Source organism: Mustela erminea, chromosome X (genome assembly GCF_009829155.1).
Source record: "Mustela erminea isolate mMusErm1 chromosome X, mMusErm1.Pri, whole genome shotgun sequence".
In the NCBI taxonomy this organism is placed as follows: domain Eukaryota; kingdom Metazoa; phylum Chordata; class Mammalia; order Carnivora; family Mustelidae; genus Mustela; species Mustela erminea.
Window position 1 is genome coordinate 115,511,728 of NC_045635.1, and position 143,636 is coordinate 115,655,363.

At 47.4% G+C, this 143,636-nt stretch overlaps 1 protein-coding gene across 3 annotated transcripts; it reads left to right on the plus strand.

Annotated features, from left to right (window-relative positions):
• The first annotated feature begins 26,748 nt into the window (after positions 1-26,748).
• Positions 26,749-112,285, plus strand: ZIC3 (Zic family member 3). 3 transcript variants are annotated; one of them, XM_032331453.1, is made up of 5 exons: positions 26,749-26,805; positions 98,232-98,304; positions 101,090-102,313; positions 103,434-103,597; positions 111,710-112,285. In XM_032331453.1, exons 1-5 carry the CDS (start codon positions 26,785-26,787, stop codon positions 111,857-111,859), a joined length of 1,632 nt encoding a protein of 543 aa, XP_032187344.1. In that variant the 5' UTR covers positions 26,749-26,784; the 3' UTR covers positions 111,860-112,285. The 3 variants fall into 3 exon arrangements, with proteins under 3 accessions (XP_032187344.1, XP_032187342.1, XP_032187345.1); XM_032331451.1 differs by lacking the exon at positions 111,710-112,285 and adding an exon at positions 104,449-104,855; XM_032331454.1 differs by lacking the exons at positions 26,749-26,805; positions 111,710-112,285 and adding exons at positions 91,272-91,313; positions 104,449-104,855.
• Positions 112,286-143,636: the final 31,351 nt, after the last annotated feature.

The window sequence follows — 143,636 nt, forward strand, 5'->3', positions numbered from 1 at the left end:
CGTCACTTCTTCTGACAGATCTGTGCTCCTTGGGGCTTTTCAACAGCAAGGTTTGGTTTTCCTCTATGGTGCGAGTTTTTACACTGATGTGAACACCTGAAGCGGTGGCCTGAACTGGGTGTTCTCGTTTTTGTCTGGAGAGTAGAGTAGACTTGTTTAGCACAGAGTACCCCCATCACTGATTCTGTTATTCCACTTTTTTGGTAAGATTTTATTTATTTATTAGAGAGCACACGTGTATGTGCATGAACTGGGCGAAAGGCAGAGGGAGAGGGAGAAGCAGACCTCTCTCCGAGCAGGGAGCCCAACACAGGGCTTGATCCAGGAATCCTGTGATCATGACCTGAGCTGAAGGCAAATGCTTAAGACGCTTAACCGACTAAGCCACTCAGGCACCCCCCTGGTATTCCGCTTTTAATTGGCATGAAACTTCTAAAATCAACAACAACAAAGCCAAGTACAGCGCGAATGTGTCCTTGAGCCTTGGCTGAGCGGCTGAGGACCTGAACAGGCAAAATCAGGAACTCCTTGAAGGCTTGAGATCTACCATGTTCTGGAACCTTCCTCTCCCCCGCTTCCCCTCCACCACTGCGCCTCCCAGCCTTACGTGGTCCCGCTGAGGGCGCATGGATGATGAAGCTGCAGATGGGGGAACCTGGAGGTTGGCAAAGTTTGGTGTCTGGGACACCCTTGGGGACGGCGGTCACTGGGCCCATGTGGCTATTGAGCCCATGATGTGTGGCGAGTCAGACTGACGCATCCTCTAAGTGGAAAATGCACAACAGATTTTAAAGGCCTCGTACAAAAAAAGAATGCTAAATATCTCATTAATAATTTTCATATTTTACATGTGGAAATGATTCTGGCTTAAATACAGCATATTATTAAAATTACTTTCGGCTGTGCCTTTTAACTGTTCTCCAGTGGGGCTACCAGAAAATAGAAGTTACACATACAGTGCACAATGGTGCCTCGAATTCTGTTTCTATTGGGCAGCCCTCCCTAGGCAGCTGGCAGAGTTCCTGAACGCGGACTCTGGGCCCAGCACCAGAACAGACCATGCTTCCTTGCTTGGCGCATCTCTGGAGTCAAGTACGGTGCCTGACATGTGGCCGGTGCTTCCTCTCTGGTGAATGAATGAATGGATGCCCCCTCCCGGGTGCCAGCCCTAGGCAACACTGACTGTGGAAGAGTCAGCCAAGATGACATGCTTTGCCCAAGTAGCTCTGCCAAGCCCTGGTGGGGCTCTAAGTGCAAAGAGCAGGGGGAGTTGCAGGAGCCCTCTGTTCACCGTCCAGTTCAGCCAGCCACACACTAGCTGTGTGACCTTGCGCAAGTCGAGTCTCTCCAGATGTCCTTCCCTCCCTTGGGGACAGCAAGAAGGTCAGGCCAGACAGCTGCTCTAGGCCCGGTCTGGTGCTGATATTCTGAGTCTGTGTGCAGGGAGGGGCAGAGAAACCTTTCAGCAGAGTTCCTATCCCATCCAGGATCTCGGTGGAAGGGCTCTGCATGCGCCCTCTTGCCTGCTTTGCTGCCTGGCATCCTCTTGGCCTTGTTCTGTCGCACCTTCCGGTGCCCCAGGCAATGCTCGACCATCTTTCTCCTGTATTGCTCCGCCTGTCCGGTTGCTGGTGATGGGAAATGAGCAAGGACAAAACCTTTCCATAGAGGGGGTATGGGAGGGACCGGGACTCCTTGTCTCCCTTCACTTTTGGCACTCGGGCAGCAGTAAAGGACAGTGCTGGCAGATGAGAAGCACAAGAGTTAGAGCCATGGGGACCTGGGACAGCATCCCAGTGGGACACTTTCCGTTTCCCTCACTAGCGTTTGCTGACCCGCTGGCGCTCTTAAAATTCCTGCAGTGGGTGCCTGGGTGGCACAGTCTGGGAAGTGAGAGACTGTTGATTTCCACGTGATCTCAGGTTGGTGATCTCAGGTTGTGAACTCAGGTTGGTGAGATGGAGCCTCAGGGCCGGGATCTGCACTCAGCATAGTCTGCTTGAGACTCTCTCTCCCTCTCCTTCTGCCCACCCTCTCTAAAATAAATAAATCGAAAACCAGAATTTCCCCTAAAGATAGGGGTTCTGGGGTATCATTTCAAAGCATTTGCTCATCTAGCAATTGAATGGGAACAAAAAGTCCCTAGATCAGGGGTCCCAAACGTAAATGCCTTCCGAGGGGTCCGGCGGGGAACTTCATAGGGCCAGGTGGGTGAGCGGAAGGCAATCAGGAGTGGTAGGAGCTGGTTCAAACCGGAGGGCTCATCCTGGCTAGGGACATTCAAATTCTTCTTCCTTTTTAAAAACACAATGCTGTCGTGACCAAACAAAACACAGGCCGGGCTAGAACTCCTAGCCAGTGTGCTTCCGTTTGCCGTCCTGCCTGCCTTACAGGTTCTGACTAGATTCTTTCTAAAATTCGTGATTTTCTGCCACAATGTTGGATCCCACTAAGCAGGGTCTATTTAAAGCCTCTGTTCCGATCAATTTGTGCCAACCTTTCCTTCTTCACCCTGGGCGCCTCCATGCCTTTCAAGGGTTGTGGGAGCATTAGCTATGTTTAAACTTCACACCAAAGCAAAGAGTCTTTGTGAGATTGGCACCGTTTGAAATCTGATTACACATTTTCTGCAGATTTGCCCCCAAACTTAAAATACTAGCAGTTGTATACACATAAGCTAAGCTTCATGATAACTTGGCATTTCTTCCGATGGGGAGACTTGCTCTTGGCTCATGATTTCAGGGTCCTGGGATCGAGTCCCGTGTGGGGCTCCTGGCTCCGTGAAGCGCCTGCTTCTCCCTCTCCCCCTGCCACTCCCCCTGCTCGTGTGCTCGCTCTCTGTCAAACAAATTAATAAAACCTTAAAAAAAAAGAGAGAGAGAGAGAATGGAAAGGGGAAAATGTGCAAGCAGCTGCTTTTTCTTACAATCTTTCTGAGGAAAGACTAACATTCAGGGTCGCAGTTGTCACATGCCTACGATGGGCCAAGCGAGGTGACTGACATCCCTGCTCTCCTAGAGCTCCTGACTGATGAGAGCAAAGGCTGGGTTTTGGTGAAGCTCAGACCTCACTTCTTCTCCCCAGCGCCCTCCCTGGACCCTTTTGAGCAGTTAGTGCATCCTTGGCCACAGCCCTTGTTATGCCACATTCTAGTCACCTATTTACTTGAAGGTCTCCCAGTGTGGACTCCGAGCTGCCCGCAGGCAGCACTCAGGCTTCATCATTGGCGTATCCCCAGGACCTAACACGGTTCCCGCCACAGAAGTTGCATACCATAAAAGTGTGCTGAATTCATGGGCGAAGATGGGACAATGCCATGGACTGTTTGAAAATGACCAAATAGATTCGAGGATAGTGGACTCAGAACAATCTGTAGTTTCATAAATTGAGGCAGAGCACTCAGCAGTGGGTTACTAGAGGTCAAAGGAGAGAACAGCTTGATTCTGGGGTAACATAGGGCTTATGCTAGAATCCGCTCTGACCACGTTCATTTCAGCAGGCCATGGAACACAGTAACACTGCCATTCAGTGGAAAACCACTAGATTTTAGAGGAGGTAGTAATTTGAAGCAGAAGTGTAAGAATATCCTTAGAGTATATTTCCCCTCTTCTGGGTTTGAACTTTTTTTTTTCCTTTCCTTTTCTTTTTTCCTGTTTTCTTTTCTTCTTCTTTTCATGGGGTGGGTGATGGGGTGGAGTTTTTTTTTTTTTAAGATTTTATTTATTTATTTGACAGAGAGAGATCACAAGTAGGCAGAGAGGCAGGCAGAGAGAGAGAGGAGGAAGCAGGCTCTCTGCTGAGCAGAGAGCCTGATGTGGGACTCGATCCCACGACCCTGAGATCATGACCTGAGCTGAAGGCAGTGGCTTAACCCACTGAGCTACCCAGGCGCCTGGGGTGGAGTTTTTAAAACCCAGTGTGCAGCTTTTTGATTTAAAGGCAATTGTTGGGGACTTGGGCATTATTTTTCGGTTTGTACTGATAAGAAATTCAAGTCCATTTAGATTCCCATGGATCTTGCCTTCCTTAAAAAAAAAAAACTATAACTTTTATGCCTTTTTTCCTATCTCTTTTTCCGCTCATTGCACATTCGTATTTTCTAGAACAGCACCCTCCTAACCTCAGACACAAAACACCCCCAGAGACATTTGGGAGAGCATCTTAACATGGGGACAGTGCTTAAAACATGTCCTATCCCCCATGACATTTCTGGAAAATTGTTTTATACTCAATATACCCCATCTTACAGCCCTTGCTTGATCTCCATCCCTTCCTTGTTACCATTCACTCGGTAAGCTTCCAAGGAGGGATGATTTCACCAGGCTGATGCAAAGGGTCCTGTAAAATGCTTCCAATTTTCTTTCCTGCATGCATCCCTTTGATTCTGTGTTTTTCCAGAGCCCTTGACTTTGTACTCAGGCAGATCATGGTCAGCATCTGTACCTCCTGAAATGCCCGCCCCCCAGCATCTGTATTTTGCAGCTCTGGGGCCAGGTCATCCATGACACCCAGGGTCCCCTACCTGGCTCCCTGCATGTTTCCAACTGGCTCCCAGTCAGAGAACTGTGTGAAAAAGGAGCCCTTTGAGTTGCGGGTTGGAGCCTTGGCAGGGAAGCTCCCTCTGCAGTGATCACAACGCACCTCATTAAGCATTCTTTTCTGCCCCATTTTCTCCAGAGAGGAGGCTTGGGGTCTGTCATGTTGGAGAACTGCATGATTCCCCAAGACATTTCAACCCTGCCATGTGTTTGTTCCCAGTTGACTGAGTTCCTGTCAGTTGAGGAGGGAGTTCAACATGTTTCCAGCCTGAGGAGCAGTGGTTCTCTTGACCCTGGCTGACGGGGCTGCCCACCTTATCAGCAATGGAAAGTGCTTCTGGCCATTCCTCCGTCTCCTTCCCTCTGGCCCTTTTCCTGCACACTTCTTGGCTGTGGGGAAACAGACACACACACAGTGCCATAATCACTTTTCCTGTGTGACCCCGGGCCAGGGAAGCACTAAAAGGAGATCCCTTATTTCTAGGAAATAGAGTAGTGTGTGCGTGCATGTGGGGAGGGGCTGGGGGCAGGAAGGAGGCAATTCAAGTCAATCTAAGATCTTCTGGCCTCATGTCTGCATTTGAATATGTGAAAGGAAAAATCCGAAGAATTAGTCATCCCGCTGCCAACTCTGTCTTCGTTCTACAGTAGAGGCAAAAGCACCTGCTGTGTGTCCAGCTTGGCGCCTGGTACAGAAGGAAACTTAGGGGACAACATCTTTGCCCTCTAGCTATGGCCCATCTTTCTTTGGCTCTGTGAGGCCTTGCAGGAACTGTCTATCCTTGAGGCCTCTAGTTCTTTCCTTCAGGCCATGTCTCAGGGTGGGTTCTTTGGGAAGCAGATTTGGAGACAGAGTTAGAACGCAATGGATTTATGAGTAGGCTCCCTAGGGATGAGCATCTGTGGAAGGCAGGGAGAGGAAGCCTGATTAGGCTGAGGGAGATGTGCTGGGATGCAGGCCCCATGATTGCTCTGCTGGCCTCACAGGGCTCTCCAGAGGGAGATGGCCCTTCAGTTGCCCTGCATTAGGCTGCCATGGCTAGACCTTCATGCTGCCATGGGATCAGTCAGTAGATGTGTGCCAGCCTGAAAAGAAGTCTGACCTGGGGTGGGATGACTCTGTGAAGCTAAGGCAGTTTCTGAAGTGTTGGCTGCCAAAGACCACACGTACAAAGTTCCGCCAGCCGCCGCCGAGCAACCCACCTGGTCCCTGGAAGGAGCCCCTGGGGGTGGGGGGGTTACAGTGACGACACAACCCACTGTAAGCTGGCTTTTCAGAAGCCAAACAATCCTGCTCACAGAAGTCAGCAATGACCTCCTAATTCAAAATCGGCCTGTCCTGATCCTCTTTTATACTTATTTTCTGAGTAGTTGGCACTGTTGATCCGCTTCTCTGGCTTCCAAATCTCCCTTTGCTTCTGCTGTGCTTGACTTTTACCTTCAAAGCCATCACTCTGTCTTCTTCATTGAACCGTTTAGTTGTAGGTGCTATCCCCAGCCCCTCCTGCTGTTCTAGCTCCCATCCTCTGTCTCCCTGTGTTCTTTTTTTCTGGGGCTGATCTAGCTCATCTGTCTCCAAATGCCAGTGATCTGATGACTCACTAGCCACATCTCCCTTCTGAGCTCCAGCTGTATTTCCAACTCACCACTAGATATCCTCACCGGGAATGGCCTGCTGCGGCAAACTCAACCTGTCCATCTCCCCTTGCACTGCCAGAACAGAATACCACAGGAGGCGTGGCTTAAGCAGCAGAAATGTGTTTCCTCACAGTTCTGGAAACTTGAAGTACAAGATAAAGGTGCCAGCAGGGTCGTGGTCTGGTGAGAGCTACCTCCTTGGGGTGAAGACTACCACCTTCTTGCTGTATCCTCATGTGGCCCCTTCCCTGTACACACATGGAGAGAAAGAGAGAGATCTCTCGTGTCCCTTTGTCTTCCAATAAGGACACCAGTCCTATTGGAGTAGGGCCCCACCTGTATGATGTCATTTAGCCTTAATTACTCCCCCAAAGGCCCTATCTGCAAACAATCACATTAGGGGGTCGGACTTCAGCAGATAAATTTTGAGGGGAGACACAAGTCAGTCCAAAACACTGTCCTAAAATGAATTCTTCATCTTCTCCTACCTCTGTCCCTCAGACTTGCTCTTTCTCTCTTACTCTTTTCTCTCACCTTCTATATCCCAGATATACTATTTATCTCTTGCTGTGTAACAAAGTATCCCAGAACTTAACATCTTGATGTAGTAAATACTTAATATCTCACTCAATTTCTGTGGGTGAGGAATCCAGCAACACCTTAGACCAGGTGGCTCTGGCTCAGAGTCTCTCACGTGGTTGCGGTCAAAATATTGGCTAAGGATGTAGTCATCTGAAGGCCTGACTGGTTACTTAGTGGCCATTAGCAGGAGGCCTCAGCTCCTTATTAGCTATGACAAAAGGAATTAATTCCTCCAGAGACGGGCCTCTCCATTGAGCTGCTTGAGTGACCTCATGATGGGACAGCTAGCTTCCCCCAGATGGAGGAAACCAAAAGACCACCTGCCTTTTGTGACCGAGTTTTAGAAGTCACATGCCCCTCACTCACCGTATCCTACTCAATGGAGACAAGTTACTGAGCACAGCCCACACTCAGAAAGAACAATGAATTTCCTCTTTAAAAGAGGAATATCAGATGATTTGTGGACATAGATTAAAGTCTTCCGAACATCTCTCATAGCCACTCAACTTCCATACGTTCTTAGACCACTACACCGGCCTCCTAAATGGCCTCCTCTCATTCCTTTCAGTGTTACTAAAACCGGCTATAATCACGTGAGCCCCACTGGCTCCCTCGAACGTGTGGAAGAAAGCCCATGTTCCACAGCGTGATCAAAGCTCTCCATAACTTTGCTGGAAACTTTTTTAAAATGTAACTTTAAGTTTTATCCTATTATCTCCCGGTAAACAATCCATATACATTCTGACCTCCGTGCTTTTGATTATCTCTTTACTCTCTCCACCTGGGATTGTCATAGCTGTTCCAAATCATTCCCTTGTCCTGTATCCAGGCCCGGTGACCTTGCAGTTCCACGAGAGGGAGAACATACTTCTCGGCCCTCTGACTTTGGACTCAGTTCTGTGCTTTACTCTGGTCTGGAGGATGTTAGTTGTGACGGACTAGTCGGACGTACTCTCTTACACGCCTGCCATGGCTGTGAGAACAGCTGTCTTTGTGTAGCTCCTGCCCTTTCAGCCTGGGCTCTAGAAAGGACACAGGCATGTACACACACACACACACGCACATACGCACGCACGTGCGTGTGCGCACACACACACACATATGCATGCACACACGCACATACCTGCATCATGGATCCAAGCCCCAGTGGAGCCCAGCCTAGATCAGCTGACCTATAGAGAACATATAGTTGTATAAGAACAAATGATTGTCTTAACAAGCCCCTTCATTTTGAGGTGGTTTGTTACACAGCACAATTGTGGCAACAGCTAACCTCATCTGCTCTTCTTCCCTCCTTTCTTTGCTGGTGAAAATTCCACTCACCCTTCAAACTTCGGCTCAGGGGACACCTCCTCTATGAAGCCTTCCCCAGCCTTTACAAGGAAAACTAATGGCTCCTTCCTCTGAAATCTTATGTTTTATTGGCATTTTATTACAGAAGCTGTTTCTTTTTGCTTTGTACTTTCCAATTGCTAATGAATTTGTAAGTTTGTTGAAAGCAGGTGTCCCATTCTGTCCTTTATGTGATCTTCTGAACATCGAGCATGTGGTAGCCTCCCAAGAAATGTTCAATGACTAGATGAATGAATAAAAATGGTAGATAACTTACTACTCAATTAGGGGATATGAAACACACACATTGGAAGTTTTCAGAGTCAATCACAATGGACCAGGATACTCCAGAGTTAGTAAGTAAGGTGTTCATTGACTAGTAGCTTCTCAGTGAAGGTTTTATTTTAGTGGTTCATGAGTCCTTGGATGCAAGGAACAGACACTCACCCAACCTAGCTCCAAAAAAAGGAGAGTTCATTGAAAATAAATGACATGGGGGATTATCAGAGAACCCAAAGTCAATAAACAAGGTAAGCCCAGCCTTGTAAGAGCTGAAAGCCATCAGGACTTGACACTACACAGATCACACAGTCCTTGTCCCCTGGCATCTCCAATCTCTCTGCCTCTGTCACTGTGGACCAGCTTTCTTACTTCCCCTACCCCCTTGCACACGAAGCATCAAGATCATGTTCAAATGGCTGTTTCCCATAGCTACCTGCCTTGGTCTCCTGGGGCCTCAGTTCCATATTCTCGGCAGGGGGATTGGATTGGACCAACTCGATTTAGGTAGATGGATTTAATCAGCTGAGGGCAAGATGGGTGGATTGACTGGGACAGCTTAGGCTCCCCTCTTCATCGGTGACCACAGATGGGAAGCAGTTCTGAGAGAGTATGTGGGTAGACAGGCCCCTCCAACTTGCCCGCTAAATGGCTATTGCATCAGAAGGTCAAGACCATGTCTTAGAGGATGGGGATTAATAGCTTTTGTTTCGTGGGCATACTCAGCTGCCTTAAAGCTGCCTTAAAGTCTGAGATCGTCAGAACTTGTGTGGGCTGTAGAAGGAGAGCCTCACTGTCCCGCGGCCATCTTGCCTGATGCCTACAGTAGGCTGGCCTCCCGAGAGCACTCAGCACAGTGTCTGCCGGATGACAAGCGGTCCGTCGGTGCCAACTGTTACGATCTGGAGTTGTGGCAAAAGGGCTGCGTTCCTGAAGATTTGGATCTGCGGGCTCCTAGATTTGGATCTGCAGCACCTTCAGGCCCTGAGACTCAGGATGGAACAGGAGGCTAAAAGGACACAGCAGCCCTTTCGGCCCTCTGTGCAGTGACCATCTTGCAGTTATCACAGTTTAGTTAACTTGATCCACCATCTGGAAGACAAGACATTCTCAGAGGCCACTGGTTAGAAGGAGATCGAAAACCTAGGGATCAGGCATGTAGATGAGGTTGTAGACTGTCTGTATTACTTCTTCAGAGGTGTGTAGGGTTCGGAGTCCCCGCCCCTGTGTGATCACGGTGATCTCCCCTCTCGGCTTGCTGATGAGAACCAGAGGGACCAGAACACAGCTACTCAGGAGTCATGCTGTGGAGTTGGGAGGCTGTTTGACAGAAGAAGTGTTACAGAGGGGAGAGCTTTCAGGTGATTATCTGAGAGTGGGAATAAGGCTCAACAGGGGACACGGAAGTGCCTACCCCAAGCAAATACAAAGATGGGGGCTTTCAGAGCACCCCAAAGACAAGACGAATGTGGGTCTGGATAGAGGGGACAGTTTTGCTATTTGAGCAAGCTGCGCTGGGCCTCGAAAAGGCACTGGGTTGGGCTAGCTCCTAAGCTTCGTTAAAGCTGACTGGGGGGAAGAAGAAAGAACATTTGGCCTTGGGTCTGTCACATTCACCGGTATTTCCTGAGAGCCTCGCACGGAACCTGCCCCACGGTACTGACTGGAGGCTTTACCAGCTAGCATTCGTTCATTGATCCCTTTGTTTCTTGTTTCTTCATTTACTTGATGGTTTATTCATTTGTCTGTCCAATCGTTTGGGTATACATGCCTTACAGGTTTTTCCAACTTCAGGACCATTGATATTTTGAGCCAGATTGTTCTTTATGGTGGGAGACTGTCCTGTGATCTGTCGAGAATGCAGAGGATTCTGTGGTCTTTCTACCCGCTGGGTGCCTGGAGCAGACCTCCCCACGCGGGGGGGCAGAGTCACCCCTGATGGAGAACCACTGTTACCGGGCTTCAGGAGTTTCACTGAGATTCCCCGACGAAGATTTCAATCTGAAATCAAGAGGTACCCCTAGTGTTCATCTTTTCCATGGATAGAGGGAGCTGAGAAGAAGAACCGTCTTAGACTGGGAGTGTATACCATGTAACTGAGGAGGAATTGGCAAGAAAGGAGTCAGAGCAAAGATATTCAAACTTTTTGGCCTTGTGCCCTTCTAAAATAATTTTGAAAAAATAAGCATCCCGCACACATATTCTTTACTTATTTTTTAGGCTAGTGCAGTATCATGCACAACGTACTTTTTTAAAAATGGTTTTCTACAGCTTTATCATGATCTTTTTGACATATAACCTGTAATGGTTTAAGGTATATTGCATGATGATTTGATACATATATATACTATGTAATTATGATTAGTTCACACCTCCATCCACTGACATAATCTGTTCTTGTGGTGCTAACATTTCCGGTCTATTCTTATAACAACTTCCAAGTATATAATAGGGTGCCATTGCTTATGGGCACTACGTTGGATGTTTACTCCCCAGACCTCGTTCATCTTAGAGCTGGAAGTTTATACTCTTTGACCAGCATCTCCCCATTTCCCCTGCCCCCTCAAACCCTGGCAACCACTGTCCTACTCTCTATTTCGATGGGTTCGGCTTCTTTAGATTCCACATATAAGTGAGAACATATAGGATTTCTCTTTCTCCGTCTGACTCCTCTCACTTAGCTTAATGCCCATTCATTATCCCTTCATCAGTCAACGGTCATTCGGATTGTTTCCATGTCTCAACTATTGTGAATGATGCTCCAGTGAACGTGCAGGGGCAGGTATCACTTTGAGATAGTGTTCTTATTTCCTTTGAATATATACCCCAAAGTAGAATTGCTGGGTCATACAGTAGCTATTTTTTTTTTTTTTAGCTGTTTGAGGTACCTCCATACTTTCTCTAGAGTGGCTGTACCAGTCTGCTTTCCCACCAACGGTGCCTGGGATTTCCCTTTTCTCCGCAACCTCCCCAGACAGTGGTTGATGAGGATTTTCTGCCTGATTAGTCCATGTTCCTGAGATCACTGTTCCTCATTGCTAGATGGCAATAGGATTCAATATTGATTTTCTTTCCATTTTTTTCATTTTATAGCTATTTAGGAAGGACTCTGACATAAATAGGTGTATTGGACTAGAAGGAGGAGTGGAGTTTTGTTAGAGCAAATGTCACCTGACTTTTCCAAACTCGTTTCACCTTGCATGCTCCCCAAAGCACAGAATGATTGTCACTGAGAATTGTTTTACATGATGGTAAAATATACATCACACAATTTCCTGTTTTAGCTATTTTAAGTGCTCGGTTCAGTGAATTTAAGTACACGCCACCATCCCTCTCTACAAACCTTCCACTTTCCCGAACTGAAACTCTGCCCCCACTAAACACTGACTCTGCATTCCCCCCTGCCCCAGGCCATCCTGCTATAGACCACCTTTCCCCTTTCTGTCACTAGGAATTGGAGCACTGTAGGTTCCCTGGACAAGTAGGACCAGACAGTGTGTGTCCCTTTGTGGCTGGCTTATCTCCCTTAGCATCATGTCTTCAGGGTTCATCCGTGTTGGAACACAGAACAGGTGTCAGAACTTCTTTCTTTGTTCAGGCCGAGTACGAGTCCATTCTGCGTTTGTACTGTATTTTGTTTATTTATCGAGTGATGGGTTTTCGAGTCACTTCCACTGGTTGGCTCTTGTCAGTAAAGCTGCTTCCCACCTTTTTGCTGTCTCAACCAATAATAGCAGCTGCTTCTACCCCTGGGCTGTGGTGAATAATGAGACAAGAAATAGCTCTTTGAATCTCTGCTTTCAGTATTTTTGGGTTTATACCCGGAAATAGAATTGTTGGATCTCAGGGTAGTTTTATTTTTAAATAAAATATTGTCTGCTGGGCTGGCTGCCTCCCGACCAGCAATGCCCAAGAGTTCCATTGAAAAACATTTTTAAATGATCCCTCAGCTGATAATACAACTCCGCCTTCCTTCAGTTTTGTTGAAAGCAAAGAACTGGAGACCACCTACTTGCAAAGAGATGTGTTACCCACTTTTTTGACACTAGCACAGTATTTCAAATTGCCTCCTTGTTTGTTTTCCCCAGAGGTATTGACATTCCCGGAGCAATGCACCAGAGTGAGAGCTGGGATGGGTGAAAGTTAGCCTTTCGTTGGTAAAGTGTGAGAAGTTTGGAGGCGACAGGAAAGGTAGACAAGCCAGACTGACTTGCTGTTCCCACCATGGATACTTTCTCAAGTGGATATGTTTTAGGGGAAAAAAGTACATGTTGAAATTGAGGACCTGGAACTTAGTTCTCTTAAAACTTCATCCAAAGTCTTCATGGACTCTCGGGAACATACCTGGTTTGAAGACCAATGGGACCTCTTCGGAGAAGGGACGGGTTGAACTGGAAGAACTTGGAGAGATGAGTAATATCATAAGTCAGTGCATTGGAATGGCCTGGGGTGGGGGAGCTTGTTGTGACACGGTTCGCTGGGCGCTACCCACGGCATTTCCAAGTCAGTAGGTCTAGGGCAGGGCCCAAGAGTTGGCATCATTCATAAGCTCCCAGGTGATGCTGCTGCTGTCCTGGGCCCCACACTGAGAAGCACTGCTCTTAACATCAGTCAAGGGAACCATGGGCATCCATGCACAGACCTCCATAACTGGCTGATTCTTGCCTCGAGATCTCCCACACTGTACGTAGCAAATGAGCTTATCCACCTTCACTGACGGCTGCAGTGTTTGGACACTGCAGGGGAGAAATTCAGCTGGTGCTGTAACTTGTCACCCTGTCTTATACTCCCATCCCCCACCGCAAGGCCTGTGGAGGAGGAATTAGGTCTTACTTCTCTAACATCCATTGTAGATGCCTGATGACTATTTATGGAACTGAATACTACGGATTGTCTTCCCACGAGAAGTTGTGATGGGTACATTTATTAAGTAGTGTTACCAACAGGAAAATGTAGACATTATTTCTTAGGGTCACAACGCGTATTGTTATCCTTGGGAGAGAAATTCAGATATAATCAAGGAGAGAATAAAAGGAAATAATGAGCTGTAAGATGTCATCCAAACCTAATACTAACCTTTAAGTAATAACACTATGTTCACTGTATCTCCTCTCATTTTCTGTGACCATGAGGCAAATGCGCCTACGTATTTAATGAGGGCATTATAAAAAGATCTTAAATCAATTGGTTTTGCGGATAGATAAGGTACTATAGATTGCATAGGATAAAAATGAATCAAGCACGTATCCTACATTAAGAAGTTCCCAGTCTCCTAGGAAGGAGCACATTTGAGCTGAAATGCCCCAGTAAAGTGCCCTAGGGTAGACAAGTAAGGGATTCTGGGATTTCACAGTACAGAAGTGTTACTTTCAAATCAGATTTTGGAGAAGGTGGAATGCTCAGGGGAATTCCTGTGTGGGCAATGACCCTGGTGGCAGGCCACGGAGGACAGGCAGGAGCTGACGCTGGAGAAGGACTGGTAAGGAGTGGTGGCAGAGAATTTCAGGCTGAGGGGACGAGGAACAAAAGCTCAAAGCCACTAAGGCAGGAAATCCTGAGAGCTAGAGAAGAGCTTCTGCGCGACTGGGGGACACACAGCCCATGAAATGAGCGGGGACCACAGATGGGACCAGATCATGGCAGGCCTTGGATGACAGACCAGCTGAGGAATTTGAACTTTCTTCTGTAATCGGTGGGCAACCAGGGATGGGTTTTTAGCAAGAAGTGGAATGATCAGAGATGCACTCGAGGAAGATTCATTTGAAAGGAATGTGCAGGACTGATGAGAAAGAGCAGAGCCCAGAGGCAGACAGAGACCAACAGCAGCAGTCTAAAGGGGACAGGGAGAAGAGAGCAGATGATGCATGGGTAGCGCCAGCAAAGCTTTGTAAGTGGCTGGTGCGAGACGCGGAGGGAAGAGGAGTCAGACGTAATGCTGAGGTTTCAGGCCTCAGGGTAACGGCAGAGATGGCGACTAGCAGAGGGACAGGGTTTGGTGAGGGCATGGATGGATCTGCTGGTCTGAGGGTCCCAGGACACCACCCTTTTGGATGCCCGACAGGCAGTTAGACAGAGGTGAGGCCCGGGAGAGATACCAAAGTCGCAGATGAAGCCGTCTGACTTCCTCCTATGGAGATGATGCGCGAAGGGCTGTTACAAGATGGAGAGCAGGCTGGGACTGCCATGGGCGGCACGGTTAGACAGGGGAGATGTGGGCACGAGAGTCCAGCACCGACCCCGGGACACGCGTCGTACCACTCCCGTCAGTCCCCATGTTTTTGCTGGTGTGTCCACGTCAAGCTCGGTCCAGCTCACAGCCGCGCAGGGAGAGAAGGAGGACCCGAGGTGGTGACCAGAAGGGAGTGACAGAGAGGGGATATTGCCTGCGTGAGAGGCTCCAGGGAGATGGCGTCCATCCAAAGTTGGTTGGCTTCGGCGATGACGTCTCAAGCCTCCTCCACACAGTACACAAACCTCTGAGGTGACCCGCCCCTCCCCCATCCCCCTCCCCGCCCCCCGCAGCGATCCCTGCCTCCGATTATTGGCGCTTTGGTGTGACCCCTGCCCTTTTAGCGTGGACTGGGCCCGGCCACCCGTTTCCCACAGGATGCATTCCACCCACCAGAATGCAGCAAAAGTGATAGCTCTTGCTTCTAAGATGAAGTTTAAAAAGACTGTCACTTCCACGCGACTCACATAGTCTCTGGCTCTCTCCCTTGCTCACTCTCACAAATGCATGTGAGAGGGGAGAGGCCCGCGGAGAGGCCCCCGCGGCCGGGGACTGGGGCTGGCCTCTGGCCGGCAAGCAACGGCCTTCCGTCCAGCCGCCCCTGAAGAATTGAATCCTGCCAACAAGTACGTGACGGGGCTTGGGAAGGAATCGTTCCCCAGCCCAGCTCTGAAAAGAGCATGATCCTGGCCGAAGTCTTGATTGTAGCCCTTGAGAGACCCTGAGCCAGGAGCGCCCGCCCCAGACATCCAACTCCCGGACCCACAAAGAGTGGGCGGTAACAAAGGTGTGTTGTCTTAAGTCACTACGTTTGAGGGTAATTTGCTCGGCAAGCAATAGATAACTCACACACTGAGGGTAGGAGCCAAATCACTAGGGTTTAAGGAGTACCTCTTATAAAGAAACGCAGGCAGTGGGGCACCTGGGTGGCTCAGTGGGTTAAGCATCTGCCTTCGGCTCAGTTCATGATCCCAGGGTCCTGGGATCGAGCCCCGCAGTGGGCTCTCTGCTCAGCAGGGAGCCTGTTTTCCCTCTCTCTCTCGGCCTGCCTCTCTGCCTACTTCTCTGCCTACCTGTGATCTCTGTCAAATAAATAAATAAAATCTTTAAAAAAAAAATCACCCCAACCTGATTTTCAAATGGCTATAATAAATTATTATTTAGAGCTATTAAGATTACATAGAATTCCTGTAGCCTCAGGGCCATTTGAAGTGTCATTACTTAAACATTGGGAGATTTACGCATCTTTCTCGGGTTAGTTCTTGCTGAGAACCTACAAAATAATCATCACCACCCCCATACTTGGGTATTGTGGTACACCTGACCACAGCCTTCTCTTGCGTGATCCCGGGAATGCTTGCTGCCTGTGAAGCAGGCGTGGCAGGACAAAAGAAGCAAGACCCATGGACACTACTGTCTTTCTACCTTTGGACCTTGCTGGGTGAAGGCACGTGGACTGCACAGTGGGCTGTGTCGTTGCGGTGGGGAGAGAGGCGGCCTGGGGAGCCGGGACACATCCTCACAAGCGCACGTATTGAAAGCTGCTCCTTGCCAGGCTCAGGAGCGCTCAGCTCCACTTGATTAAACAGTTCTCCCAACCCCCGCCCCCTCCCCTGCCCACTCCCACCCCAACCCCTCCCCTGTGCACACCCCCTCCGCCTGCCAGCACAGCTGTTGCTCTTAGCAAAGCACTGACATTAACCGGCACTTGATCATTTTTATGGGCACAACACTTGATACCAGCAGTATCTCTGCCAGCTTTGGAAAGAAAACTCTCTCAAGATCTCTGCGTTTGGGCGACATCTGCAAAGGGCTACTACAGGGCTGACCCGTTCGCGGGCACACTCTGGCCTGTGCCTTTAGAGCCCGACTTGTGCAGGCTCCCTCATTGTTCCAGTCAATCGGCCAATGTGATGCCCCGGGCAGCCAGGCCCCTCACCCATCCCGGCCCCACCTGCTGCGCTCCACGCGGGGACTTCCAGTGGGAATCCACTTGAGGGGGCAAAAAAGCCTAAATGCGGCACCTTATCCAGTGGTATCGGAAGGCCAGCGCCACCCTCACACATGTGCTTGAATTCGCAGCCTCTCGACAGTTGTGCCACGCTAGGGGTAGAGAAGCCAACCAAACAGGTGTTTATTTGTGCCCTGTCGGTCCCTGGGAGACATGTTTCCTTTCCCTGAAGGTGATGGTGGTGGGAAAATGCACGTAGTGGTTTGCTTTGTTTTTCTCTTCCATGCATTTTGACCTTTTCGTGGTTAGAAAAATGGTTTTGTCCACTCAGTGCCAAGGTTTCTAAAATGCCGCTTATGAAGACAGGCTCCTCCTCAACATCCTCCCCGCCCCGCCAATTTGGCCTTTTCTGATCTGCAATAGATAACTCATGATTGACTTAAAAATAATTTCTGTCTTCTGGGTAAGGAGAGAGATTTGCCCCCACCCCAGATTATGCACAGAGGCAGGAAGACAGTGAAAACGTCTGGGGTTTCATTCATGAGGGCATGACTAATTCAACACTATTATGTTTGTTTACACGGGTGGCTCCTCCCATCTTCTGTTTCAGTTTTGAGTATTGTCATAGTTTATTTATGTGCTGTTTAACGGAGACTTCCGTAGAGTACATATTCTGCACCAGCCGCTCTTCTGAGCCGTCTACCGTGATGAACTCATTGGCGCTTCCCAGGAGGCGGGCACCATTATCGTCATTATTCCTATTGCAGAGACGAAGAAACTGGGGCACAGAGAGGTTAAGGAACTTGTCCAGAGTGACACAGCTAAGGAACGGTGGAGCTGAGATTTGTCCCCAGACACCCCATGCTTACTGCCTTCTGCTGTCTCTGTGAGTCGCTTCATTACTCTTGCTTCTAAAGGTTTACAAAGTGCTATTTTAAGTCACCCCAAACTGCCAACTACAGACTGCGCCAGAGCCCTGAGTAAACAGAAATGATGTCAGCACAATCCATTCCGGGTAAATGACTTTCAGCCCAAGGTGGGGCCTCTCAGGGGCTGGGGAGAGGTTGCCTGCGAGCCTCGGGCATCGTGGGCACCTTCTCTTTTATCCTGTGAAATCTACCCATCCTTTGGACCTAGTTCAAATGTCCCCTCCTTTGAGACACAGCCCCCGAAAGGCAGGAAGCAGGGCAGATTTATGGTGGGTGTGCCAGAGAGCAGTCTGGGAGAATCCTCCCCGGGGGAACTGTGCCCTGGGCTGGGCTCTGACAAGCAACCAGCGATCTGGGAAACATTTCTAGAGTACTTACTATATAAATGTGCTAGCTTCCTATATTCTATAGGTTTTCTTATCGTCTCTGTTTAGTGTGTGTGTGTGTGTGTGTGTGTGTGTGTGGTTTGTTGTTGTTATTTTTTTTTTACTGTAGCTAACATATGGCATTATATTAGTCCCAGTCTTACTATCTCTGTTTTACAAATGAGGAGTCAGGGGTTAAGTAACTAACCCAAGATCACACATCCGGTAAGGGGTAGAGCCAGTATTCATACACATACGCGTGCACACACGCACACACACACACACACACAGGCAGTTTGGCTTCCATTACCATGCACTGAACCACCGCATGACAGTACGTGTGTGGGAAAGCCAGAGCCACTGCAAGAGCTACAGCAAATATTAGAAGGGAGTCTCGAGAACCAACGGTGACCTAGGCCTCTGGGCAGAACTGCGTGTCCTGCTTGCCAGGACTTTCACAGCTGTGTACTGCTGTAGTTCTCCTGGCCAGGTGGGCCTGGGCTTATCAGCATGGTCTCCTGAAGGTTGAGAGTTCTTCGGGACAAGAAAACAATTTCTCTGAGTATTTACCCTTTTCACCTGAAAGTTTTTTTAGAGCATTCATTCATTCAGTAACTCTGCCATATGCCAGATCCTACCCGATCTCTGGAACTGCAGTAGCAAATATGAGCAAATCCCCTGCTTTTGGGTTTTTGCGCTGGATGTTTCTATTTTGTTCCCACTGTAAATTCTGTACCATTTTTGTCATCCCAATTTTATCCCATCTCTAAATGCACCAGAACATAGTAATCCTCTGAACAGGGATGCCTGGGTGGCTCGGTCAGTGAAGTGTCTGACTCTTGATTTCTGCCCAGGTTATAATCTCAGGGTTGGGAGATCGAGCCCTTCATCGGGGTTACGCACTGGGCGTGGAGCCTGCTAAAGGTTCTCTCTCTCCCTCACCCTCTGCCCCTCCCCCCTCTAAAAATTAATAATCTTATGGATGAGTCAAATAAATGCACATAGTTTTAATGAGATGCAGCTTGGTGCAAGCAGACGGTATGGGCCCTTGGATTTCATTTCAGCCCTGACTCTGAGAATGTGGCAAGTCCCTTGTGCTCCAGGAGGCGATTTGTCTTCTAGCTCTAGCATCATCTTATTCTGAGTAGCCTTACTTTACCCAGCTCTGCCACAGGAATAATAATGCCTTGGCCCCTTTCTCTGCTCCAGTGTCTGTCAAGTGCTGAAGCAGGTGTGAGCCCCTGTAAGCGGGGGTGGGGATTTCAGTGTCTGTGTTTGGGCACGCTTTTCCTCATTTCCTAGAACCCACACTTCAGAGAACTTCAGACTCACAGAAAAGCTACAAGTATCGATAGGTTTTTCTACTCTGAGGCCTTTGATAGCCAGCTGTCCACCTGATGCCCCGTCACCCCCGAATGCTTGGGTGTGTTTCCTGCAAAGAAGGACGCTCTCCTACCTCACCCCAATATAAACAGTAAAAGCGCGATGTTGACACTGACACGTTGCTACCATCTGAGCTTCCAAATCCCTTCGGGTTTCTCCAGATACCCCAGTAATGTCCTTCAGAGCACAACAGATCCAAATCCGGGATCACAGGGTACATTTAATTTTCCCGTCTTCTCAGGCTCCTTAGGTCTGGACTGTGCCTCGGTCTTCTCCTTGCTTTTTATAATCTTGATGTTTTGAAGGGTAGAGGGCCATGTCTGCCATAGAGTGACCCTTAATTTAGGTTTGTCTGATGTTTCCTTGTGATTTGGTTCAAATTATGCATCTTCTGCAGAAACAGCACAGAAGCGATGCTATGTTCTCGTTGCATCCTATCAGGTGGCCCATGATTTCAATTTGTCCCATTACTAATGATGTTCACTTTGATCACTTCATTAAGGTGGCAGTATCTGCCAGCCTTCGCCACTGGAAAGTTATTCCCTTTGTAATTAATAAGTATTCTGTGGGGAGGGGAGGTACTCTGAGACTATGTCAATATCCCCTTCCTCATAAAACTTTCACCCATTAATTTTAGCATCCATTGATGTTTCTTGGCCAAATTAATTATTACTATGATGGTTGCCAAATGGTGATTTTCTAATTCAATCACCCCTTAAACATTTATTAGTCAGTTTTCTTTTTTCTGTAAGGGAAAAGCTTTTCCTTTTCCCCATTTATTTATTTATTTACTTACTTAAATAGGGACCTGTGGGCTCCTTTGTTTCAGTAAGGTGTTACAAATCTTTCTTCCCTGGCTATTCTCGAACCTCCGATGCAATTCAACATTTCTCCCCTCACCAGAATGTGGGGCACAGAGCAGTGGAAATATTAAGCCTACCCTCAGAGACCTTGTCCATCTCTCCAAGCCCCCGAGCCCCACTGCACAAAGTGTACCATACCATCAGCATTTTGTAGAAGGCAATAACGACTAAATTTACGGAGAGTATAGTCTGTCGGCCAAGTTCTTTACCTGTATTATTTGATTTTGCCAGTAATTTGTTTCTGCGAGGTAGATGCTACGATCAGCTACAATTTTTTATTTGTTTTCTAGGCCAAACTGTCAGTTTCTTCTCCAATCCATCCTGGGAGTATAGCTTTCGGAAATCATTCACGGGGACTGAGTGGGTTGGATAAACCTGTGTGCTGGATAAAAACAGAGATTATGCAATTCTAGGTGTGAGAAGTCAGAAGACTTTGGAGACACTGAATTCAATGACAAAATAGGAAGGGAAAAAAAAATATTCCAACCCTTTCCACGCCCCTAATGTTAGCTTTAACACCCAACATTTTTGGTCTTGGAGTGAAACTTTGCAGCAAATGTTCCGGAGCGGAGCATGCACAGGGCCATGATCATCTCCACCAGTGTCCCTACTGGTCTCCGAGACCAGGCTGCTCAGAATATAAGCCCCCAATGATTGTACACCTTGCACTTCTTGTTGAAAGTCTGAGAAGGTAAGTCCAACCGTTGGCAGGACTTCACTGAATGTGATTGTGCAAGACGAGCTTGGCAACCTCTTCTCCCCCACCATTCATTTATTCATCAAATATTTACTGAGCATCATGGGTCCGGGTGATGCATAACAAGGTGAATAAAATCATTCAGAGTGGCGTGTTGGAGGAATGAAACGAGCAACCAGAATTCCACGAGCAATCAGTGCTAAGGGAACATAAGGACAATCCTTCATTCAGTGGCTCTTAAAACTCTGTGCTTACGAAATATTCCACGATAGTTTTGTATTCCTGTACTTGTTGGTACATTCAGTGAATGGCTATTTACTGACGATGCCATCCATGTGGGGCACCAGAAGCAGGAAGAAGGACAGACGCCTTCAAAGAACTCGCTGTCCAGGCCAGGAAATTGCCAAGCGGTGGGACAATGACAGTCCCGAGTAGGAGAAACACAGGCTTCTGGAAGCACGGGGCTGGAGCTCTCACCTAGTCTGGGTGAGAATTAGGGAGGGTGAAGAAGGCTCTGAAGGCTCTTGGGACCGAGTGACCTTGAAGCTCTGAGGGGAAGCCAGCCAGATAAAAGGGTAGTTGGGCTTTCACAAGGCCCAGGAGGCCTAGAGAGTGAGACTGCAGGAAGAGGAGGGGCTCAGGGAAGATCCGGCCCCCGGGTCACGGGTGTACCCTACTCATGGACACTGTGCGCCGCCGGAGGAAGGGAATCTCCTGACATCAAATTTGGAAGAGCAAGATAAGAGGAGAGGAGATTTATTTATTTATTTGCAAGAGAGACAGAGAAAGAGAGCGTGCCCAAAAGTGGGGCGAGGGGCAGAGGGAGAGAATCCCAAGCAGACTCCTTTCTGAGCGCAGAGCCTAACCAAGGCCTTGATCCCACGCCTTATGAGATCATGACCTGAGCCGAAACCAAGAGTTGGATGCTTAACCAACTGCACCACCCACGCACCCCTAAAGTGGATATTTTAAACTGTCTCTCCAAACACAAACACACACACACACTTTGCCAAGCTTACTTATATCTGTGTTGATACTGTTGACACACCCCTGTGCAACTTTCCAGGGACAGCCCCTGGCCAGGCCTCCGGCTGGTGACCACATTAGTCATGGCCTTGGCAGCCACCCCAAAAGCTAAAACCACAAAATGCATGGCTTAGGGCAATTCACTAGAAATACTGCTTTATTTTATTGCATTTAAAATATGTTTAGAGGCCTGGAAAGAAACACAGGCATCACTCTGGACCTGCTCCTAGCTCAGGCACTGGGTCCTCCAGCCCACTGCCGCCGGTGGCCCAGAGTGGTCTTTCCTAGTGAGCCGACCCACGGCCCCAGCGCTTTGCTGCCCAGTTGCACGGGGAGTGGCAGAAGGAAGAGTCTGGAGCGGGAGGTGAGCCGCCTGGCCAGAATGCCATCTCAGGAGCACCAGCTGCAGCCCGCACGAACTCCAGTGCTATCTTAAGCAAAGTACATAGGCAGACCTGGAGGATCCTGGCCTGACTACTTTTAACCTTTGTGACCTTGGGAGTGTGTCAGGGCCTGTCAGAGCTTCAGCTGCCTCTTCAAAAAATGGGAATAAGGCGACCTTGAAGGGCTTGAGGAACGGTCAAACAAGATGACAGCTCTAAAAGCAATCTTGGACCGGGAAGTATCAGTGCTTCTGTGGTCATTCTTTCCTCTGCCCAAAGGACAGGCCTGCGGAGAGCCAGCTGGTTCCTTCCTCAAGGTGAAAATGGCCGCCGGCGTCGCTGAAGGGAGAGAGAGTATGCCAGGGCCCTTGTCAGACGACAGGCTTGCCGGGCAGGACAGGGCAACCAGCAAAGCAGGCTTCAGGACCACAGTCTCATGGTGGCCTTATTTGGAAGGTGGCCTTGTTTGGAAGGTTTCCTTCCGTGGGTCCTCCACTTTGATGTTCCCAGGCTGCCCTCCGAGATTGCCCAACTGTCCGGGACACCCAGTGCCTGGAGACAGCCCCGCTGGGCTCAGTACTCAGGGCCACCCTCCTCCCAGAAGGCAGCACACAGTGAGGATTGGGATCTGCTTTTAGTCTCATTCCAGCCCCATCGGGAAGAACAATTACAAATAACCCTATTTGACTCCATTTTACAGATGAAGCAGTTGGAACCTGGAGAGGTTCACAGACGTGCTCCAAGCCACTAGGCTTGTTCTACAGGAAGGAGCCACTCTAGATGCCTTCCCTCAGAGCACACTTTCTAGGGAGGGTGAAAACAAATTAACTTGCAAACAAATTCATTAACAAGTTAATTTTCCCATAAAGGGAGATGTTAGAAAGACAATAGAAGAAGAAAGACCTTTGAGGAGGAGGCTGTTGAACTGAAAGCCCCTGATGGACAGAGGAGGAAGTTTCCAGGTAGAGGAGCACACAGGCCCTAAGGCTACCAGGCTAGAAGCAGGCGGACTCCTCATCAAAGGAAGTCCTTCTGATGGGAGAGGACGTTGCTCAGAATGGAGCCCCCAGGACTGGAGAGGGAGCCATGTGGGTGGGCTCTGGACCCACTGATCAGTGGGTGTCGGGGTGGTGTAGAGCCTGGAATCAAGGGCGTGAGGAGGGCGGGGCTGGTACTGGGAAGGAGAAATCTGGGGAGGGGGGAGGTTGGCTCGCCAGGGCGGGGAGTGGTGTGGAGAGCCTGAGCTCCGCGTGGGCCATGTTAAACGTGACATGTCCGATGGAAGAATTAGATCACAGACGCCAACAGCTGAAGCTGACAGGGAGGCTGCTGGTAGCAACTCAGGGCTCCAAAGGAGCATCTTAACCGGGGCCCATGGGTGTGGTTGAAGGGGTCTGTAGACCCCCTGAAATTCTGTCTCCACACGTACCTCCTCTTGAATTCTTCTGAGATGTCGATTAAAACGATCCATTTAAAACACCCAGACTTGATCTCGGAAAAAAGACACAGGTGCACGCATCGTCACTTACACAGCCCGTCTGGGGCTTCCGGCCCTAGCACAGCCTCAGCCCTCATGCTCGGGGCCCTCCGCAGAGCCTCACCCCTGCAAGGCAGTGTCCACCTCCGAGCCCTTGCTCCTGCCGCCCCTTCCACCTGGAAGGAAACCCCTGTATCCCTTGCCCCCTGTCGTTTAGCTAATCTCTGACTCTACCCTTTATCTCTGCCTTTCCCTGCGTGGAGCTGTACACCAGGTCCATGCCCTCCTTGAGCTTATGAGAAACCCCTTGAAGAAGGGCAGGCTATCAGAAATCTGGTCTAGTCCTCAGCGCTGGCGGAACACAGGGAGGAGCTCCCGGAAGCCCTGGCGTCTGCCTGTAGAGCCAAGAGAGAGACACAGAGAGAGAAGTCAGTGGCTGGGGGCGGGTGGGGGAGTGGAGAAGGGAAGGAAGGTGTTTAAAGGGGTTTAAAGACCCCGGGTGGGGAACCATGGAGTATAGGGGAACTCCTGAGGAGAGGGCCCTGTAGGCCAGGCAAAGGTGCAGCGGGCAGACCTGGAGAGGTTTTCAGTGGGACTTGATCAGATACGCATTGGAGAAAGGTCACTGACAGCTGGTTGGGAGTGGAGAGCCGGCGGCCGAGCTTCTGCCATCGTCTCAGGGCGAGCAGCTGGCGTGTTGGGTTCAGCTTGGTGAGCAGGAGGACCCACTTACCCACTCTCTACCTTTAGCCTGTGGAAACCACAGTCACTTCCAGCAACAGAAGCTGGCTTCTCTTCCTCACCCCAGAGACAAGAGTCATCCTTCCTTGACCGTAGGCCATGTGGAACATGGGACAGAGAAGGGACCATGGCCCTGCTCCAGAGAAAGACATCTTTGGACAACACCGTTCTTCCTGTTCTGTACCCTGACGTTCTGAACTGCTTGGGAAGCACTTACCGCCGTCCGCCATGAGCGGTGCGGCTTGCAAGTCCACTGTTGCCTTCTTGGGACCCACTGCTGTCAGCCTGGCGGGAAACAGAGAACCGTGATGTTTATGGAGTTGGGGGGAGGGGGAACCCACAGAGAGCAAGAGCTTGGATGTTCTCGAGTTGCCATACAGGACTGGGAGGTAGGTATAGGAAAAATGTAGCATTTTTTTTTTCAAGATTTCATTCATTTATTTGACAGACGGAGATCACAAGTAGGCAGAGAGGCAGGCAGAGAGAGAGAGGAGGAAGCAGGCTTCCTGCTGAGCTGAGAGCCTGACCCGGGGCTCGATCCCAGGACCCTGGGATCATGACCCGAGCCAAAGGCAGAGGCCCTAACCCACTGAGCCACCCAGGCGCCCCAAAAATGTAGCATTTGATTCTGATAATTAACTGGTGGAGTCGTAATAGGGGTGAGTTTAGAGACAATAATGCATGCAGAGTCTCTTCTGTGGTCTCCTGGGCTCTAAGGTCTGTCTGTCTGTGTCCAAAGGTTGGTGGCACTGGCCGAGAAATTGGCTCGGGACATTTGGAAATGCTCCCTGCTCCGCAGAATCCCATCAGGTCTGAATGCAGGCTCAAGAGTCAGACTATCTGAGTTCAGAATGTGGCACTGCCACTAGGCTCTGGGACATTGGGCAACTCAAATTCTCTGAGCCTCTGTTTACCCACTTGAAATTCGGTATGTTAATATCACCAGCTTCACGGGACTAGTGTGCGGGTAAAATGGGGTACCATACGCCAAGGACCTGGTGCCTCCTGTTAATGGTTGGAAGTTCTTGAATGCTTACTCGTACCTGTCCCTAAAGCATCTGGCAAGTCCCTCCCCACCCCCAATCATTCCTTATCTTACTTCTTATTTCTATAAATGAACACTTTTAAAGACTTCCTTAAATTCACTGGAATAAAAAGTCTCAAATAAGATTAGTCTGAAAACCCACATTTGGAGCTATGAAGTCATTGATTTGTTTCCTAATATGATTGATTTTGCTCAGGAGTCCGTATCTGCACAAAAAAAAAAAAAGCCTAACGGAAACAGACCAGATTTTAAAGTTTCCATCATCATGCAGAAAGGGAGTAAATGCTTAAAAAAAAAAAAAAGTCAGTGCCATCTGCCCTGAGACCATCCCCGATGGTCAGTGGTCGTGTCTGAGCGAAGAGGTGATGGCTCCACTTTCCAACGTCCCTTTAAGGAGCCTATGTTACTTATACACATTTTTAAGACTCGCAATTAAAACGAAGAGAAAAACGTACGTACAAGTGTCGTTCCAGACTTGTCTGAACATTCAGAGCAATGCAAAATAAGCTAGTTACAGCTTCAAAAAATTAACTAGTTTAATTCATGCTGTTTGTTCACCGAGAGTTAATTTAATATACTTATCCTAGAAAATAATGCATTATTCAGTTTAATCAATATTCATTTGTTCTTTGCATAATCATATTTGCAAAGGCATTTATTAATAATGTGCCTGCAGACTCACAGCGAAAAGCCAGGCTATAAGTAGAGGAAAATTTTTGAAATAGAAGAAAAACAACGAATTTACCAACATTAGACAAATGATTGATTCTAATATAATATGTCGCAGGTTCCCATTTAAAATGCAGCCAGGAATCTTCTGCGTATGTGTTTTCACTGGGAAGCAGCGGCAGAGACACTGTCAATTAATGAATATCGTGTTAATTCAGAAAGAAATTAAATCTGGGTTATTATCAAATAGTTGGCATATTGGTGCATGTAATGTTGGCTCTTTCTCCATAACCTCAATTGACTGGAACAGTCGATGCTCTGGGTATTTGCAAATGTTTCTTCTTGCGTAGCTGACAAATACATATTTTTCCCTTCTAATCTGGATGCTTTGCATTATGTATACCCAGATAAAGCTCACGTTAGGTTTTGAAAACATTCGGACTTGAGAAATGTCGCCTTTTACAAATGAAGAGGTTTCCTCTGAAGAAGTCCTGTTTGCATTGTCGACCTTTTCTTTGAGGATAGCGTTTGGGTTGTGATTATCATTGCTCATTGATTGATTTTGATGTAATTTTTTCAGAGTTCAGACTTTCAAGAAGCAAATGGGAGAATGGGCTGAAAGGACTGCTGACCAGCCTCCCTGCCGTATGCAGGACAATGCACCCGGCAGAGCAATGGGTAACGTTACACTGGCGCCTTCATTTCCATTTTATTGGCTCAATATAATTTTTTAAAGCTGAAATATAGTTATTGATATATGTTTTAAACGGAACAACCTATTAAAAGCTCTTTTCCGCTATGTTGGAAACTTCCAAGAAAAATATAGCCTGAGGACAGAGGTTGGGGGAGGTGTTAACACTAAATCGAGTTATATACATTGTGTCCACTAGCAATCAGAGGAGCCCTGAAGAATTTTACAGGGTACTTTCTGCAACATGCAACATTCTGCTCTTCTAAGAAGTGTCTAAAGCCTTAAACTCCATTATTATTCAGAAATAGCTGTATGGAAAATGTGTCTGCTGGTAAAATGATCCCCCACACGTGGGGGGCAGGGTGGAGAGAAAAAATAATTAAGAAAAATTTAAAGATTTTATTTATTTATTTGACACACACACAGAGAGAGAGAGAGAGAGAGAGAGAGAGAACAAGTAGGCAGAGAGGCAGGCAGAGAGAGAGGGAGAAGCAGGCTCCCTGCTGAGCAGAGGGCCCGATGCAGGGCTCCATCCCAGGACCCTGAGATCATGACCTGAGCTGAAGGCAAGAGGCTTAACCCAGTGAGTCACCCAGGCGCCCCAGGAAAAATTTAATTGCCAGAATGGTCATGGGTAGCTTCCAAATGGGTGGCTCTCACTTACATATACTCCTTGGGCAGAATATACCTAGCGAAGGAGCAAAGTACGGTGATGACCCTTGAGCCAGCATTTGATGCTCCAACTCTTTGGAAAGATAAGGTGTATTCTCCCTACTGAGCTTAAAAGGGCATTGAGCAAGCACAGCAACTACTGGCCGCCTTGAACGAGGCAATGACATACAGTTGATTTCCTATAAGATAAACCCCGTTCCAGAAGGGGCAGCTAAATGTTTGAGTCTTCAAAGGAAATATTTACCCAGGGAGAGTTGAGCAATGCAATATGTTTAACAACATCTGTCTATTGAAACAGTGTTTCTAAGCATTTAGTGTAAAAGTGCAAGTTATCTTCAGATGTGTGATTTTTGAAGTCTGGTTGCATTGTTTTTTTATTGTGGGAAAAAACCCCACCTTCTTATATTCTCAAATGTGATTTGTATTACTTCTTAGTGGGCAGAGAATCCTCATGAAAACCGCTGTAACTTTATAGTTGGGGTTGGTGAAGGCAGTCTGGTTTAATTTGCAAAACCAGACATCAGAGCCAGCATTGCTGGAAGACATCAGCTTTGGAAAGGCAAGGGCTTCTGTGCGTGAAAGTGGCCGGCTCCCAGCAGCTGCACCGGCTCACTGAAGGCTTCGACTGGGCCACGCCTGAGTTCGCTGTAGTCAATGCCCGATCGATCCTTTCTATGGGTTGGCAAGAAGACAATGATTTACCAAAACCTGAAGATCATATTCACATCTAGACACAGAGACAAGCTTTCTTTAATGCGCCCAAGAAAAAATGCTTTGGGCTCTCTGATTCTGTATCAAGTTCGGGTGCTTCTTGGTTTGCAATTTTTAGAAATGACCCTTGGCATTGGCTGTGGTCCCAAGGGTCTGCCTTTTTACTCCCCTGCCAACCCAGTCTTAGGAGTTTGTTGAGGAAAGACTTCATTTGACTCTCCTGCCAGGTCCATACAGGTAGCCCAGGCACAAAAAAAGAAAAAAAAAAAAAGTATTAGAGCGCAACTCCAGGTCCTAGCATGGTAAGGTTTTTCTGCTTGGAGATGCACGCTTACTTTGTAGATGCCCAGTGGTCAGGATTCATCCTGGTCAAACAGGGGCACCGTGTCTTGTGCAGCGGAGACCTCTCCCAGTTGAGAAGTTTTATGGGGTGTGAGGGAGTCATCTCGGGCGGGGGGGAGCACTCTTCCAAATCCAAGGGGGAAATAATACATTTTATAAAGGATCCCAAGTAATATACTTGATGTCCCCTGAAGGGGTTTTTAACTTGTTCACTTTTCTGTCAGTTTCTTGCCAAAGTGAAGAACGACCGTGTCATATTTACAAATACACTCATTAAATGAGGCTATCTTTCTGGCTACTTACCCCATGGTTTCATGGCTGCAAAGGTGAGGATTGAGCCAAAGCTACTCTTTGCCTCCACGTCTGTCCGGCTTTGGTGTCTCTATCTGGTCTCAGGTGTTATCCTTCATTTAGCAAAACCTTGCTGTTTCCTACCCCACCCCACTGCCACCAGTACTGAAATGACACAGTGATTCATACATGGACTGTGCATGTGTATGTCTCTAGTAGGGCCGCTGTGCCAAGTTTTGAGAACTGTGAGGTTGCTGCGCTTTCGTTTTTCGCACTAGCTATCCCAAAGGCTCTGCCTCCAACATTCTATAATCCAATACGAGAAATATACCTGCCTTCAAATTAAGCCATTCATTTGAAAACGCTTTTGATTAGGAAGTTTTCAGAACACGCAGAAGTGGATAAAACAGGGCAGCCAAGCCCCTCTTGACCCCTTACCTGGCTCGATCCGTAGTTATGATTTTGCCATATGGGCTTCATCTCTCCCTCCCTGCCTCGGGCTGCATTCTGCCGAAGCAGATGCCCGAACTGCGTCATTTCACCCCCGTGTACTGCAGAATACCTTTTAGAAGTACATGGGCATTTTCTTAACATAACCAGAAGGCTCTTTTCAGAGCTTAATAGAATTAATGATGATTCCCTGGCATTGCGTGATACCCAGTTCATAATTCACGTTTCCTAGATTTCTCAAAAGTCCAAACCACTCGTGCACTCATTCCTCTAAGGGAGCAAGTGGGAGCATCATGTCCTTACCCAAGTTTCTATGCCCCCCCTCCAGGGTCCCACACTTGGTAGGGGCTCCATTAGTTTGTTGAATCTGGCCTCTTCTCTGGTTCAAGGACAAAAATCAGAAGTGACACAAGGAGAAGGGTTTTTCCAGGGCAGCGGTGGCTCCCGGCTTGAAGGCGGAGAAAGCGAATATTGATTTCTGTAGCCTCCTGCCCAAGTGTGGTAATTCTGCTCGTGAATATCATAGGCATATTGAAAAGGCCACCTTCCCGCGGCCCATCTCTGTTCACCGCTCGCTGCAGTGTGCATCTGCAGTTAACTGAGAAGCTGATTAAATAATCAACTAACCTAAATTGGGTGGTTTTGTTGTCTCCTTTTTCATTTGATTCGGCTATAAAAGATTAAGTAAATGCATTTCCCCTCCCTCCCAAAGGTGCAAAATCTCGAACGCATGCCAGCTAACTGTTCTCTCTTATGACTAATTGATGTTTTGCACTCACAGCCTTGAAAAATAATCCTTTCCATGCCCAGTGCTGGTTGTAATGAGATATATTACATTGACAGCTTGAGCCCTTGTGAAGGTATGGAACTCAGCATGTAAATAATTGTGTCCGCAATTTAAACATTTTGTATAAATGGTGCACCATTTGGGGTGAAGGCCGTGCTTGCCAGCACTTGGCCAGCTATGCCCAAAGGTGCTGCTCAGCCACTGTGTGGCCACCGCAGCTTTGACCAGCCATGTGTCACCTGGCAAGACACCTAGCACAAGCCTCGGCAAATAGGGAGTAGTCAACAGATGCTCATGGAATGAATGAATGAATGAATGAGTACTGAGAAACCAATCTTAACTCCTTAAAAAGTTTATTTCTCAGCAGAAAGAGAAAAAAAGAAAAACAAACTCAGCTCATCTCAGACGAGAACCCAGAAGGCCGGCAGTGCAGGGGGCTCTGCCTGAGCTCAATCCCTTGTGCGAGGACCGGCGGCAATGGGTTGACTCCCACTGGCTAGCCCCAGGGTGCCGGTGAAAAGTCACCCATAACAGTGTTTCATTTATGAAAAGCATGAGAACAGACTGACTCAACTGGACATGTTAAGAGCCCGTATGGGCGGAAGATTCGGAGGGGAGCTGCTGACCGGTACAAAGGTTTAGACAAGAACTCAAAAACCATACCTGCCTTTTGACCTGCTAATCTCACATATGGAACCATATCCCAAGGAAATCATCCAAAAGACAAAACTGAATCTGATAAGGCTATTGAATGGCAAAGCCATTTAGAATAGGGGAAAATTAGAGACAACCCAGATGCCCAACAGGAAGGGGCTTGGCCAAGCCAAGAAGAGCAGATCCCCTCGGTGGTACACCGCACGGCCAGGAGGGCGTCCCACAGGTGGTTTGCTTCCATGCATGGCAATGTCTGCACGGAATCATGTTAATTAGAAAAGTAGGCACATGGAACATCACGGCCCCAGCGATTACAATCCTATACAATTATACCTGGTATTTATTTTGAAAAGGGTCAGAGATGCATCAGGAGTGATATAAGCATACTCCTGAAACTAATACAATACTGTATGTCCACTATTCTTCAGTAAAATAAATACATAAAGCAACTGTAGATATTGTATATTGTAGATGGCAGAGACTATATGGATACTGTAAGGTTCACTGAATTCCTTTACTGTCTCGTGGATGGTTGTTTAAGTGTGCACTGCGTGGCAAGGAAAGGAAAGGGGGGAAGAGAGGAAGGGAAGCTGCCAGCTGTAAACTAGGACTGCTGTTGAAAACATTCTGTCATTCGTTGATAGTCGTAGATTAAGAACAGCAGAGGGAAATGGAAGTAAGAAATCAGAAAGAGCCAGGAACATCCAAATCTGGTTCATAAGCCTAATAGAAACTTGAAATTCCCTTGGAACAAGATTCCTTCTGAATGCCTCGCAGCCCTGGATCAACAATTGGAAGTCATAATGACCAAGATGTACTCCTGCAGGGAAAGACAACTTCCCGCAGCCAGCAGTATGTGTCCCTTAGCTAAACCACTTCTCCAGTGATGATGTCACTATTAAAGAAAAAAATCAACATCTGCAGAGTCCACCATCACCCCGCAGGAAACAGCATGTCAAAATCTTTAGAATTGATTTCTGTGTGTTTGCAGCACACCTCCCAGATTCTGTGGCTTAAATTAATCACTAATGAAAATTAGAAAGCATTAGTTTGGGATGTATTTGCAGCATGGCAACTAAAGGTGGGGAGTGTCGTGGAAAATAAGTAAAATCATTGCTATAGGACTTAGTCCCAAGGTTCGCTGTGGGACATCTTTAGAGATCTTTTAAAAATCTTTTGTCTCTGACAAAATTAGCCTTCATTGTTGCTGATTTTCCTTCTCTGTATTTCTCTGAAATGCAATTATAATTAAGAAGTGAGACTGTAATGTGTTTTGGAAGAAAGAGCATCACATGCCTCCGTCTCTTGGAGCATTTTAAATATTACAGGACCAAATGGGGGGGTCACCCTTAAAATTATTTAGGGTATCAAGACAGGTAATCCCAGCACCCAAGTTGGGAAGAAGCCCAAGATGAGGACAGACAGCCGAGATGTGTTTAATCTGAAAGTTTTCATTTATGCCACCATTATATGGGTGCGAAGGGACTCTGGCAAAATGGTGGCTCCCCATCTGGGATCTCTGGGCGCGGGGTCTGTGTGAAACAGCTGCCCCCCTGTGAGGCACTTAATATGCCGGCACAGCCTTAAGAGCCATGCCCTTGCCTCCACACAGTGACTCTCTCTGGCATTTCTCTCTGGCATTTGTGCTGATATTAAAGTTGCAAAATCAAATATTACGAAGCCATACTTTTTTTCTCAAAGGAGAAAGATTTACCAGTTTAATTAAACAGTGTGTCCCTTTCTTTAGCATCTCCCTGTCTTCCAGTCCCCATGGCTCCCTGGGGAATAGAAAGAATTTTGGTGCCACTAGAAACCTAGAGCCCCAAGGAGCCTAAATGCTTGGACTGTGTCTGTGAGCCTGAGATCTATTTAAAGACAAGTGACTGAGTCTTGCTTTTCTTCTCTTAGCTACTGTTGGAGGTATGTGCAGTGTGATTTTCCTCTCTAGTTGTCCAACAAGCAGCAATTCTGTTCATTTTGTGTTGTTGTTGTTTTTTTAACAAGGGAATGAAGACGTAGACGCTGATCACCCCCTACCTATCCTTCACCTCTGCCTTCTCAGAGTCTCTGGGATTCTAGAGAAGTTCCTCATCTTTGCCTTTTCATATGTGCAGGGGTGTGTGTGTGTGTGTGTGTGTGCCCGCGCACACGTGCGCACATGTGTGCAAAAGAGAGGGAGAGAGAGAGATGGTTACCTTCCTTCAGCTATAAAATGGAGGCAATACTTCTTGTTCTATCTAATTCAGCATGTGGGGTTCTTACGAGGAGGAACTGAGATCAAGAATATGCAAGTGCTTTGAGAAAAGTTGAGAGCACACTGCCAGTTGAAAGTGGTTGCTATCTTTTCCTCTGAGATCCTGGTAGTATTTATGCTACAGGCTGCGCGTGGGGCTGGACGATGTCTGCATTTCGGTAGTCATCCAGTGAAAGGTAAATACTTTTCCAGTGAACTTAACCAATGGTTTGGTAAGGTTTGTCCATTAGACAGGTTCACACTGTTTCCATATTGGTCCGTCTTTGAGTTCTGGGTTAGCCCTGTACTTCATAAGTGCAGGAGACATGACCAAGGGAGCCTCCAGATCACTTTAGGCAAAGGAGAGGGTTGGGAGCAGCATGGGTAGGAGGAAATGGACTCTCTTTGTCATGGCTTGCTTCTGGAAAAATGTGCCCCAGGGGAGAGGAAAGCGGCTTGGATGCCATTTTCTTTGGCAAAAGGTAATTAAATCAATATAAGTCTTTATTCCAAAATCTTGTTAAAAATATTCTTCAGAAAGTGCTGGGGTGCCCCCTTGAACTGAGGCAGTTTGTAATTAAGATCATGACCTCAAGCTGTTGCTAAGGAGTATCAGCTCTCCGAAGCTATGTGAATCCATTCACAGTCAAATTGAAACGGTAGGCCTGCTTGGTAAGGCTTTATTCAGAGACCTGAGGAAGGCTTTGTTCAAAATGGCTGCCTTGCCCACTCCCTGGTGGTCTAGTGGCTAGGATTCAGCACTTTCAAAATGGCTGCCTCCATTGGCCTGTAGCTCCACACTGGAGAATAGATTGCATCCTATGAGGAGAGTATGGGGTTTTCCCAGGTGCCACATGCCCTGGGGAATCTTCACCTTTTCGGGGCATAGGTGTCCTCCTTCACCTTCACACGTTCAACACTTGGTCCATTTTACATCGGTCTCCTCAGATTGCCATCTCCACACCTACTACTGTGGGCCACCGAACAGTCACTGGACTCGGCGGGCATTTTGAGGTGTCACAGGAGCATGCCACAGATTTCAGCAGCTGACCTTCGTGGGGTACATCAGTTCACACCATTTCTCTTTATAAAAGTGGGTGTCAAGTAGAAAACAGAATAATAAAAGTGTTGATACTAGTGAAAAGAAGCTTGGGTCTCTCAGGCATAATTTGATTGAGATAAAGATAGAAATTATTAGATGGCCCTAAACTAGAGATTCATTAATCTTCGTCATTGGATTCAGGTTTTGTTTTGGTTTGTTTTTTAACTTAAGACACTAGAGGCTCAGTTGTGAAGGCAGAGAACACAATTAGAGAATGTGTGCAAAATGCCGTGAAAGTATCATATAGATCGGCCTGGAGTTTTCAATAGAATTTCTAGTTTTCTGGGAATGGAACACCCACATCATGTAAGACAGTTTTCCACACACATTGCTTTGCAATGCAAAAGCTCTTGATCTTGATGAAGTTTTCCACACGCTCTCGAACCTCTGCATATGCTTTTGGGAATCCATTAGGCATGAACACAGCCATGTAAGCATTGGGAACTGTGGCACCAGCTGCCATCTGGCCAGCTACTCTCTGTTCTATGGACATAAAAGTTCAGTCTCTTGTTTTGTTATTGTTGTTGTTGTTTAATTAACGTATAATGTATTATTTGCTTCAGGGGTACAGGTCTGTGAATCATCAGTCCTACACAATTCCTACACAGTCCTACACAATTCACAGCACTCACCCTCCCCAGTGTCCATCACCCAGCCACTCTATCCCACCCCCCCCACCCCCCAGCAACCCTCAGTTTGTTTTGTGAGATTAAAAGTCTCTTATGGTGTCTTCCTTCCCGGTCCCATCTTGTTTCATTTTTTTCCCCTCCCTACCCCCCACAATCCCCTGCCCTGCCTCTCAAATTCCTCATATCAGAGGATCATATGATAATTGTCTTTCTCTGATTGACTTATTTCACTTAGCATAATACCCTCTAGTTCTATCCACATCATTGCAAATGGCAAGATTTTCATGGTTTTGATGGCTGTATAGTATTCCATTGTGTATGTATATCACTTCTTTATCCATTCATCTGTCAATGGACATCTGGGCTCATTCCATAATTTGGCTATTGTGGACATTGCTGCTATAAATATTTGGATGCACATGCCCCCTTTGGATCACTATATTTGTATCTTTAGGGTAAATACCCAGTAGTGCAATTGCTGGGTTGTAGGGTAGCTCTGTTTTCAACTTTTTGAGGAACCTCCATGCTGTTTTCCAGAGTGGCTGCACGAGCTTGCATTCCCACCAACACTATGGGAGGGTTCCCCTTTCTCTGCATCCTCACCAACATCTGTCATTTCCTGACTTATTCATTTTAGCTGCTCTGACTGGTGTGAGGTGGTACCTCATTGTGGTTTTGATGTGTATTTCCCTGATGCTGAGTGATGTTGAGCACTTTTTCATGTGTCTGTTGGCCATCTAGATGTCTTCTTTGCAGAGATGTCCATGTCTTCTGCCAATTTCTGGATTGGATTATTTGTTCTTTGGGTGTTGAGTTTGATAAGTTCTTTATACATTTTGATTACTAGCCCTTTATCTTCCATGTCATATGCAAATATCTTCTCCCATTCTGACAGTTGTCTCTTGGTTTTGTAGACTCTTGCCTTTGCAATGCAAAAGCTCTTGATCTTGATGAAGTCCCAATAGTGCATTGTTGCTCTTGCTTCCCTTGCCTTTGGTGATGTTTCTAGGAAGAAGTTGCTGTGGCCGAGGTCAAAGAAGTTGCTGCCTGTCTTCTCCTCCAGGATTTTGATGGATTCCTGTCTCACATTGAGGTCTTTCATCTATTTTGAGTCTATTTTTGTGTGTGGCATAAGGAAGTGGTCCAGTTTCATTCTTCTGCATGTAGTTGTCCAATTTTCCCAACACCATTTGTTGAAGAGACTGTCTTTTTTCCATTGGACATTCTTCCCTGCAAAGTTCAGTCTTTTAACCATACTATTTCTCTGCCTCTCCTTTATCCTGACCAAAGTCCTGTCAACCCAGCCCCACCACCCCCAGGTGAGCAGAACTGGCCACACAGGTCTTTAGCCAACACTCCCTTTTCTGAGCCGCTCCTACAGCAAAATTACTACTTTAATACAGGCCTGCTCAGAACTGTTCTGGTCTCACTCCAACTGAATCATAAGCCCACTGGGGTGAGAATGTATCTCTTGCCTCTTCTCCATAAACCCAGGGTGTAATTCATATATAGAAGTCCACCCCCCGGCCAAAAAAAGAAGTCCCAACTCCCAGTACTTCAGAATGTAACCATAATTGGAGATAAGGTCTTTAAAGAGGTGATTAATTCAAAATGAGGCCATCGGGATGGAGCTCTGATTCAGCATGACTGACATCATTATAAGAGGAAGAGACATCAGGGCCACATGCACAGAGAAACAACAATGTGGTTATCCACAAGCCAAGGAGAAAGGCCTCAGAGGAAACGAACCCTACCAGCACCTTGGCCTTGGACATCCACCTCCAGAACTGCGAAAAAATAATTTTCTGTTGTATAAGCCATGCGGTCTTTGGTATGTTGGTTGCTATGGAAGCCCTAGCAAACTAATGCAGGTATATCATAGGTACTCTCTGAATATTTCTAGGTTATCTCCTTGGAGGAAAGGGAGAAGAATAAACAAAAGGAAAGCTGTTAAAATACAGCAATACAACCAAGGTAAAAAATCAACCAAATATACAAAGGAATAACAGTATTAACTAAATAAGCAGAAGTTAGGCTAACAAAAACTGGTAACTCTACACATATGGGGGGTCATCACAGACAAGTTAAGATTTATGGAGGATTTCCTATGTTCAAGGCTATAAATGCAGGCAGTCTGACTCTGGGGCAGATATGTGCTCTTAGACTGGCCTAATGCCCCACTCACCGAGCATGCTTTCAAGTGCTTCAACTCTGAAAACCTCAAATACATTTTGCCAGATGCCTCTAGGTTTGTTTTGTTTTTTATTTTTAACAGTTTTATTGGGGCATAATTTATATCCTATAAAATGCACCCATTTTAAGTTTATAGTGCCTTACTTTTGAAACTTCTGCATTTTGAGTGAAATGGAATATTTTGTTTCACTTATATTTAGTTCATCAAGATGTAATTTCATAAAAGCCATTTTATATTTCAGAATCCTCCAGTTCTTCCCTATAATTTACTTTTCTCTAGAAATAGTAATTGCAATTAGCGACATGTAAATAGTATCCAACCCCAACCAATCTGAGTTCTGTTAAGCGCTTCTAGCTACTAATTCTTGAGTGGGTTCAAAACTCCAACACGGCATAAAATTTAATCCCCAGCAGTTGAATCTCTGAACTGGATTTTTCAGTACAGATAAAAGGATACATCTTGAGAAGACCACTGTTAAATGTGGCCAAACAAAGCCTGCTAGAGATTTGGAAGAGTCCATTGGACTGGCCATTTGTACATGTTCCTGTTGTTCGCTTAACATTAAAACAAAATGTTTAGATGTGAAAAAGCTACTTTCTGCAGTGGAACCGAGCCTATTTTGGGGTGGGTATTAAGTAGGATCACGAAATCTCCTGAGTTCCAAAGGAACTAATAAAGTTGATCAACTCCTTTCTAACACTTAAACGCCCCCTGCAACATGCCGCTTCTGCCTGAATCCTTGATGGAGGTCTCATTACCTGTCTTGAGAGCGCGAGAGCAGCCTCAACCATGAACCCCCACCTCTTTATGTTGAGTACAAATTTGCTGCTCTGGAGTCCTGCTAACCTGTCCTTTTGTTGCTTTCCAAGACTATCTGGAAAACAATCAGCTCCTTTCCCAGCCCCTAGCTCCTCTGATGTTGGAAGGCAGTTCCCAGGCTCCCAGCAGTCCCTCACTAACAAGCTTTTGAATGCCTAGATTACAGTAGGAATTCTCTGTGCATATTTATCAAAATACCTCTTACAATGTGTCCCCGAAAACCAAGCACAATCCTCTGAATGTGGTCCAATCAATACAGAGGACCTTCATCTTCCCTTTCCCCCAACTTTATTGAAGTATAATTGACAAGTAACAGTTATGGATGTTTAAGGTACACAGTGTGATGATTTGACAATAGGTTGTGAAATGATGACCATGATCAAACTAATACCTCCATCACCTCCCATAGTTACCATTTTGTGTGCATGTGGTGAGAACATTTAAGATCTGTCTTAGCACATTCCGAGTATACAATATGTTATTATTAACTGGTCACCATGCAGTACATTAGGTCTCCAGAACTTACCCCTCTAATAACTGAAAGTTTCTACCCTTTGACCAACATCTCCCCATTTCCCCCAATTCCCCAGCCCCCTGGAAGCCACTATGGTTCCATGAATTCAACTTTTTTTTTTTTAAAGATTTGTTTATTTGAGAGAGAGAGAGAGAGCGAGAGCGTGCATGCATGAGTAGGAGGGGCAGAGGGAGAGGGAGAAAGAAGCTCAAGCAGACTCCATGCTGAACGAGTAGCCCCAGGTGGGGCTCAATCCCAGGACCCTGAGATCACGACCTGAGCTGAAACCAGGAGTCGGGACACTTAACCAGTTGTGCCACCCAGGCACCCCTTGACTTTTTTTAAAAAACATTTTATTTATTTATTTTGAGAGAGTAAGTGAGGGAGAGGAAGCACACGTGAGTGGGGCGAGGGGCCAAGGGAGAGGGGGAGAGAATCGCCAGCAGACTCCCAGATGAGCATGAAGCCTGACACGGGGCTCAGTCCCATGACCCTGAGATCACGACCTGAGCCAAAATCAAGAGTCAGAAGTTTAACAAACTGAACCACCCAGGCGCCCCCATGAATTTGGCTTTTTAGATTCCATATACATACAAGCAAGATCACAGTGTTCGTTCTTCCGTGTCTGGCCTATTTCATTAGGGTAATATCCTCCAGGTTCAGGGTCCCTCACCTCTGGCTTGGTGTTAGGCCAAACCATATGCAATTGTCAGTTTGTAAGCCAGAAATGGTCAGGTATCAGCAACTTCAACTGGTCAAGCTACTATATCTCTATTAATACAACCTAAGATCACATTACCTGTTTTCAGAGCAACATCATACTGTTGACAAAGACGGACCTTAGTCGCCCAAAATTTAGAACTCTTTCGACGTTCTGGACTCACTGCTGATCCACCTTCTCTCTGTATTGAAATTGTGCAGTTACGTTTGTGGACCTAGGCCCTCATTTGGCATTTCTTTCAGATAATATTTGAAGAATTGGAGATCTTGGTTCTAGGATCCAGAACATAGACTCTCCCTCACCTTTGTGTCATTGCCAATCTGGTCCTCATGCCACCAAAGTCCTCATGCAGGCCTTTGGTTTGGTATCTGGCAACTTACTGCCTCTAGACCCGGTCGTACCCCTTGGAAGGGCTCTTTGATTGCCTGGGAAGGATTCCTGTATCTGACCCCAGTGAAGCCTCTTAGACCTCTATCAGAGCTGGACACTTGATGCGACCTCCCATTGGGCCTTCCCCACCCCCACCCTTCCTACCCCCCACCCACCTCCACTCCCAGCACTAATATCCGCCTTGCCAAACCCCTCTGTGGGGAAGTGCAGCCCTGCTTTCCAAGACATTGCTTTGGACGGAACTCTTCCGAATGCTTGAGGAACTCAGTGCCCAGGAAAGGCAGCGGGGGTACTTAGAGCCAAAAGAAGCCAGTGTTTACCTATGAGGCAGGTAATACTGTTTGCCCCTTTTCTAGATGAGAAAACTGAAACTCGGGATGCCTGGGTGGCTCAGACGGTTCGGCATCTACAGGTTGTCATCCCAGGGTCCTGGGATTGAGTTCCACACTGGGCTCCCTGCTCTGCAGGGAGCCTGCTTCTTTCTCTGCCAGCTGCTCCCCTGCTTGTGCTCTCTCTTTCTCTCTCTCTCTCTCTCTGACAAATGGATGAATAAAATCTTCGAAAGAAAGAAAGAAAGAAAGAAAGAAAAGTGAGGCTCTGGGGCTCAGAGAACTTAGGTCATTGGCCCAAGTTCACACAGCTAGAAGGACTAGAACTGGGCTCTAAACACAGGGAGTCTGGCCCCGGAGCCCCAGCCCTGGTGCCCCTGGCTGTCTCACTGCTCACTCCGTCTGCGCTTCCTGGCGGTGTTGAGAACAGGCCGCGGTGCTTAGACAGTGCGTGGGGGTCAGAGGAGAGCCTCCTGCTGCAGCTCTGCGGGGCCCTTCCTTATGGAAAGGGCCATCGTCCCCACCGGGGGCACTCTGATGGGCCCAGGGCAAAGTTAATGAGCAGATGGACTTGCCTCATCAATGTTTCTGCAAGGATCGTTGCTGTTTGAGTAATGTAGTACAGCTTCATAAACCAGAGGGGTTCCAGCTCTACGGGAAACTGGATATAATAACAGAGTGTTTGTTGTCAGCTGAATAGCACTGGAGGCTGGCTGATTTGTTGGGGTGAGCAAATAAGCCCACAGGCAAGCTGAAGTGCATCACAGACTCTGAACTAGATGGGGCTTTAGAGAGTCATCTAATCTAGTAAGCCATAAAACTATCTCCTCCGAATTCCGCCCCACCGGCTGCACACACCACCACCACCGTAGTCCAGCTTGAACACCGCTGTGAATGGGGAACTCACTACCTCCCAGAGCTGCCTCTTCTGTCTCTTAAGAGTGACAGAAAGCAACTCAGTCCTGGCGAATGACAAGGGGTTCTGTACCTGGCAGCGCATCACTTAAGTGGCTGGGGAGGCAAAGTCTCGATACTTCTAACAAGACCTCTGTCTCTGTGAGGTCACTCCTATTCAAGAGGGAGAAGGACTTCAGACTTTTCTTAGGAAGCTATCAGGAGAAGCCTGGTTAGGTACATGGAAATGCCCACAGGAAGTTGTGTAGGAGTTTTCTGACGGAGCAGCCACGGGAAGCTTCCGGGCCATCGCCACTCGGCTCCACTGCCCTTTGTCCGGCCCCGGGCCCCCCAGAGACAGGACTCCTACAGTGAACTTGACAAAGGAAAGCAGAGAAAGATATTCCTGAAGGCCGGCCCTCATTTAGAGGGCTCTCTGGGAAACAGCTGGGAATCATGAGCCAGGCAGGCCAGCCATCCAGCAGGCAGAGAGGGAATCTCTCTGCACCAGCAAACACAGTCCGAGGCCCCAAAGAGAACAGGCGGCAAAGCAGAAAAGAATTGTTACAGACCCAGCAGAGAAAGGGCCGGGGCTCAGCCTCCTCAGCGCGGGGTCAACCTGCTCACAGGCCTTGGCACTCCGAATGTAATGCTAGCCAAGGCCTTGAGTGACAGTAGTGGGTCCCCGTTGTATGGAGAACTTGGGCTGTGCCCGCACTTAATGGGTGTGAGCCCCTTGAAACCCCCCACAATATTGCCAGAATGCAGATGTTCTTGTTTTCCTTGTTCTTCAGGCTCAGAGAGGTTAGATAATATGCCCTAGACCACACAGCTGGTAAACGGCAGAGCCAGAATTGGAACCGGAACTAGAACCAGAACCACAACCGGAACCGGAACCCAGGCTTCTCCAGCTACAGAATCCAGGCACTCACCACTTGGTGGGGCTACCTGTCCCGCTGAGGCAGGAGGGAGTGTTCCTCTGCTTCCACAGCCACGGTGGATTAATTCTTCACATTCTTCCTGGAGTTACCATCTTGCTAAAATTGCCAGCTCTCCTCCAAACACTTGGTGGTTCCATTATGGCTTCTGACACAATGTTCCAGACCTTAAGATAGCATTTAAGGTCTCCTCTATTTGGCCACAACCTACTTTGCTCCTATTGCTAGCGTCCCCTCTCTGTCTCCTTCTCCCTCGTGCCCCACTGTGTGGGCCGAGGCAGCAGCCTCTGAAAGGCCGCAGTTCACCCCATCTTGGCTCCCGCTGTTCCCTCCGCTTAGAAATCCCTCCGTTCTTCACCTGGCTGGCTTATTCCTTCTGGAAGCCCAGTCGACATGTCATCTCCTTTCGGAAGTCTCCCTCAGTCCTCCCATTGGGCATTATCCCTTCCTCCTCACCTTTCCTGTATCCCTTTGTGAATGATGACCTTGTGATGTCTCACGCAGTCTCGCGTTACTGTCACTCCTGTAAGATCCTCTGTCTGACTCAAAGGAGAAAATTCCAGGTGCCCAGGGGAACCATGCCATCCATTTGGTTCCATGGCTGAGTGGATTTGCCGGCACAGGGATCGCTCAGCCCAAAATGTAGCCTCTTCTGTGGGACCTCTCTAGGCCTAGGCCATGCCAGGAAATGCAATCCAGGAAGGAGAGGAAAAGGAACCCAAAAGAGGCTTTGAGAGCTCGGACAGTCTTGCCTTGTTCACTTCCAGGTGCTCCCATCAGCTAATTCACTTCCTCTGTGGTTATCTCCAGTCAAAAAGCTTCAACACCCCTCCCCAACAAATCTTGCTAAAGAGATTTCCAAAATATTTTAAGAGCATGAACAGCATCTCTTTGAGGGTATCATGCATGCAAGAACCCAGCATTTAATGTTGAGCCGAAAGAAGCCAGAAGCACGTATCCTGTACCACTTCATTCAGTGACATTCAAGAAGAGGCAAAACTCACCTATGGTTTTAGATATCAGACTAGTGGTTACCTTTGGGGGTCATCAGCTGAAGGAGGCACTGAAGGAAATTTCTTGGATGCTAAAAGTGTTCTTTATCTTGATTTGGAGCGTGGGTCCACAGATGTATGCATGTTTAAAAGGTTACTAAGTTGTGGGGTGCCTGGGTGGCTCAGTGGGTTAAGCCTCTGCCTTTGGCTCGGGTCATGGTCTCAGAGTCCTGGGATCGAGTCCCGCATCGGGCTCTCTGCTCAGCGGGGAGCCTGCTTCCCTCTCTCTCTCTCTGCCTGCCTCTTTGCCTACTTGTGATCTCTCTCTGTCAAATAAATAAATAAAATCTTTTTTTTTAAAGGTTACTAAGCTGTACACCTGAAGTTGGTGCACTTCCCTGTTGGTGTGTTGTACCTCCATTAAGGAAAATTAAAAACTGGGCGGCCTGGGGGGCTCCGCCAGTTAAGCATCTGGCTGTCGGTATCGGCTCAGGTCATGGTCTCAGGGTCCTTGGATCGAGCCCCTAGGCAGGCTCCACGCACAGGAGTCTTGCTTGCGATTCTCTCCCTCTGCCTCCCCCTCCACACACTCTTTCTCCAAAATAAATAAATAGATCTAAACAATTAAAAATAACCTTCCCTCTCATTTCCCACATACCAAATTTTCAAAATACTTGGAGTATTTTTTTTGGTAGAATAATCTCTATACCCAGTGTGGGGCTCTAACTTAACCACCCCGAGATCAAGAGGCACAGGCTCTATGGACAGAGCCAGCCAGGTGCCCCACATTTAAATCTGATCAGAGCAGGTGGCTCTCAGAAACACCATTTCCCATCTCCCCTCCATCCCTACTCATTCTCAGGCCCAGATGACACATCACGTCTTCCGTGATGCATTCCCTGAACCCCATGCTCCAAGACAGAAGCAATACCAACTAGTCAGAAGCTCAGCACAGAATTAGAGCCTTGGTGGTCAAAGTGTAGACACAGACCAGCAGCATGGGTGTTACCTGGGAGCTTGTCCCAACCGGAGAATCACTGGCCCCACCCCAGCACTACCCAACCAGAATCTGCATTTGAACTTGATCTCAAGGTGACTCATGCACAGTAAAGATTAAGAAGAAGTTGAAAAGAGCTCTTACTCAAATTTAAAAGTGCTTCCCAAATCACCCCAGAGGCCTTACAATGGCAAGCCTTACAATTGTAAATAAGAGATTCGGATTCAGTAGTTCTAGGGCTGGGAATCTGGATTGCAGTAAGGGTGGGCTTGAAAGTTTCCAGGAAATTCGGCTCAAATTTGGAGAGCACTTGTTGACGGAGACCACACCACAGATGCTAACTGAGCTCCTCGCCACTTCCCAGAAGCCTCCGGAACAGGGCTCCATCAGGATTTGAGACCTAGTGAGCAAAAGAGAGGTTCATGGGAAAGAGGAAGCCTGGGCCTTCCCCACCAGGGCTCAGAGCTGCCCTTGGCTTACAGCTCGTGCCCCCGGATAAGCCCACATTCAGTGCCACCCATTTTTGGCACCCTCCATCTGTTTCAAACAGGAGAACACCCACCTCTCCCGGGATGTCGGGATGTCGGTGACCTCAGAGCAAAGCCTGTTCTCCTCTAGGCCAAGTGCCACATGCCCACTGCAGGCAAACCGGGGCCACAAGGTGTCAAAGAACCCTGTCATGAGTCACTGTGGGCCAAGCCTCCCTGGAAGGTTGCAGCCAAAGGTCTCTGGCAAGCCCCGCCCCCTGGAGCCAGAGAGCAGGCAGGAGGCTGGAAGGAAATTCTAGTACCCCTGCTGGGAAGCACTCGCCCCCAGTAGAAAGCGGCGACATTCAGAGGCTTTATCCATGGTCTGCGCTGAGTAAAGGATGTCACTAAACATTCAGCCAGAGTGGCCAGTTATGGGACGGACAAAAATGCAAATGAATGCTAATACCCAGAGCCGGTGAGAGGTAGACAAGGGGACACAGTACTGGGCAAGCATAAATAAAGACTAACTTTGGGGAAGGCGTTTTCACAATACATATTCTGAAAGGAAGGGGCAGAAGTGGGGTACTTAGGGTATCTTGCAGAGCTTCAGCTGAAACGGCACAAAATTCCCCTGAAAATATAATTTCCTACCTTTTTTTTTTCTTTGCCCCTTGTATTGGTTAAAGTTGTAAAGAATGCGAACGCCCATTGCTGGTGTGCATGTGAAGAAATGGGCACTTTTATTTACTGATGATAGGGTTAAAATTGGTCTGTCCTTTCTGAAGGGGATTTTGGAAGTAATTATCAAGAACCTTAAACGTGTGTGCTTGCGAATCTAGCAATTCCATTCTAAGAACGTATCTGAAGGAAATAATTGTAAGTATGTGAATAGATGTCTACACAGGGACATTTATCATAATTTTGCTTGCAGGAGTGAAAAATGGGAAACAACCTGCATAGGCAACAGCAGATGGGTTAAAGAAATGATGAGTCAGGATGCTTGGCTGGCTCAGTTGGTGGAGTGTTCCGCTCTTGATTTCGGGAGGTCATGGGTTTGAGCCCCATGCTGGGTGTAGAGCTTACTTAAAAAAAAAAAATTAATACAAAAAACTTTTAATAATTTTTAAAAATATTATTTGAGGGAGAGAGGGAGTGAGCATGAGCATGGGGAGGGGCAGAGGGAGACTCCTTGCTGAGTAGGGAGCCCTATGTGGGGCTGGATCCTAGGATCCCAAGGTCATGACCTGAGCTGAAGGCAGATACTTCACCGACTAAGCCACCCAGACCCCCCCAATTTTTTTGAATAAAGAAATGATGATCCATCTGTACACTGGGATCCCATGTAGCCATCGAAAAAGTTACTTCAGTCCATTTTTATGGATATACAAAGATGTCCATGATACATAGTTAAATGAAAAATTGGCATATGCGGTAGGATCCTGGTTTTTAAAATATCCATATGTTAGCATGGATTTGTAAGCATAGGAAAAATCTGTTGTGATAGATGTGGGGAGCATCTAGTCCTTGGATGGGAAGATTACAGAGGCTTGTCAAAACTACATTGCTTTTTCACATTTTGCTACAATGAATATGAATTTTTCCTAAAAATTTTTTAAAGATGTTTATTTATTTGACAGACAGAGAGAGATCACAAGTAGACAGAAAGGCAGTCAGAGGGGGAGGGGGAAGCAGGCTCCCCGCCGAGCAGAGAGCCTGATGCGGGGCTCGATCCCAGGACCCTGAGATCTTGACCTGAGCCAAAGGCAGAGGCTTAACCCACTGAGCCACCCAGGTGCCCCCCTAAAATTTAAAAATAGTAATTCTTTCAAAACCTAAAGGCAGATCAGCCAGGATGAAGACATGAAGGAAGGGCTGATGTGTGATTAGTCTAACATTCTGGTCTCCAAAGCACAGAGAACCTCCAGAGTGAAATGAAAAGCAATTACAGCTCGTTCTGGAAATGGGACTTAACTTAAATGGCTAAAGAACAGAGATGAGGTGTCACTGATAGAAGAAGGAGGAGGAGGAGGAGGAGGAGGAGAAGGCGGCGAAGAAGAAGAGAAAGCAGAAATGGAACCCGTGTGTTTTCCCTAAAAAAATAAAAAGGCTTCATTGGTGATCCTTCTAGCCTATCTACTTGATTTATAAAGGCAGGAAGCTGAGAACAAAGTACAGTTAGTTGCCACTTTCTGTAGACACACGGATTTAGATCTCATTCATACTTAGATGACACACCCGTCCCGTTGACTCGCCCACCATCAGATGGACTCCTTGCCGGAACCCTGACCCCCCTCTGCCGCCCCCTCCGCCCGCCCAGCTTGCAGGACAGAGCAGAAGAAAGCGTGGACAGTCGGGCATCTTGGAGAGTCAGCAGAGTTGCTGAGAAGCTTCATGAAATTGAATCTTTGAGGCTTACATGAAGAGCAACCCCGGGAGTGGGGCCAATGCTCTCTCCCAATAGCCACGAGGCACCCAGCCCAGTGCAGCCAGACCAGGGCACTAGCAATGCAGGCCCGGGGTGCGGGGGTGTTGTGCGGTAAAAAGAGTGTTTCATCAGTCATCCCCAGAATGACCCCTCTTACCCTAAATCCTACCAAGAACTCTGCTTTTTTTTTTTTTAGGGGGGGGGGGAAGGGCAGAAAGAGAGAATCTTAAGCAAGCTCCACACCCAACACAGAGCCCTGCAAGGCTCCATCTCACAACCCTGAGGTCATGACCTGAGCCAAAACCGAGAGTCAAATGCTTAACTGACTGAGCCACCCGGGCGCCCCAAGAACTGTGCCTTTCAAACTGCTGGCCATGACCCATGCACGGGTCCTGAGATTACAACCAGCATGTTAAAAAATACCATGGAAAGAAATGGTATGTGTTACGGTGGGGAGTAGGATGATGTGCGGTAGAGGGTAGTGCCTGCCGGGTGCTAAGAGAGCAGGCACGCCGTGTTTGTGCGCATGGCGTGCATGGACACAGATGTCTAAGTGGCGTTTCATGTGTTCCTTACTTTGAGACGTTTGAAACATTTGAAAGTTGATGGTCAAGAGGTTTCATGTTTAGACGCAGGGTATCACTTGAATCCCCCTAACCCATGGTTCCCGCCTGCCTTCTGCTTTGGACTCATCAGTCTCTTCACCCAAATGATTTTTGGCTGAGACTGACTTTTAAAAAAATACAGTTCCAATGCCATGGATTTCGGAGATGTCCAAAAGCCGACATAAAATACCTATCAGAGGCTCCCTGTAACCAGGAAGGGATGCTTGAATTTGAAGCTCTTTTTTCCCCCACCCACTCATCTGCAAAGGATAGATTCATCTCATCAAACAAAAAACATTTGTATTTCCTATTTTATACTTTTCTAAACCATTCAGTCTTTCAAAACATGCTTTTCCCATTGATCGTTTCTAGACAGTGGGCTTGTCTTACAGAAAAGAAATATGTTTATTAAGTGGCTAGTTTTAAGAAAAAAACAAGTATAAGAAAAATTAATCTCAACAAAATATTTCCTGGACCCAGCTGCCGAACAATTGCCCTACAGTTTATAATTATGAATAAAATACCCTTTGAAAAGACCTCATCAGAATCAGAGAGAAATGAGAACAATAGGGTAGGTATTACAAAAATTGGTTCTTAAAAAATAAAAGATTGGTTCTTCTCAGATAATTGGTTTTAATAAAATGGTAAAAGTGTAGAAAACACCAGGCAACTGTAATTAGGATAATAATCTATTGTTCGACAGAAGTATGTACCCTGTTGTCTCTGGTATTGGAAAGCAACAAAGAAAACGGAGCAAAGGATGGTGGATATGTTTGAAGGATGAATATGTTTGAAGGACAGTTGTACATTGAGCCGTAGAAGTAATTAATTAATATTTCCTTTATTGTGGAACCAGCCAAATATAGAGAGTGGCTGCTGGGTTGTACCCAGGCTCTTTTAGAGAGAAGCCCAGGGAGACTCCAGGACTGCTTTTAGATAGGACTGTCTATACATGCTTTCTATTTATTTACTTAGGTACGACGGTCTTCTCACACAAAGGATCTTCTCTCTACTGTTGAATTCCATTCTCTGTCTAAGGGTGCGAAACTGCCATCCGTCTCTTTAGTTGGGAGAAATTCCAGGAACGGTGGATCCGTAAAGATCCACGAAGATCTTAATTTGATCATGACCTTGACAAAGATGTGTTTTCAAGACAGCGGCCCTAACGAGTTACAAGATGGCTAAATGAAAAGATCTGCTTTTCATCTTTATTTTTCAGGAAAAACAATGCGGGGCGGGGAGAAACCAAACCATCCACCGCACTCTGGGCTGGGGAGGAAAGGGAATGTTTTATCCAGACGTTCCCAACTGCTGTCTGCTCTGGGTCAGAGGATAGCCAGACCTTTCTCTGGTGCCTATAGAAGAGCATGGCCTTGCCCTTGCCCATCCCATGGAGACTGCCATGTCGTGCGGGGCTAAAGGCCTCACGAGGAAGAAGCTGAGCCAAATGAGCTACAGGGAGAGGTTCTTGCCTCCTGGACTGCAGTTTCCTTCTCTTCTCCTCGAAGTGCTGGAGCCTCAAACAGTTTGGTCCCAATGATCCTGATATATTCCATTTGGCATTATTATCCAGTAATTAATAGCACAGGCTCTAGAGCAGGACTATGCAAGTTCAAGTCCTCTGCCATCTATAGCTGTGGGCCCGTAGCATGTCCCTTAACAACCCTGAGCCTCAGTTTATTCATCTGTGAGCTGGGAGTGAACACAGTGCCTACCTCAGAGGCCTGTGGTGAGGACTAAATTAATTAAATGCAGGTAAAAGTTCTTAGGCTTAAAAAAAAAAAGTTCTTGGGTTTGGAGTATAATGAACACTTAAATACTAGCTATTTTGATAATTATCATGAACTAGTGGGAATATCCATTTCCCCTCTTCTTCAGTCTAACAGGAGTTTTGCAAATGCGTTAAGGAAGAACTAGGTGACCCTAGCTAGTAAAGAAGTTTAGGGGCGCCTGGGTGGCTCAGTCAGCTAAGCGTCTGCCTTCAGCTCAGGTCATCATCCCGGGGTCCTGGGATCAAGTCCTGTGTCAGGCTCCCAGCTCGGTGGGGAGTCTGTTTCTTCCCTTTCCCTTTGCTGCTACCCCCTCTCCCATTCTTTCTCAAATAAATAAATAAAATCTTCTAAAAAAATCAGAAAAAGTTTAGACTTCTACCTTTCTTCAAGATTTTATTTATTTGTCAGAGAGAGCACGAGCACATGCAGGAACACAAGCAGGGGGAGAAGCAGGCTGTCCCTGGGATCATGACCTGAGCCAAAGGCAGACGCTTAGTTGACTGAGCCCCCCCCCCCCAGGTGTCCCAAGAAGTTTAGAGTTTTTTTTTTTTTAAATCAAAGGACTTATCCTTTTTAAAAATTGTATCTATTTATTTGAGAGAGAGAGAGAGAAAGAGAGCACAAGGAGAGGAGAGAGGGAGAAGCAGGCTCCCCACTGAGCAGGGAGCCCGATGTGGGGCTTGATCCCAGGACCCTGAGATCACGACCTGAGCCGAAGGCAGATGCTTAACCCCCTGAGCCACCCCAGTGCCCCAAGAAGTTTAGACTTTTAAAAGGAAACCCTAAAAACCTCGGATTGTCTTTCCTAACAATTGGTGCTTTTCCCCAACAGAACCTTGTCTGTCTGTCCCCTTCCCTTGGGTGACGCCTGCTACCGGCCCGGCCCAGTACACAACACGGCCTTCCCCAGGTCCGCACTCACCTGGTCGGACACTCGAATTCCAACTCGGCTGATTCTGAGGGCCCTGAACTGAGGGGAAGAGAGAGAGAGAGAGAGAGAGTGAGTGTGTGTGTGTGTGTGTGCGCGCGCGCGCGTGTGTGTGTGCGCGTGCGCGTGTGTGTATGTCTTTGTTTGCCAAAGTCAGATAGCTGGATCTTTGCTTCAAGGAGAGTGCTTTGAGCTTCTCCATCCCTGATGCTGTTTGATTCCTCTCCACACCTTTCCTGCCAAATGGCATTTCGTCTTCCGCTTTGAGGACTCCCAGAGCGAGCTCACTACGCCCGAGGCTGCCTCGCTTGTCTTTAGCAAGCTCTTTCTACTACAAGTTCCTTCTTATTTTAGTCTGAAATCTGCTTCCTTCCAGCTTCCATCTAGATCCTAGTCAGCCTCCTCGGGGGCCTAACAGCATAGAGTAAAATAAAGCTGTTTATATCATGAACATTAGTAGGAATGATTCTATTCCTTCCAAATGGAAGGATGACATGTCCCCATCCGCCCTCACAGTCCCTTGAGATGACTCTCTCTCTCTCTCTCTCTCTCTCTCTCTCTCTCAAATAAATAGATAAATCTTTTTTAAAAAATCACTTAAGTTTCGTACGTTTCATGAACTATCAGAAGTCAGGACATTGTTTTCTCTCAACACAGACCAGATGACATGTGGGAATAAAGTGAGTCAGTCAGAGATGCTGTCAGAGACACTCTGAGGGGACTCGAGGTCCCGATGAACTGTAGATCCAGGCAATGGGGTGCTGAGACCAGCACTCTGAGAAGAATGCCATGTTCCCCAGGCTGACTGGCTTGTCTCCCGAGCTATAGACTCATAAAATGCACTTGATCTCCTTTAAGCCTATCAGTGTTCCTTTACCAACCACTGGGCAAACCCTGAAGCTGATAGACCCCTCGAAGGAGGGGAGCACAGGTGTGTGCGTGTGTGTGTGTTTTGGGGCGTGGAGAATATCGTTTACACCACGTGTATATTTTATGTTATGAATTTCTTTTAAAACGTAACCTCTTTTGACCTCCATTGATTGTATGTAATTTACTTATTTCACACTCTGCACATTTTTAAGGTCATTTTAGGTGCTCAGGGAAAAAAAAAGACATTATCTTAGGCTTTCCTATTTATTATTTCATTAACACAGTGGTAGAACAGAACATTGGGCATTGCATGGGATCAGTGCCTATCTGCCCAAGGAAGATTTGATAACTGAGCACCAAATGCCCTTTTCATCCTCTTCCTCTTCTGTGCAAAGGGAACAAGCTCTTATATAGCTCTCCAACTTTTAAGCATGGCTTTTTGGTTAAATAAAATTGTGTTTCTAAATAACAGCTCGGCAATATTATTCTCTAAATTGAAGGGAGGGAGGGAAAAAGGGACTTGGATTGACTGGCCTTCGATTATGTGCTAGATGTTGCTAGATATTTTTACTTATATTGATGGTAAGATTTTGAGGGAGAGTTTAATTTATCTAGTAAAAATAAAAGATTATGTTTATTTCCAAGTGCTAAAAAAATGAAATACGTTATTAAACCTGGATGTGCCTAAGATCTGTTTATCCCACAACTTCCAGAGCCTGTTTAGATGGACACTAGTATTTTTTTAAAAATGTATTTATTTATTTTGAGAGAGAGAGAGAAAGAGAGAGAATGAATCCCAAGCAGACTCCCTGCTGAATGTGGAGCCTGACCCAGGACTCGATCTCACAACCTTGAGATCATGACCTGAGCGGAAACCATGAGTTGGGCGCTTAACAGACTGAGCCACCCAGGCACCCCTGGACACTAGCATTTTTTAAATGTTCTGTTTTGGTTTGATTTTTTAAGATTTTGTTTATTTTTTTAAGTAAACTCTGTAGCCAACACAGGGCTTGAACTCAGGATTCCTGAGATCAAGTGTTGCATATCCCACCGACTGAGCCAGCCAGGCATCCCTAATTTTTTTTATTTTGAATTAATTTTAGGAGGACAGAAGAACTGCAAAGAGTACAAAGAGTTTCTGTGTATTGTTTGCTCCACTTTCTCTGGTGTGAACATCTTACATAACCACAGTAAATTTGTCAAAGCTAAGACTGTTAACATTAGTACAGTACTAGTAACTAAACTTCAGGCTTCACTTGGATTTCACCAAGGTTTTCCCCTCATGTCCTTTTTGTGTTCCAGGCCCAAACCTAGAACTCTATGATGCATTTTGTCATCAAATCTCTTTAGTCTCCTCCAACTTGTAAGCATCTCTCTGTCTCTCACTGTCTTTCGTGACTTTGACACAGATGAACGCTAGTGTTACTGGGTCTTCCATGGGGAACAAAAGGAATTCTGCGGTCCATGAAATTTAGAAAATGCTAGATTAAACAAAGACATCTTGGAAACTAGAAGAATATGCTAATGTGGGTTTTTTTTTTTTTAATATACAAGAGGGGCCTGCAATGGGCAGCATTTCCCAAATATTTAGCCTCAGAGGCTGTGATTCACAGACACTCTCTCGGGACTAGGGTTCTAGAGAATCCATAGGGAAATGTGCATTTATACGTTTTGAATGAGTCATCCTCCGCCTGTTCTTCTGTCTCTTACCCTTACACACCTTCTTCCCGTTCCTTAGTGAACCGCTAGAGTGAAATTTCCAGAGAGCAAAACTGTTCCAAAAACTCTCTCCAGCCTACCCTTAGCTGTAGGGCTTGAATTTCGACTCTTCCGTCTGCGCTCCGAGCCCACTGCAACCCGGCTGAGCGCGTCTTGCCGGCCGCAGCTCCCTCTCCCCTGACAGCTGTGAGCTCCAACCTCCATCCGCATGAGGTGCTGCTCCAAGATCTCCTAAACCTATCTCTTGCCTTTCAACACCCCCACGCTGCCTTTCACATCTTCCTCCTCCATCTTGCAAAACCTGCTTCTTCCTTCTGGTCCATGCAAATGCCACCTCCTTTCCTTCCCTCTTCCCACTCCCCACCGCCGCCCCCCCCCAGCCACTGTCTGCCATCATAGACACCTGGCTCCTTCTCCTTCGCGCTGCACACAGTAAGGGCTTGTCCAGTGCTCCACAATGAACGAACCGAAGTCTATAGTTCAGGCTTTGCCAGTCTCTCATTTGAGTCTCATGATAATCCCGTTTGGAAGGAGTTATAACTACACCCAGGTTTCTGATAAAGAAACTGAGGCAAAGATTGATTAAGTGACTTGCCCAGGTGTCATATAGCTAATCAGGTGGAGAGCGATGTTTCCTGATCCCAGTTAGTGACCCTGTTCTTTTCCAACTCCCCACATGGGCTTCTGGAGTAAGTAAGCAAATGCCCATCATCGAACATCAAGCGCCCACCACGTGCTAAGAACCGGGAGATGCGGGACCCGGAGATGCATACGAATGAAGGAGCATTTCTGCTGGGACAGGCAGGAGTGGCATATTTTACGGACAAATACATCCTGCCCTGAGAAAGGCGGTGAGAAGATAAAAGGATCCGAAAAGGCTCAGAGGCAGGGACGAGTTGGTGGCGACCAGAGGGGGAGAGCTCCTCGGTGTCCCCGATCAGGGAAGCTGGGAAGAGCTGCGTCAAGCTAGAAATCTGTTCGGAGACAGTGATGAAGGCAACACTCTTTGATTGCCTAAAATTGGCTGTGCAGAAATGGATGGCACTGGAGACGTTTGCTGCTGGGGAGAGAATATACTTTAAATTTAATGAGGACAACTCTAGAGGCCCTGCTGATTCCTGATTGATAAGTACTAAGGCGCCTCACTTCACTTGCAGGCGCAGCTGTCTGCATCGCTGGGTAGTGGGCAGCAGCCGCTCGGCCCCCAGGAAAATCATCTCTGCCTTTTTGCCTGCTCACGAATTCACCTCCTGGCCAGCTAGCGGGAGAAGGGGCAAGCCTGCAGCCCTGCAACCCCCCGAAAGGTTATTTTGTCCACAGCAAATGTTGCCTATTGAATTCTCCAGCCTGATTAGAAAGGATTATTCCGAAGGTCTGTGAAGTATCTAGTAACCAATCTTCCTGAGTTATTTTTGAATAGCTATTGAATGGATAATTTCCATACCCATTATCAAAATGATATGCTGGAGGTGAAATTTAGCTGTATTGTATTTGATCAGTAATTGCAGAAATGTTTCCCTCAGATTTATTGGCAGGTCTCCTACAGGCGCAAAAGACTTTGGGATACTTTTTGGTTGACACAAATGCTTTATTATTGTAATATTTTTGTTGCAGTGGGGGGGGATGAGATTTATTTGGGCATCTGAAGATGAACTGAAAGGGTTTTTTTCACCTCCTGAGAGCAGCATTTGGCAACACAGCATCTGCCATCAGCAACAGCTGCCAATAGAACTATAATGCAAGCCACATATAGAATTTGAATTTTTCCAGTAGCCCCGTTTTAAAAATGTGGAAAGAGACCACCGAAATTCACTATTATTGTATATTTTATTTAACTCAGTATATGCCAAATATCCTCATTTTAACATAAGGCCAACGTAGTTATTACTCAGATAATTTACATCTTTTCTCTTTCACACTAACCCTTCAAAATCGGGTGTGTATTTTACCCTGACAGCGCGTCTCAATTCAAACTAGCCACTTTTCAAGGGCCCAGTCACCCCATGTGGCTAGTGGCTACATGCCAGGTGCTGCAGCTTCCAGTTAGTCCCTGATTTGAACTGGTTTTATGGTTTGCTCTGCGCCTGGGCCAAGGAAAAGCTCAGACTGTCCTCATCTTTTATATGGAGCCCTGTCCCCCCGTGTCAACCCTGTAGAGTCCTAGGCACGCTCTGCCAAGGTTGTCAAATGTAAAAATCCAAATCATCTGCTGACAGTCAGGGCAAGTCAGGTTGCATGATAATGATTTCTGCAAAGAAAGGAAACGGCAGCCCCCCACATCGCTTTTGGAAGGAGAGGGGAGTCGAGACAGCCAGCTGCCCGGTAATTCAAGTGCATAAAATTCCACCAACACATCTTTCCAACTTCGGCCCCCTTCAGGACTTAGACCCTTCCCCTTGGCTAGGCTGGGCTTTCCAGTGATGATTCTGGAAGCAAATCCCAGTAGAACCAAGACAAAGATGCCTCGTTGGGTTGCTTTTATATTGCGTAAGAGAATTCTGAAATGAATGTCATTGAAAATTGGCAGGTGAAATTGATTCTTCTTGATTGATGGTCCTTCTAGTTACAGAATGATAATGCCATGTCAGTTCTCTTTGTTGTGGTGGATTTGGACCCAGAGCTGCATATCCTGGGCAGACTGAGGGAATGTCATTATATGGGACATTTATGGCCATGGTGTAGGGGTGTAGGCTACTGTACTTCGGGGAGCTCTCAAGCTAATTTTGATGTGTGTGGACTGATTTGGGATCGATGTCTCCTTTCTGATGGTGTGACCTGATCCTGTCATTCTCTAATTGGTTCACATGTATGAGATTTGTCTCGCTGGCAATATGGTTCAATTACTGGAAGACAAAGTAATTCATCTTCTACTCTTTTTCTCTGCCCTCCCCACCCAAGCCTAGCACAGTGCTGACAGTGCCATTAACCCTTGCCCACTTGATCTAATTACCAGTTATCCAACAATATACCTCTGAGAAAGCTATGGCCGTTCTTCTGGAATATTGGCAAATTTCTGGGGTACCTGGGTGGCTCAATGGGTTAAAGCCTCTGCCTTCAGCTCGGGTCATGATCCCAGGATCCTGGGATCGAGCCCCACATCGGGCTGTCTGCTCCGCAGGGAGCCTGCTTCCTCCTCTCTCTCTGCCTGCCTCTCTGCCTACTTGTGATCTCTGTCTGTCAAGTAAATATTGGCAAATTTCCACTGCTTCTTACTCCCCTTCCTTGAATGGCTTCATTTAGGTGTTTGATGTGCTAAGATTAAAGCAACTGATGGTGAGCGCGTGTACTGTAGCGTACATGTGAGCCGGTGAAACCCTCAGTTACCAGGTTGATTTGTCTATGGCCTTGCAAACTGTTGGCTGATCTCTTCCTTCTAATTAATGGAAAGAGCTGGTTTTTGGCATTCTCTCTAATGTTTCCAGTCTCATCAATTCATCAGGCATTTTGCTGAATGTGTTCTATATGCCAAGCCTGGACAGTGGCTTAAAAGAGCTTGGCCTGTGTGCTCAGCAGTGTCTTCTGAGGACATTTTAGAATATTGTAGTATATTCTTCCTCATAAGAATAAATGGAGGGGCGCCTGGGTGGCGCAGTTGGTTAAGCATCTGACTCTTGGTTTTGGCTCAGGTCGTGATCTCAGGGTCATGAGACTGAGCCCCATGTTAGGCTCTATGCTCAGCTCAAGGTCTGCTTGAGTTTCTCTCTCCCTCTCCCTCTACCCCTCCTGCTCATGGGCTCACTCACGCACTCTCTCAAATCTTTTTTGAGAAAAGAATAAATAGAAATTCAGAAAAACCAAAGGATTAATACTACTATCAGGAAACATGATCTCAAATTTAACTGAGACAAACACGGAAATCACCGGATATGCAGTAACATGGTAAATATTTAGCTTCGTTGGATTTTCTTTTTTTTTTAAAAGATTTTTGTTTAATTTATTTGACAGAGAGAAAGACACAGTGAGAGACGGAACACAAGCAGGGGGAGTGGGAGAGGAAGAAGCAGGCTTCCAGCCAAGCAGAGAGCCTGATTTGGGACTTGATCCCAGGACCCTGGGATCATGACCCGAGCCAAAGGCAGACACTTAACAACTGAGTCACCCAAACACCCCTTCAGTTAGATTTTCATTGGGCTTAAGGCATTTCTATCTTCAAGTGTAAGCAAAAGGATTACAATTATGGGACAGAAATAAATTATGAAAATGTATTTTGAATATTATGATGAGAAAGTAAGGTATAATTCAGGATTTCTACATCATTTTTTAAATTCTCTGGGAATCGACCCCCCTCCCATGTCCCCAGTAATATATGAGTCTACTGTTTGACTTTGATACATCAGATTTTTGCCTGTATTTTCAGGACTGCTTTCTACAGGAAAGCGGGGAGCTACTTACATAACGTTTGGAGTTATCAGCTTTAAGATTTAAGATGATCGCTAAACCCTGGTGCTATTCCCAGCTGGTGCTATTTCCTAGATGTCTGGTTGGTTGGTGTTCTTGGCAATATCTTATTCAGTCAAAGTCTTTGGTTGACAGAAATATAGGAGGTTAATCCATTGCTAAGGTTAATCACTAGAAACAATCCTGTTTTTAATAATCATACTTTTTTAGATTTCTCCTATTATTTGTTTATTTTATACCACTCAGGATCGAAATGGACAGAGGGTGAAGTAAAGTAGTATAGGAGATTAAAAGAAGAAGGTAAACAAGGAGCACCTGGGTGGCTCAGTGGGTTAAGCGTCTGCCTTCAGCTCAGGTTATGATCTCGGGGTCCTGGGATCCAGTCCCACAGGGGGCTCCCTGCTCAGTGGGGAGTCTGCTTCTCCCTCTCCCTCTGTCCCTCCACCTCGCTCATGCACTCACCCTCTCTCTCTCTGTGTCTCTCTAATAAATCAGTAAAATCTTTAAAAAATAATAAAATAAAAGAGTAAATGAAAGCTACCTTCCAAGCCTGCAATGGTGGCCAGGAAGAACAGCTTTTCCACAGTGGTAAGGTCCTGCAAATCCTAATTTTTGAACATTTTATGTCCTGATTATAACTAAAAGCAGTGTAATATGTTGAGAGGCACATGAAACATATTAGCCCATAATAATGTCCTTTTAAAAACAGAAGCTGTCCAATTTGCTGGGCTGAAAGACTGTGTCGCCAGGCACTTCCACCTCTTTGGAAATTAGTCCCAGCAGGTGAACTATTACGTCCCTACCTGGGGCTGGGAAAGGCTTTTTAGTAGACGCTGGGAGCCCCTGGTCTCCTAATCTTGGAATTTATGTAAAATAACATACCCGTGAACTTTACAAGCCAAATGAATTCATTTAAGACGTAATTTAAACTCTGCTTTGTTGAAAGAAACTAATGAGAACGGCTATTTTTATTTTAAATAATGCCTCTTCCGCACCACAGCCCGCTGTCCTCTCTTAGGCCAACATTCAGGTCAAGGCTCAGCTGATATTTAAAAAGTTATCTGTGTCCTATTGAGGACTTTCAAACGTTGGAATTGATTTCCCTTTCCTGTTGTGACACTCACCAGAAATTGACAACAAAACCGGGCTGTCCTCATGGGTGCTGTTACTGCAGATGGGATGTTGAGGTCCATTAGTTAAGACAAACCACGTCCCTGCCTGTTGGGATGACTCGCTGCTTGTTTCTGAGAGGCTGCACCGAGAGCCCTGCTTCTCGAAGTTTAATGTGCGAGTGACTGGCCCGGGGAACTGGCTAAAATACACGTTCTGATTCTGAGCGTCTGGGAAGGGTCTGAGACTGAAATCTCTTACAAGTGTCTTACAAGCCCCCAGGTGATGTCAATGAGACTGGTCCACAGCCTGTTGCAAAGGGCCTTGAACAGAGGCAAGTCTGATGCATTCAAGAATGCCTGTGGTCTTCCTTTACAGACTGTCATTTAATTCTGACAGGTACCTTGCAAGGTGGGTCATTATTTGTGCGTGAAGGAAAAGGGCTGAGGGAGATGTACTTGTCTAAGGACTAAGCTCTTCTCTGTACCATCCTGTCCCCAAGTTTCCAGTCTTAGGACCATGTCCAAACGTGCCATCTAATTTACTTGCTTTTCCATATGAATTCTGTGACTCTCAAAAGAAACATGATTCAAACTGAAGGTGATTTACCCCATTGTAATGTAATAGGGACGGATGGCTGGGCTGGCAGTTTCTTAGCTCCAGACATACTACTTGTCACTCGGCGTCCCCAAAACACTGCAGTTATACTCAGGAACGGCCCAGTGTCTCCCAAAGCAGGCAAGCGGGCTTTGGTGTTAGCCTCTGAACCCATGCGTCTGTCTTTTGTCGCTCACCTCTGTTCAAATCTCCCGGATGCCAAAACAAAGCCAGTCCCTCAGTTTGATGAACACGAAGTCAAGAAATCAGTTTCCATTCACCATCGGACTCTCTTGCCCATGAAGCTAAGTCCAGAGGAAAGACATGCTGGGCAGGAAACACTTTGAACAGGCATTCAAAGAAAACACATGTCGTTTGGTCATGGATCTAATATGACCCGAGCTCTATCAGTAAACAAGTTTCTTTAAAACAGAAAAACGGAGCAAGGGACAGAAAGCAGAATTTATACCCAACACATTTGTTTTAATTGAAATACAGATGACACCCAATTTTATAAATATATATATAGTCAGATGTATAATATAGTGGTATAATGACTCTATATTATACTGTACTATATTATACCCAACATTTTTAAACAACTCGGTTTCTGCTGGATCGTAAAAGCTCATCTCATTCCCCTGGAAATAAGGGAGCTGATGGGAATAAACCAAACAACCGAATGATTCCACCAAATTTAGCTCCCCAGGCAATTATCAGACACCTGCTGCATGCAGTGCTTGGGGTGCTAGGGAGACTTAAAAGAGTAAAGGCCAACCCCTGCTCTCAAGACATCATGGGGCAGGTACACAAATGACTCAGGCAAGGTCCAGTAAGGTAAAGGACAGAAAGAAAAGGCCAAGCAAATGGCATCAAGATGCAAGGGAGGAAGAGATCATATTCTGTTGGGGGCATCGGGAAAGACTTTGTGCGGAAAGCGGTGTTTGACACGAGACTTGTAGGTACAATTTCTAATAGAGCCCTAGCAAGGGGGAAAGTACCCTGGAGGAGAAGCAACATAAGCAAAGAAAGACACAAAAGCAGGAAAGTGTAGAATATATTCAGGGCAGTCCGGTTTGGCTGGGATGTCCAAGAGGCTTGGCACAGAAATAGGAGCAAGCAGGAGACACAACCAGGCAAGTGATTGGAGGCCAAATTGTAGGAGACCCTAAAACCCACTGATCAGGGAGGCTATTATTGTTAAAGGGCACTCTGATGGTTTGTATGATTCCTAAATTATACCCACGGGAAACCTCTTTAACTCCACTAAAATGTCACCAGCCCTGATCCAATGCTGCAAATAGATTATGGCAATGTTGTGTACAAAATCTAAACACTTCAGTGTCACTCTGCCAGATACTAAGGTGTATTGGAAAGCCAGAGTGCTACAAACAGTGTGGTACTGCCTCTAAGCAGACGGATAGGCCCGCAGACCAGAATTGAGCACCGGAAACACGCATATGCCCACAGAGTTTCCAGTCTATGAACAAACTACCCTGCTTCCCTCCGTCTCTATTCCACAGAACAGCCGGAGTGATCACATTTTTTTGGTAAGATTTTACTTATTTGTCAGAAAGAGAGCACACAAGCAGGGGGAGCGGCAGGCAGAGGAAGAAGGAGGCTCCCTGCTGAGCAAGGACCCTAAAAGCTAAAGGCAGCTAAAGGCAGATGCCTAATCGACTGAGCCACCCAGGTGTCCCCAGCGTGATCACTTTAAAACTCTAAGTCACATGATGTCACTCTCGTGCTCCAAATCTCAGCCCACTCCAAATAAAACCCGAAGTCCCTGGCATGACCTGGAAGGCCCTCCGCGTTCTGGTTCTTTGTGACTTCTCCAACCTTATCATCTAACACTCTCCTCTGAGCGAGCTCGGCTCCAGGCACCTCCTTGCCGGTCCTTTGCCGTGCCTACCGCAGGAAACTTGCTGCTTCCTGGGCCCCTCTAGCCCTATAGCTCAAGTCAGGTCTTTACTCAAATGTCACCTATGTCAGCTAAGAGTGCCCTCAGCCTCTGTCCCTTCGCACTGTTTGTCTTTGCATCTTATCACTCACCATCCCTTGAGGTGCCATCTTCTCAGCTTATTTCCACCTCCTCCTTTAAGAGTGTAGATACTGGGGCACCTGGGTGGCTCAGTGGGTTCAAGCCTCTGCCTTCGGCTCAGGTCATGATCCCAGGGTCCTGGGATCGAGCCCCGAGTCGGGCTCTCTGCTCAGCGGGGAGCCTGCTTCCCCCTCTCTCTGCCTACTTGTGATCTCTGTCTTTCAAATAAATAAATAAAATCTTTTTTTAAAAAAAGAGAGAGAGTAAATACTGTGAGGGCAAGGATTTTGTGCTTGGCTAACCGCGGTAACCCTGGTACCCAGCACTCAGAAGACAGGGGCCCCAGGCTCCTTGACCAACTGCAGGGCTGACTGATGCCTTTGCTTCCCACCTTGCCTGCTCCAGCCTACTCTGCCCCCTGCAGTCATGAATCTCATCCTTTTACCCTGATTGAAATCCCCCAGGGGTTCACTATCAAGGTCCTTCTCACTTAGGCCCCCACCCAACATTTCCAGTCTTATCTCTGACTTGTTTCTGGCCCGGCAAGCTATCTGTGCTTTGGTCCCATTGTGTCAAGTTTTTGTTTGCATTAATGAAACACGTGTATTCCCCCAAAATAAGATCTTATGTGAAACCCTCATGTAGAAAACGGACCCTATGTCTCCCAACACCTCTGAACACCCCATGTCCCCCACCATGAATGTCCTTCGCCACCATCCATGTGGCTCCGAGTCCTACCTACACTCAACACCTAGTCACAGGTCAGCTCCTCCATAAAGATTTCCCTGGTCTCACCAGACATGACTTTTTCCTTCTCTGAACTTTGGCCATATGACATTCACGGCCCTTGCTTTCTGTATCAGGGGGGCTGGTTTATAAGTTGCTTGCGGGCAGTACGCCCCTTTCCACGAAGTGGACAGTCAGTGTTTTCTACATGAATGACTCACCATCCCGGCCCCCAGGGTCCTAGGGCAGCACCTGGTACCCAGTAGGTGCTCAATACGCTTTTTTTTTTTTTTTTTTTTTTTGGGGTGGACAAATGTGGAAATGAGTTTCTTACATTATCTGGAACAAAACCAATTTTTAAATTGAACTTACTTAGCTCGTTATTTGTTTCTTTTTCTTTCGGTCATAGAAACAGACAATGCATCCAGTCCCCTGTGGTTCCCCAAGGCTTCCGTAAGCTGCCAAATAACATTACTGAATTTATGATTGGATTAATGAAAAGCTTGTAGCAAAATTATCCTAGTGAGGAAATGATCCTTTTGGGGACTTCAATTTCAACTGGTAAGACAGCATTACTTTTAAATGAAAGAAAACATCTCATTGTGTAGCTTTTGCACAGCTGATAAATATGCCAGAAGGAGTTTGTCCCAGATGCAAATAGGAAGAAACTCACCACAGAAGACTGGAGTAAAGGGACACATGCCGTGCGACCTTACAAAAGTTAGTCCCCCTCTTGGGGCCTCCATTTCTGAGTTTTTTAGTGTGTGAATGGAGTTTTCATTCCACTGGTCTCCAAACTTCCCTCCAGCCCAAGCCATCTACGGTTCTCTTGGATTATAAGCAGTTTCCACTGGATGGAGTCCCAGAGAGCTACCCTGCTTAAGCACCTGGCATCCAGTCCCCCTGTTCCCCGAGGAACCCCTTCCAGTCACCCCACTGCGGACCAGGCACACAGCCACCTTTGAACCCGTCCTTGCCAATGACTTGCCGGATACATTTCCACAGCAGGAAAGGCAAATGAAGATCTGTCCAGGGGAAAAGACTCGTGCTGGCAAGACAGTCTACTGGATACATGAGCCTTCGAACCCCGACATAACCAAGTGGCTGAAAAAGGACGAGCCCACCTGCCCCAGCTCACGCCTCATGCTGTCCTTGTCACTGGCTGGCCAGGCAGCGCCGCCCTCATCCACCTCTTAGAGCAGAAAGGGATCCATTATGGACCAAATGTCTGTGTCCCCCAAACTTCATACACTGGAATCCTAACCCCCAGTTTGATGATATTGGGAGGTGGGCCTTTGGGATCGGATTCGGTCATGAGGCGGAGCCTTCATGAGTAGGACTAGTGCCCTTACATAAGAGACGCCAAGGAGCTCTCTCCCCCACCTTCCACCGTGTGGGGATGCAGTGGGAAGATAGTGGTCTATGAAAACAACGCGGGCTTTCACCAGACACCAGACCTGCCCACACCTTGAACTTGGACTTCCGGCCCCCACAACTGTGAAAAATACATTTGCTATGAAGCCCCCACCACCACCCCTGGGCTCTGGGATTTTTGTTATAGTAGCCCAAGCTGACCAAGACGGGACCTAGCTGCCCTCCACGATTGCCGGCCACCTTGGCCTGCAGACACCTGTCATGTGGTTCTGCCAGGCAGCTGGGTACTGCTCCCCAGTGGGAAAAGCTACCTCCTCACATGTCCACTTCCTTCTCCCCACACACATATAAGGAGCCCGTTCTCTGAGCTCCTTTCCTGAGAGCACCACAGTGAACCTAACAGAAGGAGGGGGTGTGTTCTCAGTAACTCAGAGCTACCCCCATCGGCACCAGAGAGGGAGTGAGCTTTCTGTTCAAGTGGCTCAGCAGGCCCTGATTTGCCCTCACAGGACAGGGGTTGGAACTCCGGCCTCGTCAGCGATTAGCTTCATGCCCCTGATCAAGTCTACTTCCCCTCTCCGACCTTCTGTTTTCTCCTCTGGTGAACATGGGTGCTAACAGTACCTTCTTCAAGGTTTGGGGGGAGGAAAAAATGAGCTGATGCTTATAGTAAAAACCTTAGCATGGCGCCTCGCATATAAAGCAATTCAACAGATATTGACTATTATCACTACTAGGATTAATCATAAAACTTCCCAAGTAGGGATAAGCCCCATGAATTCTGAAGGTGTTAGCGGTGGTGGGTAGAGCGGCAGAAAGATTCCAATCAGGATTACTTACAATGGTAGGAAAATCATATCTATATGGCTGACTATGTGGCCATACTACACACTTTCCATCTATGAACTTAATTCCTGCAACAACCCTGGGAAATAGGTGTTATTATCATGACGGCTCTCCTGTTACAGAACCAAAGATGTGAAGACACTTGTCCACAGTCACATAGCTGGAAAGTGGCAAAGAGAGGGCGCGATCCCAGGCCCCCTGGCCCTTACTGCCCCTGGCAGGTTGTCTCTGCAGAGCTCAGTGGACAAAATGCAGACCGAGAGGCAGCTTCCTTACCCCACACTGGTGTGGTAACCCTTCCAGCCTTCCAAGGGTGCCTGGGTGGCTCAGTCAGTGAAGTGTGTGCCTTTGGCTCAGGTCATGATCTCGGGGTCCTGGGATCAAGCTCCGCATCAGGCTCCCTGCTCAGGGGGGAAGCCTGCTTCTCCCTCTCCTTCTGCCCCTGCCCCTGCTTGTGCTCCCTCACTCCCTCTGTCCAATAAATAAAACTATTTTTTTTAAAGTTGCTCATTAAGATTTCAGGATGTTCTGAAGCTGTTTCTCCATCTTTCTCACTCAGTGCTTCACATTATTCAGTGAAGCAACGGTCTGTTCTGTTCACTCCAAGGGAGAACCATCAGACCTGCTGTATGTTTATTTGTTGAGTGTTTACAACCTGACGGCGTTCTTCTAACAGCTGCTGATGCGTGTCAGCTCACGTAATTCTCCGCCCAACCCCGGAAGCTAGGTCCTGTCATCATCCCCATTTCGCATATTGGAAAAGCAGGGGTCCGCAAAGCGTTGCTTACCTGAAATCACAGAGAGGGCAGCCTGTGTCCTTGCTTTTGAGCTTTGAGCTGCTCTGGGGTGCCTTGCTCTGCCCGTTCTCTAGCAGTATCCCTCCCACGGGACAGGGCATCTGCGGGACCAACGAAACATGTCCGCGCACAGCGTGGCCTCCCTCTACCTGCTCGAGACAAAACCTGGAGACCCCAGGACCCCAGAGAGTCCTGCCCAGATGACTCCAAATGCACTCCTGGGGCCTGAGGGGGATTCTCCCTTGTGTCCGTCCACACCAAGGCACATGGCCATGCTGACAGTGTGAGCACCCTAGCTCCGAGGAGTGATGGTGGGATGGCCATTTCTGGGGGCTTCGGGTGAATCTGGGATGCGCGGGCTGAGAGGAGGCACGGTACCCCGGGTGGGAAGAGGAGAGGGCAGGCTAGAGGACTCGCTCTCCCTGTGTGACCGTGTTCCAGCCCAGGATTCCAAGGAGCACAACAATTCTAAATTCCAACCTGGCCTTTCAGATTGTCATAAAGGTACATTTGTCCGAAGAGAAGGCTAGAACAGGTCTTATTGGCCCGTTTTCTAGTTTTTCTCTGCTGACTCTTGTCTCAGCTTCTCGAATGTTCGGCTTGCACCCAGATATACACAGAATACAATTGGACTTTCCTTGCAGGAATCACCTTGACGGCCACTTCTTCCCAGAATGCCTTCCTAAGGGCATGAACAAGAACTATCCTGCCTCTCCCTTTCTCTTGGGCCAGCCTTTCCCCCAGACTGGCCAGCCACACTACCTAAGCTCCCCTCTGTTCCCCACAAGACTGTGAACGAGGAACTGAACCTCCCCTGCCTGCTAGCCCCTCCGAGCCCAGCACAGTGTCTCCCCAGATGTGTGCCTGGAGATGTTTGCTGACCGAAAGATACAGGAAGTAAAGGCAGTGCCCTTGGGGGAGCAAGGAACGAATGTGAAGCAATCAGGAAAGTCTTTAGCATAAAGACAGGTGAACTGACAAGAGTTTCCTCTCTCCCACCTTTTTAATGGCAAATGGCCACCCTACAGAGAGCACCGGGAGGAACTTGAACTCACAGCCACCCTGGTCACATCCCTACCCTCCCTCTGGCTCTCCACTCCAATATCGGATGACTTTGAAGGCAGCCTCAAACAAAGCTTTTGAACTGCAAGTATTTGGGCCTGCAAAGCAAGAATCTGTTAGCATCGCGCCTGGCTGAGCGAGTAGGGGAGCAGAACTCAGCCCCATGGCAGCAGAGGCCCTGGGCCCGGGGCTCAGGCAAACGAGGGGCCTGTGTGCCAGTGGGGAGGCAGTCTCTTCCTCCTACTGTGCTTCTCAGTGGCCAGGAGCTGGGGCCCGCATGGGGCCAGCATGGAACCCGTGGCCGTGGCGTGTCACTGAGCTGGCCATCTTACTTCGCTCACTGCAGACACCGGACTCAGTAATTTCAGACACCTTTGTGCACATCCATGCTGACTTGTCTTAATTCTGTCAAAGCCTTCTCTCTCCCCTGGAGCTGTCTGGGAATTCTGGTTCATTGTTGCTGGCGGTTTTTTTCTTCCTTTGTGCTTAACTTGTTGAAATACGAAAGGGGTTGGACAGTGTCAGACAATATGGCCCCCGTCACGCCACATTTTACATTGAAATCATCTTTAAGGGCTTTGCTCCTTGACACAGATGGTCTCCATATCCTAGGAGATGCTCTTTTGGCACGAAAATGAAAAAGCTCTGCCCCCTGTGAATCGAGAAACTTGGCGAGTTGATTCGGGCTCAAATCACACGAACACTTCATTGTCCCAGGGCCTCTTCGTTTCTCCTCCTGTCGGAGCGGTTTTGACTCCTCTATTAAACGCGCGGCCCACTTTGCTCTGGTCTTTCCCACTTGGTGTTGTCTCTGTTCCCCACCCCCGGCCCCGCCCCCGGCCCCGCCCCGCCGCTCGCGCCGAAGCTCCTCCCTTTTTCTAAGGCACGCCCCGGGAACGGCCGGAGGCCACGCCCCGCTCCCCTGGACTCGGTTCAGAACCGTTGTGCGTCTGCAGCCTGTGTGCGGCTGGTGGCTGGGCCGGCCCTCCCTAGCCTGCTGCTGAGGGCTCTAACTCCGCGGTGGCCACCTCTTGGGAGCCTCGCTTTCTTCTTTAGTGAGCTTTTTGGCTTCTTTAGTAATTAATACCTCTCTTACAGTGAGAGGAGTAAGCAAGTCTGTAATCACCCACTCCGTTTCTGCTCCCGACTTGCCTGCTACTTCACCAGCTCTGTGGCTTAGACAGCGCATCGTTGTTCTTAACTCCCTTTCCCCCTGTTTAGGTTCCCCTGACTCTGCGCTTTCCAGCTCTTTCTCACGGATTTTCCACCCAGTGGGCCAAACTGACATCAGACACTTCATTCTCCTGGAAAACATTTCTCTTCCACCTCGCTGATATATTCCATACCTCTTCCTAGCACAGACGCCACTGTAAGGGGTCCAAGGACTCGGGAATGAGATCTGTAATGGCTATTCCCTTCCTCCTCACTGCTGACCTCCAGGAAGCCAGGGATGGCATCTGACCCGTAGCAGGTCCTTAGTAAATATTTGTTCCAAAGAAAATAGGATAAATGAATGAATGAACATCCTTGAATCAATTTATTTAGGCATTTCTTCTACTCTCCTACAGTTTGACCTCTTATTAGTCTCTGTGAGGTTGATCTTGTTTGTTATTACAAATCAAACCAATTGTTCCTTAGGAAAAATTCCGCCTTTTCCACAATTCCATATACTTTAAGCCAGACACTTCTTGTCTATGTTTGCCTTTCAGCTTTTATGTTTGTCTATATATTGCTTCCTAAATCCACGGTTTTAGCGGATCAATGGAATCTTGTTTTCACAGGGAATTTTTTTTGTCTGACTTTCATAGTATAACTGAATCAGCCGTGCTACAATGTTAAAACATTCTTTATAATATAAATGAATCATTCAGTTTTCTTCATAGTCTTTATAACCCTCTAAGTTCTATGATGCGGTGCCAGGAAATGTTTAATTATGTGCAGGTATGCCAGTGTATAGATCTGTGAGTTGCATTTTAAGAATTATGAAAAATACAAATTCAAGGAGTTATACGGACCTGAGAATAAATGATGTTTGAATTTTGCTCTTGCTCCCTTTCTTGTTTTAAGATATTAAGTTGAACTTTCCAGGTTCAAGAGATTCCAAGAGGAGCAATTCTGATGATCTCAGAAGCATCCATTTCAAAGGTTTCTTCTCCCTAATAAAGACTAAATGCAGACGGTTGGAATCCTGCTACTGCATTTTATGTTCAAATGCGGTCAGACTTGGACTAAAATCCTAGCCATGCTAATCATTATTTGGGTGAGATTGAGAAACATGCCTTACCTTTCTAAGCCTCGATTTCTTCAGCTCTGAAACGGGATGAGCAAACGTTCTATGTACTGATACAAAGAAGTGACAAAGATTAGCATCTAGAATAAAGATCCCCCCTTAAGTGCATTAAAAGAAAACTAACAACCTGAAGGAAAACTGGGCAAAGTAGATGATGGTTGGACTAGCAATTCACAGAAGAGCGAAGCCGGATGGTGAAAACATAAAGGACACAACGCTACCCCTCCCCAGTTACCATGGAAATACAGATGAAGACCACAAGAGATATGTCACTGCCCATGATCCAGTTGGCAAAAATATTGGCGTCTGGCCATGTAAAACAGGGACGGGAGATAGAGAAATCGATCTTTTCATACATTTCCTGATCCCTGTAAGAAGATGTGTACGTGGGTAGCCACTGTGACATTGTAATAGCAGAGAACTGAAGACATAGGGGCACAGAACTGGAGAGGAAAAGTCCAGCAACAGGAGGATGGCTGAATAATGGTAGTATATTTGCACAGAAGAATACAGTCTAGCAGTGGATCTGAACAAACGAAAACTGCACGCCAACACATGGAGGCATCTCAAAAACCGGATTTTGATCTAAAACCCACCTGTAGTAGGAAGCACCTCTTGTGAAGGCATCTCTGTGAGGTTTAAAAACATGGAAAACAATACTGTATCCATACTGGCCTATGTTGTGCAGACAGAAGCCTGCAGTAAAATTATAAAGACATACATGGGAATGATACACCCCAGATTCTTGAAAATGGTTACCTCTCTGGAGCGGGAAGACGGGAGAGAAATGTGATCGTGGAGGGGCACACAGGAGGCGTCCACGACCTCTCCTGTTTTATTTCTTGAGCTGGGTGATGGGAACAGTTGTGAACTAGCTTCTCATCTCTGTGTCTGAAGAAGTTCTGAAATGGCCCACCCTCACAGTAGTGGTGTGAGGCTTAAGTGCAGGGATGGATTGAAAATATTCAGCACAGTGTTTGACACCTAGCGAGTGCTCTAACAATGTCAGTTCGCTGCCACCTTAACCCCCCATCCCCGCTCCCCACCACGGCCTTTAAACACAGGTGTAAGTTTTAGTCAATATCCTTTGGTGGTAACATAAAACTCCAACTTAAGACTTGAGCCTGCTTCCTACCGTCTTGCCTTCCCCTGCTGCTTCCCTCCCCTATAATCTGACGACACTCATCCCCTAGAACAGCAGACACTAATTTTTATGACTTACACCAACTTTGCTTCCCTGCCTTACTTGGAGATGGAAAGTCACAATCTCCTCTCAAAGGTCCCCAATGGTGCACAGCCCAGTCCTCCCGATACCGTTCGCAAAATACCTTGCTTACCTATTGCTGTGTGACTAACTACCTCAAAACTTAGCAGCTTATGGGGTGCCTGGGTGGCTCAGTGGGTTAAGCCTCTGCCTTCGGCTCAGGTCATGACCTCAGGGTTCTGGGATGGAGCCCCACATCGGGCTCCCTGCTCAGCGGGGAGTCTGCTCCCCTCCCCCCCCCCCCCCCGTCCACCTGCCTCTCTGCCTACTTATGATCTCTCTCTCTGTCGAATAAATAAATAAAACCTTAAAAAAAAAAAAAACTCAGTGGCTTACAATAACACCTACCTGACTTGCTCGTGACTTTTCCAGCCTCAGCTCCCAAGCCACCATGACTGAGACGCTCTCGCTCTCCGTGCGGTCTGAGAGCTTCTTCCCTCTCCATGTGCTCTCTGCAGGCAGGGCAGCTGGGCACCTCCCATAATGGCTCAATGCTTCCAAGAGCACAAAACCCAAGACAACCAGACCCTAAAACCCAGAACTGACGCAGGGTCATCTCTGCTGTACTTTATAGGTTCACTCAAGTCCCAGCCCCAGCCCTGATGTGAAGACAGACAGACAGACAGACAGATGCGAGTCATCTGCCCAGCTTGGTGTCTCAAGAGAGTAGAGCTGGGCCCCCAGGGTCACAGAGGAGGGCAAACCGCAGGCAGCGCCGAGCAGAACCTTCAACCATCAGAGCACATCCTTCCCTTCGCCCCAGGCTCACTGATAGGCTTCTCTCGACGACGTAGAAACGCTCTTTCAATGCCACACTCATATATATTGCACGATTACGGTGCTAGGCACTTTGCCGTCCCCTGGGAACTCCAGAATGCAGAGCGGCGCTTCACATTGCTGAGAAGTTCACAGCGCAGCCGACAAAGAAGTAGGGTTAGAACCTGTCTTCCCAGCTGACATGAGGTGACCTCACGAACCAAATCAAAAGCTGGGAGACCTCCGGGCGGGATGATGGCCACAATAGCCACTTGACCTAACAGGCTGAGCCCTCGGTCACAAAAGGGCATCTGATTAGTCTAACAAGGCATCTTTTTTAAGTTTTGTTTTGTTCTGGTTTTTTTTTGTTTGTTTGTTTTGTTTTATTTTTTTGTTTTTTGGCTTTTGGTTTTGTGTTTTTGTTTTGTTTTGTTTTGTTTTGTAAGGGCCCAAGGCTGTTACCTGTGTGTGGCTTCATTGTTTATATCAACTTTGTTTTAGATTCTGAAACCTTTGCCCTATGGGACCTAGTACCGTTAGCCTTGCTCATAACAGGTGCCGAGCAAACATTGGTTTTTAAGTTGAATTGGATTCCTCAGTGATTTCTGTTCATGCTAAGAAATGTGCTTTTACTACATGGGATACTGAGAACACTGCTGTAAAAAAATACCCAGTAAGCCCCCAAAGACACACAGATACATTTTTTTAAAGTTCCCAGACATTTCCAGCAGCAAACAGGCACCACTTGTACTCCACAGCTAATCACTTTTAATTCTTCCAGCAGTCATTTTGATAATATCAGACATAATGAAATCACTTATCAGTAACGTGGGTCTAATTCCCCCTATGCAAAATAGTCCACTTTAATTCAGGTTTGGAATCCCTGCCAGAGCCCTCGAGGCTGCTCTTTCTATAGGGTCATTACGGAAGGAAGTTTATTTTTATGATAATAAATTCTTGCCCAAATAGATCTCGCATGGTAACACAGAACCCCACAGTCGTCATATGACCCTGGTGAACACCAAGTGTACTCATGTGGGTGATGAAGGTGACAAAGATGGGAGCACGGGTCTTTTTTTAAGGACCGTTTTTTCTTGGTGTTTCTCTGGCATCATGAAGGCCCTTTGTGTGGTTTTTATCCGCAGTTGGGATACTCAAGAGCCATATGCTATTTTCACTCTTTAAAGCGACATGAACTTGGTTAATGGAAGACAGAAGGTGAATCCCCAAGGATCCGCAACTAAAAGCATTACTTAACGAGGGGAAATCAGTCTTCTATTTGGGTTGGTGAAAATCAGCAGAAGACAGGTGCTGGGTGGCCGGGAAATGGAAAGGAAGTTGAAGAAAGGAACACAGGGGGGGGAATGAGTCAAAGCCATCGCCATGGTCTTGACCCTTCCTCATAATGGGATCCTTTCTCTTGTCTGGGCTCTTCTTTGCACACACGGAAGCTGACAACCTAAAATTGCAGGAAAAAGAGTGGTGGTGCTGTTAGTAGCTAAGAGGGGAAAAAAAAAAAAAAAGGTCCAGGCTCGTCCCCTGAATGAGCCAGGTACTCTGTCTTTTAGTATAAAACTTGGAAAATAAGGACAGGCACAGCATGAAAAATAGCTTTGTTTTAAAGTACCTCTTATGAAAAATAGCTTTGTCTTAAAGCATCCAAAGAGGGAAAAAAAAGACCAAACTGCAGTCTTCAACTTGCTGTGCATGTGTTTTATTCATTCCATTTTCCTGTCTTGATATATCTGTGCATTCTTACAAATGGATTCGTGCTCTACCAGTCGCTATTCGGGTTAGACTCCTCAGACTGAATATGCAGGGGGGGAAAAAAATCCAGCCCGAACTCTCTTGAATATTTTGTTGTTGTTGTTTAACTCAACAGGACCTGTGATTCATTAACTGCTTGTCATGTTTTGATATGTGGATCAGGAATTATCAATAGCTGGCCAAATTTCATAAAAAGAGCTCATTTCTGGAGAAACGAGCCCGTTGCCATGCCAACTATCGATCTGCCCTGATGGAGGCTCGGCAGTCAGTCATGGAATGGGCCCCATCAGGCAAGGCCCTTCTGTCTGTCCATAGGAAATCACTGGGTTGCCGACCTCAAATGACTTCCTATAAATGACTTCAGGTTCACGGTGGAGAGGACTGGGGTACACGTATTGCAGGAAAGACTCGGCCTCACGATTGCCTGAGACACATGCATTCCATTGAGCCCCTGAAAATGCTGTCAGATGGCTGTCTGGAAGGCACCATCATTGAAATACAGCACTGCATTCCGACTGTGCGGCATTTAGCGTCTAATAGCCAGAGAGAGAGAGAGAGAGAATGAACAGCTTAATCTATTACTGCTTCATGTTTATGAAGTGTAAATGCAAAGAAGTCTGTTTACTCTATGTCATTATGTGCTCACTTCCTAAGTTGGAGGAAGCCTAATCGTGCCTTTATCAAAGAGAGGTCTGGGGCTGTCCTTCGTTGCATAACATAAAGGCCAGGGGGAAAAGAGAGAGAAGAATCAAAGAATTCTTTGAACTTTCTGAAACTCTGAAAACTCCTTTAAAGTGAAGAAGTCATCAGAATATTGGAAAATGTCACAGACTCTAATTTGAGAAATTCCATTTGCTTTTATAGGAGTGCAGACAAATTTAAACATAGGGATTGTGTTTTACTATATCGCTATCAAGCGAATAAAGTTCTTTTGATCTGTGTTCAACAAACACTTGTTTGAGTGCCCACAATGCAGAAGGCAATGTTCACGAATGGAAGACTGCTGCATGCTAACCATGGCTCTGGAATCATCCTGCCCTAAGAATGGAGATGAGAGACACAGGTGTCCTGTTTAAGCTTTGTCCGGCAAGCTTCAAGCCTCGTGGGCCTGATGTTTCCCTCCCCAGTCAACCAAACTCAGGAACCAGTTTATGTTGGTGAGACAGGCCCACGCTCAAAACAGAACCAACGCTCACATATACGGTCAATTGTTTTTTGGCAAGAGTACCAAAAATGTGGAAAGGACAGTCTTTACAACAAATGGTGCTGGGAAAACCGGATACCCATGTGCAAAAGAATGAAATGGAAGACTTACCTTATATTACATACCAAAATTAACTCAAAAGAGCTAAGACCTAAAGGTTAGACTTAAAACTATAAAGCACTGAGAAGAAAACTTTGGAGGAAATCCTCATGACTTCTGATCTGGCAACAACTTCATGGATGGGAAAAAAAGAAAAAAAAATTAAGGTGTCTGTCTGGCTCAGTTGGTAGAGCATGTGACTCTTGACCTTGGGGTCATGGATTTGAGCCCCACATTGAGTTTAGAGATTACTGAAATAAATAAGATTTTAAAAATACATTAAAGGGGGTGCCTGGGTGGCTCAGTGGGTTAAGCCTCTGCCTTCGGCTCAGGTCATGATCCCAGGGTCCTGGAATCAAGCCCCACATCAGGCTCTCTGCTCAGTGGGGAGTCTTCTTCCCCCTCTCTCTCTGCCTGCCTCTCTGTCTGCTTGTGATCTCTCTCTCTCTGTCAAATAAGTAAATAAAGTCTTTAAAAAAATAAAAAATAAAAATACATTAAAGTTGCATTAAAAAGAAAAAAAATAGATAAATGGGATTTCAAACTAAAAACAAACAACCCAATAGAGAAGTGAGCAGAGGACTACATACACGTATTTCCAAAGTAGATATACAAATGGTCAGTAAGTGCATGAAAAGATGCGCAACATCATAAATCGTTAGGAAAATGCAAATTAAAACCACAATAAGATACCACTTCAGAAGTACTATGAGGGCTATGATGACTAAACACCCACACAAGGAAACAAGGGTTGGTGAGGTTGTGAAGAAATTGGAGCCCTCATAGGCTGCTGGTGGAAATGTTAAATGGTACAGCCACTGTGGAAAAGAGTGGTTTCTCGAAAAGGCTGAATGTAGAACTACCATATGACTTAGCAATTCCGCTCCGAAAAAACTGAGAGCAGAGACTCAAGTAGATATTTGTGTATAGCAGTATTATTCATACGAGCCCAAAGATAGGGAAAAAATGCAAGTGTCCATCAACAGATGAATGGATAAACAAAATGTGATATATAGGTAATGATGGCATAGTATTCAGCCATGAAAAGGAATGGAATTTGTTGCATTGCTACAACGTGGATGGACCTTGAGACAGTCTGCTAAGTAAAATGAGTGATACACAAAAAGACAAACATGGCACGATTCCACTCATATGAAGTATCTAGAATAGTCAAGTTCATAGAAACAGAAGATTGAACGTTGGTTACTGGGGCTGGAGTGAGAAGGGAGTGTGGGGTTATTTAAGGAGGACAGAGTTTCACTTTGGGAAGATGAGAAAGTTCTGGAGATGAATGGTGATGATGGTTGCACTACATTATATGTTTTTAAATGGTTAAAATGATAAGTATTACATTGTGCATATTTTACCACGATTAAAAAAAAAAAACCTTGAGCGATTTCCTGATTAAAAAAACAACAACAACAACAGAACCAGAATCATCTGCTATCATTCCCTCTTCTAATTAACATAGTCAGCAAAGACGTATTTCTCTACTTCTGTCCCAGCTTACCATGGTGTTCTAATTGTCTGCTGTTTCCTCCATCTCCCCCACTGCTGTGAGCATCTTAAGGGCAGAGGCTGGCTTTTCTTGACAACGGCAAGTTGGTTGGGAATGTGGGCTTTGGATTCAGATAGGCCTTTGAGTCCAACTCCAAATCTGGCTCTAACGAGCCAGGGGGCCTGAAGCAAGTTCTTAAAGCTCTCTCTGACTGTGCTTTCTCACTCGAAAATTGGAGATTGTTTTAAATGAGCCGATCCCGGGACACCTGGGTGGCTCAGTTGGTTGGGTGTCTGCCTTTAGCTCGGGTCATGATCTCAGGGTCCTGGGATAGAGCCCTGAGTCAGGCTCCCTGCTCAGCAGGAAGCCTGCTTCTCCCTCTGCCTGCTGCTCCCCCTGCTTGTCCTCTTCCTCTCTCTCTCTCTCTCTGACAAATAAATAATAAGATCTTTTTAAAAAAATCATCTTAGTTATAATAACATTAATTTGGGAGCACCTGGGTGGCTCAGTGGGTTAAGCCTCTGCCTTCGGCTCAGGTCATGATCTCAGGGGCCTGGGATTGAGCCCTGCATCGGGCTCTCTGCTCAGCAGGGAGCCTGCTTCCCCCTCTCTCTCTGCCTGCGTCTCTGCCTACTTATGACCTCTGTCTGTCAAATAAATAAAATCTTTGAAAAAATAACATTAATTTTAATAATTAAAATGAAGTGGTTTTTAATATGAAAAACTAATAACTTTAATAAGTATGATGATTTACATTATAATTATTATACCCAACACCTAACGCGGGCCTAGCACATAGCTGGACAGTGGCAGGTGAGTCACAGGGGATGCGTTCCCGCCACACTGTAGTTGCCAGTTGGAATTAACTCTTTCCTGGCCTGTCTCCCCACTAGACTGGCGGTTCCTTGAGGGTGAAACTGTGTCTTACCTCAGTATCTAGAGCATGTTGTATCATGCTTGATACACGGTAGAAAATCAATACATTTCCCAGAGCTCTTCTCCAGACCTGGGAGGTTTTGTGATTATTTTTAATGAGGAATGGCATTTCCTTGTTCCTGCTTCCTAATTAGAATGTGGCAGTACAGAAAGTCACGTTGTATTTGCCTGTTTACTTGTTTGCCTCCCTCGTCTAGACTGTGAGTGCCCGGAGACAAGGGACTGTCCTACGTTCATCTTTGTGTCCCAACATCGAGCAGGGTCTGACACACACTAGCAGGTGCTCAGAGCATGTATAATGCATGAAAGAAGCGGACTGAAATTGGATCAGATGTCTGCATTTTCCTTTATTAAAGAATTTTTACACTGGGAACGGCAAAGTCCTGGAACAGTGCTTTGTATACAGTAGGCACTCAGCAAACACTCTTGAATGAATGAATGAACCTTATTCCTTCCCTATACAGATTGTCAGTGTGAGGTTTGGGCTTTTCCTTTCTGAAGAAGGACACTGCAGAACGTTTCTTACTCAACGTCTTATAATCGTGTCTAAATGATCTCTTCATTGTGAATTGAGGCTTTACAAATACATAGGAGTCTGTTTGTGTTTTCAGACGTTAGAGAGGAGGACGTTGGAGATGATGATGGATTGAGGGGTTACCCACAAGGAAAATCATAAAAGTCCCAAGAATTCTCTGTCTAAAGGACATTTAAATAGCAGACAAAGAGGAAGAGAAAGAAAAAACAGGGAATGTAGGAGAGAAAAAACTCCTGGATGTTTGCACCCTGCAATCTGGAGGGAGAAATTAATAGAGCATCACTTTTCTTTAGAACGATGGTACTGTCTTACCAGGCTGCTCTCTGGCTCCCCTGTGATCGCCTGCCGCAGGCCCTGAGAAAATGTTTTCCAGCTTGCTGGCTAGTTCATGCTCTCGCTGTTTGCAGTGTGGGGAGTCGGGGTTAAAAACAGTCCAGTGACTCGGGTCTCTTGTGCATAATTGTCTCTGCCTTCTGAATTCCATATGGAGTGCTCCCAACTTCCTTTCTTTAAAAAAGCACTACAGGGTCGCCTGGGTGGCTCAGTGGGTAAAGCCTCTGCCTTCGGCTCGGGTCATGGTCCCAGGGTCCTGGGATGGAGCCCCACATCGGGGCTCTCTGCTCAGCAGGGAGCCTGCTTCCCCGTGCCCCCCACCCCCACCTGCCTCTCTGCCTACTTGTGATCTCTGTCAAATAAATAAATAAAATCTTTAAAAAATAATAAAAAAAATTAAGAAGTATTACAAGGGATGCCTGGGTGGCTCAGTCAGTTAGGTGTCTGCCTCCTGCTCAGGTCATGATCCCAGGGTCCTGGGATCGAGCCCTGCCTTGTGGTCAGGCTCCCTGCTCAGCGGGGAGTCTGCTTCTCCCTCTTCCTCGGCATGCCCCATCCCCATGTGCTTTCTCCCTGCCTTCCCTCTCAAATAAATAAGAAATCTTTCAAAAAGAAATAAATATCACTATAAGAGATTGCCTAGAGTGGACGCTGTCCTTGGAATGCACTTGGCCATCAGGAGCATTGAGCCACTCTGTCCCTGGGTATGTGGGTCGTCCCCATCACCAGCAACCCCTCCCCCCCAGGCGTGGTGCAGCCCAGGAGCTGTTACACGCAGCAGTATTGCGGGTCAGCCCCAACCTGCCGCTCCTGGTTCCCCTGGGCTGTCAGCTGTGTCGGCCGGCAGCCCCGCGTGGCATCCATTCTCCATGGCTGAACCGGCAATCCGTCCACGGCCGGGTCAGCCCTCACAGGGACCCAGAATTTAGCTCCAGTGACAGGTTAAATCCTGCTAGAACAAATAGTGCGGACTGGTGCCAAATTCCTTTGCTGTACAGGAACTCAGCTATAATAAATAGTACTTGAAATCCAGCCGTTCGTGGGACTTCCTGCCTGCCATATGGAGTTGTGTGCATGTGTGTGTGTGTGTGTGTGTGTGTGTGTGTGTGTGTGTGATGATATTTTGAACACTCATTGACCTGCATCATTTGGGGCCCTGCCGGGCTTCCTTTCTAAGCCTGAGTGTCTGAAGAGGGCTGGCTACTCAGGCAATGGCTTTGAAAGGGTCCTTTCATCCTTCAGTACTTGTAGCAAAGGTAGTGTTGAGATACACAAAAGTGGGGCTTCCCCGTTTTCACAAAGAAGAGGCCTGTAAGTACCTCTAATTGGAAAAGGCAAAGGGGGCGTCAGTTTGTCCAAATATGCCAAAGACAACAACGCTGAAACATTTGAGGATTTACAAAGAAATTATACAAATGTCATATCCTTCTGTCTCACAGCCCAGCCTCCTCTGACCTGTAGATGAGCCTCTCCGATTCCTTTTGCACCTGTTGTGGTAAGGCAGTTTGAAGATCCCTCCTCCTTGGGGTATACCCTACCCACGCAGTCCTTCCGGACTCTCGCGCCCATATTCTATGAGGTCTCATCTTCACTAAATGCCTATCTATTGTCCCAATAAGACTAGCTCTTAGCTCACGAATGCAGGGCGCATGCTGGGCTATGTTCTGCAGGAAGAGTGAGGAGGACCCAGTTTTGACTCTTCTGTGCAGTGCTCATGGCGGATGAGGAGGAGAACCCGGGCACGGTGATCTGTTGCGATTCGTGTTACAGAGATGGGCACACCGTAGATATTTGAAACTACTCACTGCTGTGTTTTCACACACACAACCAAGCCAATAACAACGCAGAACCTAGATTGCATGCTTTCTTTTGATTTGGGTATTTACTCCGTGCTCTTTCTTAAAAACGGGGTTGAGGGCGCCTGGGTGGCTCAGTGGGTTAACCCTCTGCCTTCAGCTCAGGTCATGATCTCAGGGTCCTGGGATCGAGCCCCACATCGGGCTCTCTGCTCAGCAGGAGTCTGCTTCTCCCTCTCTCTCTGCCTGCCGCTCCCTCCGCTTGTGTTTTCTGTTAAATAAGTAAATAAAATCTTAGAAAGAAACAAAACAAAACAGGGTTGAATACAGGGAGGTCCCAATGCAGTCATAATTTCAACCAAAGCCTCCCCTGTGTTTTTTGTTCCTAAAGTTAAATGTCTGAGAAGTTGTCTTATGGACACTGAGATTTTTTTTTAAGAGGTTTAAACATTTACTCAGCACCAACGAGGTTCCATGCGCCATGCTAACACTTTAATTAGTATAATTCCTTTTTATAAATGGGAAAATGGAGGCTCCAGGGGATTTAAATAACGGCCAAGGGGACACAGTCATAAGCTGCGGGGCTGAGAAGGGCCCTGAACTTCTTATCAACTTACAGCTTAATGTCATTACCAACTAATATTTCTCCTCCCGTGACTGGGGCAGAACATCCCCAGTGGGAATTGGAAATGCCTTTCACCTAAGGAAATATACAAGAAGTGGTATGTAGGTGCCACTGGGGGCAAAGTAGAAAAGAGGCAGGGAATGAAATCACAGAGAAAAAAACCGAGTCAGAAACTGCTGGCCAATGGGAAAGAGGCCTCCTCCTCCTCCTCCACCGGCCTGATTCATTTGTTTATAAAACTGATGGATCCGTCCTGGTGTCAGTGACTGCAGATTGGGAGCCTGGAAATTTAAAGAAGCCTGCCGCCTCTTCCAAGCTGGACAGGGAGGGACTGTCCCCAGCCAAGTACACTTCTCCACAATTATATTCAAAGCAACTCCCCGGGTATATAGCATGCCAAGCCGTGCATGCTGCACTCCCACGGCCAAGGTCACATGATTCTACTTGGCACCAGGGCAAAGCCATGATATATTTAGAGACTTCTGCCCTCACCGCATTGTTTCTTCTCCTTAGCAAGTCCAAAGCAGAGGCGGGCCCCAGCGTGGATATATTCTTCCTGAATCCCGCAAGGCTGCCTATCAGATTACCCTACTGTTCGGTTGAATAGAAACATGAGCCAAACTACAGTCACCTCGTGCCAAAACAGTTGAAAATTCTCTTTCGTTTCTCCACACACATGTTCAGACTTTTTGACACAAGGAAATGTAAGCGCTATTAAAGCACAACTGGAAATACGCTGTGACTCACTGATTCCAGAATGAGCTATTTGAAGTGGGTAGTACAGAAGTTTAATAAGAACTCCAATGACTCTTAATTGTGACAATGTTTCTTGGGGATCGGTATTTCCACTTAGGTAGAAGGGCGTTTGGGGACCCTAGAGTTACCTAGCCCCCAACTCGTAAGCTAAAATGAACGTGCCCCTGCCAGAGATATCCGCTGGCTAGCCCTGCCAACCTGGTCCTTATCGGATGGCTCCAGAAGGTCTGGGAGAAAGATGTGCCCTCCCTCAGAAAGGATGGAGAGAAAAGATCCCACCTGATTTTTAGCTGGTGAGGTTTCTGGGGGAACTACCACTATTGCTTGTAGTCAGGCTACAAGTATAACCACAGGAGTTTAGAATGATTTCCCAGAGGCATAAAATGCTGTCTGGGACAGGTCCGGTGACCGTATATAGAGACTCAGTGACTGTGGTTACCGGGTTGAGCTGGAACCTTGGCTCATCGTGACCCCCGGACGGCGGAAGTCAGGACATCCTGCTTCTGTTTTCTATTAGACTGGTCTGAATTCTTGAAGTAATGGATCATGGAGATTTCTCACCTCTTTCTTAGGAAAATCCTCTGCTCAGAAATAATCCAAAGAGCCTAGAAATGTCATGTCCCCTCTCCCCCAGCCCCATTCTACCTCCACCCGACTGTTCTCTCAATGCTGTCAAGCTAGATCTTCACTTAGGACAGAGAGGGCCTATAGGAGTCATGCAGTCCAGCTGTCTCGGATTTACACCTGAGTTCAATAGAAACCCAGATAGTGGGGCGCCTGGGTGGCTCAGGGGATTCAGCGCCTGCTTTCAGGTCAGGTCATGATCCCCTGTCCTAGGATGGAGTCTGCATGGGGGAGGAGGGAAGCTCCCCTGCTCAGTGGGGAGTCTGCTCTTCCCTCTGCGCCTCCCCCTTCTCATGCTCTCCCTCTGAACTAAATAAAATCTTAAAAAAAAAAAAAAGGAACCCAAGGAACCCAGATGGCTTAAGGGACTTGTCCAAGGTCACTTGTCCAGTTTAGGGTTCCCCAGAGTGTTGTTCCACTCTACCACCTTCTATGTCTTAAGATCTCAGTTCCAGGGGCACCTGGTTGGCTCGGTCAGTGGAGCGTGTGACTCCTGATTTCAAGAGTTCTGAGTTTGAGCCCCATGTTGGGCGTAGAGACTACTTAAAGTAAATAAGTAAAATTAAAAACTTAAAAAAAGAATCACAGTTCCAGGACTGCTACTGGCAGAGCTCAGACCCAGGACTGACTCGAGGCGCCATGACCATGACTCCGTGTCAGGCTTCTGGCTTCCTTGTTAGGGGTAGGAGTTGAGTTGAGCTGTTGAGAATGTAGCAGTGATTAAGGAAGGGAAAACCAACGGGGTTGGGGGAGCTCCACACATTTTCCCAACCCCCCACCAAGCAAGTAGCTCAAGGCCAGCCCAATGGGTCCTCTCTCCCCACCTTCTTCCAGTTCCTCCCAGGGCATTCGGTGACCCCTCCCACACATCAGAGCTGCTTCTGAACTCCTCTTCTCAACACTGCACCTGAGAATGCATTGGGATGGAAATGAGAGTCTCTGTGTGGGTCCACATTCCCTTGGGCAGGGTTTTTGGCTGCCCTGGGCCAGGATAGGCTGCTGAAAAAGGGAATATTTGCCCTTTCATTGGGAGGCGGTGCCGGCCGGCTCTGGCTAGGGTCTTTACTGACGGAGGCTGGGTTAGGGCATCTCCAGGCGGTAATGGAATTCCCTTTGGGGATCTGAGGGACAAACAGCATTTGTTACCGGTTGGTATGAATGCAGGTAGGATAAAGTGCTGTGATCAGAGACTCTTGCTGGGAAGGGGTTTAAAAGTGACTTTATACAGTTTTTCTCCAAGCCCCACAAACAAGGTGAAGCACATTAACCCCTTCTAGCCATGCTGCCTGCTTTGAAAGGAAGACACTTAATCAGAGATTATTTTGTTTGTGTTTGTCGCTATCACTGAGCGGCCACTACAGTGTGTCCCTCGCTCTATTTCACTTAATTTACCTCAAAACTCTAAAGATAGGTGCCATTATTAACCTCCTTTCGCAGATGTGGAAACTAAGGTTTGGAGTTCATAAGTCACTTGTCCCAGGTGAAGAAGCTCGTCAGTGGCAAAATGCAGAGATTCAACCCTTCCAGAAGCCCTTTGACCACGCCTGTTCACTGACCCCAGGACTTCTGAGAAAGAGAATGAGTGAATGGAGTGTGTTTGTGGTGGGGGGGGGAGGACAAACCGACAGAAAGGGAGAGAAAGACACACATACACACACACACACACACACACACACACACACAGAGAGAGAGAGAGAGAGAGAAAGAAGTTTCTTATTGGGTGGAGAGGTCAGGCTGGAGTCCCCCTTTCCTCAGCCTGAACAGAAAGTGGGAGCCAGTTCAAAGTTCGTAAGCAATGGGGCCTTGTGAGGTGGTCCCCGATGGGCAACGGTCCCCATGCCAGCTAGACTAACAGTGGCAGCCTCTGCCTCCCCCACAGCACCCTTGAGTTCTTGTCCCAAAGCCCTTAGGACCTGCATGCGCCCAGCAAGCTTGTCCGGACTAGAGCAGTATTTAGCCACTCAGTGCCCCTTCCGGAGACACTCCAGTGTGCTGAATAAGTGTGTGCTCTTCCTACTTTAACCTCTCCAAAGCAAAAAGGCTGTGCCCATTCAGCCACCCAGAGTGAGGGTGGCTTAAGACGAGGCTGGCTGCGGGCCGCCTGGGCGCAGAGGCTTGGCGGCCAACGGTGCAGCTTGTATGCACCCCGCATTTCCCTCCCGGATGCTCCCTGCGCTGCAAGTCTTCTGGAAGGTCTACCCAGAACTGAGTGCAGGCCCCCCAGTTTACACCTGACCCCGCATTTTGCAGAGCCCAGACTGCATGTGGCCCCAGGTGAGTTCGAAATAGCAAGCAGAGCAGCTGGGCACTCTGGAATGTAAGGCATTTTCCAAACAGCTTCGGACACCTGGGGCAGACACCTTCAGGAGACCACGCACGCCCTGTAAGTCTCCCGTAGCTCCCGACTGTGCCCCAGTCATGCTCCAGAGGACATCAGGCAACTTCCGGGCTGGCTGCAGTCCCTACAAGCTCGCCTCCCACCGCTTGGGCCACTGGCGTCCTGCTCAGCACTTCTGCAGGACAAGGACCCTCAAATCTTGCCTTAGCCCCCCATCCTCAGGATCAGGTCATTTCAACAACGCATTGTACTTGCCAGTATCAAAGACATTTTCTCCCCTGATTCTGATATCCACTCAGAGGAAGAGGAAGGGGATTGTCATTGCTCCCAATTTAAAGATGAAGAAACAGAAAGGCGGTGTGACTTGCCCAAGGACTCCAGACCTACAGCTCATGCCAGGCAGTTGCTGATGTCAGACTCGGTGGCCGGTTGTGTTTCCCACCCAAAGCCTCTCCAATTTTGCCCCCTACTTTCCAGCCTGGGAAGGAAAAGAAGAGGTTAGGGACCAACAATACCGGTAGGAGAGGAGGCTTCCTACTTGGTTTGCTGTGGCCTCCTAGATTCCAGACACTTGGAAGCAAGTCACTTCAGCCTCATGCCTTGGCTTCTTTGCATATAAGATGGGGATAGTGGCATCCAGCTTAGAGGGGTGTGGAGGGGATTTCTAGAGAAGATTTGCATTCAGCACCTCGTATTTAACAGGTGCTAAATAAATCCGGGCTTTCTTGCTTTCCTGGAAGCTCTGAACACTGGGTCTTGCAAAGTTGTTAAGTCGTTTTCTAAGTGACTGGCAAGTCCAAGGTAAGGTGGGGAAGCTGAGAGTAGAGTCAACTGTGATCTGGCAGGAGGCAGATATTCACAGGGACAAGCAGTTGGCACAGATGTAAGTCTAAAAGAATTCCAAACACAAGGGGCTCGTCGGTGCTCTGGGCAAACAGGGCTGAGCCAGGGAACAGCTTTTCCACGGGCCGGACTTCTGGGGAGAGGAGCCGGAATGGGGGCAGTGGGAAGAGGGGCGGTCGCGCCCTGGCCTCTGAGGACCGTCAGGCCTCAAAGTGCAGAGCACCAAGTGCTTGCCGCAGGAGAGCTTGGTCATGATCCTCGACCCTGGAGAGAGCAAGGGACAAGTTCTTCCCACCCGCCTCTTGGTGGGGGTGGGGGGGGGTGCGTGGGGCGGTGGCCGAGTGCACAGCGCCTAGGCCCAGGAAAGTGGGACCGGGGAAGACGCCGCTACGCCCAGAGGCCCGGGCAGCGGTGGAACGCAGGGTAGTGGGGGGCATTGGGCCCGGGACCAGCATCCTGCCGGGCGTGGGGCTCAGCGCACCGCTCTCATCTTCGCGTATTGCCTCTCACCGGGGTGCAGGGCAGAAGAGGTCCCCCAGAGAAATGGTCACAGCGCGCGGGAAAGGAGCTATTTGTGTCTGGTGTGCTCTACCTGCGCCGTTTACCAGCCGCCCCGGAGGGAGTCCCGACCTCGTCTGCAGCTCCGAGACCGCCCCGAGCGGAGGTCAGCCTGGGCTTCCCAGCAGGAGCTTGAGTCGCCTAATTTTTTTCAATCCCTAAAGCTCTAAAGCCCCAGTTTGTAGCTTGGCAGCCCAGAAGCAAAGTGGATCTTCTGTCTCCCAGAGAGGGTGCACGGCAGCCCCTTCAGGCTGAAGTCCGGAGAAACCCAGGAAGCCGGCGGGGCGGGGGCGGGGCAAGGGGATGGGGGAGCCCCTGATGCGGCCGAACTACCATCCCTGGCCCTCGGGACCGCCGGGCTCAGGGACTGGGAATGGGGCTGCACCGCCAGGCCCCCGGCAACCTCTGCCTGCCGCGGTGGAACACTTCCCGCATGGATAGGGCTCGGGACAGGGGAGGGGATAGAAGATTCAACTATTTAAAGGACAGACGGCTCAATGGACCTTTTTAGCTCAGGGGTGGTGGGTGGGTAAGAGGAATAGGCAAGAGCCCATCCATTTGCCCAACAAACATAGGGTCAGTCCCTGTCCAGGGCAAGAGACCAGGCGAGAGACCAGGCGAGAGACCAGGCACTGTGCCCCTTTCACAGTGGGGGAAACTGAGGCCCGGACAAGGGCCAGGATTGGCCCAACGTCAACTTGGAGGAGCCTAGCTGAGAATGGAAGCCAGATGCTGATTCCGATTTGAATGATGCGTGACACTGTCCCTTGTCTCAGAGGTAGACGCCACACACACACTCTTACCCACACCTTCCCACCCCTCAAGGGAAGGGCTGGATCAAAAGGGCGGGGGCTACCTCGCTTGTCCCAGCAGCGGGAAACCTTCAGAGCTCCCCAGCCCCAGGGCCTTGACGGCCAGCCGCTCCTCCGGGTTTGGCCTAAGACAACCGCGGGCTCCCGGGCGGCGGCGGCGAGGCAGGCGGGCTCTGCGAGCCGGGGAGAGCGCGGCTGCGGGAGGTAAACGCTAATGAGGGCTCCTTGAGCGGGGACATGGCTTCGCTCCGGGCCTCCAGGCTTGGCCCTGGGGCCCTCAGCAAGGGCTGGTCGAGGCCCCGAGTCGTGGAGAGGGCCCAGGAAGGACTTGCGCGGGAAGATCAGCCCGGGCCCCGGTGGGGGGATGGGGGGGCGGCGACCGCTCGGGTCAGACCCGGCGCAGGCTTGTCTTCGGGCACTTCCGCCAAGGGTTCGGGGAGCCAGAAGCTTCCCCGAACACCGCGGCTTGCCACCCGCGTGCGCGCCAGTGCTTATCTCCCTGTCGCGGCGGTTAGCAAGCCACCTATTAGAGCCTTGAAGCCGTCGAGTTCACACTCAAATTGCTTTATGCCTGGAAACAGAAACCTAAGCGTTCACCCCGGATTCCTGGAGCCAGGGTGCAATATAAAAAAGGGTAATAACGTGTTAGCTGTAGGCAACAAGTAATTCCCTGCATCAAAAGAACCCATTACTTAGAGGATTTTTTAAATCCATGCATACATAAATACCAAGAATTTATCGCGCTCCCCCACTGCACACAGCATTTCATTAATTTCCTGCTCAGAGACAGGCACTGGCGTGGTCCGGGAGTCACAGCAAAATCTCAGCCCTTGTCAACTCGCTAAACCTAGGCAGGTGAAACCCCTCGCTCTTGCATTCCAGGATGGACCTGCTCCTGTGGCCCCTGGCGTTTGCAGCGGGGCGCCTTTTCGTCCGTGCAAACGTCTCTGGAGGCTGTGGCAAAACCCCATCCTTTGTCTTACAAAGCTCAGAAGGGGAACACGACCCCGAGAGACCGGCTCCCAGGTAGGCTCCTCAGGTCTCCCCAGGTGCACCGGGGGCTGCAGCAACTTCCCTCGTTACAGGGGTGGAGGGGGCGGGGGCGCCCCTACATGCAGGAGTCCGGGGCGGGAACTCTAAAGAAGCTACCAGCTGAAGGGGCCTGCTCTCCGTGGGGCGGGACCCGTAGTGAGAAGGGAGCCCCTGGGAGCCACGGAGCCCCAGGCAAGACTGAGCAAGGATTTCCGCGGATCGGAGCCCCAGCCACCGAGTGGGCCGGGAGCTGGAGGTCTGGCCCTAAGGGGGTTGGGGGATTCTTCTTCCTTCGTTTTAGGGTCAGCCTGAGGATCTGTCGGTCACTGATAAAAATCTCTGGTAAGGGAGGGCAGCGATTTCCCTTCCAACGAGAGAGAGCCTGGGGGCCCAGCAAAAATTGGGGGGAGCTGAGCATTCCCTTCCCCTGGCCCTCGGTTCCTGGATGGACCCAGGCCCTTGCCAACAAACGATAAGTCCTTTGGGGGGTGCCAGAGAAAGAAACTGGCAGGTGAGGGAAAGAGGGGCACGTGAGCTCTGGAGGAGGCAAGGCAGTGGTAGTCGCGTGGAAATTGAATGTATGCACGGAGGGCGCATGTGATCGGAGTCTAGGGCATGTATGTACTAGTGTGTATGAGAGAGAGAGAGAGAGAAGAGGAGCAGAATGGACAGATGGATCACACCAGACGACTATTTCAAAATGCAGAGTTTGGTCTTTTCTACAAATGCATAAATCTCACACAGCTTTCACTTATTTCTCCCTCGAGACCTTAGCCAAACCGCACTCCCTAGTTCAAGTTCGAAGTGGAACTGGAAACAAAAGCAGGCAACGATTCCGGCGCTGCCGGAAAGGAGGACCACAAAGCCTCCTCCCTCTTCTCCCCTCCCGGAGCCGGGAAGCCAATGTGAAGATCAAAAGCTTCCTCGTCACCCTGGCGGGGCGCGCCCTCGGCCCCGACAGAGGCAGACTCAACGGGGATGGGGGGTGGGGTGGGGGGCAAAGTGGGTCTGTGGGGCTCTGGAGCTGGGCGGTTCCTGCCAACCTTTTCTTGCATCCAGGGAAGGCGCGGGCGTGGGGGCATTTCTTCCGTGGGGTCTCAGAGGGCTGTACGTATTTGTAGTTGGCCTTTCAGGACCACCGCACCTGTTTCACGGCTCCGTGGTCCATTAGGCCAGGAAGCAAGCGACTGGACTGAGTCATTGTGGGCTCAGCCAGCCCAGGGCCAATGGGTCCTACCGGAGGGCGTCTCCAGCTGGGCCTCTCTTTCGCGGGGGTGGGGGGGAGGGTTGGGGTTCTGCAAGCGCTGCCACGGCCTACCTACGTGGTCTCCTGCGTGGCCCCTCTCGCCAGGGACCGCCTTTCTTGGAAGATGAGGGCCGTCCTCCCGAGCCTCTGGGTATGATGGGGGCAAGGAGGGGGGGAACAGAGAGGAGAAACCTGCCGCTTGCTAGGAACCATCGTACTAGCGAGAGCCGGGGATGGTGAAGCAGAGACCCCTTACACGGGAGCGATCGGCCCTGACTCCTCCCCCCACCCCCACACTCCTGGGTACCACTTGCTCCGGGGAGAAGGAGCTTCCCCAGGGGCCCCATGACCCCCCGTGGTCCTGGGTCCTGCTTTCCCTGTGCCGATGGGCCAGGAGGGCGACTACCGAGCCTCGCCGATCCAGGCGGTGGGCTGCGAGGCGAACGCGCGGCCATGATAAGCCGGCTCCCCGGCATTGACCCGAGTTGACGTCGGGATACCCCCGCGAAGTGGCCGCCACGTGAGAAAGCCTGGGCCGCGCACAATGCGTCGGCGCCTGGTTAGGGCCGGCCGGGTGCTCAGGGAGCCAGGCCTGCACTGTCCGCGGCCTCATCATTCATTTCCCTGGACGTGCTGGTAAAAATGCATCAAAACAGGCTGCGGAGCGCGGTATAAAAGCACAGCGGGATGAACTGCTTTCCAAAAAGAATCTCAGTGATTGGACCGGGCTCGGCGTGATTGACAAGAGCTTAGTTTGGTAAAGGGAAGACACGCAAGCTTTCACAGCGGGATCCCTTTTCTAAAATATATCACACTAGCCTTTGAAAAGCGCCGCACACTATAAGGAAATAGCGTTTCACGGCTCGCTTTATGGTGCGATGACATTTCTTTAAAACACTGAGAAGATCAAAAAAGGGAGAGAGAGAAATAGAATGTGTTGCAAACACAATGTTTTAATTAGTTTATTCTGCGCGTTGCTTTTATCTGACGTATACATTGCGGGTTCCCCTTTAATTAAACAGCCCCTCTCGAGCAGCGGCGGCGGCGGCGGGCGGGGAGGGAGGCGAGGCGCTGTGCCCCTTCGCTCCCTTTAGGAAAAACGGAAGGGTTGGCCGGCCCCAGAGCCAAGCTCGCAGGCCCCCTTTGCCCTTGGGGCCTCGAGCAGCAGGCTGGGGCTCCCGGGCTTCGGGAAGCCGCGGGCCCCGAGCGCCCCACGGAGGCAGAGGGGAGGGAGGAGGAGGAGGAGAGGAAGGGGAGGAGGTTCCCCCCTAGGGAACCGAAGGGAACGGAGGCCGTCCTAGAAGCTTGGGCTTGGCGCCAGCCTCCAATCCCCTCCCCTTCGGTCTCCCCCCACTGCGCCCCCGCCTGCAGCCGACGTCCCTCCTCGCCCACCCCCGCCCTCTCGGGTCCCCAGGCTGGTGGCGGGAGGGGCGCGACAGGCACCCGGTGAGCTCCAAGGGGCTCTGCTCACTCCCCGGCTTTGGGCTTCGACTTCCGGCTACCTCGCCCTCCCCGGGTCCCAAAGGAGCGGATCCTCTGATTCCTGACCAACAGGAAGGGGACACTTCGCCAGCATCTGCTCTGTGAAAGCGCGGGCGCCCCAGGCGCTGTCATAAGTGGCGCCTCCAGAAAGGCGAGGGAGAAGCTGATGGTCGGATGTGCTGTGAGCCCAGGCAAGGCCTTTTCTTCCACACACACACACTGAGCGCTTACTTTGTGGGGGAAGCTCTGCAGCCTTCACCCCCCCACACACACACTAGCCACCCTGTCCCTGCCACACAGGCCACCCGCCCGGCCTCAGCCTCAGCCCCAGCCCAGCCCTGGAGCCCTGCGCACGGACAGCCCCAGCTGCTGGTGTATCCATCTTTGCCGCCCTGGCTGGTAGGTAGTGAGGGCAGGCTTGTTGGACGAGGCCTTAACCTCACAGGGCATTGTTTGTTCATGCTGCTGGTGAGATGAGAAAACTCAAAATAGAAACCTGTGGAGTCCGGGGAGGGAAGGAGGGACCTAAGAGGCGCCCCCCAGAACCTAACCCACTAAGCTGGTGGACTAGCTCTAACACCTCGATTTTGATCCTTCTCCTGAAACTGGAAGTGGAAGTCAAGGGCTTCGTCCTGGGAGCTGGGATGGGGGCAGAGGCCAGCCACCACATGGCTGGGATGCCTCCTTTCTCCAAGGAAAATTTCCTTCTGACATCTTTCCACTCTAGGACAGGAGACAGAAGGCAGGGGTGAGCTGTGGGAGACCTCTGTCACCTGTTTATACAAAGAGGTCTGCAGTGTTGCCTCTCTTCGGGAAAGGGAAAGACCCACTCCTTCTCCCACCAAATATTTTTAGGGACTGGCGTTTAAAAATTGGGATTTGTCTGAAATTTGTGGTCTTCAAAATGGACTCCTTTTTAAATCCTGCATATTCTCTCCATGTAACGGTGTATGAGGGGTTTGGCTGGAACTTTTAAAACAAGTGCAAAGATCATTTGATAATCATCAAAATGATTCATTAAATACGTAGTTTCTATGAATGAGAAGGTTCAGTATTATAGTGCAGGGGCACAGTATGTTTTCCCCATTGTACTGTCCTCCAAAGGTTCTTTTTCTTTTTCTTTCATTAAATTGCTTGTTGGGGACCTACACTGTAAAAACAATCAGCAAAGATTAAGTGATATATTTGATGTCAAAGTAGGGCCAAACCAGTTTCCAGAGTGGTTTGCCATCCAACTTTTTTGACCTTATACCCCAAATCATGATTTGGACCTACCAACCTGTAGAATGACAACATAACTTGAGAAATTAAGTGCTTGTATGGAACTGAGCTATAAAGCACTATCCCATAGCTAGTTGTGTGTGTGTGTGTGTGTGTGTGTGTGTGTGTGTGTACGTGTGTATTTCGGGGAGTTGTGGAATTGAGCAATAAGGAATAATAATAAGCCTCCCATTGTTACCAAGTAATCTTTAAAATTGTTTTAGAGGGCCCAGAATGTAAGTAATACTAAAGGGAGACCCTGATCCTGAAGGCAAAAATTGCAGAAGAGGACAAAAAGAAAATAAAATGGAAGAAGCCACTCCCAGAACTGGAAAAATAAGGGACTCAAGCTGATTTCTTTTTTCCTCACAAAAGGATAACCTCCTCTGGAAAAGTTCCATCTGGGTATTCATTTCAGCAAATAAAGAAGCTCTGCTAGCTACCCCCAACTCTCAAGTGATCAGTGTCACATTCGTGAAAGGTCTGTTCTAAGACTTCAAATCCTGCCATTTCTGTTCAGGGTGTTAAGCTGTTTTGCTACTTCATGTTCAAGTCCTATACCCCTAATTCTTGTACCGCGCCCCCCAACACCTAAGGCTGTGTCTTGCACTTAGCAGGCGAACTGTATACTGTATACATCTTCTGGGTAGAGTGAAACCATATTGGTTCTATAAAAACAAAAGTTCTTTCCTAGGGAAAAAAAAGAAAAAAAAAGTTTCAAATTATGCTGCGGCTTGAGCTGCCACCACTTGTCCCCATCTCTCTCTGCCTTCTGTAACTTGGAAGAGATGTCCCCGGAACCTGAAACAAATTGCATATTCCCCGGACAGCACTGTTCCTTGTAATTATCTAGGACCCGAGGGGCATATCGTTCCCCCCATCAGTCCTGGGGAGTCTATCTAGGGGGAGGGGTGGAGGGGGACAGCAAATAAAGTCACCCCCATCCCCCTCTGCTGTCTTTTGGAAGGAGGTCAAGACTGGGCTGGGTGAAATGGACAGAAACGGGATTAGAACAGCCTTTCTCTTCGACTGACTCCATCCCTCACTGTCTTCCAGTCAAGATTTTGTTCTATAACAGCTGCAGTGTAGCTCTTAAGTTGGACTAAACCCCATAGGACCAGTCGTAGGAGCAAACCATTTCTTGACCAGAAGCCCTTGATTTCTGGGGCACCTGGGTGGCTCAGTCAGTTAAACGTCTGCCTTCAGCACAGGTCATGGTCCTGGGGTCCTGGGATTGAGTCCCGAGTCTGGGGCTCCTTGCTCAGCGGGGAGCCTGCTTCTCCCTCTGGCTGCTGCTCCCCCTGCTTGTGCTCTGTCTCTCTCTCTCTAATAGATAAATAAAATCTTCAATAAAATAAAATAAAGCTTGTACCTAATATAAAAAAAGAAGAAGAAGCAGCCCTTGATTTCTTCCACCTTAGAGCAGGGTATGGCAAGGTTTCCTTTCTAGAAAGGAGAGAGTGAGGCTGGAGTTGAAGGTGAGGTTTTCCTCACGTTGTGGGCAAAGGGAACGCATAGGGCTAGGAGTCTGCAGTGGAGACCTCAAGCTCACCATCAAAGCACACCCACTTAGTGTTATCTTCCCCCTGGGTAGTGATGCCAGGGCCGAGAATGTAAGCCCAGGATGGTCGCAGGGTGGGAGCCAAGAGGCTCCAGATATTGAGCTACTCCAGTCGGCTCCTCCCCTGGGAAGCTGGGGCTTCACGTACTTCTGGAGAAGAGGGCTACTCCGTCCTCTCCCAGATCTGAGGCGGTGTGCGGGTTGAAAAACAATACCATAGATTGCAATTTAACTCTCTAATTCAGAGCTACAAGAATAAGAGATGGCGCCAGAGTTAGAGCCTTGAAGGGTATGCACAAGGAAAAAGGATTCTCCTCCACACCTAGGGGGCGTACTAGAACATGGGGGAGGACAGGCAGGTGTGTGCCCCTCCTCTCAGTGGTTAAGGGCTATATCTAAGCCACCAAGCGGGGGTCGCTGGCTTCAGTGGAGGCTCCTCTGGCTTCAGGAAACCCGTCCGGGAAGAAGGAGGGAAAGAAAGGTGAGAAATAAAATCAGGGAGCTTTTGGTAAAGTCAGACAGGGCTATCTAGGGGATGGGGTGGGGCCGGGTGGAGGGGCCTTCTGGAGCGTTCTCGAAGCCGCTGAGCGGAGGATAGTTTTGGCCCTTGGTACTAGCGCTGAGGGAGTAGCAAAAAAGGTGTTCTAGGCCGCGTTTTCCCCTCCATTGACCAGCTAGATGAGAACATGTGTCCAGAAATGTGTGATGGGCAGAGAAGCAGGAGAGCGAAACGGTTGAACGGTCGTCGGCTGATAAAATGGGCTTCATAAGGCCCTTGGTCCTGAAGAGAACTTGACTTTTAGCTCTCAACGGCGGCCAGAGGGGCTTCTACCCAGTCGGCGTTGACTGCGGCACCTGTGTTGAGGTCGGGGTCCGGGGAGGGACAGGGCTAGGCAGAGAGGGTGGCCCTCGAGGGCCCCCCGGGGGTGTTCTTGCGCAAATCAGGCTTTTCCATACTGGAAGGACCGCCTGGGAAACAGAGAGAAAGGGGGAGGGAGGATAAGGTGCGACGTCTTGGGAGCCAGTTGGAAGAAGGGAAGGGGCCCCGGGGTGACCGCAGGCTGAGAAAATGAGGTGCTGCTGCGGCAGCGATAGGTCCGCTCACTGTACTGCGAGGCCTGCGGCGCACGGGGTTTCAAGGGCCCCAGCGCACGGGTCTTCAACAGTCAGGCGTCCTGGGCCTTGTGCGTGAGGGGATGCCAGGTTGGGAGGGGGCAGTAATCCCTGAGATCTGTTTTTTTTTTTTTTAAGATTTTGTTTATTTGTTTAACAGAGAGACATCATAAGGAGGCAGAGAGGCAGGTTGGGGTGGGGGGAGACTCCCCTGAGCAGAGAGCCTGATGCGGGGCTCGATCCCAGGACCCTGAGATCATGACCCTAGCCAAATGCAGAGGCTTAACCCACTGAGCCACCCAGGCGCCCCTCCCTGAGGTCTGTTGCCCCCTCCCAACCTTCCAAGAGCTGATTCTCAAGGCAGGGCCAGGAGAGGCTCGTTTTATTAATGTATTTTATTAATTTTTATTTTATAAAATAAATTTTATTTATTTATTTTAAGATTTTACTTACTTATTTGAGAGAGGAAGTGTGTGAGAGAGAGCACATGAGGCGGGGAGGGGAGGGGCAGAGGAAGAGGGCGCAGCAGACTCCCCAGCTTAACCGGGCTCTATCCTAGGACCCACTGAGCCACCCAGGTGCCCCAAGTGGCTCACTTTAAATTTTATGTCACCCGCCACAGTCTCACCAAGATAGCTCCTGGCTGGCCCTCTTGAAGAGAAGGGGCCCCTAGCCCCCTCAGTGAGCTGGAATGGGAATGTCACCCAGAGCCTTTCTTGGGCGTGCCTTCCTTTCTTGGCCTTACTGGGGTCACCCGATTCCCAAGTTGATTTTCCCCAAATGGCACCTGAAAAACCCAAGGTGCAGGAAATGCCACTTTCTCCACTGTCCAGCTCATGTAACACCTTGTAAGGCCACATGTCCGTTGGGAGACAGTTTAGCCCATCTAGGCTCATTTAGGCCAAACTCCTCAATTGTAGGGTTACCAGATAAGATAAAGAAGGTCCAGTTAAATTCAAATTTCAAATAAACGTCAAATATTCTTTTCACATACATACCTCCCATGCAATATTTGGGACATATTTATACTAAAAAAAAAATCTTTGGGGCACTTGGGTGGTTTAGTCAGCTAAGCATCTGACTTTTTTTAAAAAAAAATTTATTTATTTATTTGACACAGAGAGAGAGAGATCACACGTAGGCAGAGCAGCAGCAGAGAGAGAGGGGGGAAGCAGGCTCCCTGCTGAGCAGAGAGCCTGATGCCCAGCTGGATCCCAGGACCCTGGGTTCATGACCCTGGGTTTGTGACCTGAGCTGAAGGCAGAAGGTTAACCCACTGAGCCACCCAGGTGCCCCAACATCTGACTCTTGATTTCAGCTCAGGTCATGATCTCAGCTTAGGTCATGATCTCAAGGTCGTGGGGTCAAGCCCAGCATGGAGGCCCTCCTTGGGCTCGGTGCTCAACACGGAGTCTGCTTAAGAAATCTCTCTCCCTCTACCTCTGCTCCCCACTCCCTGTGCTCTCTCTCTCAAATAAATAAATAAATCTTCCTAAAAAATTTGTGTTCATTTGAAACTCAAATTTACCTGAGCCTCCCAGATTTATGTGCTAAATCTGGCAACCCTCCTTACATCTGGAGGAACATTTTGGTCTGTTTGCCAGCCTGTGCCAAGTTCGAAAGGTCAAGTGTCATGGGCCGAAGTGGAGTCTGAGGACCCAAGACTGAGAGCAGTGGGAAGTGTAACTTTTAAAGGTGACACTTAGTAACATCCATCTGGCCAGAGTTCAGGCGGGAGAGGGACAGACACAGCTAAGAGGACAAGCCTGACTGGTTCAGTCCACAGAGCATGCAATGCCGGGGAAACAACTCATGATCTCAAGCTTATGAGTTCGAGCTCTACGCTGGGCATGGAGCAAACTTAAAAAAAAATGAGGAAAAACTAAGGCAGTAGCTGGACAACTGGGCTGCTGGGAGCACCTTAGGATCTTTATATTAACCTGCTTTTATATCTTAAAGGAGAGGGCATTCAGGGGTGCTGGGGGAGCTCAGTTGGTTGAACATCCAACTCTTGATTTTGGCTCAGGTCATGATGTCAGGGTCATGAGATCAAGCCTGCTTGGGATTCTCTGGCTCCCTCTCCCTCTGCCCCTCCCCCTGCATGCTTGCACGTGCGTGCGCGTGCGCACTCTCTCTCTTTCAATTAAAAAAAAAAAACTGGAAGGAGGGGCGTTCAGAGAGGGAACCTAAAAACCCCTGTCCAAGTTACTGGCTGATGGCAGTTTTCTGTGGGAGACAGGGAGGGGGTTTTGGGGGGAGAAGAGAAGTGGGGGGGGGGAGTTCCAGGCCCTTACTGAGGAGGGACAGCTGAATTGGTGGAGAGGTGACCTCTCTGTTCCTCAAAGCCCCTCAGGCCTGGGGAATTGGGGTCACTTCCCTTGGGCTTCCTGAAGGCAGGCTGCTCATCAGCCTTAGCCGGGACTCACATGCTTTGCTTAGTTTGGGGGCTGCGGTTGCCCCTCAGGGCTCAGTCACGCAGAAAGGGTCAATAAAGTACTATCCCAAGCCAAAGAAGAAAGACAATAAAACCACCCTCAGGGTCAGAGGTCAGCTAGTCACTGATTGAGATATTCACAACTCTTTTCCCTCTCTCCTCTCTCCTTGTCCCCTCTGGCTCTCTGGGCTGGCCCTCCCTAGGCTCTTTACTTTCCGCCTTTCTCCAAAGCCAGAGTTCTCCCTGGAAATCAATGAGGTGTGGGGCTGGAGGAAAAAAAAAAAATCATGTCCTATAAAATGAAGCTTGAAAAAACTGGAGAGTGCTGGTGGATGCCCCCCCAAGCCCCCAGTTAAGAATACCTAGCCTCATGGCACCTGGCTGGCTCATCTGGCGGAGCGGGCGACTCTTGCTTTTTCTCTGGGGTTCTGAGTTCGAGCCCCGCGTTGAGTGTGGGTTTACTTAAAAACAAAATCTTAAAAAGAAAAGAAAGAAAGAAAAAGAAAGAAGGAAACCGAGCTTAGGTGATGGCTGCAGCCCAGCTACTCCAGGGATCCGCAAACTTTTTCTGTAGGGGGTCAGATGGAAATACTTCAGGCCTTGTGGATCACGTTCAGTCCCGGAAGCATAATCTTCCTCACCCCTTTCTCCTCCTTTTTCTGCTTCTGACTCCTTGAAGAATTAAAGCACAAACACACACACCTTCCCTCCAGAGGCCATGCAGATGCAACCCAGGCCACAGGTTCGGTTTGGCTTGCCGGTTGCCAAATCACATTCAGACTAGAAGTTAGTCTCATTTACCCCCACTCTGTCTTGTTTGGAGGTGAGGAAAGAAAAGGGGAAGAGGGAGCTGTGCTTTGTTTTAATATCAAAGAACTTTCCTCCCATCCTCTCACTAGGAAAGGACTTCATGAGTGACTCTAAACTCAATGCAAAAACTCAGGGCAATTCGAATTTACAAAATGCCCTTCCTGAACTGTATGGAGCTCCTTGGGAGTTGAATGGGCTGGGGACAGCATTTTTTTTTTTTAGGTGGCTGGGAGGCACCCTCTCAGTGTGGGCCAAAGAGAAGATCATTGGGGCTACTGTAGCCTCTGCCCCCAGGGAGGAGGGAAGGAGGAAGAGGGAATGGTGGACAGGGCCTGGGCTAGGGGAATGGAGCCCCAGACCTAAGCAGCACAGCTGAGACTCACTGCCAGAATCCTTGAATTGGCCCAGAGGTACCCACCCCTCTGGTCACTTTGGAATCAGGATCCTGTCCCCAAAGCAGAGAAATTAAGCCAATACCTCAGCATAGTCTAGCCCCTTTATTTTCAGCCGAGATCATTTACATTTCAGAACGAATGGAGCATTTGGCTGCTGGAAGGAACTTAGGGTCCGCCTGTGCTCCAGAACGTCAGGCAAGGTTTGCAGGATGCGTAGACACTAATCAAATGCAGCATTGTCTATGGGCCTCTGCCTGGGTACTCCCCACCTACAAGTGGTTCTGATCTTGAAGGGGAAGCCCTCTTCCAATGGGACTTGTCCTTCTGGCACTCAGAGCCACTGCCAGTGTGCCTTAGAGCCTGGAGGCCCACATCTAGGCACCCCCAGAGCAGTAAAGATGCCGGCAGCAGGACCTGGTGGGCTGCGACCACCGCTCACTATGAGCCCTGCTCCCAGACTCGGAGAGAGAACACTGCCCGCTGCCCACAGCTTCACTCCATTTCCTGTATTCCTGGGGCTCTCCTCATAATCCCAGACTGGATTCTGATCGCTCTAGTTCAGTTCCCTGCCTTCTTTCTCCAGGTTCAATCCTATTTACTTTAGCCTGAATCTCTGAAGTTCGAATATATATCCCGCACAGCCTTGATTGACAAGTACAATGAAAATGTGTCGTTCGCGTCTGGTTTGCATTTCATTACATTGGTCAGCGATGTGTCTTGGAATGGAGGACAAAGGCAAAACAGATTTTTTTAAAGGGCTGATTAACAATATCTATTTGCTCACTCTATATTGTATTTTCAGGGCACTGGAGGGCTTGTAAAATATGTGTCGAATGATGGGAGTGTGGTGAAAACTCTAATGTGGCCAATCAAATCTGCAGCCCAAATGAGCGGTTGGCGAGTATGTCCGCAGGTCCCGGGGCTCGGGAGATCGATAGTTGAGCTCGGCCCCTGAAGCCAATTAAGAGCTTTTATCTTAGCATAAAAATAAAGAGGAGTTAAAAACGCATTCCTTTCCCAGCTTTCTCGCCCTTCAATTTTTATCGAGACGTGCAGTTTTTCTTTTAAAAAGATCTGGGACTCTGAAGAGGGTGTGGATTTATGTAAAGAAAGTGTCGTTTACCAGGGGAAAAAAATCGTGAATAATGGTGAGTTTCAAGGACATGTTTCAACGTGAAACACTCTTGTACTCCAGTAGGAAGAGGCAGGGGCACCAAATTCAGCGTCTTGGAATAATTCCCTTCCTGGATTCAAAGATTCATTTATTGAAATAAATCAGGAAGCATTGGCAGAACGGAAATCCGCTTGCTGGGTTTAAAGGGTCTTTAAAATGTTGCGAGTGTTAGATTGCAAGTCTTTTCTAAATACAAAACAGAAGAAAAGACCGCAGTGTTTCCTTTGGACTTGAAAATTGCTAGGTCTCCGACTTAGGATAATTTCATGTCCGCCACAGAAAATGTGTTTTGAAAGAAATCCTGCCCGATAGCACGACGTGCTGTACATGTTTTGTTTTCTGGAGGAGGCTGGAGTGAGGAAAAAAGTGATGCAGAGTGGGGTCTGGGGTGTGCGGAATAATCAGTTCGCCCCTACCCGCCACCCCATGTCCGGACGTTCTCTTTCCCTCCTGCTTCTCTAAGATGGATCCTAAAATTCAGGCTCAAAAGCTTTGCTTGTTTGGCAATGACCAGTTTCACTGATTTTATTTATTGCTTCAGATTTGGGCATGAGAATAAATCTTTTTCCTATTTACTGTTTGAACTCAGTGTGAGGGAACGGATCCCATTCTATTTCCTATCCGTACAGACATGTGGATATTTAGACCAGACCACATACAACTGGGGGACGCATAAAAGAGATTTATTGGTTAATTTACGCTGCCTAATACACATGTAAACCCCAGTAAGCCAACACTGCCGGAGGAGCCTCGGTTATTGCGTAAAATAAGACCCACGACCCCTGGGTTCCAGCTGCCCTGCCTCGGGCCAGCCCGGCGATTCCTTTCTCCACCTGAGAAACGAGGGGACGAGAACTCTTGCCTTCCCTCTCCAGCCTGAGTGCAGGCAAAACTTTTCTTTGCTTTTCTTTTTCGGTCACCACTGCACTTTTAGACACAGCTCCCCAAAGCCCTCGGTGCCCCGAAGTCCTTCCCGGGGTCTCCTCCGAAAAGCCAGTTGCGGGGTGAGGGTGGCAGGTAATCAGGTTGACTTCGCTGTATCATTATTACTCTGACTGCCTAACGGGAGTGGTTGGCTTTGGGGGAGGGGGCTTTGTTTTCATAGGCGGTAAACTTGCTGTCTCTGGAGATATTTTGCCTTCTATCTGTTTCGAGGGCCAAGGTTCCCCCTCCCAAAAAGGAAACCTCCACCGAAACCAACCCCAAATAGAACCCGAAATGGTCTGCCTCTGTCCTGCTGTTCACAAAGCCCACAGCCTCATCCTCGCGGGGCCATCTGGGGACCCTGCGCCTCCCAGAGCAACGACACCCCCTCAGAGTCGCACACTCGGACTGGGCCGGGCTGTCCCAGGAAGGGCTCCACCGCCCGGGGTTTTGGCCTGGCTGAACCGCCTCAGGTCGGCCCCTTAACAAGCATCCCCCCTCCCCACTTCTCGGTTGATGATCTAATTGAATTATGCCTTTTTGTTCCAGGGACTACAGAGCACGTGCTGGAGGCAATTAATTATCGGAATGTGGCCATATCAAAACGGACACTGGGCACCGGGTAGGTCAGCAGCCGCAACATCCCCCTGCCCTGTGCCCAGGACCCCTCCCCCCGAAAGGGGCCGGCTGGGCTCCCTTCGCCGCCTTCCTCCCTCGGCCCCTCGCCTCGCTGCCCGCCCTAACTCCCCAACACGCCAGGTCCCAGGTTCTCGGGGTGGGGTGGGGAGGGTGGGTTACCTGGCCCGGCTCTCCGCAAACACTTGCACCAGCGCTGGCCGTGCGAGGGCCTGACAGCCACCCACTCCCTCACCCCCAGCCCGAGCCTCGAGAACCGCTCTCCTCTGCACGGGCGACGGGAGGAAATCCAAACTTTTTCTATGCAACTCCAAGCCCAGGGTCCGCGGGGGTCGGTGGGAGGTGAAGAGAGGTGGAGGGAAGGAAGGATAGAAGGGGCAAAGTGAAAAGAAAGGGGGAAAGAAAGCAAAGCAATCCTCCCTTTTTGTAAACCTGACTCCAGGGAATTCATTTGCATGATTTAGGCATATTTGTTCTTCTCTGAGCACCCCCCCCCTCCCGCAAAGAAACCTTCTGCTGAGCGACATTGAAACTGTTCTTGGAGAGCCTATTTTCAGAAGATGTAATCATTTAAGTCAGTCGTGAACTCACCTTCCAACCTGGGGAGAGAGCTGTGGATGGAGAGGGAGAATTGGGGCGAGTTTGATGGGAGGGGGTGACTACAGTAAGTGTGCTACCCGCCAGGGTCCCCCCCCCAGCAAAATGGCAAAGAAAGAAGGTGAAGTCTGGGCCTGGCCAGGCGGATTGGGGGGCAGGCAGGAAGTGAAAGGCTGCGGTTATAAAGCGCTGCTTGAGGCTGTCTCTCCAAGCGCCTCTGAACTTGATCAGATGTTCTGTTTCCTACAGAGAGATGGCGGCCAGGCTGTGAGGCTGACTCAAGGCACAGACTTTGGGGGCTCAGCCCTGTTCGGGATGTGACAATCACAGTCATCTTTCTGTGGGCCTTTTCTTTCCACTCCCACTCTCTAGCATTCTTTGCAAATGCCCTGCCGGACCAAAAAATGAGTGGATTTATGGCCCTGTCTGAACCTGGCCATTAAGTCTAGAAAGACCTAGCACCAGGCGGGGGCGGGGGGGGGGGGGGCATGTGATTCAACACACAACTCTGGAAAGTAAATCCTCAAGGGGTGAGAATTCCCTGAGGTCACTACGTGCTTCTCTGGGTAGGAGTAGAAGAGAGCAAAGCCTTGGCCGTTCAGAGGGAAGAAAAGTCCACCTCACAGTTCCCATTCCTGCCTACCCTCCCCCCCCCCCGCAACTTTTGCTTTTGAAAATGTTGAGAATTCAGAGCCGATTACCCCTTGGGTTGGAAACCGCGCGGATCCAGTGTGTGTGTAGTGCGTTCAGTGCGTTGTGTGCGTATGTTGTGTGCGCAGGCTAAGTGTATTCTGTGCGTGTATTTACTCTTGTTGTGTGTTCGGTTTTTTATGTGCCTGTGTTTTTACTGTTCTGTGTGTAGCTTGTTGTCCTACTGGGTTGTGTGTGCTTACTCCTCTGTTTTGCTCTGCGAGTTGTTAACTGCTGCGTGAGTGTTCCCAGCTACGTGCTCGCGTTTACTGTGTTACATGTTTGCTGAGCTGCGGCTGTGTGTCATATGGCGGGGGGGGGGGGGCAGGGGCAGCGGCGCGTAGAGCCACCACTCACTCACTGAAGAGCCAGCGCTTGGCTCAGACGGAAGTTAAGCGAAATCGGCTCTAACTGTAACCGTTTCTCCTCGTCTGGGCCTCGGACGGCCAGCAGCAGCTCGGGGCCCGGACGGCGAGCTGGCCAGCCCGGGTCCGTACTCTCGGGGCCATCAGGGCCCAGGGTGGCGTGTGGGGAGGACGCGGCTCATGGACCGCGAACCGGAACGGCTACGCTCCTCCTAGGATCGGCGCCCAGCGGCCGCCGAGAGGGCGCTTTCTCCGGCTGGTGAGGCGACGGGGGCCCAAGCGGGGCTGGACGGCCAGCGCCGCGCCGACGGTGGGAACGATCCCCGAGGGGCAAAGAGTGCGTTTGGCCAAAGCGGGTACAGCGCGTGAGGGGTGCCTGCCCGCTTCGGGCAGGAGGGAAGCCGGGGAGAGGCCCGGCTCCGCCCCGCCGGCCGCTGACTCCAGCCTGGCTCCGGTTCCCCACAGCAGCGCAAGCTCCGCGGAGCCCACTCGCGGGCGCCGGGCCGCCGCCTCCGCCTCACCTGCCAGGCGCCCCGCCACGGCCCAATCAGCGGCGGTCGCTCGGCTGCGGCTGCCATGTTCCCCGCTCCGCGCTGCCAATCAGCGTGGCGGCGGCCAATGGGCTGCGGGGCCGGGAGTCAGGTGACCGAGGGCCAGCTGGCTCCCCATTGGCGCGCGGCGCGCGGCCTCCCGCTCGGTTTATGTGAGAGGAGTGAGTGATTGACTTTATCAGTCCAAGGACATTACTCTGGAGGCGAGGAGGCTGGGACTCGCGCGGCGAGCGGCGAGGACCGAGTCTGCCTCCAGCCCGCTGCCTGCCCGCCGGCCACGAGCCGGCTCGGCTACTAAGCGCAGACCAGCCGGGAGGCCGGCGCCCAGAGAGCCTCCCGACCCCGCGGTGCTGCGCTCTCTCGGGGAGAGGAGGGGTGCCCGGGACCGGATTGGCCAACTCCGCCCTCCACTTATTATTTTGCTTATTTTTCTTTGTGCGCTCCTGTTAGTTTGTTAAACCAGATCTAGTCCCAGAGTCTTTTCTCCTCCCTTCTCCCCGCTCCTTCTTCCCCCCTCCTCCCCCCTCCTGCTCCTCTACTTCCCCTCCTCCCTCCTATCCCTCTGCAGGAGACTCTCACAGCGACGGAAAGTTGCAGCCCCTGGCACCGCCTTGGGGGTCTCCCGGCAGTGTCCAGCCGCCGCCACCCCTCGCCGACTACGGCTCTTCGGAGATCTCCTCCTTCGCCCGCACTCTCGCTCAGTTCAGCGGTATCGCCTGTGCCCAGAACGCCCCACCCATGACGATGCTCCTGGACGGAGGCCCGCAGTTCCCCGGGCTGGGAGTGGGCAGCTTCGGCGCGCCGCGCCACCACGAGATGCCCAACCGCGAGCCGGCGGGCATGGGGCTGAATCCCTTCGGGGACTCGCCCCACGCCGCCGCCGCAGCCGCCGCCGCCTTCAAGCTGAGCCCCGCCGCGGCTCACGATCTGTCTTCGGGCCAGAGCTCTGCGTTCACGCCGCAGGGCTCGGGTTACGCCAACGCCCTGGGCCATCACCACCACCACCATCACCACCATCACCACGCCGGTCAGGTGCCCAGCTACGGCGGTGCCGCCTCCGCTGCCTTCAACTCCACGCGCGACTTTCTGTTCCGCCAGCGCGGTTCCGGGCTCGGCGAGGCGGCCTCGGGTGGCGGGCAGCACGGGCTCTTTGCCGGCTCGGCAAGCAGCCTGCACGCTCCAGCAGGCATTCCCGAGCCTCCCGGCTACCTGCTCTTCCCCGGGCTGCATGAGCAGGGCGCCGGGCACCCGTCGCCCACAGGGCACGTGGACAACAACCAGGTCCACCTGGGGCTGCGCGGGGAGCTCTTCGGCCGCGCCGACCCGTACCGCCCGGTGGCCAGCCCGCGCACGGACCCCTACGTGGCCGGCGCGCAGTTCCCTAACTACAGCCCCATGAACATGAACATGGGCGTGAACGTGGCGGCCCACCACGGGCCCGGCGCCTTCTTCCGTTATATGCGGCAGCCCATCAAACAGGAGCTGTCGTGCAAGTGGATCGACGAGGCTCAGCTGAGCCGGCCCAAGAAGAGCTGCGACCGGACCTTCAGCACCATGCACGAGCTGGTGACACATGTCACCATGGAGCATGTGGGGGGCCCGGAGCAGAACAACCACGTCTGCTACTGGGAGGAGTGCCCTCGCGAGGGCAAGTCCTTCAAGGCGAAGTACAAACTGGTCAACCACATTCGAGTGCACACGGGCGAGAAACCCTTCCCCTGCCCGTTCCCGGGCTGCGGGAAGATCTTTGCCCGCTCCGAGAACCTCAAGATCCACAAGAGGACCCACACAGGTAAGGGGGAAGGCAGGCGGGCGCGGGGTTCACCGGGGCGCCGCGCCACGAAGCCCACTAGCCACGCGAGGGAGAGGGGTGGCGACCAAAGAGGGGCGGCGCCCCGCCGGGGCCGTTCGGGAAAGAAGCGCTGTCAGTGTCCCTCCACCTCTCGCCCTTCCCGCCCCGCGGCGCCTTTGCCCAGTTCTAACTTCCCCTGCGGACGGCTCCGCGGGCTCAGGAACTAATTGGAACCTTCTCGCGCCCAGGAACAAACTGGCGCCGCCTCTTTTTGTCTCTCTCTTCTGGGTTACGAGGAAGGGACTCCGAGTGTGATGAGAGCGGATTGCTTACAAGCGACTTAGCTCTCGGCACACATTCGGGGAAGGCGACCATAGAAATGCTAATGAAAACTAACTTTCGGTTACTTCCGCTCTTTTTTACCCTTGATTGGCATATCTCCTAATTAAATGACTGATACTTTTGTCAAACTATTTTTATTTGGAGTTCCAGGTTCAATTCAGCCCTTCGGGAGGAAAGCTAAAGTAGAAAAGGCACCTCAGTTTTCGTGGCTTGTTCCGAACATCTTGTAAAATTGTCCAGAGCCCCCGGATTATATATAGTTTTCTCTTTTCGAACGTTAAGTACGACGACCCGTGCTTTTTAATACTGGTTTAGCAAAACCGCCGCGTTTGAAAGAGGCGAGTTAAAAGGTACAAAGAAGGAACTGAACGGGATTGCCCCGTCCGCGGTCCATTGTCCCGCCCGGGCTGGGTTACATCGCCGAGGTGGCGGCGGAGCGTGGCCACGCGTTGGGAGCCCCGGGCCGGGTGGGATGGAAGCACAAGTTAGGGGAAAGTTTGGAGGAGCCCGAGGCTCCCCCATCCTGCGCGAGAACAAAGGGACGCGCAGGTTCGGGGCCGGCCCTGCCCCACCCCAGCCCCGACCACCACTCCCCGGCCCAGTGGGCTCAACCAGCGCTTTCCATTTTTTCTCCAGGGGAACGAGATGCCACGGCCGCCCCCCAGTCGGCGCTCCCTCTCCGGCCAGACCGCCGGGCGCTCCGTCTCCGGCTGCTGGGCCCTAGGAAGCTCCGGGCCCTGACCACATTTTTGCCCCTTTGCGTTTTTGCCTCTTGCAGGTGAGAAACCGTTCAAATGTGAATTCGAAGGCTGCGACAGACGCTTTGCCAACAGCAGCGACCGCAAGAAGCACATGCATGTGCACACCTCGGACAAGCCCTATATCTGCAAAGTGTGCGACAAGTCCTACACGCACCCGAGCTCCCTGCGCAAGCACATGAAGGTAATTACCTCTTTATTAGCGGTCGGCGGTTTATAAAACACTCGGCCCGACACCGGGCCGTGGAACGGAAGCGCCCGCGCTGCCAACCCTGTATCCTCCACGTTAAATCCGATTTGCTCCAGCGGTGACACCTTGAACCCATTTGGGGCACCCGGGGGGGGGGGTGGAGGAGAGCACAGTTGGGAGAGCACAGTGGGGAGGAGGAGGGAGCAGAGGGAACAATTGGTTGTTTACTGGGAAGCTCTAACCGAGCTCGCCGGGGCTTGAGGTTGTAGTGGCCGCCTCTTCCCCGGCACAACCCGCGGTGGAAACCCAGAGTACCCGCGCCGAACCCGGGGGTGGGGGGGTGGTTCATTCGCTCTTAGGCTGCCATGCAGATCAGACAATAGGGCCAAGGAGCGTGGTCTGATTCCCACGCACTCGTCTGAGACCTCGCAGCGCCCGGGGCGCCGGGGCCACCTTTCTCCGTACCTGCTTTCCCAAGCCAAAGCGGGCTTGGGGAAACCTGGGCCGGGAAGGGTGTATTTTGCACGCCCCCCAAAGACTAAGTGCTTATCCCACTCCATCCGCGGAGAAAGGGCACGAATAAGACAGGGCGGTGTATGCCTTTTCCGTAATGCCAGTCTTAGGGCTGAAAATTGTCGTGTTGGCGACCATCTCTGGGTTTTCTAGACATCGGTAATATGGAAATTAAAAACAACAAAAAAAAAACCCCAAATCAGCAGCATTTTTCGTTTAAGTGGGTCACTGGGCGGTCTTGCTCTTACAGTGCTCGAATTCTGCTCTTGTTTTTTGCTTGCACAATGCCAGTTGGAATTATATTCATTATAATATATACATGTTAATTTTAGGTTCATGAATCTCAAGGGTCAGATTCCTCCCCTGCTGCCAGTTCAGGCTATGAATCTTCCACTCCACCCGCTATAGCTTCTGCAAACAGTAAAGATACCACTAAAACCCCTTCTGCAGTTCAAACTAGCACCAGCCACAACCCCGGACTTCCTCCCAATTTTAACGAATGGTACGTCTGAGGACAAACACAAACACAAACCCTGTTAACCATAGAATGGACCAAATGCATTTTAAAAAGGAAACTGAGACCAATCAGATGGAAATGGAGTTTTTTTAAGGCAAGAGGCCATATATAGGGTTACATCTTGTTAATTGCAATTGTCCAGGAAGGTTTTTGGGCGAGATCCAGAAGTAGCCATGCCCTTTGCTCAGGATTAGAAAATATGTTTTGGCATTTGAAGGTTTTTCAAAAAAAAATCTCTTTCACTGCTTTTTCCTCCCCCTTCTCTTGCTCTCTGCACACCCCATTCCTCAACTCCTTGAGCTCATTTTAACACTTGTCCTGTTTCTTGAGAGGAAGTTATAGAAGGCTTGTTGGTGATGGTGATGTTAAACTGATGGAAATTCTCCGCCTTAGTGGTGATTGTTTAAACTCTCACAGTCTTAAACCGTGCCAAAGTCCTGTTATGTCTTGAACTTTTCCTCAAAGCATTACACTTGTGAATGTATTTTTGTCTAATGGGGTCGAAACTGTTGTTCAGTATTTTTTCAGGCTGAGGATGTGATGTTACTCTATCTACACAGATTGTGACGTTTAGTATACAGTTGCCTTTTGTAATAACTTTTTTTTTGTAAATACATATCCATTGATGCCATATTTATCGTTTGTAATTTAATTATTGCTACAAGTGCCGGGAACTGAACAATATTTATGGAAAAAAATGTTTTCTAACAAATGCTGTACAGCTTTTGATTATAACTGCTTTAGCATTAAATTTTATTGTTTTGAAAGAAGAACACAATTTACAGTTTTTTGAACCGACTCCTTTCTCTTGTCTTGTAACAGCCTCCCTCTACAAAGAGGAGACGTAAGCAAATGAAATCTTGTTTGTTGGTATTTATAACTCACTCAGATCCCTTTTTAAATTGTTAAATTATTTTTCTATTGCAGTGTAGATTCCTTACAGTGTCCGTTTCCATCTGGGGGAGACCCTCCTTTCTTTATCTGTAGCTCAGATGGTTGTTTAACTGCGAGTTTAAATGTGTTTGTCCTGGATTTTTGGCATGCAAATCAGATATTACTGATAAGTTCAGTTAGTGGCCATGACATCTCAATCTTGTATTTCAAAGACTGAGAAGCTGGATTTAATCATCCCCTGCCCTAAATATATAAACATAAGGTAACCTAATGAGTTTTATGTCCCTTAGTTTTTTATTACCTTACATAAAAATGAACATTGTGGCAGGATGCATGTCTGTGCATTCTGTTGAGATCACCCATATACATATATATGTTTGTATCTATGACTTATCTAATCTGCCTATCAAATCTATCTAGCTATCTATATATTTTCAAAAGTAAGCGTGTGTCTGAAACAGTGGTGATGAGTAAGGCCAGTTGAGCCGTGCTTACTTATGGTTAAAGTGCTTCTTAAAAGAACCATAGTCCATTTACAGTTTCGGAAGGGCAAAGGCTGATTTGTTTTGCTGTATATAGTTCAATTCATAATTACCAGTTACTCATAACATTTTTATAGCGGTGTAATAACTGCAGCGGTTCTGAAATGATACTATGGAAAGAGAAAAACATTTGCAAAAGATGTATTTTTAAAGTTCATGGTTTGTAGGCACAGATGTCAAGAGCATTGTTTCCATTAAAATCAATAACTGAAAAATGGTTGTTTGCTTTGTGATAAAATATTAACAATCCATTTACTCTTCAGCGAAGCAACTCATTTGGACAAACAGTTCTTTTACAGTTGTTATATGAAAAAAACTGATTATTATATTGGGGGGTTGGACTGGGTAGAGTATGAGAGACTTTTTTTGGACTAATTTAGGGTGCTGTTTAATATTGAGAGCCCAATCTCTGCATGAATAACCAGCTTGCAAATCAGCAAATAGAGTGGTGGAGATAGGAATTGTAAAGAATTTAGAAATGTAATGAATAGGCTTAAGTACCTCCTTCTCTTGAAGGAGCAATGCTCTAGGTTTTTGGTGGCAGTCAATTTGGTATTATACATAATCACTTTGAATTATAGAATTTTGTTCATTGTTCTTTTTGAAGAAATAAAGTCTTGGCACATCTTATTTATAACATTTTTGTATTTAGTGCCTGATTTTTTTTCATGTTCAAATAAATCAACCTTAAATCGAAATGCTTAGAGAACTTCTGATAATTAAAAGAAACTTTGATTTCCTGGATACAGTTGAAGCAGTCTAAGTTTTCTACTGACCTTTGTCAACAATTACTGACAGTTTCTAATTGCAAATTGCTTTGGATGCAATTTTTTGTTTGTGGAGAATGTTTTTTTTTTTTTCCACTTTCCTCCACCAGTAGACAAGGCAAGGGCCTGAATACCATCAACAGAAAGTTTGGGATGACTTCACAAGTGATGAGCAGGTAACCTGGTCAGTCCACCACTCCTACCCAGACATTCCAATCTTGACCTTGACATTGCGGATGCTGGACCAAATTCCTGTATCAGGATTTTTTCCTTCACTTCAAACCAGAGGCCGTTTTAAATGCTCAGCAGGTTTGCAGAAGTGTATGTTCATAATGTTGGTGCTAAATGTCTTCCAACTTAAATCTAAATAGTGTTTTTCATCTGAAATATACATTGAGGTCCCATAGTTTACTGTTCTCTTCATGAATTTCGTCTGCACCCCCAACTTACCTAATCTTAAATGGGAGTTGACTGGTGGGTTGGTTGCAGGATACTCTCAGAAACTTGCTTCTCCTCCCTACCAGTAAAAATATTAAATATCTCTTCAGGAGACATAAAGAAGACTTTGATTTTTTTCCTTAGCAGGCTTGGTATTATTCTACTATAAAATGTTACAGTAAAGCGCTGTGTCCTGAGAGGGGAAGATACCAATTAACAATGGCGATAAGCAATATTAAGACAAAGTAAAAGCTTGGCCCCTCTTACATGATTTCCTTTAATTCCGGTGTAGCATCATGTTTCTCCAATAGTTTGTGCCCTCCGCCCTGTCATTTGTTGGCAAGGAAGAGTTTATTTTAGTAGAAAACCTTTCACAGATTTTCTTCTGTAATATGGCTCTGGGAGTGCACATTTATATTCTTGAATTTTCAGTAAAAACCTTAAAGAGTTAAGCACCCCTCCCCAAACAAAAAACCTCGCAGCCCGAAAGATGTATCCGCTGGAAACCAGGAACGTCAGCTGGGCTCTTAGTGATCTACCTGTTACTTTCCTTCTTGCACCTGGTAAGACCTTTGTTAAAAGTCCATTATCTTTTCCAAAATGGGTGGTTTAGCTTAAGATTGCCACTGTTGGGTGGGGAAAGGGGAGGTGTCTATTTCCCAGCAGACAGAAGTCTGGCCTTCCTCCACTCGGAAGGTTAAAGATCAGGGTCCAGGCTAAGCGGGCAGTCGGTCTCCGCTACTGCGAAGGTTGGAGAGCGAGCAGGGACCGCCTCCACTCACAAAGCCTCCCTGGAAAGTTGTGCTCAGGACCTCCTCGCCCCTCCCCCCCTCGCCGCCCGCTGTCCCCTTGCCGCTGCGCTCCTGGCACCCTCTGCTCCCCCCTTCCCCCAAACAGGAGAAAACTCGAAGGGCCTCTTGCCACTCAAGTTTCTGTAAGAATCGCCACCGGCGTGCCCATGCCTCGAAGGGCGGGTTCTCTCGCCGGCAGCTAGGCTGCATTGCTCGCGGGCTGGCTGACCCTCGAGGCTTTGCCCCCGGGACGAGGCCAGGCGTTTCGGAAGTCGGGGCTCCAGCTCCGCGCTGCTCGGGCCCCTCGTTGGGAGGCCCAGGGTCCCTTGCACACACCAAACTCTTGCAAGTCCCGGTCGAGGCTCGGGCCGCGGGGGAGGGGACCTCGCTTCCTAGGGTCAATTCTCTCGCGGTCTCGGCCCGCTGACCCTTTGACCTCCACCTACAGGGCCCTCGGCGGCCGTAAGCCGGCGGTCGCCGGGGTTCCGCGGACGCTTCGCGCCCCATCGCCTCCCGGCCTCATTAGGCCGGCGGGGCTGTAAAGCAGGAATCAGCCGCTGCCTAATCCGGACCTGGGGTCAATACGAGCCCAAACAATGGTGAGCTCTGAAGGCCACAGCGTAGCGCTGGCCGCAAACTTTGTGTTCCATTCATTTTCTCCACGCGGGGGGGCGGGGGGAGGGGGGAGGAAGGAGGGGGTAGGAGAAGGGAGAGAGGCCCTCGGACGCCGGGAGGCCGCTCCGGGCTGCGGGGCCTCCTAGGCGAGCGTCCTCTGGCTTCGGCCCTCCAGTTCTCCTCGCAGGGCCTGGGGCCTGAGGGGAGTGAGGCCCGGGGCCCGGTTGGCGGCCCGCGTGGCGGGGGGCGGGGTGTGTGTGTGCGGGGGTGCGAGGGTCCGAGGGCCGGCCCGGAGGGGGCCGACCCCGCGCCGGGAGCAGACTTTGAAGTGGGTTTTTAGCGCGCACGTGCGAGAGCCGGGCCGGGGCCGGAGCGGGGACCCGCTGCGAGGAAAGAGTAGGCTCGGCCCGGGCCCCAACCCCTCCCCCGCTCCCCGTCGCTCCGGCCTTTTCAAGCCCGCCGCCCCCCCCTCCGCCCCCTCTCCCGCGCAGGCGCACACCCGGCAGCCGTCGAGCCGCTCCCGCTGCCGGGGGGTGGGGGGAGAGTTGAAAGCCGCTTTGCAGCGCCGCGGCCTCGGCGGAGCGGGGAGGGAGGGGAGGAGAGGGGTGTGGGGAAGGGGGGTGGTTTTGGGGCGGCTCTCGAGTGATGAACATGGCGGCCGGATGCGAACCCCCGCGGAGCGCAGCAAAGCGCTGACTGCGGGCTGCAGAACTGCTGTGTGCTTTAAACTCCCTCGTTATTCCTCGGCTCCGAGCGCCTCGCGGGGGAATGTAGGTCGTGGCGGCCGAACGTAAAACTGGAAAAAAAACGGAAGCGAAGAAGTTCTTCCAGGGCATTCTGGGCGTGGGAAGTTGGCGAGCCTTCTGGGGGGTTGGGGCTCCCAGGGGACTTGGACTTGAAGCCCGCTGGAGGCCGCCCCAGCCTCCCGTCCCGACCGAAAACCTCCCCTCCCGGCCCTCCGGGGTGGGGGATGCCATTTTGAGTTCTCGTGCGGGTGGGAGCCCGCAGCCAGTCCGAGCCCCCTAAAAATGCTACTGAGCGGACGCTTTCTCCTCCAGGACAATGGCGGGGCCCGGGAGGGGAGCACGCAGGTACCGTTTCCGTGTAGAACGGGCCATTGCGCGTTCGAACCCTACAGCTCGGGCCCCGTTTTCGGCATATCTCATTTAAACGTGGGCCTTTGAGAAATGGCACTGTCGCAGCTTTTGTGTGTGCTGGAACAGCTGGTGATCCTACGCTAAGGTGGGGGGGCAAAAAAGGTCACAGTCCCGAAAACTTTCATTCAGCTTTTGCTTAACTGCCTAAATCCTGGCGGGTGAAAGAACCCCTGGTAGCTTTGGGATCTCGAACTCGTGGGTTATTTGTTTTGTTTTGTTTTGTTTTGTTTTGTTTTGTTTTGTTTTTCCCTGCAGAAAAGATTGCAGATTCACCTTCAGATGTGTGTTTCGGGAGGACAAAAAAAAAGTGCAATAGGAAGGTGTAGCTGTTGACCCCCGCCTCCCCTAGGAAAATAAGCGGCAAGAATTCTTTCAGGTTGCGTCTTCGTGGAGGCCAACAGCTAAACGAAAAGGCAGCCTTTTGGGGGCTGCCCACTGTCCAGCATTTGGGCACTTGAAGGTGTGGGGCAGTTCCCGGGGGGCCACCTTGGGAATGGCGCAGGTGGGTGGGCAGGTCATTAGCAAAGCTGGCCCAGATTTGGGGGGAAATCTGCAAAACAGTGCCTTTATCTGCAGAGAACAATTGATGGGGTTGTCTTTCCTCCTTTTCAGTGCACAAAGAAGACGGCTTTGGAGCAAGAATTTGGAATATGCGTTTAAGTTGTCGTGCTTTGCATTGGAAACCCCTGGGCAATTAAAATAATAAGCATGCCTTGTAGTATTTTCTGTTCTTTTCTTATGTGTAATTTCTGCAAGTCAAAGGGGCTACAGCCCCTTCTGCAGTTTGGAAACTTGTTTTGAAATTGCTACCAAACAGATCTTTTTTTCCCCCCTTCGGCTGAAGTTTCCTTCCCGGGCTGAGCCACTCCCCCCCCCCACCCCCTCACTGGAATGGAGTATTGACATCTTTGAGAGATCAAAGGAAGTAGATGGTGCTTGGTCTATACTTTATTTTTCCATGCTGTAGTTTGAACCCTGAGCTTTGAGCTTTTCCCTGGTTAAATCTCTTGGTACCGAAATTGTGAAAAATGAAAAGTTCATTAACTTGAAAAAGCTTTAGTTAATGGTGAGGCAGTTTGTCTAAGAACTGCAGAGCCCGGATTGTCTCTTAAATTGACATTAAAATCAAGCTAAAGATGCGCTGGTGGACCGTCTCCCCTGGATACCTGCGGTGTGCTTTGGGTCATTTGATATGGTAAAACTGGCGGATTTGCATAGGAGTTCTGTGAATGGAATTTCTGCAAAACTGGATGAGGGATCAGTTGGTGAACTCTTTTATTTGTTTGAGGACTCTGAAGGGCACTGCTTCTCCCACTGAGGCTTGGTTTCTATCATAACCATTGAAATTTACAGCTTGAAAAACACAAAGTTTGCAGAAAGCATGAAAAGGGGGAGTGATTCAGAATACTTGGACTCATAACACGGGAGCAAAACTTCTTTGAATAGGATTCAAGAAACTCTGGTTTCAACAAAATCCCTTAAAGCGAAAGAGAATCTCTGTCTTTAAAAATCACGTAACAGCAAACAATTTTGCAAATTTTTAATGCAATGACAGTTCAACCTGTTGACAGTAATCCGATGAACAGAGAGAACTGTGTGAGCTGATGGTAAATGTAGAAAGAGCCGTCAGCAGATGGCAAGTTTATTATGTTCGATTCCCTAATAGGATGTGTATGTTGTCTAATGTGTTGCGTTGAAACACAACGTCCTTGTAAAGACCATTTGAACGTGTGGTGTTGAAAAGATGCCATTGTGTTCTATTCTAAACTAGCATTTCTAACAACATATCCAGTAACAGTTTAAGACATTTTTCTAAGAGTGCATATAGCCTGTTTTGACCTATCTGCAGTTCACTTTTTGTTCTTTTGCCAGTGTTGTCCTGCTTGGTATCCGGGACAGTCTCTAATTCCTGACGAAGACCTTGATACTGACGTTGGTATGCAGCAGCCAGCCCTTCATAACACTACCTATCCTAAATGCAGGGTTAATGCCGAACCTACTGTGCAAGAAATGATTTACTGATGAGGTTTCAAAGAAAACCACATCAATTTGGATGTCTGTTACCTTGAAGTGATCATTTTAAGAGTAGTAGCTTCTTACCTAGGTAAAAAAAAAGACTATTTTCTTCTTTTGGTGTATTCCAGTCCGTGTTGAGCAATCATTTGTGAAATGGAAAAGCAAAAATGCCCCCTCCTTATCAGCCCCCCCCACACTCCCTGCCGCTTTAGGCTTCTAAGTAGGAAGATGGAGGGGAAGACTGGCCTAACCCAGTGTGTATTATCTCATGCATTGTGTTGACCTTGTTGAAAATCTCTTTGAAATATCTGCATTCCACGTGTAGAGCTCAAGTGTTTAAAACTAGAAACACGAATGCTTGTTTTGTTCATTTTGTATGCTTGTGTCCAAAAAGCCGTACCCAGGATCCCTACAATTGTTGTTTGACTTAAATAAAACCATTAAAATTTTTTGCGATCATTGTTTTATTATGGTGACAACTCAAAACTCCTAAATACTGTTGATTGACCTGTTGAATTGGGACAATTTATATATAGCTGGGCTTTCACGGAGCAGTAAACCTGCAAAAACCAACCAACCAACCAACCCACTGAACAAATGTCAAGCAACTGTTTTGAGCTCACTGTGTTTTCCCAGAGGGACTCGGGGCCAGGTGCCAGGGAAGTCGGGAAAAATGCAGAGTCGAGGATTGATAGGGGTGATTAGAAGGAAGCATGGGAGTTGGGAGGACCAGGAACACGGGCACACCAGTCTTTGGGTGAGCAAGAGAGAGAAAGACAAAACTTAAAGATGGCCTTGGAGAAGAAAGGAGGGCCTCTGGAGAGCAGACATAGCACATCACATTACGTGTCTATTATTCTGGGGCCCCAGAGTGGTTCTTGGGGTAGACAACTTGGCAACCATTGATTAGGACACTTACAGAATCATGGGATATAGGTGTTATTAAAACACAAGTTGTCGTTAATTAACTGTAGTGTTAGAGAAGATGAAGATCCTTCAGAGAAATTCTTGGAACTCCAGATACTTGATTTCTCATTTTAAATTTAACATCTGTAATCTAATGTAATCTGCGAGTGGCCATCATTCTATTTATTTGACGTGATTACGCTGTGATGAGGTATTGTAAATTGCAGCCCGAGAGAGTATATTGCTCTTGGTTCTTTCGATCCCGTTTTATTAAAATCTCTAAGTAGACTGATGATACTGTAATTTTTAAGTAGTGGGAAACCGGCTCATCTCCCTCTGATTTTTGTTGTTCATTTACATCAAGAGTGGGAGTATAGGCCAGTCAAGGAAGCCTATCATTCTTTGATATTCAGCTCCCGAAAATTGGACATTTTTATATCCCCTTAGAACAATGCTAGTAGAATTTTTTGTTTTGTTTTTGTTTTTGTTTTTAAGAATAAGAACAGTGTTCTTTCAGACAGGCAGCAGAGTATTATAATGGGATTACTCAAAAAGCCTTTGGAAAGGTAGACTACAAAATTGTGCATAAGCCTGTTGGTTATTCTAAGGATTAACGAAAAAAGTCCATAGAGAACCTGGCACACAGTCATCCCTGAACAAGTGAGAATCCCCTTCTTTTCCTCTTGCAGGTAGCTATTGTTGCTTTTGGGTAGTTTCCTAGTTTTAATATTATGGATTATTTTGCTAAAAACACGCACGATTTGTACTGGGGTACAAATGAATGCAGTTTTCAGGGACTAGATGGAGACTTAGGGTATATAAGAAATACTGCATTTCATAAGCATAATTGCTAGATCGGGCATGTGGGTTTATGAACATAGCTATGAATATTTAAACACGGAAAATTAAAGTGTTATTAAATGCCTGTTGTTCGTTATCTTCCAATGAATACACTTATTCTTAGATAAAAATAAGTCGTGTACTTAAAAATCTGTAAACATAGTAATTTAGTGGTTTTACTTTTAATGTGATAAAATTTTGCTTTAGTCAACAGCTCGATTCTTAACTACGTCTAAAGCAAATGACAATTTTACAATGTGAAAATTGGCATTCACGTTTAACAAAAAGATTAAATCGTATGATGTCTTAAATTATTCAGTTTCCCCCTACTAAATTTATGTTAGTATTATGCGGATGTGACTGTAGAATAATGAGGCCGATTTTCTTATGAGGCTTAGAAGCTAGCTTTGGAAGCGATTCTCAGAGAAGGGTTCCCAAAATGTTTTGACCGATGTCAGCATCCTCAGAGGAAGTTAGGGACTCCCGAGGTGGTGGCCTCACTTAAGATAAAAACACAAACAATGGCCGCCAGTCTTAATATTTTATGGTCATACTTTTGGTTTTCTTGTGTTTTGAAAGGATTCCCTGATTATTTTATGTTAAAACTGAGGCCTGAATGAAAGTAAAGAAATGCTCTATTACAGCATTATGAAATGCATTTTTTTTTCCTCAGGGGTGGGTCTGTTCGTGCAGTAAAGGCAAGCAGAAACACCAAACACACTAAGCTCTTTCCGGATGAACTGAGTGGGAAGTCTTCTTTCCTTCCCACTTATTTTGGGCGCTTGGAGCATCCCAGAGCGGTCGTACTGCTAAATGATAATGGCTTTGGTACAGAGGTCTGGAGGACTTTTCATTACACTTTCCTAAACTAGTTTACCACTTTTGTCTGTTTCTTTCTGACTTTGCCCCATTAGATGCAGGGGTTGGCCGTGTTCAATTTGTTTGGCGTATTGGTTCCTTAGTAAGAGTGAGGTTATATTAAATGACCAATTCCAAAGCCAATGTCTAGTGCAGTGCTGTAGTGCCTCCCTTGGCCAGATCCTCCTACAGGTGACATTAGTCTAGAGTCTCAAGGATCAAATCAGTCAGCAGGGCTTTCCGGGTCTTCCTGTAAAATAGGAAGGTGGTGGCGGGGGTGGTCAGAGGCAGGCAGAAGAACACCCTCTTTGATTTAAAGAAGAGTTCCGGCTCCTGTTGCCTTGCCTTAGGAAAAAAAATCCTTTTTGTTTTTAATCAGATCATCTGAAACCTCATTGGTGAAATGAGAAAAATGTCATTGCCAACAGTTCCCTCCATACACGTCCCAGAGTCAATACCAGGCAATTTGTGCTACAGACAAACGCATTACAACATTTTACTAGGAATTCAGTGCATAGGACTTGTTTACCGATGACTCACTAATGTCACCCAGCCAGACTTACGTGGAGGAGATCGCTACATAATTGATTGGCCAGCTGATAACATTTCTTCGGGGACTTCCCTAGTCTTCATAAAAAATATGTAGCCAGGGGTATTCACCGAGATGTGACATCTTGGTGGTGGTGATCACCCAAACAAAAGGTGTTTCCTCAACTTCTGACCATTGACGTAGTAAATGAAGATGTCTGGTTGAGGAACATCAGTGATTACAATTGATTCATCAATCGTCAGCCATCATGTTTCACTTTGCTAACAAGCTGGTACCCCACATCTGATGCTAACAGCCCTGGTCTTTCAAACAAATGACATGTTTGATAAAGAAATCTTTTCAAAATCATTATGCACTTCAGCATTTGTCTTCTCTTCCGGCCCGGCATCTGCGCATCTGTTCCATCAGGCGTCTATTCCTTGATCACGTCTGAGCCTTCCGTGGTTTTTGAGCCTGATCTGCGGGTATATCAAGGATGTGAAATGAAGCTTCTCCCATTGAATGTTCTGTCGTTGAGCACTGAAACACCACGTTTTCTTTCCCAGGCACTAGATTTAATCTTGTGAATGAGACTGCAGGGAAGCATTCTCACAATACTTTCTGATAAGACACTGTTGTGAAAGCAATTGAGTGGGGGAGGGGAGAGAAACCCTCATTTAGGAAAAACAGTAAGGACAACTTTTTTGGATTGTCTTGGCTCTGGGGACTTGAAACTTCGTACTACATTTTTAAGTGTTGAACGTTGCATTTCTTTAAGGTATCTCTCTGAACTGGTGAAATGAAAATTCACATAGTCCAACTGGTTAAAAATGGATGCGGTCCTTTAGGGAGCCCTGTTAACTGCATAATTTGCTTTTGTATGTTTAAAACTGAGAAAGTCTTAATCTCTAGTTTGCTTGTGTCGGGACTGCATGCATCTGGCCCCACTAGGTTCCCTGTAATTGCATATTGACTAATTGTGTAACACAACTATTTGAACACTGAATTTAAGCCCAGATATTTCTGTGTGGGCTTAAACTGTAATTCACTTTCAATAAGTGAATAGTGGGACTCGGAACAAGAACCCCTTCCCTGTTTTCAAAAAAAAAAAAAAAAAAGAAAAGAAAAGAAAGAAAGAAAGAAAAAAAGAAAAGAAGAGAAAAGAAAAATCTAGAAACAACTTTGATTTATCAGTCAACCAGTCTGGTTTTCTATTGGGCAAATATTTTAAATCAGGAGGGGCGCCTGGGTGGCTCAGTGGGTTAAAGCCTCTGCCTTTGGCTCAGGTCATGATCCCGGGGTCCTGGGATCGAGTCCCACATTGGGTTGTCTCTGTGCTCGGCAGGGAGCCTGCTTCCCTTCCTTTCTCTCTGCCTATTTGTGATCTCTGTTTGTCAAATAAATAAAATCTTTTTAAAAAGTATTAAATCCAGAAATGAATTGGTAATTGCTAATCGCAAAATCCTGAGACACAATGAATGCTTCATCCCATGTTCTACATGTACTCTGTTTTCATGTTTTAAGTCGAGCATCCACACATAATATAAATATGTTAACTAGAATTAAATCATTTTGAAAAGATAATTGTGCAGTTGTTTTCAGTTTGCACTCATTCCTTTAAAGGTATGGTCTCGGCTGTTTTGTTTGTTTGTTTGTTGGGGTGGGGGGGGATGGATTCAGTAGCCAGCACTGATTGAAACTTACTTCATACGGGTGTGGTGTGCAATAAAGGAATTGTGTCTTGTGTGTTCACACATATACGTTAAATTAGATGAAAAGTACGTGTTCGCAGTAGTCTGGTGTTCAAAACGGAAGTTTGTGGTAGATTCAGGAGAGTGCCTTCTTTAGCTAAAATAGGTGGTTAAAACCCATTTCTTCCGGTTGAGAAAAGTACTGCAACTTGCTATGAGTGGCTTGAGTGTTTACGTTTGATTTTTACACATATTGTCTAGAATGAAAGAAGCAGAGGACCTCACCTATCCTCGGGTTGACCATTAGCCTCAAGCACCAGTCCAACATCCAGCCCCCCCCCCCCCTTAAAGGGTTATGTTCAGGCAACAGCCTGACCACCATTCCACCATTCCAGAAACTTCTCTACTTCAAACTTTTAGGAATGTTCTCAGGCAAGACTTCACTGCATTCCTCCTTGATTTCGTTAGGCATTCTAAAAGTGAGAGGATAGCCGTATCTAATTCAGGCCCAAACTTCAGTCATTTCAGAAAACGTTCAATACGAATCGCGAAGTTATTGTATATATGTAAACTAGTCGATTCATTAAATTAGCTGGGTGAGCTGGCATTGTGTAGGGACCAAATGAAGTGGGGGGGTCAGGAGATTGTACAGATAACTAGGTGCTAAAGAAACTAAGCTTTGCGCCTACTCTGTGCCTGGCTTGGCACAGTCTCCCAGTTAATGAGTCTCGAATGAATGAATGAATAACTCAAGGTTTGCTTGCATGGAATATACTATGTGACTTAATAGACATTTTATCTTTTCTTTAGATATTTTCACAGAATTACAGGGCTCATGGGGCCGCCTGGTAGGTGTGGCTTGTGGGTCACCTGTATGAAAATTTCTTGGTGGGGCGGTTGGTTGGCTCAGCCTGTGGCTCAGCGTGGGATTCAGGATCTCAGGCTGGTGAGTTCAAGCCCCACGTTGGGTATAGAGCCTACCTAAACAACAACAGAACAACAACATTTCTTGAACCAAGGTTTGATAAATGAAGTCCAACTTCTCAGTGTCAGATCCTGGGGTTGGATATGCCTTTCAAACAAGTGTTCCAGATGAATCTGATCTCTATGGAAGTTTTAGAACTATTTCATAGAGAATGGCAAAAGTCAAAACTGTTGAAACTCTTCACTACCAATTTTCCTACTTGGTCAGCAGTGGTCTTTCAAGATTCAGGATATCAGAGTGGCCTGCTCAGTAAGGTCCAAAATGACTTTTGTCTGAGGCAATTTTTTTTCCCCAGCGTGGACAATTGTCTCAATTTTCTCTACTTCATTTTGCCAGCAGAGAACTGCCAACCATCCAGAGACCCGTCGATGTGGATCTGAGGATAAATTGGGATCAACAAGCAGGGGTAGATTCCTCAGCCTGTGTGTGTTTGAGTTAACATTTAACTTAAATGCACAACCCAAGTACCTTTTTGTATTTCTGATTATTTCCCATTCAGTATGCCGAAAGTCCTCCTCCGGCTTTCTGCAGCTTTCTGTGTCAATGATCATGACATATTAAAAATGGGAACATTATAAATACTGTGCTCTCTTAAGAATTCTGGCACCTCCTGAATCGGAAAATAATGCCCTTGCTTTTTCTGTAATGCAAACAATGATTCTTTTACCTATCCCATATTTGTTTTAGATAGGCATTCCAACAGCTTTATTTGGAGCAAAAAGCCAAGTCTAAAGTTAACTTAGAGCGTTTTCGGTGCCAAAGGATTGCCTTCATCATCTGCATTTTGTGAGTCATCCAATGTCTCTGTTGAGTCCTATCAATACAGTCAGTTACCAACAAATAATGTGTTATGTTCCAAAATTTCCTTTTGAGGTTTTAGGTTATTATTCTTATTTTAGGTTATTATTTTTAAAAATTCATTCATTCATTTATTTTTAAGGTAAACTCTACCCCCAACACGGGGTTCAAACTCGCAACCCTGAGATCAAAAGGCTCATGCCCTACTGACTGAGTCAGTCGTGAGGTTTTAAGTTATTTTATTTTATTTTTTTAAAGATCTTATTTATTTCTTTAAGAGAGAGCATGAACCAGGGGAAGGGCAGAGGGAGAAGGAGAAGCAGACTCCCCAGTGAGCAGGGAGCAGACTTGGTCCCAGGCCCCTGAGATCATGACCTGAGGCGAAGGGAGATGCTTAACCTACTGAGCCACCGAGGTGCCCAGATTTTGGGTTATTTTATTTTATTTGTTTTTTGTTTTTGTTTTGTTTTTATTTTAAAAAAATTTAGGTTATTTTAAACTCACAACTTAATTTCTCTCTAGAATCGGTGCCAGTTAGAGTCTCTGGATTACCTCGTAGAAAGTTTTTTGCTATTTCTTCTATTTTGACTTTAATTCGTAGCATAGTCAGATGATGGAACCCTAGTTACGGTGTGGTGACCCAGCTGTGGATGCCAAAGGCACACCTTGGCTCTCCTTCCCCAGTCCCCCCCCCCAGACAAAAGGGGGTGGTAATGGGAGAGGTAGGAAGAGAGAAGACCACCCCCTCTTCTTCTGCGACACCCTCTTTTGCTGTCCCCTTGGGGTTTGGGTGGGGCTGAAGAGAGTTCTGGAATTGGAGTGGGCCTGGAATTGAGTTTCTGATGTAGGAGCCAGCTTCTTTTTTGTTGTGGTGGTGCTTTTTTTTTTTTTTTCTCCTTCTTCTTCTTTTCTTTTTTTTTTTTTTTTAAAGATTTTATTTATTTATTTGACAGACAGAGATCACAAGTAGGCAGAGAGGCAGGCAGAGAGAGAGAGAGAGAGGGAAGCAGGCTTCCTGCAGAGCAGAGAGCCCGATGCGGGGCTCGATCCCAGGACCCTGAGATCATGACCTGAGCCGAAGGCAGCAGCCCAAACCACTGAGCCACCCAGGCGCCCCTCTTCTTCTTTTCTTTTTTGGATCCAGCTTTTAACTGCAGATAGAGAGTGGAGAAAGGGAACAAATTGGCATGTGTGTTGGAATTTGTAAGGCCGGAACTTTGTACAGAGGTATCCTCCCTGTTTTCAGAGCTCCCCCTCGCCCTCCTTCTCCCATTCTGCTTTGAAAGGCTCTCAATTTATCTCAGTTTAAAGCTTTGGTTTCCAAGTCAGACACAAAGTAAACCAACTGAATCTGCCCCAAATTAGATAATAGTGTAAGAGCGAAGGAAAAGTATTTTAGCAGTAACCCATTATTTTTTCACTCCGCAGAAGTGGAGTGTACCCTTGACTTAACTTCTGCATTTTTCTTTTAGCAGTAACCAATTATTTTTCACTCCAAAAGACAAAAACTGCATTCTCAACTTTGTGTTTGTTTTGTTTTGTTTTTTTGTCCCATGTGTTTTCAAAACATGCACATTTCCTCAAAACAGAACACTAATTCATATCAAGCCTCTTCTGTCTTGAGGACAAACTACAATAATGTTTACATAAATAGTGTTGGCAGAAAAGAATTGCACAAAATCAGAAAGCCCTATTTTTGTCTGTGGCTTCTGGCTTTTTTAGCTATTCTTCTTTCTTTTTCTTAAGTCACCATTTCCTGAGAACGTTTGGAGTGCATTATTTACTTAGATGTCAAGTTTGCTAAATCTGGCTCATCTAATAAAAGTAGCTCAAGCTGTCACATTTGTAGTTGTTTCGAGTCTTAATTTCCGGCTAATTCTGTAAATCTTCCAATTTCTGGTGCCATTTTTGGTACTGATTTCTGTGTTTCTGCAGTGTCAAATTTTCCGACTAAAGGGGCCAGAACAATATTTAGTGAAACAAATAATGAAATAAATGTAATACATTTGTAATAAGCATTTGTCACAGAACTCCAATCTGCTGTCAAAGAGAGCACAGGTGTGCCAAAAGAGGACCTAACAGCTTTGGACCTCATCTCTAAATTCCTACGTAGTAAGCGATGCAGTTGCCAGGCCACCCTTATGGGCTGCTGTACTGAAATGTTCTTATCCTTTCTTAGCCTTTGGATTCTGGAGAGGATTAAGGAGGTAGCGGATGGCTAATGCATCCTCAGTAACTGGTCATCTTCCTAGTACTGGTGCCTCCAAGTAGATTTCATTGGCAGTTTGTGAACTTCCCAGGATTTTTAAAGACTCCCCTTATTGTTCCATAAAATGCAATTTCCTTTGTCTTTTCAGTTCCCTTTCTGCTGTTTTCAGAATAGGGCTTAAAAGTAAGATAAAAGGCCTGATACTTTCCATCATAAAAAGTTGTAATGACAGGTCGCACTAATTAAAGTGTAACAATGGGAAGATTAGTCTTTCAGTTAGCTTTGTGTTGAATCTATACAGCGTGTTCAAAAGCCCTAACTCAGAACATATTGGAGCACAACATCTTTAAAATATAAACATTCACACATGGATTTTATTACACCCTGCACACTAAATAGAGGCACGGTACAGTGAAGCTTTCAGAATGCAGCAAGTAGGAGAGCTTCCCGATTTAGTGCAATGCTTTTTGTGACTGACCATTCCACTACCGCAGTCAGAAAGACCGCGCGCACCGTGGTGCCCGTCCTGTTTTGTCTGATGAGGTTTACTCTGGGTTCTTTAGTGTCAGACAAGTAGAGCAGATGGGCTTTTTACTGTGTGTGTTTCCTTCCCTCTGTGGAAGAGCACATCTTCAACCCTGTATTAATAAAGTAATATTTCTTTCTTGTGGCTTCAATACCGGCACAAATGCCCAACGCATTATTGGAGCATCATTAATCCCAAATATGTGAGGCTATTGAAGGGCATTTGATGTGTAAATCACAGGACCACAGCGGGTCTTCGTCCGGGGTCATAGGATCACCCTTGTCTGAGAAGAGTCTAGCCATGCCGCTTTTCTGGAGATACAGAAGTAAAACTAATCAAAAGAGATCTGGAAAAATCCAGCTGGAGGCGGGCTGATAGGAGAGGTCAGAGAATGAGTAGGAGAGAAAATACTCATGTTTGCGTCAGGTTTTGAAAAGAAAAAAACACCTTAAGTGTTTAGATGTTTTTAAAATGAGTGATTATGTTCTCCTTAAGGAAAAAAGTACGTGCAGTTCTTTCTGTTTAAACTTGTAAACAACGGTCCAAATTCCTAACTTGAATACAAGATAAACGGCTCTTCTTTTCTTTCATTTTTTAAAAAGACTTTATTTATTTATTTGACGGAGAGAGATCACAAGCAGGCAGAGAGGCAGACAGAGAGAGAGGGGGAAGCAGGCTCCCCCGTGAGCAGAGAGCCCGATGCGGGGCTCAATTCCAGGACCCTGGGATCATGACCTGAGCCAAGGGCAGAGGCTTAACCCACTGAGCCACCCAGGCGCCCCAAGCTTTTCTTTCTTTCTTTCTTTCCTTCTTTCTTTCTTCCTTCCTTCCTTCCTTCCTTCCTTCCTTTCTCCCTCCCTCCCTCTTTTTTCCTTCCTTCCTTCCCCTTTTTAAAAAAGTTGTCTCTACACCCATCTATCATGGAGCTCGAACTCAAAACCCCAAGATCGAGAGTCCCCCACTCCACGGACTGAGCCAGCCAGGCATCCCTCTCTTATTTCCTTAACACTGTTTTCAAAGGAGGTTCCTGATAGCCACTTTGTCATCTTTAATTTCAACATATTTCTCTTAGGTGCTGTTCAAGCTCAAGTGTCTGAGCTTTAGGCAGAAATGCCAGGCAGGTTCTGCTATATTCCGGCCCCAAACATGGAATACCATGGCTGTGCTCCAAGTTGGGATCGTGACAGTTCTAACGTTCACATGTTTGTGTTCCTCAGCAACAAATCCAAGGCCCAGTAGAAGAGTCTTGTGTCAAGGGACTGTAGCTCAGTGACAAGGGGAGAGAGGAGACCAGAATCAGAAGGGACAGGAGAAAAGGAAACGCCAAGTAAAAGTATGTTCATTTTGTATAATATTAAGAGGCTACTTTTCTTCCCTCCTCTGGCTCCAGAGATTGGCCAAGGAGGATTGTGTGGACCTTTGTTCCTTCCCCATGTTTTCATGATCAGTCCACTCCACCGTCTTGCGCGTCTGCCTCTGTCCTTCAAGATCTAACTGCTGCCTTGCCTGGACTGTCGGCTTTCCCCACTAACTGGTCCTCCCGCCTCCAGGATCTCATCACTCTTCATTTTCTTTTTCTTTTTTGTTTTTAAGATTTTATTTATATATTTGACACACAGAGAGAGAGAGCGAGAAAGCAAACACCAGCAGGGGCAGTGGGAGAGGGAGAAACAGGCCTCCCACTGAGTAGGGAGCCCCATGCGGGGCTCGATCCCAGGACCCTGCGATCGTGACCTGAGCTGAAGGCAGACGCTTAACCAACTGAGCCACCCAGGTGCCCCTCAGTCTTTATTTTCCACCCAACCATCAGATTAATCTTCCTACCACCTAACTCCCATCCTGTCCCATCTGTGCTCAGGAGCCTTGAGTGGTGCCCCGGGGCGTATCAAATTAAGTACTCATTTCATAGCTTGACCCATAGGACCCCGTCCCTTAAGCCTGACCTTATCTTGCAGTATACCTTTCCACACATCTCATGGGTCAGTCAAGAGACTCCTTGGGAAGCCATTAGAAATCATAGCCAGGAGAACATTTTTTGGGAACCAGCTCAGCCTTGCTTCTGGGTGACCTAACTGAGTGACCTCAGGGCATCTGCCTCCCTTTCTGGGTCTCAGTTCCCTCGCCAGTGTAATGTGGTTAATGCCCACACCTGCCATCGAGGGCCGTTGTGCGGGCTAAACAAATGCTACCAGCTTTTCATGGACATTGTTGGAAGCAACAGGATATTTTCCAGGATTCCTGTCAACCACTCACTGATTACTTGTGTGACAAGCACAGTTAGAGCCCGTGCTGGAGGGGAAGACAGGAGTGGCTCTGAGATGTTTCAAAGAAGCCAGAGAGATGCGCTCCTTGGCACTGTTTAACTAGTTCATGATCAAGTAGGGGCCCTGGAGGTGGTAACAGATATTTATGCCAAGACTTAAATGGTAAAAGAACTTGAAAGTTCAGGGAAGTAACACAAGAATAGTGTCAAGTCTGAAGTCCGTGTATATGAGCGGTTGCCAGATGGACGGGAGAGGTACCCGGTGGTGATTCATTGGAAAAAGGCTTCCCGGTGGGGCCAAGGATGGTCAGGGAAGGCTTCCAGGAAGAAGAGGGATTTGAGCTGGATAGGCTTTAGACAGGAAGAAAAGTGTGAGGGCCTGGAAGGGGCACACTTCAAGGGGAGCAAGTCTTGGCTTTGTTTAGGGGAACTCCGCCTCAATGAGCAACTTTTGTCATAAAAAGCCTTTGTTGGGGAGGAAACTTACTTCAGAGTGAGATGCTAATCAATCTGTTTGGTGATGTAAATTGGGTTTAAACAAACTATTCTCCCAATAGAGTTAAAGAATTTCCCTTTTTCTAAAGATGGATTAAGCTTGGATTCCCCCACCCCAAGATGAGTACGGCTTTTTGCCCTCGGATTTTCTCTTAGTAGATTTGGAACTGAGATTAGTCTGCGGCCAAGAGAGGTGTGCAGGCTTGAGTTTTCCTTAGCCTTAAGTGGGAGGAGAGAAACAAGGAGCTAAGTTGGACCTGGCTTAGTGGGGCTAGCCTAGAGGAAAATGGCCCCCTTGGTGTTCTTTGTGATGAAATGTACCAGCCTTTGCGAAATGGACTATGGACTCCTGATTATCCGTCTGGCTCGAGGTATCTGGAGAGGAGTGGGATTTCTGCGGGAGGACATAAAGAATCTCAAAGTGTACCACTTTGGGGTGGGAAAGTGGGCCAGGGGTCCTAGCTGGCAGGAGAGGAGGAGTTTCTCCTTTTGCTGGAGTTGGATCTGGACTCCTCAGCCTGAGACTTCCTGAAGATTCCTGGTGGTGTGCATTTGGAGCTGGTACCTGTCAGAAGGACCCCACCAGAACACGGGCTGGGAATGGAGTGTGGATTGTAAATTATAAACTGGTGGCTGAAAGCTCCTACCTCAGTTGTGTCTGGGCCACCTCCAAGCCATCTGTATAGTTCTTTATTTAAAGTTCCCGAGTGAAGGGATTAGGAAGAGCAGAGTTCTCTCCTCAAGGTAGGAGTAGGGGTGCTGTCTGTAATAGGTTCTGCCAAAGTTCTTCCTGTCGCAGACTGATTCAGTGGGTCTGGTGTGAGGTTCTGGAACCTGAATTTGTAGCAACCTCGGATGATTCTGACCCGCAGTCAAGCTCGGGATCCACCTCTCTAGGCTGCAAAGATTACCACCACCCCTTTGCAGGTGTTTCTATGAAATGTTAGGGTACCTTGAACTCGGTGGCGAGAAGTTGTGAAGGCTACAGAGACTCCCCGATGTTACTGTGATAGTTCACAACAGGAAAATGTTCGTGGTGGCGTAAAACAAAACCCCTCGCATGGTAAAGATGAAAAAATAGAGATGGGGAATTCTACCCTGGCCACGTCCCTGGCGGGGCTGCCGGACCAAGTGAGGGGCAGATGGGGGGAGGGCAAGGCTCGAACAGCACAAATGGGCATGCCAACCTCAGGTGGGATTTTAAAAATGTTATGAGATAACATTTTATTTATTTATTTATTTATTTATTTATTTATTTATTTATTTAAGGGGGGCAGAGGGAGAGGGAGAGAGAATCTTAAGCAGGCTCCACACTCAGCACAGAGCCCAGAGCGGGGCTCCATCTCAGCACCCTGAGATCAGGACCTGAGCCAAAATCAAGAGTAGGGCACTTAACTGACTGAGCCACCCAGGCGCCCCAAGAAAACATGTTTGTGTACATTCAATCTCATATTACACTTGACACTTGAACAACATGGGTTTGATCTGTGCACATCCACTTACATGCAGATTTGTTTTGATAAATATAGTATGATACTACGATATATTGTATTTTCTCTTTCCTAGGATTTTTCTCTCTCTTTTTTAAAGATTTTATTTATTTATTTGAGAGAAAGACAGAGAACATGAGCTGGGGGGAGGGGCAGGGGGAGAGGCAGATGGAGAGGGAGAAGCAGGCTCCCTGCTGGGCAAGCAGCCCGATGTGGGGCTTGACCCCGGGACTCTGGGATCATGACCTGAGCCAAAGGCAGATGCTTACCATCTGAGCCACCCAGGCACCCCCTCTTTCCTAGGATTTTCTTAATAACATTTCCTTTTTGCTTGCTTACGTTATTATAAGAATACAGTGTATAATACATATAACATACAAAATGTGTGTTAATGGACTGTTGGTGTTATCAGTGAGCCTTCCTGTTGGTAGTAAGCTGTTGGTTAAACTTTTGAGGAGTCAAAAGTTGTATGTGGATTTTCAACTGTGGGGGTGGATAGGCGTGTCAGTGCCCCTAATCCCCCTTGCTGGAAGGTCACCTGTAGTCTGTAAGGGATGGAGATCCTTTTGTCAGGCAAGTAATCACTCCCTGTTTCTTCTTTGTATAGATGAAGAATTACTTGTGGGATTTTCCTTGAGTGAGACCCATATAACAGAAATGTCCTTGGGATTCCAAAAATGTTTATATGAAAGTAGTTCATGAAAATTTCACACCTGCCGCAGTTTGGAATCTTCTAACGTTGTATCCGCCACCAGAGTACCATGCATTTCAGACCATCAGCTTTTCTTTCTTACGTATGTCACATCTGAACAATGGCTAGGTGCCACAGGAAGTTAGTAACCCATTTTGTATGATTTGAAAGTATTTCCTTTACTAAGACTATTGAAGACTACACGGTTACCTTCTGCTTTTTTTTTTTAAAGATTTTATTTATTTATTTGACACAGAGAGATCACAAGTAGGCAGAGAGGCAGGCAGAGAGAGAGAGAGGGAAGCAGGCTCCCTGCTGAGCAGAGATCCCTATGCGGGACTCGATTCCAGAACCCTGAGATCATGACCTAAGCCGAAGGCAGCGGCTTAACCCACTGAGCCACCCAGGCGCCCCTACCTTCTGCTTTTTATAAGGTTAGAGTATTTCTGTGTTCTTTCAGGTATTTTATTTATTTTTTGAAAGATTTTACTTAGTTATTTGACAAAGAGGGAGAGAGATTGAGCACACAAGCAAGGGGGAGCAACAGGCAGAGGGAGAAGCAGAGCCAGATGTGGAACTTGATCCCAGGACCCCAGGATCATGATATGAGCCGAAGGCAGATGCTTAACCAACTGAGCCACCCAGGCATCCATCTTTCAGGTATTTTAAAAGAAAGCACAGATGGATCTCCTACCATTTGAGCCTCTATTGTGAGCATTTCACACCACCAGGTTTCCTTGACCTTGGGTCTGGGGGACCGAAACCCCAAGTGTGAACACTTCTCTTTCCCAGGGGCTTTAACTTCAAAGCCTCTGGGAGCCATTTGAAAAGTCATATGGTTAAGCACTAAGAAACAAACGCTCAGAAACCGTCTTCTGACCTTCCTTCCACCACGCTCTTGCACGCTGGGCGTTTGTCTGTGCATTCCTGGCCGCGCGGCCCCGGGCCACTCCTGCTGGAGAAAACATTTAGGCGGATTGTTTTACTTCCCCAATTCTCCCCTTATGAGACCTGCGTTAAGGAACCCCCCTCTCTCTGGCCTCGCAGATGGGCACAAAGAAACTCTGTTTGAGGTGTGAGCCGACCTCTCTTGAAATCTGAGATCAGCTCCTACTTGGATTTGAACTTTGAAGACCCAGAGATAGGAAGTGTCCATACAAGGATCAAAACACGTCAGAGCAGGACCCATTGATTTGGGCTGGCAACCCTGGCGGATAGGGTTACTTGGCTCGTCAGCTCAGAACGGTGTGTACCCCGAGTCCTGAAGAACTACCTCATGGCACCAGCTGACGGGTCCCGGTGGTGACTGTGGAGAACGTGAGGGTAAATCAGGGCAACCTATCTCCACCGCTGGAAAAGCAAATCAAAGCATGCCCTAGTGACTGTCATTCTTCATTCAGCAGCTGATGCCTGGGAGAGGCTGTTAGGTTCTCAGCTGTGTGGGTCTGCAGGAGCTGTGGGCAGCACAAAGAAATATAATCGGAGCGGTGTCTGCAGGAGGCTGGTGCACACGGTGGTGTGGTGGACACGGTGGTGCCCAGTGGGAGTTGCAGGGGGCCCCAGTGGGAGGCCTTGGTGTTTGGCAGGGACTGAGAGCAGGAAATGAAAACAGAAATGGGGTGGAAATGCTCACGGACCCAGATAGCTGACAGGGACTCAATTGGGAGCAAAAGCGAGATGCCACTTGGAGACTCCCAGAGGCACACAGGGGGCGCTTTTTGCCGGAGGACGAGGGCCCGCAGAAGCAGACCGCGACAAGGATCGGGGAAGCGTCGGTTCTCGTGACTTTATGCCTCACACGTGCTGGCAAAGCCTGCGGAAATTCAGGCGATGTGGTCAGTCAGCGTGAGAGACGTGGTTTCCGTCGAGAAGGAGCTTCCCCCTGGCTCTCGGGGAGGTACCCACCTGGCAGTGGAGGAGAGATTATAAAAAGTGAAATAAGTCGGTTCTCAGAGTGAGGCCGGTGGGTACTGAACAATTACTCGAAATGAGAGAGTTGGGGAGGCAGGAAGGGCCTTCCAGATAGGGATGCTTATGGCCAGGGGTCAGCCCACCACCATGTGGGGCCCTGGCAGTCATGCCTGGACTGGGCCAGGCTCGGGAAGGCTGCCCGACTGCCCGACCTTCCTCTGAAGTTGGAACCGGCTCCAGTTGAGAGCGCGGAAGGCCTCGGGCTGGTCGTGGCTGGGGAGTAGGAGGACCCTGTAGAGGCCAGAGGGAGGGTTTGCGCCTGGGAAGAGAAACCGGGGGCTGGGAGATCTACTAGAAGGCAGCCGCAGGAACTGAGGTCTTGAAGGCCTGGACTACCAGTAAGAGAAAGTGGAAATGGAAAAAAAAAAAAAGGGAGAGAGAGAAAACTGAGGGGTCAGGAGGAGGAGCTGATTGGACCAGCCAGAACTGATAGACCAGGAACAGGTTCTGGGGCGGCCCCCCAGAGGTTGGTTAGAGAGAGCCACTCAGGTTGGAGCCTGAGCCACTGGGAGACAGACTGACAGAGAAGGATGTTAACATTAGAAGTACATTTCTAAGTCAGACTGACAACACATTTGGGTTGTCAGAACCACTATATATCGTCTTGCCTTCCCTTCTGCCCTGCCCATGCACCTCCGTTCCCCTGCCGATACAACTCTGGTCCTGGTTACATTTCTACAACATATTTCTTTTCACTTATTTATCAGAGAGAGAGAGAGAGAGGAAGGGAGGGGCAGAGGGAGAGGGAGAGAGAGAATCTTTATGCAGTTTCCCGCCGAGTGCAGAGCCTGACACGGGGCTCGATCCTGGGACCCTGAGATCGTGATCTGAGCCAAAATCAAGCGTCGGAGGCCTAGTTGACGGAGCCACCCAGGCGCCTCTCTACAATTTATAAACATGTATTGGCGTTTTGCTTCTAATACAAATGGGAGCTTGATATGCATATTGTCCTGCCACTTGCTTTGCTAAATAATCTATCAAGGTTATCTCAGTTATAGTCTGTTCCTTTTCTTTAGTCTTTTTAGCAGCTGCGTAGCAGTCCGCTGTATGGCTGTACCATCGTTTACTGGTGCTCCATTGAGACACGTATCTCTTGCTTCCAAATATATATATGATTACATCTAATGCTTCCATTAACATCAGATTCATATACTTGGGCAGATGGTGAGGATGAATTCTTAAAAATCCCTGGATCAGAGGATATGCATTTAATACTTACTGCAAAATTGCTCTCTGGCGTGTTCCTCTGATTTCATTCTTCCAGTAACAGGTTAATCAAGACCTCTTTGTGGATGTCTGTGGCAATTTCAACCTGCTCTTCCTTCAATGGCAATAAATACTAGTTTGCTCCATTGGAAGGGATTATATTAGTCAACAGAATCCTAATGAATGAAGGGTTTCTTAATTAAAATAACCAGAAAGTCATTACTTGTAAATATATAAACAAGTTGATTATAGCAAGAGGCTGAATACTTCTAATAAGCATGTGTGGATATTGAATTACCCATGGTTCACAAACCATCCATGGATGATTGGAAACAACCACTTCACAGTGGTTACCCGAGTCGTCTTTGCCAACTGCCAAATGGTGTTCCTGTTTGTTTGATTACTAGGGCTTGACGTGACTCATGAGACTCCCAAACACATATATGTATCAAGCAAAATTGTGGGTTTTTTTCTTTTTTCATAGATATTTAAGAAATGGGAATGCTTGCTGGAAGCTTAGGGAACTAGTTTTCTGTCCTGTTTGATTCAACAGATACTTGTCGAGCATGTATGATGTCCTGGGAAGGCGCCTTATTAATTGCTTTGGAGACTATATCACTGAATAAAGCCTGCTTCTTGGCCTCAAAGTGCTCCTAGGGAACAGACCGGAGCATAGGACAAATAAAAAAGTCAATACAAAAAACAGTTATAAAACCAAGACAGGATGAGAAGAGGGCTTTGAGAGAGCCACCAAGAAACTACCAGTGTTTCAAAAGAGAGCAGACGCATCTGCTCGAAGGGGAAAAGGGGAGAGGCAGTTTTCAAGAATGGGTTGGATTCTTGGCTGAGACACAGGACTTTTGGAACCTCAAGGCTTACCAGGCTGGGGGCAGCCAGGCCACATAGGGAGTCCCTATTATCGGTGCTTCTGTCAGCAGCTCAGCTGAGCAGAATTTTCTGGGCAACCCAGCCCAGGTGCCAGATAGGAGTGAAATCCACAAGAGCAATTTGCAAGGAGTGAGGACGCCTCTGGACTTTCGGAGCTCCGGCCATTGAATCACTTTGAGCCAGTCAGGTCTCCCCGGCTGATGACCCTGACCCTGGGAAGAAGAGTTAAGTCTTGCCTGCTGTGCTATGTCTGCAAAGGTACCCTATTTGGTAGGCAAGAGTGATCAGGCAAAAGTTGAGTGTCAGGCTGTTGTTTTTGAGCCGGGAGGAGAAGTGTATGAAATGTGTGGCAGAAATTCAATTTTAGATTAACTTCTTCTTGCAGTTCATTTTTTAAATTAATAAAAAGTTTAACCAGGGGTGCCTGAGTGGCTCAGTGGGTTAAGCCTCTGCCTTTGGCTAGGGTCGTGGTCTCAGGGTTCTGGGATGGAGCCCTGCATCGGGCTCCCTGCTTAGCAGGGAGCCTGCTTCCCTCTCTCTCTGCCTGCCTCTCTGCCTACTTGTGATCTCTCTCTGTGTTAAATGAATAAATAAAATCTTAAAAAAAAAGTTCAACTGGCCATTCATTCAACAAATCTTTTGTTGAATGCTTGTGCAAATGTAAAATGACTAAGTATATTTAAATTAACCTTCTCAGTTTAAATAAGCTATTGTTTCCCATCCCTTGTGTTTGGTTGTGTCATGCCTCCCATGAACATGGTTTTCTGTCTTCCACTTATTTTGTGGAGGAAAAACAGGTTATACTACTGGAATAGCGGGTGGGCTCTGTCCATGACATAAATGCAAGCCTTGTTGGCAAAAATAAAAATACTATGGTATTAAAATGAAAGATTGATTTTTCAGTGCATTTTTTAAGTGGAGTCAGATTTTTCACTATTGGGGGCAGGGGGAGTGGCACAGGAAGAGGGAGAAGCAGGGGCCCCCCACGGCCCCCCCCCCCCCCCCGCTCTGAGCAGGGAGCCCCATGCTGGGCTCCATCCCAGGACCCTGAGATCATGACCCGAGCCAAAGGCAGACACTTAACCATCTGAGTCACCCAGGCGCCCCTAAAACATGCAATTTAAGAAAATGTTGAAAGGCTTAATGGATGTGCTTTGGAGATTATAAAAGCAATATTCAAACGCAAGTTGTTATCGCTATAACTGAGTGGCATTCCAGAAGCACATTTCTTCTCCACATCACCTTGGAAGGGACACCTGGCTGGCTCCCTCAGTAGCGCCTGCAGCTCTCAATCTTGGGGTTGCGAGTTTCGGCCCCATGTTGGGCAGAGATTCCTTAAAAAAATTTATAAATCACTTTGGAATTTGTGCCTTGCTAAAGAAAACATTGCCTCAAAATAAAAAAAAAAATAAACATACATGTGAATAAATCTTAAATAAGAATTAAATGCCTTCAGTGCAATCATGGTAATAAATTTGTGCAACAGTACCAGGAACGAGAACAGTAAATGCTGATCAGTAAAACCCGTACTTGGAAACGTAGTGAATGCAAATAAAATGGGGCCCTATTCAGTTTAGATTCTGTACCTTTGATTTGACACTTAATTCAAATTCATGTGTTCAGTAGGATACATAGAGGTGCTGGTGTGTATAAGTAGAATTCGGCTTTTTAAAGCCATGTGAGAACTTTTGGGCTAAAATTTGAAAGCACATGAATTAGAAAATAGCCTTCTCGGGGCAGCTGGGTGACTCAGTGGGTTAAAGCTTCTGCCTTCAGCTCAGGTCATGATCCCAGGGTCCTGGGATCAAGCCCCACATCGGGCTCTCTGCTCAGCAGGGAGCCTGCTTCCTCCTCTCTCTCTGCCTGCCTCTCTGCCTACTTGTGATCTCTGTCTGTCAAGTAAATGAATAAAATCTAAAAAAAAAAAAAAAAGAAAATAGCCTTCTCACTTGATAATCATACAAAGATAATCCTGAAACAAATTTGAAATTTGTCCCAGAATGGCAGATTTTTTTCCCGTAAGTTATAAAATTCATAGCCCCTGTTTACTGAGTGTTTACTATCTCTCTGTGTCAGGTACTCTGCTAAGTACTTGATATGCAATATATCATCTCATTTAAAACTCAACACCACTGGGACGCCTGGGTGTCTCACTGGGTTAAGCGTTTGTCTTCAGCTCCAGTCATGATCCCTGGGGTCCTGGGGTTGAGCCCCACATCCAGCTCCCTGCTCAGCGGGGAGCCTGCTTCTCCCTCTGCCTGCCACTCCCCCTGCTTGTGCTCTCTCTGACAAATAACTAATGAATAACATATTTTAAAAAGTAAAATAAAACTTACAGCAAACCCAGGAGGTAAATGCTATTAAGAGGAAAGTTAAGGTTCAGGTAGTTTAAGTAATTTTTCTATGGTCACCCAATTAGTAAGTAGAATCCAGATAAGAATGGGGTCCAAAGAAAAGTACCCTGAACCCCAGGTACTGTGCTATTTACAATGTTAAATTACTTAAAAAAAAAAAAAGAGCTTTTCACTGTGGGGATTTTAGAAGTCACCTAAGATAACTAGAATCAGAGAGATGGGTGTTAGTAAAATGGTATCTTTGCCTGTTTTGAAAGTTGCCTGGGGTCAGCCCTGTACGGAGCCACATGGAAAAACTATGGACCCAAGGGTGTAGAACAAATAAATATTATTTCGATCTCTTTGGTGTCCTATCTCGCAGCCCCTGGAGGAGTTCATGATATGCTGCTCCCAAATATGGCATCTTGGAGTATTGAATATTTGAAGCCAAAGGAATTTGAGAAATGACAAGTGTGGGAAGGATTTTCGGGCCTTCCCCTGAAGCAGGTCATAGACCTTCATGCGCAAGGTGCCCTCCCTAAACCTAGAGAAAAGGAACGTCTTTATCTTCAAAGACAGAGGGATGCTGAAAGGAATCCAAATGACCAGACCTTGCAATTTTCCCTAGTTAACTACACTGAGCTCATACTCTTTTTTGTGCTTCCACATTTTTCCACGACTCTCCACTCTTCATCAAACCTAGCATAAAAACACTCGATTTAACTGCTTCTTTGGGTCTTCATTTCGTTATGAAGGCTCCAGTGTCATGTAAAACTTATATTAAATACATTTGTCTATTTTCCTCTTGTTAATCTCCTTTTTGTTACCAACCCCCCGCCCCGCTCCAGCTATAACTTAGAAGGGTAGAAGAAAAGATTTTTTCCTCCCCTACACACCATATGCAGACAATGGAAAGTGTTACATCAGAACAGGAAAATGAACAGCCCAGCTTGGTGGCCAGAGGGCTGTGAAGGAGAGCCCCAGAGAGGCAGAAATTTCTCAGGGACAGAGATCCTATAAAGCAGTGTGTGAACCCCTGGGCACAGTTCTCAGCTCCATACCAAAGACCGCTAGGCCACTGCATGGTCTCAGGGTGGCCACTCAGTGGCCTATATGCAGGACCGGTCCAAGGAACACCGAGAACACTGAAAACAGAGCTGATGTGGGGGCCACAGCCCTCGGAAGCCAGGTTGGAACTTATAGCCTGAACCTAACCAGCTCTAGGACATCCTAAAGCAAAAACAAAACAACATAAAAAAAGAAAACAAACACAAAACCAGAGTATTTTCCTTAGAAATCAAACAAGACCCAGAGTCTCATACTATAATATTAAAAATGTGCAGAATGCTGTCTGTCCAAAATCACTCAGCATATGAAAAATTAGGAACCTCCATTTGTAAGGGGGAAAAAAACCCAAAATGATCATCAGATTCCAACTCCAAGATGACACAGATGTTGGAATTATGACAAATACTTTGAAGCATCTATTATGACCGTGGTTCAATAAATAAGAGCAAATACTCTGTCTTCTCTTTTTCTGCCTTCTCTGGTTTTAATTAATCATTTTATGCAATTCCATTTTCTTCTCCTCTCTTGGAATATCAATCATACTTCTTTTTTTTTTAACCTTGTTTTAGTAGTTGCCTTAGAGTTTGCCATGTATGTTTACAGCTAATCCAATTTCAAATGACAGTATGAAAAGCAGTACAAAGGTAGAGCAGACACCTGCTAACAGAGTATTCCCAATTCCTCCCTCCCATGTCTTATAACATTGCTGTCACTCATTTCACTTACCCATAGGCTATAATAACCAAATATGTTGTTGCTATTATTTTAACAAACTTATCAATAAGAATAAGAAAAAGAAAAGATTTTATTTTATTTTCATGTATTCTTCCTTTAACACTCTTCCTTTCTTCGTATAGATATGTTTCAGAGTTACATAATTTTCCCTTTCTCTGAAAAACTTCTTTTATAATTTCTTGCAATATGGGCTCTTGGTGACACATCCCCTCAATTTTTGTTTGTTTGGTAAAGTCAAATAATCGTGAAACAAATGGAAAAAAAGAAAGTTCCAGCAAAGAAATGTTTTAAAAATACAGATCTAAATGGAAATTTTTGAACTTAAAAATACAGTAATTGAAATAAGAAATTTAGGGCATCTGGGTGGCTCAGTGGGTTAAAGCCTCTGCCTTCAGCTTGGGTCGTGGTCCCAGGGTCCTGGGGTCGGGCCCCGCATCAGGCTCTCTGCTTAACGGGGAGCCTGCTTCCCTTCCTCTCTCTCTGCCTACCTCTCTGCCTACTTGTCATCTCTGTCTGTCAAATAAATAAATAAAATCTTTTAAAAAAAAGAAAGAAGAAATTTATGGGGTGCCGAACTGGCTTAGTCTGTACAGCATGTGATTCTTGATCTCAGGGTTGTGAGTTCAAGCCCCACACTGGGTGTAGAGATTACTTAAAAAAAAGAATAAACTTTAAAAGAAAAGAGAAAGCCAGAGTGTGGCCATCCTTCTATCAGACAAACTTGATTTTAAAATGAAGACAGTAAAAGAAAAGAAATAGGAAATTTACTGGATGTGGTCAATAACACAATGGAGTTTTAAGAGGATAAGTTCAGTGTACGTGAACATGGATCAATACAAATTATCTAGAACGGACAAAATAGTGAAAGGTGATTGAAAAAGCATAAACAGAGAGACTGAGGCATCTGTGAAACAACATCACAAAGTCAAAGATTTGTTTCATTGGCATCCCGGGGACGGGTGGGGAAGAGTGTGGTGTCGAAAGAACACTTGAAGAAATAATGGATGAGAACTTCTTAAATTTAGCAAAGAACATGAACTCACACCATTCAAGAAGCTCAGTGAATGTCACCCAGGATAAAGACAAGGAAATTCACGTACAGACACATCATAATCACACTACAGAAAACTAAATATGAAGAAAAGATATTGAAAGCAGCCAGAGACAGGATGCCTGGTTGGCTTCCCATTAAGCATCAGACTCTTGATTTCACCTCAGGTCATGATCTTGGGGTCCTGAGATCCAGCCCCACCTCAGGCTCGACACTCAGCACAGTCTGTTGGAGAGGCTCTCTCTCGCCCCCTCCCTCTGCCCTTCTCCCAGCTTGTGCTGTTTACATAAAAAAATAAATAAAATCTTAAAAAAGAAAGCAGAGAAAAACATCACATTACACATAGTGATACAACAACAGTTGACATCTTATCATAAACCATGGAGGCAAGAAAGACATTTAAAAATGACTATCAAGATGAACGGTTAATACAGAAATTTATATCCAATAAAAATATCTTTCTGGAGTCAGAGTAGTATAAAAATATCACGTGAAGGAAAACAGAGTGTTCATCACGAGAATACCTGCTCCAAAAGAAATGCTTGAGGAGGGGCGCCTGGGTGGCTCAGTGGGTTAAAGCCTCTGCCTTCGGCTCAGGTCATGATCCCAGGGTCCTGGGATCGAGCCCTGCATCAGGCTCCCTGCTTGGCAGGGAGCCTGCTTCCCTTTCTCTCTCTCTCTGCCTCTCTCTCTCCCTGTCTCTCTGCCTACTTGTGATCTCTGTCTGTCAAATAAATAAATAAAATCTTAAAAAAAAAAAAAGAAATGCTTGAGGAAATCATACCAAAGGAAACCTTGGAATGTCAGGAAAAGGGGAAGAGCAACAGAAATAGTAACTGTCCGGTCTACGGCCATACCACCCTGAATGCGCCCGATCTCGTCTGATCTCGGAAGCTAAGCAGGGTCGGGCCTGGTTAGTACTTGGATGGGAGAAATAGTAACTGTCCGGGTAAATATAAGAAATGCTTATTCTCAAAACAACGATTATTCTCTTAGATCCTTTAGAATATTATGAAGGTCAACGATAAAAATTATAACATAGATTGATGGGATTTTTAATGTCTGGAAATGAAATGTGTGAGACAGGTACAACATAAAGTGAGGAGGTAAAGGGACCTACATGATGGGAAAGTTTCGACATCTCACTTGAAGTGGTAAAATATTGATTCTAAGTAGACCATGCTCAGTTGACTATGTATATGGTAATCCCTGGAGTAACCCCTTAAATATGTAAAGAGATACAGTAAAAAACTCAATAGGAGGCGCCTGGGTGGCTCAGTGGGTTAAGCCTCTGCCTTCTGCTCAGGTCATGATCCCAGGGTCCTGGGATCCAGCCCCACATTGAGCCCCACATTGGGTTCTCTGCTCAGCGGGGAGCCGGCTTCCCTCTCCCTCTCTGCCAGCCACTCTGCCTACTTGTGATCTCTCTCTCTCTCTCTGTCAAATAAATAAATAAAATCTTTAAAAGAACTCAATAGATAAATTAAAATGGAGTACTAAGCAATATTATTGTAATTAATATGGGGGCACCTTGCTGGCTTATTGGGTAGAACATTTGACTCCTACTCTCAGAGTCATGAGTTCAAGCCCCATGTTGGGTATGGAGCCTACCTAAAAAAATAAATACATATAGGCAAACATATATGTGTGTATACATACACGTATATGTATATACATATGTATGTATACACACATAGATGTATATATACATGTGCACATGCATACATATACATACATACATATATATATATATGTTGGAGCACCTGGGTGGCTCAGTCGGTTAAGTCTCCAACTCTTGGTTTTGGCTCCGGTCATGATCTCAGGGTCATGAGATCAAGTTTGCATGGGGGTCTGCGCTCAGTGTGGAGTCTGCTTATCTCTCTCCCTCCCCCTCTGTCCCTACTCCCTCGCCGGCACTCTCTCTCTAAAATAAAGCTGTAAAAATCTTTAAAGTATATGTATATAATTATATAAGATAATTAATATATTTGGACTAATATAATGCAATAAAAGGTAGAGAGGGGAAACAGAAATGAGAAATGGAACAAAAAGAAAACAAGTAATAAAATAGTAGACCTAAATCCAAATATGTCTGTTACTGTAGTACACATAAAAGCTCTAAACACACCATTTAGAAGACGTAGGTTGTCAGAAGGGATTTATAAAAAAATATTCAGAGGTATACTTTCTACAAGAAGGTCTCCCATGGGGTGCCTGGGTGGCTCAGCGGGTAAAGCCTCTGCCTTTGGCTAGGGTCATGATCCTACGGTCCTGGGATCAAGCCCCACATCGGGCTCTCTGCTCAGTGGGGAGCCTGCTTCTTCCTCTCTCTCTCTCTCTGCCTGCCTCTCTGCCTACTCGTGATCTCTGTCAAATAAATAAATAAAATCTTTTAAAAAAACACTTTGAATTAAAAAAAAAAAAGAAAGCCTCTCTAGATACAATAAAACGGGCAAGGAAAAGGGTATAGGATGGGAAAGATATATATCACATAATTAGTAATCAAAATAACATGGGAGTGGCTAATATTAATATCAAATGAAACAGACTTCAGAGCACGGAAAACTAGCAAGGGTAAAGTACAACATTGCATAATGATAAAAGAATCAAATCATGAAGAAGACAGAATTCTCCATGTATAAGCAACTAAAACAGAACTTCAAAATACATGAAGCCAAAAAATGACAGAATTGAAAGGAGAAATGGGCAAATCCACAATTATAGTTACAGATGGGAATACTCTTTTCTCAGTAACTGATAGAGTAGATTATATCATTGGCAAGGATATAGAAGAACTGAACATCACCCAACATCATGCAACAGCATGCAATTAATATTTATAGAACACACTACCCAAAGACAGCAGAATACAGAATTAAGTTTTCTAGGGCAAATGCAACATTCACCAAAATAGACCGTATCCTGGGTCGTAAAACAAATCTTAACAGGTTTAAAATAATGAGAAGAATAAAAAGTATGTTGACGGACCTTAATGGAATTAAGCCAGAAATCAATAGCTTCAAGATAACTGGGGACACATGGCTGGCTCAGTCAGTGGAGCCCGCGACTCTTGATCTTGGGGTTGTGAATTCGAGCCCCATGTTGGGTGTAGAGATTATTTAAGAATAAGGTCTCTCTCTCTTTTTTAAAGATTTTATTTATTTATTTGGTATCCAGAAAGAGATAGTGGGAGAGGGAATATAAGCAGGGGGAGTGGGGGAGAGAGAAGCAGGCTCCCCCCTGAGCAGGGAACCCAATGCAGGGCTCAATTCCAGGAGTCCTAGATCATGACCTGAGCCAAAGGGAGGTGCTTAACGACTGAGCCACCCAGGTGCCCCAAGAATAAGATCTTTTTAAAGAAAAAAAAGGTAACTGAAAAACCACCGATCTATTAGGAATTAAACCATACACTTTTTCAAAAAAGATTTTATTTATTTATTTGAGAGAGAGAGCACACAGGGTGGGGGAACAGGTAAAGGGAGAGGGAGAAGGAGTCTTAAGTAGACTCCGCACTGAGCTCAGAGCCTGACGTGGGGGGCTCCATCCTAGGACCCCAAGATTACAACCTGAGTCAAAAGCAGGAGTCAGTTGCTTAACAGACTCTACCCGCGGGGCGCCCCTGAACTGTGTACTTCTAAATAATCCCCGTGATGAAGACGAGGTGTTTCAATGTTAAAAGTTGTATATCCTTATTTAATGGCAGAGAGGTAACAATATGGAGGCAGGAAAAGGCTGGAGGGGTTGTAGAGAAGAGTGGCTCCTTGGGGAGGGTGAGGCACTATGCTCAAGTTAGGCTTTTACCAGCTGCATGGTAGATATTAAGTACTTGCTTCTCTTCTAAACTGTGGCATTAGTACCGTCCGCCAACCTCTTTGTCTTTTTCTCCAACATCCATCATCCATCATGGGAAGCCGCTTGGTACAATGCAGTAGTTCTCAAACTTTTTGAGAAATCTACTTTACATTCTTTTAAAAAAAGATTTTATTTATTTATTTGAGAGAGAGAGAGAGAGAGACCACAAGCAGAGAGAGAGGGACAAGCAGACTCCATGCTCAGCTTGATCCCAGAACCCAGGGATCATGACCTGAGCCCAAGGCAGAGAGGCTTAACCCACGCAGCTGCTCAGGCACCCCATACACTTTTTAAAACGATCAAAAACCCCAGAGAACTTTGGTTCCTGTGGGTTATATCCATTGTTATTTATCATATTGGAAATTAAAACTGAAAAAATTGTAATGTGCTGATTAATTATATGCACGGTAAATATAATAAGTATAACCCATTATATGTCAACAAAGTAACATTTTTAATAAAAAATAACTAAATTTCTCAAAGTGAAAAATAATTTACTGTTACAAGTGGCATTGTTTTTTATTGCTGCAAATTTCTTTAATGTTTGGCTTAATCCAAGACAGCTGTGTTTTCCTAACTGCTTCTACATTCAATCTGTTGCAATGAATGGTTTGGTTGAAATACACGAAAATAATTCAGGCTCCCATGAAGTTGAAAAGGGTGGCTCTTTTATTTTTTTTTAATTTTTTATTTTTAAAAAGATTTATGTATTTATGTATATTTGAGAGAGAGCAAGCACAAGCAGGGGGAGTGGGAGAAGGAGAAGCAGGCTCCCTACCGAGCAGGGAGCCTGAAGTGAACTCCATCCCAGACCCTGGGATCACCACCTGAGCTGAAGGCAGATTACACTTAACCACCTGAGCCACACAGGCACTCCAGGGAGGCTCTTTGATTATCCCTTTTAGGCAATGATGGATAGTGTTTTTTGTTTTGTTTTGTTTCGTTTTGATAAAACCCCAAAACTTGATAAAGTTTAGTTTCTGAAAGCTAAATCGTAATGTGGAATCTGAAATCAAAATCAGCAAGGTTATTGCTACAATTTTTTCAGTTTGGGACTCTGGAATCTCTTTCAGCTGGCTCCTGTGTCCCTTTGATATGATTATGTGGGGTTTTTTTCCTTTTGTTTTTAGTGCTTCCTTAATTTTGTCACTACAACATGCTCCAGGCAGATCTTGTGTATTCCCTGCCCTGGCCCTCGAATGAGCCAGTTCTCCAAAGAGTCCTGGTTCCTTTTATTGGAGAATGGGTACTAGAAACTACAATCTGGGTTGTTACTGGGATGTCATTGTTTCTAGATCCTCTCAGCAGATAGAGCAAGGAATATATGTATGCATCTTAACCCACATGTCTGTAGATATTTCTTTTTTTCCACAAAGATTTTATTTATTTATTTGAGAGCGAGATTGTGTGTGTGAGAGAGAGAGAGAGAGAGAGCATGAGCAGGGGGAGGATCAGAGGGAGAAGCATACTCCCTGCCAAGCAGGGAGCCCGATGCGGGACTTGATCCTGGGACTCCAGGATCATGACCTGAGCCAAAGGCAGTTGCTTAACCAACTGAGCCACCCGGGCACCCTGTGGATATTTCTGTATGGAACTCCTAGTAACTCTATGAAGGTAGTGTGAGTTTATACTGGCGGGTCCGACTCTAATCTATTACCACATGGATTAGCCACTTTCTTAGTTCTCTGTAACTTCCCTCACGACCCGATTCCCACCATCCACCATCCATGGGTGTATGAGTGTGTGTGAGCATTTGGGGAAATCTCTGAGTTTGTAAGTAATAACTTTTGGGTTATAATCTCAGCTTTCTTCACTTTTGCTGTGCTTCCCTTGTCTTGTGTGACCATGACCCTCAGGAAACCTCCCTATCCCTCCACCCCAGGAATTGATCTTTTCCCTGGGTTTTAGGCAATTAACCCATGAGCCTGAAGTGGGATGGAATGTCTGAGCGCTATACCGACAAGTCACCCAGGCACCCTGATCTTGTGTCTCTAGGATGCATGAACACGCAACCATAGATACGTGTGGAATTAAGTCCCTACGACACGGAGCAGACCACACCATGAGATGACTTCCTACACTGATGCTACGGCTGCAGCTTCTGGTATTGTTCCTACTGTTTCCTCTCCTGCCATGGTGCCAGGACCAGGAAGATCTTCCTGGCACAGTGTTGGCGAGACTGAAAAGTATAACTAGAAAGCTACCTTCAGCCAGTCCTCTCTCTGCAATGGGTGTCTCAAGTCTCAAACCAGCTCCACCTCACCCCCACCCCCGCCAATGCAATCCAACTCCCTCCTTGGTCCCTAGAAATTCCTTACAATTTTCATTTTCAATTCTGGGATCTCACAGCCTTCCTTCCTTCAATACATACACGCGTCTGGATCATTTTCATGGGTAGGTTCAGGAAAGGGAGCTGGCAACCCATTCAGGTTCTCCATCATGCGAGGAACTAGGAGGCCAACTTTAATATCATTGTTAAGAGCGGCTCTTGAGAAAGAAAACAAACTTCAGAATTGGTTTACAAAATAATCCTAGGTACCAAGTCAGAATGAGTGACTGACCTGTTTATTGTGTTTCTTTGGGTTCTTTGGGGAAAAGACTTTGGGTTCTGTGACAGATGACTCTTTGAGGCCAACACTGTGAGATACACTCTACTAACAGCCCATTGTTCTTTATCATCCCTACAAAAATCCATAATTTGAAGACATAAATTGTTTAAAATCTGATGTCATGTTTCAGATTTTTCTAATGATTAAAAATACAGCTATGCAAAAGCTTCTAAGCTTATATTGTTTTTTAATGGGGAATAAAAATCAAATCAATAAATATTAATGAAAATTTACTCAATGCAAGACTATCAATATATACTATTTCATGTCAATGTAAATTCTCTCTCTCCGCCCCCCCCCTTTGGTAAATAGGAGTAGTTAAAAAGAAGAATTTTAACTTTTAGGGCTCTTCTAGTCTAAAATTATAAGTAGTAATTTTAAAGAAATTTAACACTCAAATATACACACAAATCTCTCCAAGCTTAGGTTTTATATGAAAAGTTTCGGAGCATATATCTAAATTTTAACCCTGGAAACCAGGCTGTATAGAATTTCTCACTGAGTTTAAGGAACACCACTGTAATTAAGTTTGGGCAGCTGCTATGTATTTGCAGTGTTCTTGAAGCAGCAAAATTCTAACATAGCGCAGGCATATGGAACCAAATATGTTCTTATGTTGTCTTACTGAATGGCTCTCAGGTAACAACCGCAGTGAAAAACATGTCAACTTTATAGATTTATTTTATTTTATTTGAGAGACAGAGAGAGCATGAGAGGGGAGAGGTCAGAGGGAGAAGCAGACCCCCCGCTGAGCAGGGAGCCTGATGTAGGACTCGATTCTGGAACTCCAGGATCATGACCAGAGCCGAAGGCAGTCGCCCAACCAACTGAGCCACCCAGGCACCCAAAATATGTCAACTTTAAATATTTGACTGGTCCTGTATCAGTTTTTGTCTTAGTATTAAATCTCATTGCAGAAAATGCCTTTCCAATGAAACTGTTCACATAATAGTATTTTAAAAACATTATCTAAGTTCCGAACAATGATCAATCCACTTATTTCCAGAAATACTGGATGTAGCAAAGTTCTGGTCTCATTCACACACCTGCCTTGTTTTCTTGTACCACAGGGGGTCTTCACAGCCCACTTTCAGAATTCTACTTTCATTACAAGGGACGACTTTAAGAATTTAAAAAAAGCCACAAAGACCCTTTTGACCAAGTTCAAATCTTACTAGAAGCATCCAAGTTGTGCAGTGCTTTCATATCCAATTAAGCTAACTATGTAATGCTTTTCTGGAGGTGTGTCAGGAAGACATAAGCTCTGCTTCTAGTAAGATTTGAACTTCATCATGTGTCTTTGTGGTTTTTAAAAAAAAAAAATTTAAAAGATTTTGTTTATTTGTCAGAGAGAGAGAGTGCACAAGCAGGGGGAGCAACAGGCAGAGCGAGAAGTAGACTCCTCACTGAGCAAGGAGCCCCATGTAGAACTCGATTCCAGCACCCTGGAATCATGACCTGAGCTGAAGGCAGATGCTTAACCAACTGAGCCACCCAGGTATCCTGATCATGTATCTTTAGAGTGCCTGAACAGACAACCATAAGATAAATGTGAAGTTAAGTTCTTAAAACACGAAGCAGACCACACCATGAGGTTAATTCCTTGGAAAGAAATGTTTACCTCGGGGCATCTGGGTCTAGTCAGTTGGGTGTCTGCCTTTGGCTCAGGTCATGATTCTAGGATCCTGGGATCGAGTCCCATATCCGGCTCCCTGCTCAGCAGGGAGCCTGCTTCTCCCTCTCCTTCTGCCTTTCCCCCTGCTTGTGCTCTCTTTCTGTCAAATAAGTA

Coding starts and splice junctions, on each gene's coding strand:
- ZIC3 (XM_032331451.1), top strand. CDS start 26,785: ATGCACCCGGCAGAGCAATGG. Junction 98,305..101,089: donor AAACGGACACTGGGCACCGG/GTAGGTCAGCAG, acceptor ATCCCTCTGCAG/GAGACTCTCACAGCGACGGA. Junction 102,314..103,433: donor CCACAAGAGGACCCACACAG/GTAAGGGGGAAG, acceptor TGCCTCTTGCAG/GTGAGAAACCGTTCAAATGT.